This window comes from Malus sylvestris, chromosome 15 (genome assembly GCF_916048215.2).
Source record: "Malus sylvestris chromosome 15, drMalSylv7.2, whole genome shotgun sequence".
Taxonomy (NCBI): Eukaryota; Viridiplantae; Streptophyta; class Magnoliopsida; order Rosales; family Rosaceae; genus Malus; species Malus sylvestris.
Genome location: NC_062274.1, coordinates 24383344 through 24523540, shown reverse-complemented (window position 1 = coordinate 24523540; position 140197 = coordinate 24383344). Strand labels below are relative to the sequence as shown.

General features: G+C 39.4%; 6 protein-coding genes, 5 long non-coding RNA genes and 3 pseudogenes across 13 annotated transcripts; 4 read left to right on the top strand and 10 right to left on the bottom strand.

Moving 5' to 3' along the window:
- Positions 1-3457: 3457 nt before the first annotated feature.
- LOC126602845 (protein DETOXIFICATION 48-like) lies at positions 3458-11910 on the bottom strand (annotated as a pseudogene).
- Positions 11911-17589: 5679 nt separating this feature from the next.
- On the top strand, positions 17590-19905 carry LOC126602844 (leucine-rich repeat receptor-like serine/threonine-protein kinase RGI4). Its single transcript, XM_050269689.1, has 4 exons — positions 17590-17951; positions 18078-18741; positions 18828-19374; positions 19475-19905. The coding sequence occupies exons 1-4, from the start codon at positions 17590-17592 to the stop codon at positions 19903-19905; spliced, it is 2004 nt and encodes a 667-aa protein (XP_050125646.1).
- A 3028-nt stretch (positions 19906-22933) lies between these two features.
- LOC126605999 (uncharacterized) lies at positions 22934-47764 on the bottom strand. Of its 2 annotated transcripts, none has more exons than XR_007617088.1 (3): positions 47307-47764; positions 47157-47208; positions 22934-24161 (listed from the first exon to the last, which is right to left on the bottom strand). It is a non-coding gene; the product is annotated as an uncharacterized LOC126605999 (long non-coding RNA). The 2 variants fall into 2 exon arrangements; XR_007617087.1 differs by lacking the exon at positions 22934-24161 and adding an exon at positions 42822-43019.
- LOC126605998 (uncharacterized) lies at positions 36708-41993 on the bottom strand. Its single transcript, XR_007617086.1, has 2 exons — positions 41071-41993; positions 36708-40071 (listed from the first exon to the last, which is right to left on the bottom strand). It is a non-coding gene; the product is annotated as an uncharacterized LOC126605998 (long non-coding RNA).
- LOC126606001 (uncharacterized) lies at positions 40656-41064 on the bottom strand. The gene is made up of 2 exons (XR_007617090.1): positions 40842-41064; positions 40656-40737 (listed from the first exon to the last, which is right to left on the bottom strand). It is a non-coding gene; the product is annotated as an uncharacterized LOC126606001 (long non-coding RNA).
- A 2381-nt stretch (positions 47765-50145) lies between the features above and the next one.
- On the top strand, positions 50146-59767 carry LOC126605994 (uncharacterized). Of its 2 annotated transcripts, none has more exons than XM_050273458.1 (9): positions 50146-50301; positions 50479-55772; positions 55862-56115; positions 56193-56337; positions 56724-56922; positions 57002-57313; positions 57406-57525; positions 57698-58401; positions 58652-59767. In XM_050273458.1, the coding sequence occupies exons 2-9, from the start codon at positions 50673-50675 to the stop codon at positions 59300-59302; spliced, it is 7485 nt and encodes a 2494-aa protein (XP_050129415.1). In that variant the 5' UTR covers positions 50146-50301; positions 50479-50672; the 3' UTR covers positions 59303-59767. The 2 variants fall into 2 exon arrangements, with proteins under 2 accessions (XP_050129415.1, XP_050129414.1); XM_050273457.1 differs by having other exon boundaries at positions 57695-58401.
- Positions 59768-60649: 882 nt separating this feature from the next.
- On the bottom strand, positions 60650-61755 carry LOC126605996 (ethylene-responsive transcription factor ERF109-like). The gene has a single exon (XM_050273460.1). It carries the CDS (start codon positions 61653-61655, stop codon positions 60780-60782), a length of 876 nt encoding a protein of 291 aa, XP_050129417.1. The 5' UTR covers positions 61656-61755; the 3' UTR covers positions 60650-60779.
- A 1044-nt stretch (positions 61756-62799) lies between these two features.
- On the top strand, positions 62800-63926 carry LOC126606002 (uncharacterized). The gene is made up of 3 exons (XR_007617091.1): positions 62800-63253; positions 63333-63444; positions 63657-63926. It is a non-coding gene; the product is annotated as an uncharacterized LOC126606002 (long non-coding RNA).
- Positions 63927-73682: 9756 nt separating this feature from the next.
- LOC126605997 (probable calcium-binding protein CML20) lies at positions 73683-76280 on the bottom strand. The gene is made up of 7 exons (XM_050273461.1): positions 76118-76280; positions 75769-75889; positions 75606-75642; positions 75489-75516; positions 74256-74408; positions 74036-74138; positions 73683-73906 (listed from the first exon to the last, which is right to left on the bottom strand). The coding sequence occupies exons 1-7, from the start codon at positions 76118-76120 to the stop codon at positions 73842-73844; spliced, it is 510 nt and encodes a 169-aa protein (XP_050129418.1). The 5' UTR covers positions 76121-76280; the 3' UTR covers positions 73683-73841.
- A 1734-nt stretch (positions 76281-78014) lies between these two features.
- Positions 78015-82591, bottom strand: LOC126605995 (abscisic acid 8'-hydroxylase 4-like; annotated as a pseudogene).
- Positions 82592-89393: 6802 nt separating this feature from the next.
- Positions 89394-91171, top strand: LOC126606000 (uncharacterized). Its single transcript, XR_007617089.1, has 3 exons — positions 89394-89518; positions 90221-90280; positions 90540-91171. It is a non-coding gene; the product is annotated as an uncharacterized LOC126606000 (long non-coding RNA).
- An 814-nt stretch (positions 91172-91985) lies between these two features.
- On the bottom strand, positions 91986-92782 carry LOC126602843 (uncharacterized; annotated as a pseudogene).
- Positions 92783-104208: 11426 nt separating this feature from the next.
- Positions 104209-106166, bottom strand: LOC126603646 (red chlorophyll catabolite reductase, chloroplastic). The gene is made up of 2 exons (XM_050270566.1): positions 105756-106166; positions 104209-104922 (listed from the first exon to the last, which is right to left on the bottom strand). The coding sequence occupies exons 1-2, from the start codon at positions 106104-106106 to the stop codon at positions 104308-104310; spliced, it is 966 nt and encodes a 321-aa protein (XP_050126523.1). The 5' UTR covers positions 106107-106166; the 3' UTR covers positions 104209-104307.
- A 1539-nt stretch (positions 106167-107705) lies between these two features.
- Positions 107706-110823, bottom strand: LOC126603647 (heat stress transcription factor B-1-like). The gene is made up of 2 exons (XM_050270567.1): positions 110239-110823; positions 107706-108869 (listed from the first exon to the last, which is right to left on the bottom strand). The coding sequence occupies exons 1-2, from the start codon at positions 110440-110442 to the stop codon at positions 108189-108191; spliced, it is 885 nt and encodes a 294-aa protein (XP_050126524.1). The 5' UTR covers positions 110443-110823; the 3' UTR covers positions 107706-108188.
- Between the last annotated feature and the right edge of the window lie 29374 nt (positions 110824-140197).

Below are 140197 nucleotides of genomic sequence, written 5' to 3'. Positions count from 1 at the left end.
AGTGTCTGGAAAAAAAAACCAAAACATAAAACTGTTTCTGGATAACACAAAACATAACATTGTTTTTGGAAAAAAAAAATCAGATATAGTGTTTGTATACAAACACTGTATTTGGAAAGAAAATAACCAAAATCCAGAAACAGTGACTTAAATTCCAGAAACAATGACTTAAATTACAGAAAAAGTGACTTAGATTCTAGAAACAATGGCTTAGTTCCAGAAACAGTCTATGTTTTAACCTTTGATTGTTTCTTTTCTTTCATGCATCTGTTGATTATATTTAAGAAACATGGTGCTTAGTTTGCTTTGAATCCAAATACAGTGAATTTCACTATTTCTTTTCTATCTTACATTTAAGAAATAGTGTGTCTATTTCACTTGGATCCAGAAACAGTGACGTAGATTCCAAAAACAATGACTTAGATTAAAAAAACAGTATTACTTAAAATCCAAAAACAGTTTATTTTTACAGTCTAGAAACAGTGACCCGTCGTTATTATTGAATAGCATGCAGATCTCAAATTTATTTCTGGAGAAATAAACGATGAACTCCACTGATGATGAAAATTGAAAAACAGAACCTCGAATACACTATGAATAATAACGACGATCACATTTCAACAAAATAATACAAAATATAAATTAAATAGCATGATGATCTGTATTTTTGTTTCAAAGAAAAAGAAGATGGTCTGCAAAATAGAACTCCATTAGCAATGAAAATCTGGAACTCAACCTAAAAAAGTTAAGGGTAAAATCAACAAATCATAATTTATTATAGTTGGACTACTTTAATATGGGCATTATACTAATCATTAAACAAAACTTATAACATGGTTTTTTATTAAAACTAAAACTTTTGAAGTCTTTTTCATTAGTTTTCCTAAAAACTTAATGTATGAAAGTCTGAAAACCACGATACTTTATGATAGTAAAGTGAGAATTACTCATTTTTAATATTTACTTTTTTCATAAATACTTTTTTTTAAGAATATAGTAAAAAAACGTACATAAAAAAGACAGCCAAATGTGGTCCTTAAAATAAATCAAGAAGACATACATGAAAAAATAAAATTAAAAAGTACCATAACTCCACAATTACAAACTCATTAGAAAAATAATTCAAATCCTTAGCCACGTAGTACTATTAGTCCCAGACCCTAATTCCTAGTCACAGGAGAGAAGGGCTAGTGCCATAATGGAATTCAAGGCTCCCTCACCCCTCCCCTCTCCTAATTCATGAGTTTGTTATGTTAGCATCTAGTTGAAGTTGAACCCAATGTCTGTAACACTCTTGAGTCGTCATAATCCAAAACTTGTCTTCTCGGAAACACCCCTTATTAGTAGTATGTAAGAAGAAGAGGAGCAAACCAAGTACTGTGACTGCTCATCTCCTCCATGGCTAGAGAAGAATGTTGTGGTTACCAAATATTAGTTGATCAAATAAAGACTTATTTCCATCTAAAGTTATACATGTCATAAATAAATAACTTACAAATGCAAGTACATGATTTGCGCAAAATGTGGTCAATGGACAGACTTAATTGCAATGGGCTTGGGCCAACCCATGTGGGTATTATATATATAATAATGTCGTGGCTTATTTTATCTGACAAGAGAGAAAATGGGTGCACGGCACAGAGAGAGATGTATTCATTCTCCTCTTACAAGGAATACAAGTTTATTTATAGTAATAAGGGAGAAAAGAATTCTCCTCCTCCAAGGAATACAAGTTCTAATAGGGAAGAATAACTAGTATCAAATCTAATTTAGGATTTACACAATCACACTTAAAAACTATGTTTATAACAAATAACAGTTTATATCTATAATGGCTAAAGACCTATCCCAAATGGGGATCCTCTCCGGATCCTCTTTGTGAGGATCCCGGGAGTCCTCCAATGGTATCTGTTCATCGTACATCGTGCGGTCAGAAATCATTGTAATTTTTTTATATTTAAAATTGAATATAAACAGTACGTAACGAAAACCAACCACATGATATACGATAAACGAACACGATTGAAGGATCCCTGAAATCCTCACAAAAAGGATATGGAGATCATGCTCATTCACCTATCCCAATCTAAATTTATACTTGTAGAAAATTCACAAAAGATGAGCTTTTAAATGATATATTTGCTCAAAATGTGGCGGATGGCCAGACTTAATTACTTTGGGCTTGGGCTAGCCCAAGTAGGATTTATGTATACAATAACAATTTATATCGATAATGGCTCATCTACCCTTTATTTGTTTTTTTAATGAAGCAACACTTGGTTTCTTGTGTATACACAAACACACACATATATATTTTAAAATAATTACTATTATGGAGAGGATGAAGAATTTGAAACTATTATAATAATTTAAAGGAGGGCGAGTTTCAAACCTGAAACATTTGGGTAGAAACTCAAAACCCTACCTACGAGGATATTGAACATATGCAAAATAAAGGGGTGTTGCCATAATTGAACTCATGAGCTATCGCATAAATGATTAAAATGAAGAAAAAAAAGGTTGTAAGATAAGGAGGCCATATAGCATATTATTATTTTGATGAAGTGCAAAAAGCACACAGGTGGGTTTTGACAATTTGTTGCAAGTGTTGGAGAACGGAAGGTTAATCGACAACGAGGGTTACATAATAGACCTTAAGAATACAGTGATTATTTTGACTTCAAACTTTGGAGCGAAACATCTCCTTTCTGGTTTAAAGGGCAATGTTGATGAAAATGATGGAAGATGTGAAAGAACACTTTCAGTGTGGAGTTTGTATTTCCTTAGAGGTGGTTGATGCTGCATATAATTATGTGCTGAAGCAGAGAATCAAGTGAGTAGTACCACAACAAAATCTTTGTTTTATTGTGTGGTTCTTACTTTACTCATGCATAAAATAATACTTACTATTTTCCAGAATTTTGGGGTTGGAATATGAATTGAGAAAAACATGGTCACCAAGTTAGCACTAATCTTGTGAAACAAGAGATAGTTAGAAGTCATATTCTCTTATATATGTCGAGCACGAAGGAAGCGAATTGTTATACTAGGTTGAGAAGAATAATGTCTCTGAATGGGTGTTGGTAAAACAATAGGCCCAATAAGCTTAAATGCATAGCCCAACAAGGAAGCAAATTGTTGTACCATATAGGCTGCAAGAAGTCCCAGCTATGGGCCCAACAAGCTGAAATGCATCATTAACGCCATCAAAAGTGCCACATGCAACATAACCAAAATTGATAGTATCATCCAAAATTGGCCTTGCACTTCCTATCAACCAGTGTTCAAAATATCTATGAAATTGTCGATATTTTTTGGTGAAATATCTGAAGAAAAAAAAGATCGATATGGAAATAAGGTGAAATGTGAACTTCATCCTATATAAGTGAGATATAGGAAATCAATGAATATCGAAGATATTTACTGATTCACTACAAAAAAATTTCTCAAAAGAGTTTCAAAAGTTCGAAACATTCTACATTTTGACCAAGAAAGTGGTTGTTATAAGTCCTATGAGAATGGAACAATACAATGCAATAAATGATGATTGCTTAGCTTGTTTTGGATAGTTGGTGCCTATCTCATTCCCCACATGTGTCGACACCGCTTGACTTAATGCGTAGGGGGAATTGGTAAACCAATGCGGTGGTTTGAATTACATTTCTTGTGGTAGACATAGCTTCAACTACATTACTGAGAAGTCCTGATATGATAATCATACTATCTTACCACAACCACTCCAAGCACACCAAAACACAACTGGGGACCACTTGGCATATAATTTGGTTCCAATATTTAAAATAATATCAGATGGACCACCATTGCCATGTGTTTGTGTTGATGTTTGAAACACACAAGTAGAGAATAACAAGTATGAGAATGTTCGTGACGGTTAAGGTTCCAGCAAGGGAAACACCTAAATGCCTAAGCCAAAATGCCATGCTAGGATATAGTAGGTAAATGCGTGGATCACAAGGGCCACTGCAATACTAAGCATAAAAATGAAGGTGATGTGTTGGGTTCTAAGTTGGATTTTGAGAGGATTTATGATAGATTGGAAATATAGAATAGAGACAGAGAATGTAAGGTAAGTTATGGCTATGGATGAAATTATTGGATTGTGGCCTGAAAACATAAGTAAGGGCTTACAATTAAACCACATAATGGAGATGAGGATAGAGGTGAGGATGGGTAAGGTGATATTGCGTTGGATGATATGACACATGAGGGGCTATTGTTAGGCTTCAAAGGCTTGTGATGAGATCCCTTCTATGCTTAAAGTAAGGCCAACGAAAACCCAGTAGCCAATAATGTTGGCCACACAATTGACTTGGCTCTCACCTACTAATTCCAATTTTCCTTATATTTCCAAAAATAACATTGAAATAGCCACTTTTGCATATACCACAAGGCATGTCAAGATCATTGGCAAAATTATGTTGTATAGCTACTTGATCTCTTAAAGAGCCTGTTTGTTTGTACCATACTCAATTAATCCTGAAACTACCGAGCACCAATCAACGTCATACCTTCAAGGACCCATCGAGGGGTTCATGTTGAGGCACCTATGTCGAAGCACAAAGAATTTCCCTCCAACCAGGAGGCTAATTACAACACGACACGTCAACGTTAGAATAAAGCTCATAGAGTCCCACATCAACTGCGGACAAAAGCTAAAAACTCACCTCAATTATAAAAAGAGACAATTCTCCTACAATTAATCCCTAATGTCATTATTGTACTTAAACTAGTCATTAGAACCCACTAATGATAATTATGCTTAAATATATGTATTTGTGTAAACCCTTCACTATTAATGAGAACTCCTATACTCCATTGACGTAGCCAGACTTAGAGCGAACCACATACATCTTGTGTTTGCTTCCCTATCTATATCTCTTTACACATCATCATCACTAGGTGACCGGAGCAACTGAGCGAAAATCACAAACTTGATACTATATGTTGTTCTAAAGTCTTCACTGATTTTGTGCATCAACACTGTTCAAATCAATTCAAAAAAATATAATGAATTGAATTCAAATGCACAAAACAAAACATACCTGCAAATGGTATGAAAAAGAACAAAAGGGTTGGAGTTGTAAAACTTACCATTAAAGAAATGGTGGATGGCCGATGCTGAGAATCTTGTTCATCCTCTTCACCATCCTTGATAGGATGGTTGAATAGTTTGGACAAAAAGAAAATATAAATGTGAGGTGGCTTCACCAATTTTGTTATACCTCTTCTTAGCGAAAGAGGATTGAAATTTTGTGTAGATCCAATGAATAAGTCAATAACAAATAGATTGGACAAACATATATGCAAGGTTTTTCACTATAATTGATCAATAATTTTTTTTATAGTATAGAATTTCTATAAGTTTTGTTTTTGTCTTGAGGAGTTAGTTAGGGTTTACTAGTGAGGAATTGACGAGTGTGAGGAAGATACAAAAAGGCAAAGAGGTGGCCATGCGGGTGGTTTGTCATTTACTATTTGGGGTCCGTCTTTGAATTTCTCACAATACTAAAAGCCAATCCAACTTTACATCTGAATTGACACTCTAACGTTGGTGGCAAACTGGCAATCTCTTCAAATGCCAAAAATTCATGAATTCACATAACTTTGAGAGTGACATAAAGATGAAGATTAGAAAACTAGGACAAATTCACACCTTTTAATTAGAAAAAAACGTATTATAAGTTGAGTTAACTCATAGGGTCGAGCTAAATAAAATAAGAAAAAAGAAAAAACTTTGATATTTTGACTTTTCTATATCTGGAGATTTTTTCTGTTTACGAATAAGTATCATATATTTGAATCCATAGTATTATATAATGATATTATGAGAGATATAGAATTTTCCAAATCATTATCTAATATCAAATTTGAAAATCCTTTCTTGTTTGACATAATTTGGTTACATAATATTTCATATTCATGTATGTAAATTCAAATGATGAAATCAATAACTTAGAGAGTTGTTAGACCCATCTCACAACCCTATTTCTTAACCCTATCTTGTATTCTCACGCCTCATAAAAAATAAAAATAAAAACACTATTTTCCATCCACCAATATTCCTAAAATGTCCTTGCATCAATTTAACTATTCTTTAAAAATTAAAAATAAGAACAAAAAATAAGAAAATCACTCCACACAACCTCCACACGATCTTAACACAACTTGACAACAACCTCATTTCTATTGTGAGTTGTGAACCCACCCATGAACACATTCTATTGCTGACAACATTGACGCCACATTGTGCCTCGTGTGGACATCTCGAAATTGGTCTACTCTGCAAAAAAGGAGAAATAGTTAGACAGGTCTTATAAGAGGGAACGAGCAGCTCACATATTTGCATATAACAAGGCAAGCTACAAAAAATCTATAATTAATCTTATAAACTAATTGTAACTACCATACAATGCAATCATCCTTCTTGTGCTTGAATAAATATCAACTCCTCGGAAGACATGATCAGAACGCAAGAATTGTAACAGTTGCCTAACTTTGGATGACATATACGTTCGCATTTACTAAATAAGAAGATGAAAACCACTTTAACTAGAGTAAATTCTCAAGAACAAAAATTATTAGTAATGTTCATCTGTGATTTGAATGTAGGAAAACTTTTACTCAACCTCATCATGGTTTTCGAATTATTAGAGGCGTTTAACTCCCATGTTAGTTGGCTTTTCGACAACTAACAAATTTATGAAACTATATCAAGTTAACTAAATTTGTCAGCACTATACTATAATGAATTGTGCACTTGATTATGCGCTAGATTATGAAACAACAATGTCAAGTTCATCGAATATGTCAGCACTAAACCCTAAGAAAGATATAAAAAATAGGTTAAGACTAATTTTTACTTGGGCTTTAGAAGTCATTTTACAAAAGGACTAAGGTGTCATTAACTTTTTTTTTTATTAAAATGTCGCTTGGAAAATAAGGTTGTAGGGTGACTATAGTAGGTCTCATTACCTAATATTTTATCATTGTTCTCTCAAACAAAAAATGTATGATTTTTTTCATTTAATTTTGAAAAGTATTATTTGAATATATAAGATGTCATTTTTAAAGATTTGTTTTTAAGTGGTCACGAGTGATTATTTGTTTTGTGATAAAAAATCATCTAGAGTTTTATTAATACAATTAGTTTTTCTTTTTTTTTAGCCACGACAGGTTAAAAGAGCAACAATCACGAAAAATAGTTAATTAAAACACAAGTCTCATTATAATTGTAGGAATGTGCTAAAAAGAATGAATCTTGTATGATAGAATGAGATGTAGTCAACATTACGCTTAGTAAATGTTGTGCACATGGAAATATCACTCATAAGTGTTTTGCACCTGTAAATGTGATAATGCTCCAATACCTTTCTAGTTTAGACAATTGACTTTAATAATACGATAATTATTTTGACTTGAAAATTGGAAGCGGAGCATTTCCTATATGGTTTAGGGGGCAATTTTGATGATGAAAAAGTGATTGAAGATGTGAGAGAACACTTTAGTTTGGAATAAGTTAGATGATGTCATTGTGTTTCATGCTTTTTCAATTGAAGAACTAAAGAAGATTGATATGATGAAAATGGAGATTGTTGCAGGTTGTCTAGAGCATGGGGGTATTTCCTTAGAAGTGATTGATGCCTCATATGATTATGCGTTCAAGACGAGTTATAATCAAGCAAGTAGTACCAAAACAAATTCCTTATTTTATTTTGTATGTCTTACTCTACTTATGCATAAAATAATACTTATTGGTTCCTAGAATTTTGGGGCTAGAAATGTTGGAAGATGGATTGAGTAGAGTTAGCACTAATGCTCACGAAATGAGAAATAGATGAGAAGTCAAATGTCCAAGCTAAGGAAGCAAATTGTTGTACCAGATTGAGAAGAATAGTGTCTTTAACAGTGTTGTAAAACAATTGATGTTGTACCAGTGGTAGGGCAAGATAAATCAGTTGATGTTGTTGTAAATTCCTTTTTGAGGTCAAGAATTTGGGCTTAAGAATGAGAAAAATAGGCTATTTCATTCTTCTTCTTAAGTCTGGTGGGTGTTGGTAAAACAGAGCTTGCAAATGGTTATGTTGAGCAGCCCTTTGATTGGTTCTCCTAGGGTGCATTGGTCATGGAAAGGTGACCAACTAACTAAGGTTGTGACGGAGGCCGTATAGCATAGTGTTATTTCATGAAGTGGTGAAAGCATACAAGTCAATTGTTAACACTTTATTGCAAGTGTTGGAGGATGAAAGGTTAACTATGATGGGGTACACAATTGACTTTAGTAATAAACTAATTATTTTACCTTTAAACCTTGCAATGAAACATATCTCGTCTAGGTCAATGGGTGAGTGCTTAATGGAAGCTACTAATGATGAACTCATAAAAGGTTGTTTCATCACCCTAAACTGTTGTTTATGATGTTTATAGCCTTGCTTGTTTAATATTGTGTAACTTTTGAATAAGTGGGAAAGAAGTTTAGTCCAAAGTTAGTGATTTTTTTATAAAGGTAAGTAGACTCCAAATGGTGGATGTTGTAGCCCGACTAAATTGGAAGGGTATTTTCTTGAAAGTAACTAACGCATCATTTCACTATGTTTTCGATGATAATTATTATTGTAGCCTCCACCATTATTGATATTAATGCGTATTATTGTTTAAAAAGAAAAAAAAACAAACAAAACTTTGAGCTTTGGTCTGCCCATGAAAGGATTATATGTATATGATATCGATTTTAAGCGTATAACACCACAAATAACAAACTCATAAATCTGTAGTCTAACACGATTTTATCGCTTACAAATTTGAACCTAAATATTTTATTTTATAAGTTTTGTTTAAGAAATATTGCAAATTTGTTTCATTATTTCTTGTTATGAGAATTTAAGATGAAGTCCCTTGGTTTTTCATTTTTTTATAAGTCCTATAACTACGCTTGCATTCCCTTCTTGGGAGATGAGATCATTCCTCCACTTACAAATAACTTATTTTCACTGTGAGAATGTCATTATAAGAAATATTCAATCTCTTAATCTTCATTGAAGATCATTCTTACAAAAAAAAAAAAAAAACATTCAAATAGGAGATTGTTTAATCATTGAAATGTATCATATAAATCAATGATTTATCATGAATATGTTAATTGGTACCTACACCGTTGATTTAAAACATTTGAATGACTAAATGATCTCTGATTTGAATGTTTTTTGTTTTTTGTTTTTTTTTGTAATGATGATCTTCAAATGAATATTAAAAGATTGAAGGGTTTTGATTTAAAAAAACTTGAGTGCAAATACGTTATTTGCAAGCGGGGGAATGTTAGTATTGTTCTTTTTGTTAATTTGGAAATGGGCAGCCCGGGGTATATAATATATAGTTCCCTTCTATTAAGGGATCCGTCAAATAAGCTTACCTAAAGGACACCTTCACAATGAATTTTGATGATCATAAAAGGGTTTGTACGAGTTAAATTTTGCAAACTAATTAACCATACACGTATATAATAAGAAAGATAATAGACGTACATGCATAAATTAAGAGCGAAAATGACAAAACTAGTTGTGATACAAATTCCCTTTAAGATCCTTGACCTAAGTGGTTGATCTACTCATTTGCTTTCAAGAATAAAGATAAGGTTTGGTGTTCATACATACAGAGCAAGCTTTGAATCCGAAGAAGCTTCTTGGCCAAGCCTTCTCAAATTGATCCACTTTGTATAGCTTCTCCTCTTAGACTCAAAAGCTAGAGTCTTCTAACTTTCAACATCTTCTTTGAAACAATGAGTTTTGGTCTAGAATAAGTGTGAGAGGTTAGTACACACTTATTCTATAATGAGGAAGGGGTTGCACACACCAAAAATGGTGGTGATGGTGCACGATTTTGGAGGTGGTGGATGAATGTTTGGTTTCTCTCTAAGGTAACTATAGTACCTTACTTTAGCTCTCTATGAAGAGTACTAAAGGATGAGTAATCTTTCTTATACTTTAGATACCTCTCTTTTTTCTTTCTTCTTCCTCAACAACTAGAGAAATTCATGCAAGAGAAAGAGAGAGAGAGAGAGAGAGAGAGAGAGAGAGAGAGAGAGAGAGCATTAGATACCTCTCTTTTTTCTTTCTTCTTCCTCAACAACTAGAGAAATTCATGCAAGAGAAAGAGAGAGAGAGAGAGAGAGAGAGAGAGAGAGAGAGAGAGAGAGAGCATTACATGCAATGGATGAGTCAACCTTGAGTGTTTTGAGTGACTTGTTGAGAGGTGAAAGTTGGCTTCTTAAAAAATTTCTCACTTTTCTCTTCTCAGTGCCACCATTATCACTTTTCCACATAGGCAAGTGGACATGCATTTCCATTTGAATTTTGAAATAAAAATAACAAAAATATAACTCCCACTCACCTTAGGTAAAATCAGCCATAGAGTTTCTTTGGACTTTTTGTGCCCTCGCTTAACTTAAGTCGAGCGTTTGTTGCGCTGGACTATCTCGGACTGGACTAGCTTCAAGGACTAAGTTGGACTGGCTTAGACTAGACTAAGCTGGACTAACTTAGTGAAGCGTTTGGTGCAATGTTGGACTAAGAAGCTAGATAATAACAAATCCTAATATTATATTATTTAATATATAAATTATTAATATTTTATTAAGATCTAGGTGACCGGAGATGACGAGTAGTCTATCGGGAGTAGTTGTTGAGCATGACGAGGACGAGAGAGGATAGTCTTAGCTAGTCCTATGGTTATTAGGGGGGTCTCTCTAAGACCTCTTAGTGAAGGGTTTTGTCCATGCAAGTCCCCTTTAGTCTCATTAATGTTAGTCCCAGCATGGAACAAACACGGTATTGAACTAATAGCTAGTCCCTGTCCAGTCCAATCCCACTTAGTGAGGACAAACAAATGCCCCCAAATGGCTTAATGGAGTCCAAGTGGGCTAGTGCCCAATGGGCCAAAATTAACCCAAGATTATATCGAAACCCAAACTAGACTTGAAATCACTATGATAATTAATTAAATGGTTTAATTAGTTATTTTACCATTTCATTTTTTTTTCATAACGGGGAATCACAGTAATCATTCCAACACTTAGTTAGTCATCTCATACAAAGAATAGGGTGTATGATCATTAGGTTCTAATCGACATGACAGTGAGACGATGCAAACTCTTTAAATCGTTTTGATGGATTGAAAAACCAACATGTTAATCCACCTTATTGTGGAAAGCTTATTCAACTCTTCAAGGCTTCATTGACTATAAGTGACACCTAGTTGTACATCACAATCACTAAGTCTATACCTTATGTATGAGGAGAACCTATTCAATTGCACCTTACAATGCAATACGATCTCTCTCTATACAGTACTCTCAATCACATCCTTAGGGTTTGGATAGTGTATGTCAAACCCCAAATGTGATCCTTTTATACATACATGATACTACCTCTAGGCTATGAAGAATCTTTTCTCGATCATCCGTAGTACCTTGGCCGAGAATTATTTGATCATGTCGTAGAGTTTTCAACTTTCATTTAGTGAAATGGATAAGGAAATGGCATGGATGTAACATCTTTCTAACCATTGGGTATGATACATTAACAAAATCACCAGCCTAACCATGTTATAACTATGATGGCTCAAGTTTAAGGATTATTCTGCATAATTGCAATTCAGAATTACTTGCTTGATATTTAAGACTCATTTCAACAACTTTGGACCGATAGCGTTTAGTGAACTTAAATATCCATTTAAGCACTCACACACTTGTCTTAACCCAGCCTTGCTAATGGTTCGAGATTGGCTATACACCTTGTTTTCTTAACCTTGTGTATACATAATGTGTACCAGTCTTACTGAATTATAAGATATCCATTCAGATAATCCAATACCAGGAACAATGTTAAGATCACACATATGAGGGTCTCTTTAACCTATTTTCTCGAGAAGACTACCATCCTGAAGTTACCTCAATTCACATGTATGTAAAAGTCATCCATGGAGTTACTATCTATATTACACTAACAATTGAACCAGCCTGATGCTGTGGGTTTTAAAATTGTATTAAACATGTGAAATTTATTAAAATCTATTTACATCAATATCAAAATCTAAAATTCATCCAAAGTGTATTAGGGGTTTACTAAATATAAATGCCTAAGGAAATGTAGGAAATCTTAAATGCATTTGGGCACACATACCATTTGAACAAAATAATGCAAAGTAGCTAGGTTCAATATCATCCAAATTTTCCCATCCACATTATGAACGGGTTATCATCTAAATATCTAGCAAACTTTATAAAACAGAGTTTTATTACAACTCATATTTTCACATCATGATAATTTTGAAAAATATAAAATGAAAGTCCAACAATGGCAGCAAAATGAAGAACACATACAAAGCACATTGAATTCCTAAATACCCTGACGTAAAAAGAAATCCATGTTAGATTTTCGAATCAATTTGTAATTGTCATACAATGGAAAATACTAATAATGGAAATCATGAAAGTTCTCTTGGTTCGACCTAAACTTTCGGAAGATGTGGGAAGTTCTGAACTCCATCATACTAATGAGCACCTGATATCCAAGGCATCAAGCTACAAAATAATATCCAATAAAGAAAAGAAAAGGTGATTAACATTCCATCCAATGTTAATGTAGACATCGAAATTTCGGTAAATAAATGTTGACCGATAAATCAAAGTGTCAACGCTCATGTATTACATAAATTTTACACGTAGCGTGTGACTCAACGAAAATTGAAATGAATTGGAAAAGTCATCAAATAGGACACGTGTCAACACCTGGCAGAAACGACTTATTTCATCTGGAATATTATATTCAAAATTAGGCCTTGGAAAATTCTATAAATACAAGCCCAATTTCATTCATTGAAAGGACCAATTCATATTACACCTTGAAGCTCTGAAGCTCTGAAGCTCTGAAACTCCGAAGCTCTCAAGCATCCAGGTTCCCGAAGAATCAAGAAAGCTCTCTTCGTTCTTTGTTCTTCGTCCATCGCTCTTTCAAGATCAAGCCCCGACGGCCCTTGAAGAAAGCACCATCGTTCATCATCCGTTTATCCAAGATCAAGCCCCAACGACCCTTTGGATCAACAATCATCCACCTTTAAGATCAAGCCCCGACGGCCCCTTGAAGAAAGTGTTCTTCATTCATCGTTCTTCCGAGATCAAGCCCCAACGGCCCTTTGGATCAATAAACGTCGACAAATCCACACATCCAACTGTTCTTCAAGATTAAGCCCAAAAGCCCTTGAAGATCTGTTCATCACTGTTTCTTCAAGATCAAGCCCAAAAGCCCTTGAAGATCCGCTCAAATCCACCTTCAAAGATCAAGCCCACGGCCCTTTGAAGAAACTTCCAACTGTTCATCCAAGATCAAGCCTCGACGGCCCTTGGATCAACGAAACACCCACAAATCAACACCTTACGGAGATCGAATCAGAGGATCAAATAGAGAGAGATTGTAACCCAAAATCATCAAAATACAAATATTTGTTTGTGCACGTTGTTCTTGTCTCTTTCGTTTCGGGAATTTTCCGTGTTCACAAATTGGCACGCCCGGTGGGATAATCTCTGCCTCTCATCTCTTTCTCCATTCAAGAAATTCAAGCGCAGTTCCAAAATTAATGGCATCAAGGAAGGCTCAAACAGTTCCCGCAACAGGTGCAAAGAATAAAAGCGTCTTCGTCGCAACTGGTGTCACTTTGGGCATCACGACTCGAAGCATGGCAAGAGCTACTTCTGCCGCCTCTTTCACCTCTGCATCAACTCTGCCAAGGGAACAAAAGCACCCAAGGCACGAGCCTTCGATCACCTTAGCCTCACTAAGGGCACCAAGGGGAGGAAGCCCAAGGAAATACTCCGAATGCATGCTCTCCGATGCCGATTCAAGCGACAGTTCAGCCATGCAAGTCATGACCATTGGAGCAACTTCAATCGATGAGCAGCTGGCTCAAATGAATGAAGCAATCGCAAGGCTAACCCGAACTGTGGAAGAAAAAGACTTGCAAATTGCAGCACTAGTCAACCAACTGGAGGCGCAGGACGGCGATAAACCCGACCCAGAGGATGATCCACTAAAGGGAGGAGCTGGCGGAGACGAAGAACCCCCGGTGAAGAAAATCGATGGGAAGCCGAAACTAGACCAAGCAGCGGCACTCATGGGATCTCTTTCTATCCAGCAGCTGCAGGAGATGATCACCAATACCATCAAGGCACAGTACGAATGGAGCTCACATACCTCCTTGTTCTACTCGAAGCCCTATTCCAAGAAGATTGATGCCCTAAGGATGCCAAGGGGTTATCAACCACCAAAGTTCATGCAGTTTGATGGAAAAGGAAACCCAAAACAGCACGTTGCACATTTCGTCGAAACTTGCAACAACGCGGGGACGGAGGGAGACTACCTCGCCAAGCAGTTTGTGCGCTCGCTGAAAGGAAATGCCTTTGAGTGGTACATGGACCTAGAGCCTGAGTCCATCAACAGTTGGGAGCAATTAGAGCGGGAATTCCTCAACCGCTTCTACAGCACCCGCCGCACTGTGAGCATGCTAGAGCTAACGAGCACAAAGCAGTGGAAGGACGAGCCAGTCATTGACTACATCAACAGGTGGCGCACTCTAAGCCTCGACTGTAAAGACAGGCTCTCGGAAACCTCTTCAATCGAGATGTGCATCCAAGGCATGCAATGGGGTTTGCAATACATCCTTCAAGGCATTAAACCACGGACCTTCGAGGAATTGGCCACCCGTGCCCATGACATGGAGTTAAGCATCGCCCATCATGGGAAGAAGGAACCGATCGCCGACTATAAGAACGACAAAGTTCTTGGGCCAAAGGTGGAGAAGGCTACGTGGAAATCCACCAAAGAAGCAATGACAGTCAACACAGTTCCCGTCAAAATCCCTACACGAGGCAAGGCGATTCAAGCCGAAGGCTTTCGTGATCAAGAGATGCGTAGACGCACTTTGAAGGAGCTTGAGGAGAAAACTTATCCATTCCCCGACTCTGATGTGGTTGCCATGTTAGAAGACCTGTTGGACAAGAAGGTGATCAGTTTGCCTGAGTGCAGACGGCCGGAAGAGATGAATCGTACCGACAACCCAAGATACTGTAAATTCCACCGCTTCATCAGTCATCCAACGGAAAAGTGCTTCGTATTGAAAGATCTCATCCTGAAGCTAGCACAACAAGGGGAAATCGAGCTTGACCTCGAAGACACGGCCGCGGCACACACTACTACTATTGTGTTTGAATCATTCAATCCTGTGCATCTCCGAAGCATGCATGACCATTCCCGTCAATGTTCAAGTCACATGGCACCTCCTACACAACCATCGCCGGGGGCAAGCAACCAAGATGCATCTACTGGTGATAAGAAAGGGTGGACATCGGTGACCTACAAAAAAATGAGGAAGCCAAGACCACAAGCCATAAGGCCAAAAGATGAGCCTAAACCCGCCCTTCGAACTTCAGTCTTCGAAAGGCTGAATTATTCAAAACCTAGAATTGCAGCACTTGATCGCATCAGTGGTCGAGACCAAACTTCCGTCTTCAAAAGGCTTGAGACGCCAACACCTCAAAGATCAGTCTTTGAAAGGTTATCAAAACCCAAGAAACAAAGCGGCACAGCTAGATCTCCTCCGCAACGGTCGGCTTTGGACAGACTTGAAGAAACTAAGAAGCCTTCTAGAAACAGGAAGACAACACCAAAGGGAGAGAAGCTCGACAGTCTAGCAGGAAAAGACGATGTTCAAAGCTTGATTCCTTCAAGGATGAAGCGCCAAGCCACTTTGGAAGTCGACACAAAAGGACCACTGAAGGTAAAGAGGCGCACCATTATCTACACCGGCCAATCTTCACGGCAACAAACCCAAGAGGACCGTACTAAAGAGAAGGCCCAAGAAGACAAAGAAGACGAAATCCTGGAAGAAGACGTCACTTCCGGCTCTGTCAACTCAAAATTTTCACCTCAATCGCTGGGGCATGCTCCAAAAACATGCCAGTCAAGCCGAGTGAAGTTGAAGGATGGACTTATGTCACTCCGAAGAAATTGCACAAGAAGCATATGTCTTCTCCACAAGCTCACCAATGGGAAAGGGGGCAAAACAGCTCCTATTCACCTCCAGAACAATGTGAAAGTGTTGGAGATAATGAAACTTTGACACGAAGATCATCCATCCCCATCACGATGCGTGACATCTTCCCAGAAGACTTCTTCAACTACTCAGTCAAGGCTCCTTGCTATGAAGATTGCGAGGAACGACTCTCTCAGATCGCTTGACGAACCAAAGCTCCTTGTCTGTAAGAGCCTAAACTGCAAGACACAAAGCTCCTTGTCCGCACGAGCCTAAACTGTAGGACACGAGGCTCCTTGCCTGCATGAGCCTAAACTGCATGGCACAATGCTCCTGGTCTGCACGAGCATAAAAGGCAACACCAACGCTCCTTGTCTGCACGAGCTGAAACTGCAACAATGCACCAAATGCTCCTTGTCTGCACGAGCTGAAACTGCAAACGACACCAACACTCATTGCCTGCATGAGTTAAAACTGCAAACGGCACAAAAAAGAAAATACCAAAAAATATGTATGTATTTGAACTACGTTACGACTTGATCTCTTCTTGGGAGGGGTACGTAGGCAGCTTGAATATTCAAAATTTCGAGTTCAGTCACATCAAAATATAAATAAATGTTTTATTAAAGAAAATGATGAATACATATGTTTATGTATTTACAAAAAAAAAAAAAAAGAAAAAAGACATATGTTATCAATGTATTATTATATATATATATATATATATATATAATGGTGGGCTAGATTGTTGAGGATGAAGCCGAAACTGTGAGCCCAATGAGCACTCAACGGCTTGAAGCCTTAAAACCTTGAGTTCCTCCTTAAACAGAAGGAGCCCATCTTCAACCACTCACTCGTCATCAACATCTGGGTTCATCTTCACTTGACTCCAAACTGATGAGCTTGCTGTGCAAGGAGCTTTGCTTCTTCTTCTTCCAGGCCCAAACCCGACTCTCAGAACCCAATCCACTCAACTTGCAGCTTGCCTCAGGCCTGTCCCTTCAAAACATGGGTCACAGCCCATTCTTCTAGCCCAAGTTCTTCGTCAAACATCTTCACTAAAAGGAAGACCTCCAGTTGCAATTCGACAGATCTCTACCGTCCATTCTCTCACCAACGGTCCGATTCCTAACCCAAACACCACTGTCGTGAAGTGTGCGAGAGACGAAGGCGAAGGGGCCGATTCTGTAAATCCCAAATCCGAAAGTTCAATTCGCAGGTTCTAACCCCTTCCCCGAAATCTCGGACCCACCTGTTCCGATTTCTCCCATAGGCGGTTCAGTTCAAATTTTCACATACATTGCCGATATCTCAAATCCTACGACCTCCGGCGCACGATAGCACCCACTACAAAACCCTTACTCTCCTCAATCCCTCTGAACCAGTGCCAGCTCTCAGATTGGTGATAGTCTACGCACCGGCGCAGTTTACTACCGAATTGTGGATCTAGACCGGACCGATCCAGATCCGCACACGATTGCAGTCGTATCGATGGAAGAGGACGGCGAGATCCGATCACCGGCGTCGGGAGGAAATCGATCACCGGCGTCGACGAGGCAGAACGGTCGGATTACGGTGACGGTGGCGGTGCCGCCGGCGCAGGTTCCAGCGTCGAACCGACCCACGACCTGGACCTCATCAATTAGAATGCTCAAAAGACTCCAAACCGTAGCCTTGTACACATCTCTGTTATCCGGTTCAATCCCTGAAGAAATTGGAAACTACAGCGAGCTGCAGAACCTGTACTTGTACCAGTACTCCATCACCAGTCCAATCCCAAAGCGAATTGGAGAGCTCGGAAAACTTCAAGAGTCTGTTGCTGTGGCAGAACAGCTTGGTTGGTTCAATCCCAAGTGAGCTTGGAAGCTGCAGGGAGGTCACAGTCATGGATTTCTCCGAAAATCTTCTGGCAGGCCAGATACCGAAAAGTTTTGGTGAGCTTTCAAATCTTCAAGAGCTTCAGATTGAGTGTCAATCAGTTATCAGCTTACAGGCAACATTCCTGAGAGTCTCTCATACTGTCAGAATCTTCAGGGTCTTGATCTTCCTTACAACAACCTATTTGGTTCAATACCAAGAAATGTTTTCGGATTGCAAAATCTCACCAAGCTGCTGCTGCTTTCCAATGATTTATCTGGCTTTATACCGCCGGATATAGGAAACTGCACGAACCTGTACAGGTTAAGGTTGAATCATAACCGGCTTTCAAGTACTGTTCCATTGGAGATTGGCAACTTGAAGAGCTTAAATTTTGTTGATTTGAGCAACAACCGCCTCGTTGGAGAAATCCCTCCATCGATATCAGGATGTCAGAACCTCGAGTATCTTGATCTCCATTCAAATGGGATCACCGGCTCTGTCCCTGGCACTCTGCCTAAAAGCCTGCAGTTTGTTGACATCTCTGACAATAGGCTCACCGGCCAGCTTCCTCACAGCATTGGATCATTAACCGAATTGACAAAACTCAATCTCGAGAAGAATCAGCTCTCTGGAAGCATCCCTGCTGAGATCCTTTCTTGCAATAAGCCCCAACCGCTACACATGGTGCGCACACCCGGAACAAGTGGACTTCTACGCCAGTTGCATGACCTCCCCAAGACACCATCTCCTCCATCGCCGAGGTCGTCCCTACCTTGCTCCTGGGTTGTCACACATTGAGCCAGGTGGTCTCTCATTCCACGACGGATTCAACACACTCCACAACCTGCAAGGTGATGTTGTTGCTGCAGATGTCATTGAATTCAGCCAACAGCGTGATACTATTGACGAGACGACTACAATGGTTACCGCGAAACTGGCCAGAGGGAGGAACTTTTCGATGGGGTCGCAGCACCAGCAATGATTTATCTGGCTTTATACCGCCGGATATAGGAAACTGCACGAACCTGTACAGGTTAAGGTTGAATCATAACCGACTTTCAAGTACTGTTCCATTGGAGATTGGCAACTTGAAGAGCTTAAATTTTGTTGATTTGAGCAACAACCGCCTCGTTGGAGAAATCCCTCCATCGATATCAGGATGTCAGAACCTCGAGTATCTTGATCTCCATTCAAATGGGATCACCGGCTCTGTCCCTGGCACTCTGCCTAAAAGCCTGCAGTTTGTTGACATCTCTGACAATAGGCTCACCGGCCAGCTTCCTCACAGCATTGGATCATTAACCGAATTGACAAAACTCAATCTCGAGAAGAATCAGCTCTCTGGAAGCATCCCTGCTGAGATCCTTTCTTGCAATAAGCCCCAACCGCTACACATGGTGCGCACACCCGGAACAAGTGGACCTCTACGCCAGTTGCATGACCTCCCCAAGACACCATCTCCTCCATCGCCGAGGTCGTCCCTACCTTGCTCCTGGGTTGTCACACATTGAGCCAGGTGGTCTCTCATTCCACGACGGATTCAACACACTCCACAACCTGCAAGGTGATGTTGTTGCTGCAGATGTCATTGAATTCAGCCAACAACGTGATACTGTTGACGGGACGACTACAATGGTTACCGCGAAACTGGCCAGAGGGAGGAACTTTTCGATGGGGTCGCAGCACCAGCAACGTCAGAGCTTGAACTTGGCGCCGAAGGACTCCGATGAAGGCGACCTGATCTTTTCTCAAAGAAACACCGGACTCTCTCTCCCTCTCTCCTTCCACCGCAGCACCTGGCCCCCTCGACTTCGTCCTTCCCTGCAAGTTCCTCCAGGCTCCTCATCTCCACAGCCACATGTCACTCCAGGAACCTCCTCCTCCGTCTCTTGCCTCGCAGCTGCCAATGACTTCAACAACCGCCGTCAAACGACTAGCCGGTCGTGAAGCTCGAAGCACCATCTTCTCCGTCCTCCTTGCTCCGCTCCCTACAAATTCATCTACCCACCATCCTAATTTATACAGAAAGAAGAGGAATGGTGGTGCATCTGGCACCACGTGAAAAAAGAGGAATAGTGGATCAAAGACGGGGTACAGCCCCATGGCAGATCAAAAGTTTCTGGTGGTGCATGGGCACCATGTGCAGAAAGAAAAAAAAATTGTAAAAAAATAAAAAAATAGTAAAATAATAAATAAAATAATAAAAAAATAATAAAAAAAATAAAAAAAATGATAGAACTTGGTGCATCCAGCACCAAAAGAAAAAAAAAACAAACGCATAGAGAGAAATAGAAGGTTCATTTTATTTATTTTTCTAGAAATTACATAAATTAAAAAAAAAATCAAATCAAATCAAATTTACAACAAGGGATATTCAAGGACGATCAGGTGGCGCTTCACAACTCGGCAGAGCTCCAGGAAGAGAAGGCGTCGGAGGTTGGCTGTTTGAAGCCTCAGCAGTCGGTACAGCCCCAGAAGACGAAGGCAAATGCTGCTGGAACAAACCCACAAACCTCTGATGATCAAGTAAAATCTGACCATCAGATTCCTGCATCTGGTCAATCTTCCTCTTCATGTTTGTCACATAGCTATGTGCGAGCTTATGCAACTGTTTGTTCTCCTGCTTGAGCCCTCTAATCTCCTGTTTGAGACTCATCACTTCAGCCGCCAATGATTCAACTTGACGGGTTCGAGCAAATAGGCGTTGGGCCATATTAGACACAAAACCTGCACACTGCACACTGAGAGCCAGAGAATCCTTAACAGCCAACTCATCAGACCGTTTGGAAAGTAGTCTGTTATCTCTAGGAGTGACAAGGTTCCTGGCCACCACCGCAGCGGTCATATCATTTTTCACCACTGAATCCCCAACGGTAAGAGGACCAGTGGGGGATATGAAGGATGGGCGCCATATGTTGTCTGGAGAAGAATGGACTGCCTCTTCACCAAGATTCAAGTTAAAACGACGATCGGAGGGGCCAAACATTTTCAAAGGTTTTAAAGAAAGAAGAGGTCGGACAAATCGAGATCTTAGAAGTGCAAGAAGGTACAAGCAAAAATTCAAATGTGCTTTGAAATGAACTGCCTGCCTCTATAAAAAATCAGCACTCGACGGGATTTCAGAGATCGAAGAGGCGAGCTCAGAATTCGAAGAGGCCATTCAAAAATCGAAGAGGCAAGCTCAGAAATCGGAGAAGCATCTTGCTTTTCCAGACGCGTCGGCACCCGTCACACGCAAACTCAGCTTTACGGAAATCACGGGTAATTTGTCGAAGCGCCGATCCCTGATATTGAAAAGGCGCCAGTCTTTTTCAGCCGCGTCATCACCTGTCATATGCACACTCAACTTTGGGCAAATCACGGGTAATTTGTCGAAGATTTTCGGTGAAGGAGAAAACACGTGAAAGTTTACGGTTCAATCACGCATTAGTTGCCGACACAAGCGAAAGAATAGTACCTCTACAGGTATTAAGGGACCTCCTATAACTGTCCACCTTCACCTTCCATGGCAAGGCAGACATACAGAACCTTTCTTCATTTCCGAGAATGCCTTCCCAACGAAGCCTCTCGAGTCACTTAGTGTTCCTTATTCCTTGGGGTACCTCTGTAAGCCAATAACTCCAAAGCAAAAGTATCTCATATCACCAGGGTAGAAAGCAAGAGTATCTCATATCATGCGTTCTCCCTGTCGTTTCCTTTGTCCTTGCTCCTACCTACAAAGACAAGGATAAAGAAAACAATATGCCGGAACTTCCACTCAAACTTGGGTAAGGAACCGACTGCTTGGAACCCTTCCCTGATTGCCTGCCTAGCACTGCTCTCGAGTACTCGTCTCCCACTGCTGCTGTACTTCCATAGAAGCTGTCATATCTGCCTGGAGAACAGATAAGGCAAGTGAAAATGATACCTTGTAGCATGTGGAGACAACGTGCTGAAGAAACAAGCAGAGAAGAATGCGGCCTGCACAGTCAACTCAGCAGAAGGAGTCCGAGCTGAAGAACTCGAGAAGATGCCACATCTGCCTGGAGAACAAAAAAGGAAATGCGGCATGCACAATCAACTCAGCAGAAGGAGTCCGAACTGAGGAACTCGAGAAGCTGCCACATCTGCCTGAAGAAACAAGCAGAGAAGAATGCAGCATGCACAGTCAACTCAGCAGAAAGAGTCTGAGATGAAGAACTCGAGAAGATGCCGCATCTGCCTGAGGACGGTGAACTCGTTTTGACCCTCAAATTCTTGGGTCGACTTACTAGGCGTTGTGGGCTGCACGTGCCGATTCACCACCCTTGAATCAAATCCTTAAAGACCAAGTCACCAACTGAAAGAAGAGCCCATCAATCTTGAAGATCATACCGTTGACCAAACTGCCCAGGTGTGAATTAGAAAGATTGAACATAGCAACAAGTCATCATCTTCACCTCGTGCCTGCTTGCCATGAGTTCGAGTCAAAGTTCAGGATCAAGCCAACTGCCCTTGAGGAAATCACAAGTCCGATTCAAGATTAAGTGTCTACCACCCTTAAATCAAAACCTAGTTCAAGAATAAGCTGTGGAAAATCAACAATTGGAGGAATCCAGAAAATCCTCCAACCCAGTTTAAGATCAAAGCTGTGGAAAGTCAACAAGCGCAACAAAATACGTGATGATTCATCCACTACCAAAGCCAAAGATCATCTACCACATGAAGCTCCTTGTGGCCCAATTTCAACCTTCAAGATCAAGCCTCGACGGCCCTTGAAGAAATTTCAAATAAAAGTTCAAGAACAAGCCTCAACGGCCCTTGAAGAAATTTCAAACAAAAGATCAAGAACAAGCCTCAACGGCCCTTGAAGAAATCTCCAGCCCAATTCAAGATCAAGCCTCGACGGCCCTTGGATCGACATCTACAGTAAGGGACTTCAAAACGCATCTCCTACACGTGACAAGCAGATGTATACGACGTGCCTTGAAGTGGGGGCATTTGTAGACATCAAAATTTCGGTAAATAAATGTTGACCGATAAATCAAAGTGTCAACGCTCATGTATTACATAAATTTTACACGTAGCGTGTGACTCAACGAAAATTGAAATGAATTGGAAAAGTCATCAAATAGGACACGTGTCAACACCTGGCAGAAACGACTTATTTCATCTGGAATATTATATTCAAAATTAGGCCTTGGAAAATTCTATAAATACAAGCCCAATTTCATTCATTGAAAGGACCAATTCATATTACACCTTGAAGCTCTGAAGCTCTGAAACTCCGAAGCTCTCAAGCATCCAGGTTCCCGAAGAATCAAGAAAGCTCTATTCGTTCTTTGTTCTTCGTCCATCGCTCTTTCAAGATCAAGCCCCGACGGCCCTTGAAGAAAGCACCATCGTTCATCATCCGTTTATCCAAGATCAAGCCCCAACGGCCCTTTGGATCAACAATCATCCACCTTTAAGATCAAGCCCCGACGGCCCCTTGAAGAAAGTGTTCTTCGTTCATCGTTCTTCCGAGATCAAGCCCCAACGGCCCTTTGGATCAATAAACGTCGACAAATCCACACATCCAACCGTTCTTCAAGATTAAGCCCAAAAGCCCTTGAAGATCTGTTCATCACTGTTTCTTCAAGATCAAGCCCAAAAGCCCTTGAAGATCCGCTCAAATCCACCTTCAAAGATCAAGCCCACGACCCTTTGAAGAAACTTCCAACTGTTCATCCAAGATCAAGCCTCGACGGCCCTTGGATCAACGAAACACCCACAAATCAACACCATACGGAGATCGAATCAGAGGATCAAATAGAGAGAGATTGTAACCCAAAATCATCAAAATACAAATATTTGTTTGTGCACGTTGTTCTTGTCTCTTTCGTTTCGGGAATTTTCCGTGTTCACAGTTAACTCACAATTCCTGGCTGTGTTGTAGATGGGGAAATCTAGAAAAAAATAGTCTCCTGAGTCTGAAAACAAAACCAAATTAAACACCCAGATATAGGATCCGAAATGAATCTATACTAATGTTGGGGAAATGAAGATAATGATAGAACATGTCACAATCATTATTCAAATAACAAAATCAATGGCATGTGTTTCTTTTATGAACATAAAAGGTATATATTGATCTTTCTTACCAAGCATGGAATACATTCTTGTATCAAATGATCTTCAATTTGAGAATAACCTTTTTTTTCTTTGGTTCTCTGCTACAAATTAGATCAACCAAACAAAGAATCCTGTAAAAATAATAATAATTTTTTTTCATATGCTGCATGTGAATTAGTAAGTAAAAAAAAATGGTAATTAACCTATCAGTCACACAGATTGTTGTACAATAATGTGTGACAAAGAATATAGTCATTTACAGTAAAAAATATATCATGCATATAATTCGTTTTAATAAAAAGCTATTGTATATAAGTGTACTTATCTCTTTAAAAAATCAACACACATAATATTTATTTTACAACACCACACACCATGCATATAACTACTATTAAGACAAATAATACTTATTTCTTAAACTTTCGTTATTAACCTTTCTACACATTTTTGTTAAGTTGTAACTTAATTGATGATTCCATTACAATATTCTATGTAAAAAACATTTATTCTCAAGCCACCTGATTTTGACATGTTTTTTCACGGGTTCCCCGTTATTAATAGTAGGATAAATAGCAATTGGAATCCTTCGATTCGAATTACTGAGTAAGATTGCCAACCAAATCATTTTGAAAACATCATGCTTTTCATAATATCCCATGATTTCACAATCTTACTCCTTATACTGGCAGACAATACCATGATCTATAATTCTGAATTAGAACATGAAATAAATTGTTTGAGTAGACACATGCTTTTTATTTTTTTCAATCCCCTAGTGACAGCATTTCCAACAGATGATGTGAAAAAAAAACACAATGCTGATTGTGGAGCCAAAAATATTCATTAGGCAACACGTGGATTTTTGGACAAAAGAGGACAAAAATACTTTTGAGGCATACCGAGATTCCTACACGCGAGCAACGGGCAATCATCTTTCAACCAAGTCAAAAGTGCCCAAAATAGATAACAATTTAAAGCCTATTTCATCAAATCCTTTCTATAAGGTAATTCCCAAAATCTAATTTATTCTATATGTTTTATATTTCATTATTTAGCTAATAAATTAGCTAAATAATATATTCCTTTCATATTTCCTAAAATTGACTAATTAAGAGATTAATTACCTAATCGATCCCTTAATTATCAATTAAACCACCACATTATAACCAAAAAACATACCAAAGGCCGGTTACCCACTAGGGCCGGCCATGCCTTTTATTTCTTGCTTTTTGCTACCATTTTCTTTCCCTTTTATGACATTCAAATAGCTAGTTAATTACGTTATTATTATTTGCCAATTAACTAGCCAATTATTTCCATAACTCCCCAAAATAACTAGCCTATTATCTCCATAACCCCCCAAAATAAATCATACTTGGCCTAAAGGCCGGCCACACCCTTCCTCTCCTATATATTGGTTCCCATTTTCACCAAACACTAAGTCCAATTCTCTTACAAAAAATCCCAAATGCTCTAAACACTATTTCTCTCTAAAATTCTAACTTTGGCATCAGAGGTTCTTCGGCCAAAGCCCACCCCATTCATCGTGGGCACGTGAGGCTTTTGGCCTTAACCTAAGTTGCTAGTTGTTTTGTAGGTGCAAAATCGTCCAAGATCGAGGAGGAAGAAATTTGCATCCACAAATTGGTGCTTTCATTGAGAGTTGAAATCCATACTCATAGAATACTTTCGCCCAAAAAGGTTTTTTCTTTATTTTCTAGTCCATTTGAATATTTTCCATACGTTCTTATTATTAGAATTTTTTTACTTGCAAAGGTTCTCTGATAAAACGTATAAGAAAAATATAATGGCTAGAAATTTACAAAATTCCACAAGTGAAAATTCTAATATTCAAGAAATGGGATTACGGAGATCCGTGAGGCTAAATGCGACAATAAGTGGAGCGGCACCACCACCACGAGTTTCCACCACGGGAACCACCGCGGTGGCTACCTTGGTAGCTACCCGTGGCGAGGTCCATGGTGCCTTCACCACGGCCCGAGCCGTGTTATCCAAGGCTCACGGCACCAAGGCCACGACCCAAGCCATGTCACTTCAAGCCCAACGCGAATTTAACACATTGCCAAGCCAAGCCCAAGCCTCACACCCATATGCATCACACTCCGAGCAGTCTGATCCCGTGACCCAATCTACTCCAACCAAGCAACCCACTCCTATAGCCTAGCCTGCTCCAACCGAGCAGCCCATTCCTATGGCCAAGCCTGTTCCCGCCGAGCATCCCACTCATGTGGCTCAACCTGCTCCCGCCGAGTAGCCCACTTCTATGGCCCGGCTTGCTCCCGCCGAGCAGCCTACTCTCGCAGCACAGCCTGTTCTCGTGGCCCAGCCTGCTCCTGCAGCCCAGTCTGCTTCAGTGGCTTTCCAAACAACCAAGTTGGCCCAAGACTATCTTAACTATCTGGACCTACCATTGAGCTGGGGGCATTCTCACACATTTTTTCACGAATTTGACATTTCCAAACTCAAATCTCGCTCCCGGAGTCTACTACACTTCCACTACTCAAGGGGAAACATTCATTCCAAGCTCTTTCAACCCAAATGGAGAACAACACTTGTCTCGACAAGTCATAGAGTTGACGAGCGCCCTCGCACAGCAGACGACTTTGGTGAACTAGCTCTTGCAGTGCACCGAGATGCAATGTGCCCCAGATAAGGTGTCCTGAAGTAGGACAAGGGTAGACAAAGAACCTTTCCAGAAGCGTCCTGGTAAACAGCTACTCGACCAGCCACGAACCGAGTGTTCAGGCAGTGTACACTCCCGATTGGGCCCCCGAGATAGCGTATACTCCCATCTTAAAGCGCGGATGAGCGTGCACTCTCGACTAGGCCCACAGACAAGCATACATTCATGGTTGGGGTTACACTCCGATAGTCAACATGAGCAACCTTCCAGACGAAATGTTCATTTGTGGCTAAGTCCGCAATGAGCATCATCCACCTCACATCGGAGTAGGTAGCACGACGGACGAAGAGAAACAGTTACTTAATACGACTCAAGTTCAACCGGCAACCTGCAAAAAACTCGCTCGCCTGCTAAGAACGCGCTACATGCACCGCATCCGCGGCATAGACAAGCCAAACACATGGAAGAGCAACCTAGACCAGCAACTCACAGTTAGGGTCAGCCGAGAGCTCCGTTACCCCAATAAAAACAAATTCAAGAAGAAGTAGAGAGACTCTTGACTAAACGATTGCGCAATTTCCAACGCAATGAGGTCACCGACAAGGCACTACGACGAAACATGACCAACATAAGCAGGTCACCCTTCACGGACGAGATCGAGCAGGCAGAGCCTCTACGCGAGTTCAGCATGCTACATTTCACATCTTTCAAAAGGGATGAAGACCTGGAGAGACACTTAAAGCATTACCTAAGCGCAATAATCCTCTATCGAAACAACGATGATCTCATGTGCAAGATATTCACCACCACTCTATAAAGCGAGGCATAAGATTGGTTCTACACCCTGCCGCCACAATCCATTCGGAATTTCGACGAAATTTTTTTGGTTTTCACCAAAGAATATTCATCCTATCACTCAATAAAAAAGAAGTCCGACCATTTGTTCGACGTCAAGAAGAACCCAAAGGAGTCGCGAAGGTTCAAAGCAGAGAAGGCAATGATAGTCGGATGCAACGACTCGATAGCTAGAGCAGCCTTCCAAAAAGGACTTCCAGCAGACCACTCGCTATTCGAAAAATTGATCATGAAAGAAGATCTAACTCTGGCAGACTCTTTCGCTCTGGCAGAGAAACATGCACTTTAGGACAAGGCTCGCCAATGCACATTCAAGGACTTGAAGAAGTACCCGATGTCACATCCTATTATCCAAACTGGAAGCAGCGAATGACTCATTCGCATGTTTGACGGTATCTAGAGCAACAATAAGCTCTATCTTCATGCGAGAAGAGTTAGGGGCCCGACTACCTATATTCTACACTATATTCTACAGTTCAAAAACTCTCATCGATGCTATTAGAAATTTAAAAGTTAACTTTGGCAATAGTTGTTGTAACTTGAAAGCTTAAGTTTTACCTTCAAACGCACGTAGTCATCATCATGACGCACTATTCCGTCGAATCCAGACGCGTGACAATAAAGGTGTAGACCTTCGTGGATGCAAAGTTTTTTTCCAAACGCAACAACTCGACCCAAAAGACACACCAAGGGCAGACGAACATTGGAAGGAACACTCAGAAGCAAGTTTTGTCCTCGTCACCCTAGAAGATTCTACATAAGAGCAACATGTACCGGCAGTTGAGCACTACCTCCTGCTACGCATCACACGGCCCTAGCCGACCCTTGCTCTATTATTCAACTCTAGAGTGGCCCAATACTAGAAGTTGAGCATCTTCTGCTACATGTAACATAGCCCTAGCTCCACTGCTCCTTGCCGCGCCTTCAAGCCTAGCCTTGACAACGCAACATAGCAGCCCAACGACGCCCCGAAGGTAGCCGAACACACTCAGCCACACATGTTCCCTCAATGGAGATTTCTGGCATTTGCATGTCGACGACGTATCCAACTACAAAGGCTCGTGAGCAGCCATGTTTCTTGCCACCCCAAACGGTTTAATGCTCGAGCAGGGGATCGCTCTAAGCTTCAAAGCATCTAACAACGAAGCAGAGTACGAAGCCCCACTAGCAGGTCTTTTAATGACAAAAAACTTGGTGGTGAAAAAGCTCTCAATTCATTCCGAGTCCTAGCTAATCACCAGCCAGACTACTAAGGGCAAATGCATGATGATCGTGGCAACCGACTACTTCACCAAATAAGTAGAAGCAGAGCCCTTAACGATCATGGTTTAGACGGACATAGAGTGCTTCATATGAATGAGCATTATTTGCCGATTTGGCATCCCTTAATCCATCGTCACCGACAACGGCCCGCAATTCGTGGGCAAAGATTTGGCGAAGTTCTTCCAAAAATATGGCATCAAGCAACACATGTCTACGCCAAGATATCCTCAAGGCAATAGGTGGGCCAAAGCATCCACTAAGATGATCCTCGACTGTCATAAGAAATCCCCCACCAATAAGAAAAGAACATGGCCAGACGAACTCCAACGATGTCTATGGGCATATCGCACCACCAAAAAAGAGCAATCGAAATGAGATGGCCACAAACTTAAATCTGGCAGAGGAGAAATGCGAGTAGACTATCACCCGCATCGCAATTTACTAGCAGCAGTTCCTCTCCAGCTACAACAAAAGGGCCAAGATCCGACAGTTCCAACCCAGAGATCTAGTCTTAAGGCCTTCATCACTACCCGCAGAGAAGGCTCCAAAAAGATGAATCTCATCTGGGAAGGTCTGTACAAGATCAGCAGAGAAGGCGGTAAGAGTAATTACACCCTCGCCACCATGAAACGGTAAAAATATCGAAAAACAGTAGATGGCCTACAATCTGAAGAAGTACCATGTGTGACCTCCCGCTACATGAAAACCCGAAGACTCAAGAAGCTCGACGGGGACCACCTCACAAGCAGATGATTATCTAGTTGTTATGCAGTTCCTACCTTACAGTTAAGTTCTCATTCGTTTCACTCGTTTTTCCAATGAGGAATTCAGAAGTAATCACAAATTGGCTCCGCCGCATACTTACAACAACTGATCACTCATACACTTCAAAAGAAGACTACGCCCTACTTAGGGACTCATCGCAAGAATTGCGCCCCTCGATGGACCAACCATGCTCTCCAGAGTGAAATGGTAAACTAATTGCTCTCCAGTGCGAGAGGGTAAACCAATTCCCCGACACCCATATGGGTCAACTTCCCAATACAGGAGGATAAACTTTACACTCCGAATATCCAGATGTGGATGAGCCTGGCTGCCCTAGTATAACTAGATGCACGATGGCTTACACCGGGATTCCTAGAAGTAGCCACAATGGTCTTTGTCAAGACTAACTAAAGGATTTTTGGTCTCTTGGCCTAATCCGTGGGGAACCAGGCACTAGAGACGGAGGGGGCACATTACGCAGTACGCCCTACAGACGGCTGCCCTGGAACCCTAAAGCTGCTACCAAGTGCACTAAGGTAGCCTACGAATTTTGGAATACTACTTACGGCTTGCCCTTCAAGCAGTAAAGCCGTGCTAGACTTATATAACCGCACATTCTTGTGAAAGGTTAAACAAGCTGGCACGCATATACGAAGTTTTATCCACTGCCGACATGCTACGTAGTCGATAAGCTTCACCTCTGCCAAGCGTAGAACAACCTACACCAAGTCCTAAAGTGTTGTGATACTTGCTACGCAACCTACGGAATTGGAGAAAGCCAAGGTTAACAGCCTAGTGGTTACGCGGACTTGTCTGCTTCTGTAAGTAAGGCATTCGGCTGCCAACCTTATGGCTAACAACTTTGCAAAGTTCTACACCAACACCTACAGTTGCATAGGCTATGCGGGCTTGTCTGCTTATAAAAAAGTAGCATGCCCGCCAGTGGTCTATCAAGTTTAAAGGTTAGGGCATGAACAAAAGAAGCGAAGATGAAGAAAAACGAAGGAAAACATGTTTATAAACAACTATCAAAGGCCAAAGGAGTTTAAGCAAAACAAGAGCTACAAGGAAAAACAAATAAAATCCTAAAGGCTACCTAGAAGACTATAGCAGCTTAGACATCCCACGACTACTTGGTCGCCACAACTTCAGCAGCCGCAACGCTCTTATAAGCGGTATCATCCGGCGCTTCACCCCCGACTGCCCTAGCTTGGGCACTAACTTCATCAACTACTTTACCAATGGAAGCCTCAAAAGTAAAATCAAGCAAGTCTTCTAGAGAAATAGAGAAGGTCTCAAAACCCTGAGCCCAGCCTTTTCACCTTTCAGCTGCTCATCTTCCTCGAGCAGACCAACATGGATGCTCTACATCTCATCCACTTCCTTCTTCAGACTTTCAGTACACCTTGAAATTCCAACACTTGGGGTTCAAGCCTATCGATGATTCTCTTGAAGTGGACCACTTGGTTATAAGCAGCAATCAACTTTTCATCCTTTGCAGCAAAATGAAGCTCAGAAACAACATGTTTAAGATCTTGAATCTAAGGTATGTGACATCCAATCTCATTTTCTGCACTTTCATGCTTAACTTGGATCGTGTCAAGATCTCTTGGCGAGCAGTCTCAAGCTGCAAAGAAGTGGGGGCAGAATATTAGACCTCTTCAAAGCAACGAGCTCAGAATATGCCATAGTATTTGCCATCTCCTTAGCAGTCTTGCTATATCTGCATCATAGCAAGCAGAGCAGTCATTCTATATTGGGTCGTATGCTTCGCAAATGAGCTTGGGCAAACAACCTTTCTGACGCCATCAACAAACTTGGCACAAGCGTCCATGTTTTCAAGAGACTTGGTTTCAAAAGCACAGATATCTTAGCAGCCTCCCTAGAAGCAGGCTTAGTGGATTTCTCATAACTGCCTACGCGAGCAGTCTCCTCATTCCCAGCAGGCGAATTAGTCTCAACATCATAAGGAATGGGCCTTGGCGCCACTTTAGCAGCAGAGTCCACCTTATCGCTCTTTATAATAGCAAGCCTCTCCAAAGGTGAACCAGACTTAGTTCCCAACAGATGTCTTGGTACAAAATTTGGCACCAGGGGCATACAGGACCTTTATGCCGAACAATCTTATCAGCAATCGTACGAGCCATTCTTAACATGGCAGGCGCCACATGCTCATATCTAGCAGCCTCATTTTTCATCCCCTTGAAAAAAGTCAAGTTAATCACAAGCCTAGAGGCAGTCGGCGAACCCGCGCGAGCAGCGAAAAAAATCTTTGGTTTTTTCTCAGCCGGCATCTCTTGAGCAAGCAGGGAAAATCCCTTTTCCCACCTTCACTTGTAGCAGGATCCACAACAGTGATTGGGCGAGCCAATGCATCTGCCTTGATCCTATTCACCTCCTCTTTTAGGAGCTGCTCACGTTTCTCCTGACGAAGAGAGTTAAAGTAGCCAACGCCATTTGTGGTACCTAGCAGGGAAGTTCAACCCAACATTCCAGCAGCTCATAAGGCCTGCAACCTCTTCATTTCTCTCAATCACCGGCCTAGCTCGCGTCATGTCCAAAAGCCTAAAAGGACATGAGCCATGTGACTCGCCTAGTACTGCGCCCCAGCGCCACAATCCGCGACCCCAGCCACACAAGCTGCCCTTGGTTCTAGCCAAGTCGAGCAGCTTAAAGCAGTGGTCCCTGCCACAATACCTCATCGGCCCATGCCAAGCCGACTCTTGGCCCATTTCAGCCAACATGCCGCATCACCCCGACGGCTGCCCTGCGGTAGCACCATCCAAGAAGAAAACAAGGAAAATTAATTTTTTTCTTACCTCAGTGCGGCATGAAGAAGACGAAGAGGAAAAAAATACGTGGACTTTTGGACAAAAGATGACAAAAATACCCTTGAGGCATACCGAGATTCCTACGCGCTAGCAACGGGCAATCATTTTTCAACCAAGTCAAAAGTGCCCAAAATAGGTAACAATTTAAAGCCTATTTCATCAAATCCTTTCTATAAGGTAATTCCAAAAATCTAATTTATTCTATACGTTTTATATTCCATTATTTAGCTAATAAATTAGCTAAATAATATATTCCTTTCTTATTTCCTAAAACTGACTAATTAAGGGATTAATTACCTAATCAATCCCTTAATTATCAATTAAACCACCACATTATAACCAAAAAACATACCAAAGGCCGATTACCCACTAGGGCCGGCCATGCCTTTTATTTCTTGCTTTTTGCTACCATTTTCTTTCCCTTTTATGACATTCAAATAGCTAGTTAATTACGTTATTATTATTTGCCAATTAACTAGCCAATTATTTCCATAACTCCCCAAAATAACTAGCCCATTATCTCCATAACCCCCCAAAATAAATCATACTTGGCCTAAAGGCCGGCCACACCCTTTCTCTCCTATATATTGGTTCCCATTTTCACCAAACACTAAGTCCAATTCTCTTACAAAAAATCCCAAATGCTCTAAACACTATTTCTCTCTAAAATTCTAACTTTGGCATCGGAGGTTATTCGGCCAAAGCCCACCCCATTCATCGTGGGCGCGTGAGGCTTTTGGCCTTAACCTAAGTTGCTAGTTGTTTTGTAGATGCAAAATCATCCAAGATCGAGGAGGAAGAAATTTGCATCCATACTGATAAAGTCCTAATTTTTCCTGATATCATTGATGACACACCCCGTCCCGAAGGAGGGCATGCTGGCCGTCACGTGAGAGTGACGTAACCATTTGCACAGTACGGAAGCTTTAAGATACAATTTATAAGTTGATACACCCGAAGGTGAGTCCTAATTTTGTCCAATCTGTCAGAACACCGTCGAATTCCTCGTAGTCACCACACCTTTGTGATTCCTGAACCTGGAGGGGCGCAAAACCAAAATTGAGTGGGTCAGTAAAACAATTCTTTTCCAAATCCAAACATTTCTCAAAACGTTGTAACCCCTCTCCGTAAAACCTGTATACTTTCCCAGAAATGTAAAATATAAATATACATATATATTCTCAAAACTTCATTTTTACTATCTCAACATTTTTCTTTATCAATCATGCCATGCCATGTCATCTCAACATTTCTCATATTAATTATGCCATGCCACATCATCTCAACAGTAATAAGGTATGAATGCATCAACATAATCATATCAGGTGCAAGAAAGTAATCAACCGTAGGCCCTCTAATAGCCCTATACGGTTGAACCTAGAGCTCAAAATCTATCATTATCACTCTACCGGAGTCACCTCTGTGACCCGTCCGGCCTTCTGCACACAAGTTACGCTCTAGTGCTTCTCATAAATCATCTGTGCACATAATCTAAGGTCACCCACCAGTCGGAATCTCACTAACACTCTCGCGACTGGTCTGTCGTACCCACTCCGCGTGGACTGTACGACTAGCATCTACTTGGATCCAAGGCGAGCGTGCGATGCGGTGAATACTATAAGCACTAAACCATGGTGCAGGATTTGAGCTCAATATATATCAACATCATCATAACAGTATTTAAATAATCACCTGATACTCACCTGTGCGTCCACCGCACCATTTCATACATATGCATCATAAATCAATTCTTACATGTGCGTCCACCGCACCAATTCATACATATGCATCATAAATCAATTCTTACTTGTGCGTCCACCGCACCAATTCATACATATGCATCATATATTAATTCATGCATGGCATTTCAACTCACATTTCTATATACTTTTCATATCAATTCTATGCATGGTATTTCACTTCCCGTTTTTCCACATAACTCATATGCATTTCATTTTAAACATATTTTCATTTCAATTCAATTTCTGGGAAACGTCAAGTATATATATATACGGAAAACAAAACTGCCCACTCACCTGGAGTTCGTCCAACAACTCCCTAGCACCACACATCAAGGCGTCACGACGATCGCCGCCTAGAATAGTAATCAAATCCAACCTCAGAATTCATATCGATAGAATATTTAACTTATATAAAATACGTCACTACGTAGTTCGATCCGGAAGATCTGCCACTCAGATTTTAAATCCATAACTTCCAGAGGTCCACAATATATCTCTAGGATAACATCCTAAAATTTCATTACCATCCAACGGTCGGATCTCCGTCAATTTCCAAAACTAAGTGACGGTTAACATTTTATATTATGGACTTACAATTCCAATTCCGGAAGATCCGTAACTCGGATTCCCAATCCGTAAGTTCCAATAATCCTCAAATATTACGTATTACAACGTATCAAATTTTGGTGACGATCCAACGGTCGGATCATCAATTCACATTTTCACCAAAACTATAAAACGTTATTCGAACACCTAACCAACAATCCTTAATAACTTTCTCATACGGTGTTCAATTTAGGTATATGAATATACCACAGTGATCTACTCGACGTCACGGACGTCGACATATTTTTAAAATAATTGTTTACTTTATCACGCGCCCCCACGCGCCAAGGAAGGCACGGGTCCACGCGCCCCCACGCGCACCTTCTTCTTCCTTGGGTCGCCGGACTGGTTTTTCCGGTGACCGGAAAACTGGGGAATTTTCAAATGCTTCGTTCTCCTTCGTTTCTCAACCATTTTCTTCGTATAATATATCAAATTGAAGCCCCAAACATGTAGAATCACAATATACTACTTTAAAGCTCTAAAAACCAGGAAATCTCACCGGAAAAATTCCAAGAAAACCGGCCAAAGATGAACCACGTGATCCCGACGTCCATTTTGTTCAAACGAAGCACTCCGAGCTTCCTTTGGACCTCAATAAGCTCACTATGAGCTTGGATTGTCCTAAAAATCAACCAATTCAAAGCTCATGAACAGTACACATTCACGGCAATTTTAGAAACTAGGGTTTTCGAAGTGAAACTTACCTTAAACTGGTACCTACGTGATCGTGGAGTCCTCAGGGTTGCAATGGTAGTCTTAACTTGGACGTTGGTATAGGTTTTAGGTGGTTTTGGTGGTTGCCCGTGCGTTCGAGAAGAAGAGAGAGAGTGAGAGTTTCTGAGGAAGAGCTGAGGAAGAGAGAGAGAGTGACTGAGGAGATGAGAGAGAGACAACAAACGGGAAATGGGGAGGGATTTAGGGTGTAGGACCCTACCTAAAGTCCAAACACAAAATTATTAGTCCAAGTTTAAGTTTAATTAACAATAACTTAGGAATTTTAGGTAAAACCAATACCAAAATTACGCACCTTAATCCCGTTTAAGGGCATTTTCGTCTTTTCACGTCCTCGGAATTAAAATTCCAGGACGGGCTGTGACAATCTTCCCTCCTTATAAAATTTCGTCCCCGAAATTCCAGCAATCAACTAAATCAACCATACTCCAACAATAGCTTCGGGTAAATCTCTCTCATCCGTTTCTCTTTCTCCCACATAATTTTCTACTGAATGATTTCCTTCACAAAGCTTTTACCACTTACTCTGTCTTAATTCTCAGGACCTTCTTTTCCCAATCCAAAGTAGTCCTTGGTTCCTTATCAAGTCGAATCCAATTGAATTCTAAATAGTTGCACCAGAATCCCATGTGACGAATCTGCCACCTAGTGACAACGCATCGAAATATAATGCATTATGCACCTTAGCCAATTTTGAAGGCATCACAAACTTATATGCAACTTCATTGATTCTTTTAATGATCAAAACGGTCTGATGTGTTTAAATCTTATCTTGTCTCTTTTCCAATTCTCTTCATTTCTGTTCGTGGTGAATTTTCCAAAAATATCAAACCATTTACCTTACACACTCGATTAGTGGCATATCCATATGTTGATCTCTTTTGCCATTCCTGGTTACTTCAGGTTAACTTAATCACCTGAATACTTTGAGGAGACTCATCCATAGTCTCAGGGTCTACTAAAACTCTTTCTCGATCGAATCTTTCTCTACCCAGAAACATTCCATTCACAAGTCATCAAAAACCGACTCACGTGACACATTTCATGGTCCTTATGGCGTTACTTCGGAAACTGCACAACCAACATACTTAAGAAACTTAGCAGTTCCGTAATCCAATTCTCTTTTCCATAAAACAAATAAGTAGTGTTGCACTGTCTGGGAAAGGTTGTTACTCAACACTGGGGTAAATGTACTAACTTGTTACTTAACAAGTATAACTTCTTCTCGATCTTCCATTCTTAATTTTTCTTCCGTTGGTTTTCAATCCACAAAATGATACTCTTGGCAAACGTGCCAGATATTAATCTTACTGTAGTCTTCTCACCAAGTGCTTCAGCTAGAACAAACTTTACGATCACCTTGATCGTACAATCATGTTCATTAAGCAATACAATTCACTTTCGCTGCCTCATATCAAATTCCTTCCAAGTAATGGATATTGAAGACTCTTTTGATTTGTAAAATCTTGCATTCTCACTAAAATATAATGTCTCCATAACTTCACAGCAAGGATGGTAATCGTGACTTCCAAATCACTAGTAGGGTAATTCATCTCATGAGATTCCATTTGTCGTGAAACGTATGCAATCACCCTAACATTTGCATTAGTACATATCCAAGAACATTTAATGTAACATCACCATATACCGATAATTATCGCTATCTTCTGGGAATATTAAAATACGTGCATGAGTGAGGAAATACTTCAGTTGTTGAATCCTTTGCTCACAATTTCCTTCCCACTCATACATAACCTCCTTTCTCAACAGTCTCATTAATGACAACGCAATGACTGAAAAATCTTTCACAACCATCCAAGATAGCCTGGTAAGCTAAGAAATTCCAAATCTCAATTACGACTCGTGGTTGTTCCAAATTTTAATTTCTGTTACCTTTTAAGGATTCACTTGAATACCTTAAGAATATATAACATATCCCAGAAATGCTGCTTGATTCATCCAACATTAGTATTTGCTAAACTTAGCATACAACCAACGTTCTCTCAATCTTTGCTTCATTGACTTAATACGTTTACATGCTCCGCTCTGGCTCAGAATATGCCAGAATATCTTCAATGAAAATGATATCTATTTATCAAGGCATTATTGGAATACTTCATCCAATAACTCATAAAACAGCATGAGTATCCACATAGCATCACCAAACTTCATAAAAACTATAACAAGTCCAGAAAACCATCTTATGATCAACGTCACTTATAATATTCAATTGGTAGTAACCAGATCTCAATTCAATCTTTGAATCTTCGCAATTACTTCTGAGCTGGTTAAATAAACATCAGTACATCACCATGGATAACGGTTCTCAATCGTTACCCGACTCCATTGTCTATAATCAATGAACAGTCTCAAGATCCATTTTCTTCCTCACCAACAAACTGGGACTCCTCAAAAGTGTTGTACTAGGTTGAATAAAACTTTTATCAACCAATTCCCTCAACTGAATTTCCAATTCCCTTAACTCATCATGAACCAATCTCCAATATAAATTTATACCTGGCAACAAATCAATAGTGAACCTCATATCTCTGCCTGAAGGCAATCCAGGTATACTTTCAGGGAAGACATCAAGAAAAGTCTAACTCTTTCGACATTATTCACACTACTCCAAACAACATCATTTAGCACCACATGAGCTAAGTATTTTTGACAGCCTTTCGAAAACAATCTCTTTGCTCTCACAGCATAAATAACAGCCTGACTCAATCCATTTTGCATACTTACAAAAGTAATCTCTGTTCATCCAGATCGATGGAAAGTACTGGTTTCCCATAACATTTCGTCTTGTCACAATTATAACCAACCAATCTAATGGAACAGAATTAACTGATACAATATATATTCTATTATTACTAAGCATTCTGAATAAGTACAAAATAATCTACCGGTTTACTTACTTAACGAATCCACGAATGAGTTATTAATATTACGGTCTGCAGCCCGCAATACTGATAAATCATCGTTGTCTCGATAAGTAGGCAACCACTCACAAAGATATAACATTACTATTTTGTCACTCAATGCAAAATACATACACTCGTCTCAACTACATTTATTTACTACTCTCTAGGTAATAACATACATAATAAGAAATATATCAGCCGAAGTCAACTAGAATGACCAATACGGTTGATTCAACTCTTATCTCAATAATACGTCGGCCGGATCCACTCCGTGTGGTCGGTACGGCCGAGCCTATAACTCACAAATTTCGCATGTGTCAATCGAATCCACTTCTCGTGGCCTGTACGGCTGAACATATAACTCATCAAATCTCTCTGTACTCACAGTCAATCCGACCAAACTACTAAGTCCATAACTCTGCTGAATCGACACTATGATATCATGGAAAATTGTTGAGTACAACTGATTCTAGGGACGATTCACAATTCTGTGTCCCCTCTGTTCACATAAACACATTCATTAATTTCACACTTCCCAAAGTGTTAATTTTGTACCTGCTACACAAGGTACATTTCCTTTACTCGAGACACCTTGTCTCAAATATCTGGGATTACCAGTATATCCATCACTTTTACTCTGACCAGCGACAATAAAACCTCAGCTGGAAGAATTAACTCTAGCTTCACTTCTTTCGAAGCTCTGAATTTTTCTATATCCTTGATATGACGAATCATTAACTTTATCGTCTTCTTTTAATTCCCATTCATTTCTTATTCTTCTTTATTCTCGTTGCTCATGTTCTCAGAGTCCTCAAGACTCAATAGCATCTCGTATATTCCTGGTAAGAAGTACAATGGATAGTGGTCACCCAAAATACCACTTCCCTTTTTGCCACCCAACTTAAAACAACATAACACCTCCACCAAATTAACAACAATATCTAGATGAAACAAGGCAAGTCTGAAAACTTTCTATAATATCCCTCGATCATCACCTTCCTTGTCTCATATTTGTAAACTCTTGTTTACTACCATCGATAAATGCCGGAGGGATAAACTTTTCCTTAAACAAGTCCTTAAACAATTCTCAATCGACTGTTCCTCCGGTGACAACAAATCATACTCCTGTTTCCACCAGGATACAAATTCATAACCAAAACCAGGTAGTCATCTCGACCCCTTGTCAGAAGGAAGATTCCTTTGACTTGCATAATCCGAAACATCTTTTCCAAATGGTTAAACCGTCACTTTGTTCCCTCAGGTTCATCATTTCTCTTAAGTGATTCAAATTCAACTCATAACCCGTCTTAAAATGTCCATTTTTCTAATATACTGAATCACCATAATAATAGTTTCCCCCAAACTCGCTAAATCAGGGAGACTAAGTTCCTCTAACTACGTGGTTTGCTACGAGGCGGTGTAGTTCTGACAGAATTCACTAGAAACTTCTCAAGATGTCCAAGATTGCAACCATGCTCTGATACCAACTGACACACCCCGTCCCGAAGGAGGGCATGCTGGCCGTCACGTGAGAGTGACGTAACCATTTGCACAGTACGGAAGCTTTAAGATACAATTTATAAGTTGATACACCCGAAGGTGAGTCCTAATTTTGTCCAATCTGTCAGAACACCGTCGAATTCCTCGTAGTCACCACACCTTTGTGATTCCTGAACCTGGAGGGGCGCAAAACCAAAATTGAGTGGGTCAGTAAAACAATTCTTTTCCAAATCCAAACATTTCTCAAAACGTTGTAACCCCTCTCCGTAAAACCTGTATACTTTCCCAGAAATGTAAAATATAAATATACATATATATTCTCAAAACTTCATTTTTACTATCTCAACATTTTTCTTTATCAATCATGCCATGCCATGTCATCTCAACATTTCTCATATTAATTATGCCATGCCACATCATCTCAACAGTAATAAGGTATGAATGCATCAACATAATCATATCAGGTGCAAGAAAGTAATCAACCGTAGGCCCTCTAATAGCCCTATACGGTTGAACCTAGAGCTCAAAATCTATCATTATCACTCTACCGGAGTCACCTCTGTGACCCGTCCGGCCTTCTGCACACAAGTTACGCTCTAGTGCTTCTCATAAATCATCTGTGCACATAATCTAAGGTCACCCACCAGTCGGAATCTCACTAACACTCTCGCGACTGGTCTGTCGTACCCACTCCGCGTGGACTGTACGACTAGCATCTACTTGGATCCAAGGCGAGCGTGCGATGCGGTGAATACTATAAGCACTAAACCATGGTGCAGGATTTGAGCTCAATATATATCAACATCATCATAACAGTATTTAAATAATCACCTGATACTCACCTGTGCGTCCACCGCACCATTTCATACATATGCATCATAAATCAATTCTTACATGTGCGTCCACCGCACCAATTCATACATATGCATCATAAATCAATTCTTACTTGTGCGTCCACCGCACCAATTCATACATATGCATCATATATTAATTCATGCATGGCATTTCAACTCACATTTCTATATACTTTTCATATCAATTCTATGCATGGTATTTCACTTCCCGTTTTTCCACATAACTCATATGCATTTCATTTTAAACATATTTTCATTTCAATTCAATTTCTGGGAAACGTCAAGTATATATATATACGGAAAACAAAACTGCCCACTCACCTGGAGTTCGTCCAACAACTCCCTAGCACCACACATCAAGGCGTCACGACGATCGCCGCCTAGAATAGTAATCAAATCCAACCTCAGAATTCATATCGATAGAATATTTAACTTATATAAAATACGTCACTACGTAGTTCGATCCGGAAGATCTGCCACTCAGATTTTAAATCCATAACTTCCAGAGGTCCACAATATATCTCTAGGATAACATCCTAAAATTTCATTACCATCCAACGGTCGGATCTCCGTCAATTTCCAAAACTAAGTGACGGTTAACATTTTATATTATGGACTTACAATTCCAATTCCGGAAGATCCGTAACTCGGATTCCCAATCCGTAAGTTCCAATAATCCTCAAATATTACGTATTACAACGTATCAAATTTTGGTGACGATCCAACGGTCGGATCATCAATTCACATTTTCACCAAAACTATAAAACGTTATTCGAACACCTAACCAACAATCCTTAATAACTTTCTCATACGGTGTTCAATTTAGGTATATGAATATACCACAGTGATCTACTCGACGTCACGGACGTCGACATATTTTTAAAATAATTGTTTACTTTATCACGCGCCCCCACGCGCCAAGGAAGGCACGGGTCCACGCGCCCCCACGCGCACCTTCTTCTTCCTTGGGTCGCCGGACTGGTTTTTCCGGTGACCGGAAAACTGGGGAATTTTCAAATGCTTCGTTCTCCTTCGTTTCTCAACCATTTTCTTCGTATAATATATCAAATTGAAGCCCCAAACATGTAGAATCACAATATACTACTTTAAAGCTCTAAAAACCAGGAAATCTCACCGGAAAAATTCCAAGAAAACCGGCCAAAGATGAACCACGTGATCCCGACGTCCATTTTGTTCAAACGAAGCACTCCGAGCTTCCTTTGGACCTCAATAAGCTCACTATGAGCTTGGATTGTCCTAAAAATCAACCAATTCAAAGCTCATGAACAGTACACATTCACGGCAATTTTAGAAACTAGGGTTTTCGAAGTGAAACTTACCTTAAACTGGTACCTACGTGATCGTGGAGTCCTCAGGGTTGCAATGGTAGTCTTAACTTGGACGTTGGTATAGGTTTTAGGTGGTTTTGGTGGTTGCCCGTGCGTTCGAGAAGAAGAGAGAGAGTGAGAGTTTCTGAGGAAGAGCTGAGGAAGAGAGAGAGAGTGACTGAGGAGATGAGAGAGAGACAACAAACGGGAAATGGGGAGGGATTTAGGGTGTAGGACCCTACCTAAAGTCCAAACACAAAATTATTAGTCCAAGTTTAAGTTTAATTAACAATAACTTAGGAATTTTAGGTAAAACCAATACCAAAATTACGCACCTTAATCCCGTTTAAGGGCATTTTCGTCTTTTCACGTCCTCGGAATTAAAATTCCAGGACGGGCTGTGACAATTGAATCGTTTAGTTGTAGCGTGATTAATGTCTTTAGTGAGAAGGTATACAATTGTAGAATTTGCAAAATATTGATTGAACACACGATCCACAAACAACAAAAGCGCATTTGTTAGAATAGAATAATAACGAACCCAAAACAAAACTAATGAGAATAATATTGTCAACTCTCAGGTAATTGCTTACCAAAAGCATAGAAGATGTTGTAGATTGACATTTTGTCACAAAGAGATGCATGTTTGTAGGCTAATTATTATGCGTGAATCAAAATTATTGTCTTAAAGATAAAAGCTAATTTTAGTAAAACTTTGATATCTCTAGTAAAGCATCTGTTAAATTTGCCTTAAACGAACAATGCATACATAAAAGATGGGAATATCTAAAATAAGGTTATGTTGTTAATAACAAAAATGAAATTTAAGAAACAAACTGAGGTTAAATTGGTGAACTTGTTTGTCAACCCTGTGGCAAGCATAAAATGAAGAAGTATTTGCTTCTCATGGTGAAATCGCTATAAAACCTTGATCGTATTTTCCTGCATTTAATCATGAAATTGTAAGAAAAGTAGGGTAAATTACATTGCAATGTCATACCCCAACTTATGAATTCGTTGCAATGTCAGATTTCCATTAAATTTTCTATCAATTTAACTATTAAATGATGATCTGCCAATAATGGGACCCACTCATAATTTAAAAATTAAATAAGTGAAGAATTTTTTATCTGAAAAAATTAAAATTATTAAAAACCCTATCTCTCCTCGTGTCTCTCTCGTCACTTCTTGATGACCGTCTGCGACGAGTCCTCTATCATGGAAGCCACATGAACTCGAGATCAGGCTACCGTATGAGCTTTCCACTTGCGATTTTTGGACCTGGCAATGATCGAGACTTTCTCAATCCTCGTATATCCGTCGTCAAGGTTCTAAAGATTGGTAAGGGAGCTCTCGAGTGCGTCGTGAAAATCTAAAGCAGCGTAATCACCATCGCCATTGCTGATGTGGTTGCCATTGTTGGTGGCATCGAGGGCGCTAGGGATTTTGGAGTAGTGGAAGGCATCGTTCTAGGGAGGGAGGAGGAACTCGATGAAGTCGGGGGATGAGATTTTTTCAGCGAGGTAGTATGCGCGTCTTCTCTATTTCCTTCTCTCCTTCGTCTGCGCGTATTCTCCATCGATGCCCAGAAATCATTTTACCCATAACATCATAGGTTTAAATTAAAAATGAAATCTTAATTTTCTCCGGTAAAGAAATAGTCTAGTGTTTTGGTCCAGTCCAATGGCTATGAAAGTTTCATGGGATTTGAATCCCACTTCGGGAACTTGTAAATCTATTGGGATTTTAAGGGTTTGTAAATTTTGATTTGTGAGATTTGGGAATCACGGCTTGTAATTGCTAGATCCACATTCACTGCACGGTTTTAAGATAAAAAATCGGGCCTGCACTCTTTTGTGATTTTTTGACTTGGGTTTTGAATTTTTTTTTTCTGAAAAAAATTATGTGCTTTGGTTTGTTTGGTTGCTTGGAAAATGTGGGAGGGGGTTAACGGAGGATTGGGGATGAAGGGGGAGAGATGGTTGCGGCTGAGAGAGTTGTTTTTTAATTGATTTTAATTGTAAATAAAAAAATTAATAATTTTTTATTAATTAATTTTTGGGTTAATCTCTGTTTACTACCATGAAGGTTTCGTGGTTTTCAACATTTGATACATGAAGTTTTTTTCGTCCCAGAGTCATACCTCAAGTCTTAATTTTGGGACGGTTTCATACATCCGTTAACTTTTCTGTTAAAACTTATGTTAATTGATGACGTAATGCCCACGTGGACAATAACTGAGCATCACATGTCAATATGAGCCCACTTTAATATTAAAAAATACAAAAAAAAACACAAAAAAAAAACATGTACCCACCTTCTCCCCCGCACCCACTCCTCCCTTCTCTCTTCTACAACCCACACCCCTTCCCTCCCTTCTTTCGTCTGCACATACACCTACACCACCCTCCCTTACCAATTTCAATTTCAATTCAATGCACCATTCAACCAATTACAGCGATTGAAACCCAAAAAAAATTAGAATTCGATGTGATTAAAAAACCCTAACCCTAAAGCCCACTTCAATTTTCCTCAATTAGATCAAAGTAAAGAAAGCATTGTGTGTGTGTGATCTCGGTACCTGGAATCCTGGAGCTTGACGGTGGACTTCTTCTCGACACCGAGAACAATGGTCAAAAAAAAAAAACAAAAAAACAAACCCAGAACCCCCTTCATCCCCCACCCCCTACCTGACATTTTCTGCATCTCTGTACCTCCTAGACCGCCATGGCCATGGCGTCGTGGTTCTCTCACCTCCGTCGTTCCTCACATCATTTCTTCTTCACCTCATCCGCCCTCCAAACCTCCATGTCCACCATGCTAACAAAGCTGACCACCAGATACAAAACAGAGGAGGGTGATTTCTGATAAAATCTGTGAAACTCCATGATGGCTTTCTTCCTGACAGCCTCATCGGAGAGACATCATTTAAGGGTTTCAATCTCGAAGAAGACGATGCGCTACTCCTCCACCTTGGATCGAGCTTCGTTGACGGACTTGACAAGGTCGATGAACTCCTTGGATCGGCCGAAGCCGCCCTGCGAGCCCATTGCGAGCCCCCGACCAATGGTCTTGAGCTGCTCCATTGATGATTGAGGGTTTGAATGTTAGGGTTTTGGATGGAGAATTGGGGGTATAAATTTGGGGGAATTAATTAGTGAATTTCCATTGCATGAAGAAATAGAGGGAGAGGTTTTAGGGGAGAAGGGGGTACTCGGGTGGAGGGAGAAGAAGAAGAAGAAGAAATCCACGTCACCTTTGAAGAGAAGAAATAAAGAAAAAAAAATCCATGTCACCTCTGAAGAGAAGAAATAAAGAAAAAAAATTCCACGTGGACCCTTAATGACATGTGGCGCCCGGGGGGAATTAATTAGTGAATTTCCATTGCATGAAGAAATAGAGGGAGAGGTTTTAGGGGAGAAGGGGGTACTCGGGTGGAGGGAGAAGAAATCCACGTCACCTTGTGAAGAGAAGAAATAAAGAAAAAAAATCCATGTCACCTCTGAAGAGAAGAAATAAAGAAAAAAATTTCCACGTGGACCCTTAATGACATGTGGCGCCCGGGGGAATTAATTAGTGAATTTCCATTGCATGAAGAAATAGAGGGAGAGGTTTTAGGGGAGAAGGGGGTACTCGGGTGGAGGGAGAAGAAGAAGAAGAGAAATCCACGTCACCTTTGAAGAGAAGAAATAAAGAAGAAGAAGAAGAAGAAATCCACGTCACCTTTGAAGAGAAGAAATAAAGAAAAAAAAATCCATGTCACCTCTGAAGAGAAGAAATAAAGAAAAAAAATTCCACGTGGACCCTTAATGACATGTGGCGCCCGGGGGAATTAATTAGTGAATTTCCATTGCATGAAGAAATAGAGGGAGAGGTTTTAGGGGAGAAGGGGGTACTCGGGTGGAGGGAGAAGAAGAAGAAGAGAAATCCACGTCACCTTTGAAGAGACGAAATAAAGAAGAAGAAGAAGAAGAAAAAATCCACGTCACCTTTGAAGAGAAGAAATAAAGAAAAAAAAATCCATGTCACCTCTGAAGAGAAGAAATAAAGAAAAAAAATTCCACGTGGACCCTTAATGACATGTGGCGCCCGGGGGAATTAATTAGTGAATTTCCATTGCATGAAGAAATAGAGGGAGAGGTTTTAGGGACATGTGGCGCCCGGGGGAATTAATTAGTGAATTTCCATTGCATGAAGAAATAGAGGGAGAGGTTTTAGGGGAGAAAGGGGTACTCGGGTGGAGGGAGAAGAAGAAGAAGAAGAAGAAGAAGAAGAAGAAGAAGAAGAAGAAATAAAGAAAAAAAAATCCATGTCACCTTTGAAGAGAAGAAATAAAGAAAAAAAATTCCACGTGGACCCTTAATGACATGTGGCGTCCAGTCATTATCCACATGAGTGCCACGTCATCACTTAACGAGAAATTTAACAGTTTGACTAACGGATGTATAATATTGTCCCAAAATTAAGACTTGATGTATGACTCCGGGACAAAAAAAACTTCATGTACCAAATGTTGAAAACCATGAAACTTCAGGGTAGTAAATAAAAATTAACGCTTAATTTTTTATTCCAATTGTCAAAGGAGTGGGCTCTGCTCCTGCCACGTCATCATTTAACAATCAAAATTGACAAAAAATTTAACGGAGATCTAACATTGCAACGAATTCATAAGTTGAGGTATGACATTGCAATATTTAAAACATGAGGTATGAGATTGTAGTTTGATCCATAGTTGAGGTAATTTTGTGTAATTTATCCTAAAAAGTATTAGCATTGTTTTGTTGGTAGACATATTTTTTCAAGTCAAGTGTAAAATGTACCAAAAAAATGAAATTTAGTGACGCATCTAAAAGATTAGAATAGTATTGACCAAATGGCCAAATTAGTGAAACATGACATATTTATGAGAGTTGGTGTTGAGTAAAACTTGGAGAAATATGTAATGAGGTTCTATCTAACAGGAAATATTAAATGATTATAGAAATGGTAACATAAATATGCATGAAATCAGGAATTAACCAGCGATTTTGTGCAAAGAAGATTATGAAATATGAAAAACTTAAAGTAAAGATAACTCACAGAAAAGTAACATTATCAAGCAAAACCAAGCTCTCGTGATCGTACCATCATCCTGTAAATTATATAATAAAAAAAAGAAATACAAAATCAAGCAAAACCCAATTTGCTAATCGGATTAAAAAGCTACAAAATGCTGGGAATTTTACAAACCAGGACAAAATTGTCGCCCAGATCCTTGAAGTTCTCGAGGACTTTGGACTTTGCCGGGTTGGAAAGGGTAGTTTCTCAGACCAGAAAGTAGGTGGGTGGCCGGCTTTAGCACTGGCCTCGACGATGAACTTTCTGGTGCCGCCAATGAAGAGGATATTGGAATTGGATGCCATTGGGAATGAGATTGAGGGGAATCAAAATGGGACGAGTCGGAGAGAGAAAGCGGGTGATTCAATTCGAAGTGGTGCATGAATGAAGAGGTGGAGGGTCGGTAAGGAGGAGCTTGAGCTCCTTCTGCAGATGGAGGTTGAGAGCAATGGAAAAAGAAGAGATTCATCCCTTTCAGATATCAATCTCTTTTAGAAAGTGGCAGCACCACGCCATCTCTCTTAAAACGTGGTAGCAATTTTAGAGGAGATATATTTGAACGCACGCAGGACTGGAGAGTTGGAGTGGCATCCACCATCAACGCGTGGATAAAACGGGCATACATGAAATAACAAAAAATAAGAGAAAAAACAGAAAAACACTGCAAGGACATAATAGGAATTAACTTGTAAGTTCGAGTTTAAGTATATATATAATTTTAGTAATTCTACTATAGTGATCTTGCCCTTGCAATTAATTAGTGGATTAGTCACTCTATCACCTGAACCAATTCACTAATATTGATTGCTGTTAAGGCATATATCCAACAGATCCGATCATTTACTATTCATATTTTAATTCGTAGATTACCATCGCAAAAATTAATCAAAATTCAAAATCATATTACCACTTAATTAGAAGGCAGTCATTTTAGTGTTTTTTTTTCAAGAATTGTATTTACTTATTTTTTCATCACAATTGGATATTCTAATGATTTTGGATTTTATTTTATCTTTTGTAAGGATGATATATGAATGATGAATTAAAATATAAATTGTTTGCATCGTTGAAAGGTGTTACGAAATGTACACTACAAAGCCTCAAACAAGCTTATTTGAAAAATCCCTCAACCTAAGGGGACTATATATACATACATAAATTGGCTTCTAGCATATAACCAACTCTCTAGGCTCTAGCACTACAAAAATTAAACCCACTAAGCATCTCCAATACATATCCTAAATAGAGTCTTACAATCATATATTCCTAAAACAAAGGGACAAAAGGCTTCTAATAATTTGGAATAGAAGTCTTCCCTCAGAGACCCTAAATTGTGCTTTGAAGTTTTCTAGGGACCCCTTGTACTTGAATACGATGGCCAGTGCAGGCTGTAGCGGCGACATCTTCTTGAAAAAGACGACTATGAGAAGAAAGGATTTTTTTTTTCTGTTTTAAGACTCGGCCTATAAGACTCGTTTAGGACAATTGTTTGGTTTTGTTCCATTTTTTCTGTTTGTTTTTGGGCCTAGTATTTTGCTTAGGCTTTTGGTAAGATGGTTGGCGTGTTGCTTGTTTTCAAGGCCCACTTTTTCTTTGTGTTACTTTTTTGGGTCTTTATTTTGTAACGTTTGTTGGTAACTAATGAATTTTACCTTTGTATAATAAAAAAAATGAAAAAAAAAAAAAACCAAACCCCCCAACACATACCCCCCAATTCTGTGGAGAGGACATTTTTCATTATAATTTTTTTTTATCTTTATTATTAGGATCCTCCGAGTCTAAAATCCTGGATCCGCCATTGCACTCACATGAGAATACTGCATACCTTTTATTTTTTAGGAAAACTAACGAAAAGTCCAAAAAAACTTTAGTTTTAATGAAAAATGACAAATAAAGTTGTAGTGAATAGTATCAAGAAAAGGTAAAAATGTGGTTTTTCGTTAAAAGTGAAATATACCAGGAGTATTTTGTTAAATCTCCCTCCCTTGTTTTTTTCTTGCTTTTTGAACCCACCCATGTCGTGTGGGCATGTTGTTTCTCTTTCTGTTTTTTTTTTTTTGCAACTTCTCCTTTTCTTTTTCATAGGTTTTTTTTATCAACGGCTACAATACTTCAAAGAAATGAACATAACATTTTAGTCATTGTATTTAGGGATTATACTATAAGGACTCTACTATTGAAGACAATATTCCTTTAAGGACACATAAATTTCCTTTTAAGTTCCTAAATGAGTCCTTAAAAGTGGTGGGAGTCTCCCATTGGAGATGCTCTTATTTCATAACATGTTTATGTACTTTAAAACTTTTTTTTGTTTTTTTTTTCTTTTTTTGAGATTTCACATGTGTCTTGTTTTGCTTATAAACTACAGGTGTCATGATGAGTTACAATCTACGGAAGCAACTAATATTGCACATATGTTGGATAGTGATTAACGTGAGATTGGGATGGAGCTACTCGTTGGTACCTTGCATTGGCTTGAAGCTACCCATTGGGGCGCTTATTTTGATTATGTTTCAAACATGATCGACATGGAACAAGACATACTCATTATGTTTTCATTAAACACATTTTGAATAAGCAACTACGTTACTTTTAATCAACGTAGGAGTACTCAAATTATGATACGTTTCGTTATTCTTATCCTACATGAAAAACAGTTCAATTGGAGAATGTGGCAGTCTTTCAAAACAATTGATCAAAATGGCAAATGAAGGAACCACAAAGTCGAACAATTGTTCTTGTTTTCGGTCCAGATCCCAGAACAAAACCAAAAACAAAACTATGACGGTGTCCGTACTCCACGGTCCATTGACTAGAGGGGCGAATGTGAAAATATAAAGTACGAGCATAATGAAAATCACAGAAGTCTATGGGGTGTAAGTATAAATAATATAGAGTAAAGGGGAGGAAACAAGAAGACAAAAAAACCATTCCTGACTTTCCTCTCCTCTCCTCTCCTCTCGTGCTTAGCCTCATTTTTCGTTTATTCTCTCTCTACTCTCTCTCTCTCTCTCCTTGTTTCTCTCTTTCCGGTGACAGTAGGGCTTCTTCTATCTTACGCTTTCGCACTCGTGTTTTCTCCGCGGCGCACGTTAACCACGCCGTTCTCTATCTTGAGCTCCCGGAGGTAAGCTCCTTATCCTACTCCCCCTTTGTCTTTCCATTTGATCTCCTTAAATTCCGTCACTGAGAAAACCTAATCGGACAATAATTGCCCTTTAATTGGGGTTGTTTACATGCATTACGAGTTAATTAGTTTAATTAATCGAGCAATTATGTGATGATTAATGTTTTGATCGATCAGGGTTAGGGAGAGACGCTCTAGGGTTTGGGTTCCGATTAAAATAAATCATTTTTCTGTGAGATCCGTCGAAGGGGAACAGAATTTGATTCGATATTTTGGGCGGGCGGGAGCAGAAAGCTAGGGTTAGGGTTTTTGATGCGTTGGCAGATATCAGAGCCGGCTAATTTGATCGTAGTGTGGATCGGACGCGTGAGATGGCTAATCCCGGAGTCGGGGCCAAGTTTGTATCTGTGAATCTGAACAAATCATATGGGCAGCCTTCTCACCATCATCGCCATCCACCGCACCATAGCCCTTACGGGTCGAACAGGGGGAGGCCAGCTAGTCATGGCAGCGGAGGAATGGTGGTCCTTTCGAGGCCTCGCAGTGCGAACAAAGCTGTTGGGTCGAAGCTTTCTGTTCCACCCCCCTTGAATCTGCCTTCATTGCGCAAAGAGCATGAGAGATTTGATTCGTTGGGCTCAGGTGGTGGTCCCGCTGGTGGAGGGGCTGCAGGTAGTGGGGCGAGGCCTACTTCGTCTGGTGTGGGGTGGACAAAGCCTACTGCTGTTGCTTTGCAAGAGAAAGAAGTGGATGGTGATCATGGAGGAGCTGAGGCAAATGACCAGACTTTGCATGGTGTTGATGGGGTGAGTAGAGGGAACAGTGTGGGGAGCAGTGTTTATATGCCACCTTCAGCTCGGCCTGGCTCGGTGGGACCTCTCCCTATTCCTGCTCCAACATTTCAACCGGCAGAGAAAGCACTGCTGTTGAGGGGTGAAGATTTCCCTTCTTTGCAGGCTGCTTTGCCTTCTTTGTCAAGGCCTTCACAAAAGCAAAAGGAGGGTTTGAATCTGAAACAGATGCAAGCTGTCCGTGATGAATTGTTGAATGAGCAGAGGGATAGTACTCATTCTCGTTTGCTTGTTGACATGCGGCCTCAATTGCAGACTTCTCGTCGTAGTGTACAGAATGAGAATGGCAGTGAATGTAAGGGTTTGGGTGGTGATCGAGCATCAGAGCAAGTAAAGAAGCAGGATGAGTATTTTCCAGGTCCACTACCACTAGTTCGGTTGAACCCAAGATCAGATTGGGCGGATGATGAGCGTGATACAAGTCATGGTTTCGCAGATCGGGGCAGAGATCATGGGTTCTCAAAAACTGAAGCTTGTTGGGATAGAGATTTTGATATGCCCAGAATAAGTGTTCCACCACTCAAGCCAGTTCACAACCCTTTGGAGAGATGGGGTCTGCATGACAATGAAGCTGGAAAGGTTTCTACCAGCGAAGTCCCAAAGGTGGACTCGTACAGCAGAGATGCAGGAACACCTAGTAGAGAAGGAAGGGAAGGGAACTCATGGAGAAATACCACATTTCCAAAAGATGGAAATAGTGGTCAAGTTGGAAATGACCGAAATGTTTTTGATGCAAGGGCTTCGAGTTTATACAGAGAAACAAGCAAGGATAGTAAGTATAGTCTGACATCTGTTCAAGAAAATGCTCAAGATAATTTTGTAAGGAGGGATGGGTATAGACAAGGAGGTAGACAGCCTTGGAACAATTCTACAGACTCATATACAAGCAGAGGGCCTGAATGGAATAAACGTGACCGGTATGGCAGTGAACAAAAAAATAGATACAGAGGTGATGCTTTACAGAATAGCTCAGTGTCCAAACCCTACACTGCAGGTGGTAAAGGGCTTCCCATCAATGATCCACTGCTTAATTTTGGAAGGGAGAAGCACCCATTTTCAAAGAGTGAAAAACCTTATGTAGAGGATCCTTACATGAAAGACTTTGGAGGTACTGGTTTTGACAGCCGGGATCCCTTCTCTGCCGGTCTTTTTGGAGTGGTTAAGAAGAAGAAAGATGTGGTTAAACAAACTGATTTCCATGACCCTGTTAGGGAATCTTTTGAGGCTGAACTTGAGAGAGTTCAGAAAATGCAAGAACAGGAGCGACAGAGGATCATTGAGGAACAAGAAAGAGCTTTGGAGCTAGCTCGAAGAGAAGAAGAGGAGAGAATGCGGATGGCTAGGGAACAAGAAGAAAGGCAGAGAAAGATGGAAGAAGAAGCTAGGGAAGCAGCGTGGAGAGCAGAACAAGAACAACTTGATGCCATGCGAAGAGCTGAAGAGCAGAGATTAGCTAGGGAAGAGGAGAAACAGAGGTTGTTTTTGGAGGATGAAAGGAGGAAGCATGCTGCTAAGCAGAAGCTTTTAGAATTGGAGGAAAGGATTGCGAAGAGGAGGGCTGAAACAGGAAAGACTGGTGGTAATTCTGTGGCCGATGCAGATGAGAAAATGTCTAGGATGGAGAAAGAAAAAGATGTCTCCAGGGCAGCAGACATGGGTGACTGGGAGGATGGTGAAAGAATGGTGGAGAGGATCACAGCCTCGGCATCTTCTGATTCAAGTTTGAACAGGTCCTTTGAGATGGGTTCTAGGTCTCATTATTCTAGAGATAGTTCTCCTTTTGTGGACAGGGGAAAGTCCGTTAATTCCTGGAGAAGAGATGTATATGAGAATGGGAACAGCTCAAGCTTACTTCTGCAAGACCAGGATTTTGGCCATTATAGTCCCAGACGAGATTCATCTGTTGGTGGGAGAGCTCCTTTAAGGAAAGAGTTCTATGGAGGCAGTGGATTCATGTCTTCTAGGACTTACCACAAAGGGGGGATTGCTGAACCTCACATGGATGATATCACTCATTTAGGGGGGCAGAGGTGGCACCTTTCTGGCAATGGGGATCATTATAGCAGAAACATGGAGATTGAGTCTGAATTCCATGATAACCTTGTTGAAAAGTTTAGTGATGTTGGATGGGGGCAGGGGCGTGTCCATGGCAATCCTTATTCTCCTTACCCTGAACAGTTGTATCCAAATTCTGATGCAGATGGGCCTTATTCCTTTGGTAGGTCACGGTATTCCATGAGGCAGCCTCGTGTTCTTCCACCGCCATCACTAGCTTCCATGCACAAATCCTCCTACAGGGATGAAGTTGAGCGTCCTGGCCCCTCAGCTTTTCTAGACAATGAGATACAGTACAATCAAGCAGGTAGAGGTGAACCTACCATGCAGACAAGGCATGATACTAATCGTCCTGAGAATATTGGACAACCTGAAATAATTAATGTCAAACAAGAAAACACGGGGAGTGAGAATCGTAAACTGGACAGTATCACCAGCCCAAGGTGTGACTCACAATCATCTCTTTCTGTGTCTAGCCCCCCTAGTTCTCCAACTCATCTTTCTCATGATGACTTGGATGAGTCTCGAGATTCTTCAGTGTTATCTGCCCCAGGAGACAGCAAAGAGGTCCCCTTATCTGGGCCGGAGAGTGAACCTCTCGTATTACCTACCAATCCTGGACAAGAGAATGTGATGAATGCTTCTAGTTCTATCTCAACTGGTGATGATGAAGAATGGGCTGTTGAGAACAATGAGCATCTTCAGGAGCAAGAAGAATATGATGAAGATGAAGATGGATACGAGGAGGAAGATGAAGTGCATGAAGTAGATGATGAGAATATTGATCTAACCCAGGAGTTCGACGACATGCATTTAGAGGAGAAAGGATCCCCTGACATGGACAATTTGGTCCTAGGCTTCAATGAAGGTGTTGAAGTTGGAATGCCAAATGATGAGTTTGAGAGAAGTTCAAGGAATGATGAAGGTACATTTGTGGTACCTAAGGTTTCATCTGGAACTGTTGAAGAACAGGGGTCATTTGATGGAATTCGTGCTCATGAACTGACCCTTCAACCTATGGATGGGTCCAACCAAGTGAATGTAGGTAGTTCTTCCAGATTGGTCCAAGAAACTGAGAAGGCAATGCAGAATGTCTCTCATATGTCAGCTGAAACTGAACGTGAACATGTGGATGCTTCTAGTACTTCTGGGCTATCTTCTCAGCATCCAGTTACATCTTCGGTTAGCTTTACCTCCCATTTGTTGTCCAGTCAAGCTGCCAAGCCTACAGTATCTTCTGTTCCGAATCAGACAGAGGGACCTGTTAAGCTTCAGTTTGGGCTGTTTTCCGGTCCATCTCTGATACCATCTCCGGTCCCAGCTATACAAATTGGTTCTATACAGATGCCTCTTCCTCTGCATCCTCAGGTTGGTCCGTCTCTCGCCCACATGCACCCGTCACAGCCACTCTTCCAGTTTGGTCAGCTAAGGTATACATCTCCTATCTCCCAGGGAGTACTGCCAATGGGTCCTCAATCAGTGTCTTTTGTTCAGCCCAATCTCCCATCCGGTTTTTCATTGAATCAGAGCCCAGGAGGCCCTCTGCCTATTCAAACTGGCCCAGGAACTTATCAAATTACTAAAAATGATGCTACGTTGAGTTCAGTGAATAATAATCAACCTGGAGTTACTTCGAGGCTTTTGGGTGCATCTCAAGAGAATGTATCAGAAAAGATAAATTCAATGCCCACTGGAGGAACTGCTGAAACCTCTGACATGGTGCAACGGGGACCAGCAGTATCCCGTATTAGCGATAGCAGTTCAAGATCTGAGTCTTTTGAGGGGGAAGACCAGAGAAACAATAACTCGGTTGGGAAAAACTTCAGTGGTTTTCTTGGTACTCGGGAATCTCAAGGTCAGGCTCAAACTGGAGCAGCGCCATCTCAGTTAATTATCAAAGACAAAGATTTTAGTGGGCCAAGGGCCCATGGCCCAACATCTGGTGGCAGAGGAAGAAAATATGTGGTTACAGTTAAGAATTCTGGCTCTAGATCATTTCCAGTTGCTGAGCCTACCCATTTAGAATCTAGTGGGTTTCAGAGGAGACCTCGACGCAATATGCAGCGAACTGAGTTTCGAGTTAGAGGAAGTGCTGATAAGAGGCAATATACAGGGTCTGTATCTTCCAACCACGTTGGACTGGACGAGAAATATGTCTCTGGAAGGGGTTTTGGGCCTTCTGTAAGAAGTGGGCCTAGGAGGGTTGTTATGTCAAATAAACCATCAAAACAGATGTTAGATTCAGAGGGCTTGAGCCCAGGTCCACTTAATTCACTAGAAATAGAATCTGGGAGCAAGGCTGAAAAGGGAGCTGGAAAAGATGCTTTGACAAGGAGTCAGAATGTCCTGCAATCTGGAGAGGGAAATCTTAAAAGAAATATTCATTCTGAAGAAGATGTGTATGCTCATTTGCAAAGTGGCTTTGTGCGTGTCTTTGAGCAACCTGGCATAGAGGCTCCTAGTGATGAAGATGATTTCATTGAAGTGAGATCAAAGAGGCAAATGCTGAATGATCGGCGTGAACAGAGAGAAAAAGAAATCAAGGCAAAGTCTCGGGCCTCAAAGGTTGGAATGCATGTAATTTCATTTTGTATTTTGCCTTTCGTTGATTTAAATAGTGTTGCTTAATTTCTTTTATGTGCTCATTTTATCAGGTTCCACGAAAACCTCGTTCTACTTCAAAAAGTAGTACTGCCTCTGCCAACTCAGGTAAAAATTATGCAGTGGCAAATGGAGAAGCAGGAAACAGCAGTCACTCTGATTTCGTTGCCTCTGAGGGACGTGGATTGGTTAATATGGAAGTATCAGCTGGTCTTAACACTAATGTAGTGTCTCAACCGTTGGCTCCAATTGGCACTCCTGCTGTAAAAAGTGATGCCCAGGCTGATATTAGATCCCACACAATCAGGTATTTGCTCGCTTTGAATAAACATTTAAACCCAATAACTTAATACATAGATTTCTAATCATTCTTTTTATCAACAGGTCACTGAACACAAGCTCCCTTCCTGTAGTATCAGGTAGTGAGAAAAATCTTGGGCGCAGCTCAATTGTTGACAACAAGAGTAAGGTTCTGGACAATGTTCAAGCATCTTTGGATGCATGGGGTAATTCACGGATCAATCAACAGGTGTGCAAAACAATTATGTTGTAAATCTTGGCCTTTTGTTTTACCATAGGTTTTTCATTTTTGTTCTGAATAGATTCTGTAAGGTTACTGTGTTCTTTTTTGTTGGTTTCTTCACTGTGTTGCTTCAGTGACATGCATTGGGTGCTTTTATTTGCACCCCAGCATATTTTTTTGTGTTATACAAATGAGTTGTTCACTGTTCTCGTTCTTCTTATGGTTTAATTTTCCTCATTTGTGTTCCATTATTGCTCCTTTTTTGGAACGCACACACACACATCTCTTGGTTGTACCGATGAAGCAACATATTACTGCAGCGTGTTTCCCTTTTTTTCTTTTTCCCCTTCTGTATACTGCCCAGAGTGCAATTGATTGACTTCATCCAGCAGGTTATATCCTTGACACAGACCCAACTTGATGAGGCTATGAAGCCTGGGCAATTTGGCTCTCATGGTTCTGTTGGAGAAATTACTAGCTCAGTTTGTGAATCCAGCATGCCATCTTCATCAATCTTGACAAAGGAGAAGCCATTTTCTTCTGCTGCAAATCCAATCAATTCCCTGCTTGCTGGCGAGAAAATCCAATTTGGTGAGCATGCTAAAAATCTCGAGAGTTTGCTAAAAGTTGCAATCATCATTTTTCTGATCATTTGTCCTTCTATATTCAGGTGCTGTCACGTCTCCAACAATACTTCCTCCTAGTAGCCGCTCTATTTCACATGGAATTGGTCCACCAGGACCATCTCGGTCTGACATGCAACTATCCCACAATCTTTCTGCAGATGAAAATGATTGTGGTCTTCTCTTTGAGAAAGAGAAACACACGGCTGAGTCTTGTGTTCATTTGGAAGATTGTGAATCAGAAGCTGAAGCAGCTGCTTCAGCTGTTGCTGTTGCAGCCATCAGCAGTGATGAAATTGGTGGGAATAGTTTGGGTGCTTGCTCTGGTTCGGTTGCAGATATTGATGGGATAACAGCAGGTGAATACTTATTTTTCTGGTATAGTGACACACATTCCTTTTCTCCTTATAATGTTTATTATCTTATTAGAATTATTTTTAATCTCTGGTAGCTGGAGCCGGTGATCAGAAATTTGCCAGTCAATCAAGGGCCAAACAGTCTCTAAGTGTGTCCCTTCCAGCGGATTTATCTTTGGAGACCCCACCAATCTCATTAAGGCCACCTTTACCAGGTCAGTATAATTTCATTATAACCAATTTTGTTTTGACTGCCCTTCCTAAGAATGTTCAAGGTGCTGATATAGATGGGATTACAGCAGGTGTGAATGGATTTTTTGTTTTAGTATTGAGTGTTGCCTTATATTTAATGATTCTTCTCATACTAGGGTTTTTAATCTTTAGTAGGTGGAGCTGGTGATCAACAATTAACCAGTCAATCGAGGGCTGAAGAGTCCCTCAGTGTATCCCTTCCAGCAGATCTATCTGTTGAGACCCCACCAATTTCGTTATGGCCACCCTTACCGAGTCCTCAGAATTCTTCAGGCCAAATGCTTCCACATTTTCCTGGTGGCCCACCTTCCCATTTTCCCTTTTATGAGATGAATCCCATGATGGGGGGTCCTGTTTTTGCTTTTGGACCACATGAGGAGTCTGCATCTACTACCCAAGCACAATCGCAAAAGACTAGTGCACCAGTTTCAGCGCCACTTGGAACTTGGCAGCAATGCCATTCCGGGGTAGATTCATTCTATGGTCCTCCTGCGGGTTTTACTGGTCCTTTTATCAGTCCAGCTGGAGGCATACCAGGTGTTCAAGGCCCTCCACACATGGTTGTCTATAACCATTTTGCGCCTGTAGGACAATTTGGACAAGTTGGCTTGAGTTTCATGGGTACTGCTTATATTCCATCAGGAAAGCAGCCTGATTGGAAGCACAACCCTGCATCTTCCTCCATGGGTGTTGGCGAGGGGGAGATGAACAGTATAAATATGGTTTCTGCACAGCGCAACCCTACCAACATGCCTGCTCCGATCCAGCATTTGGCCCCTGGGTCACCACTACTTCCCATGGCTTCACCATTGGCCATGTTTGACGTTTCTCCTTTCCAGGTAAAATTTCAATATGTTGACCTAATATATACCCCCTCCTGCTTAGTGGTTTTTAGGTTTTGCAACATAGTTGGCTTTGGGGAGAGTTCTCTCTAAAGAGAGTGGGAAGGGGAATGCTTTGAGTGGTAGATTTTATTCCTATTAGAATTTGTTAAATTTTCAATGTATTTCTATTTGGTTGCGAGCAGTTACCATACTCTTCTTTCTGGAATAACCCAACTAACAAGTTTGCAAAAATTGTTGTCCCCAGCCTTCTGATATGTCAGTTCAAGCACGGTGGCCCCATGTTCCTGCATCATCTCTTCAGTCTGTTTCTCTATCAATGCCAATGCAGCAACAGGCAGATGGTATGCTTCCTTCTAAATTTAGCCATGGTCCTACTGACCAATCATTGCCAGCCAACAGGTTCCCCGAGTTGCGGACTTCTACATCCTTTGACAGCAGTCGTAGTTTTCCTGTAGCGACTGAAGCCACTTCCACCCGATTTCCAGATGAACTGGGTTTAGTAGACCCTACAAGCTCCGGCAGCACTGGGGCTTCAACACAGAATGTTGTCACTAAGAGCTCATCTGTGAGTTGCACCATAGATAATGCCAAGACTGATGTTGATCAGAATCTCGGTACCAGTTCTAGTGGACATAACGCAAGTTCTAACGCCAAGTCACAGTCTTCTATGAACAAGAGTAATATCCCTAACCAGCACTATGGCCATTCATCATATTATCAGAGAGGTGGTGGATCGCAGAAAAATAGTTCAGGCGGTGACTGGTCCCACCGAAGAATGGGGTACCAAGGAAGGAATCAGTCTCTGGGTGCTGAAAAGAGCTTCCCAGCTACTACTAAGATGAAGCAAATATACGTGGCTAAACAGACCTCAAGTGGGAGTTCAACAGCCTCGTGAGGAGCCACATAAAATTAGTTGCCGCTTGCTGGGTTCAAGAAAATGACTGCAGGTTGAAACAGTGGTTCAGGAATAAAAGATTTTTGGTTTCTTTTTTTCGCAGCATCTGTTGCACCGGTAGGTGCGGTGTCTAGTATTTAGATTGAGATTTTGTTGAGAGAGATGTAGGTGCTAGGGTATGCTGGTTTTCCCAACGAAGGTTTGCAAAAACTGGCAGCACGCAGGTGATATGATGCGAAATTTTGGGCCTGCCTGGTACTGCTTTAGAGGCAAAAGGGGACGATTTTGAAGTACTAGTTCTTGTTGACAAGGCAACTTTGTGATACTATTTTCAGTTGTGGTCCGTCGATCGGGTTTCGTTGTTTGAAATCTTTGTTGGCTGCAAACCGAAGTGTCAATTTATTGGAGAATTTGATGTAGTAAAAAACAAACACTGTTATAATCCAGGTAAAATTCTTTTTGCAATTCTGGTAAATGATAGATGTGGCCTCCTAGGGATGTGTTTTCCCTCCTCATCGAATTCACTTTATGTATATATGTAATTTAGATTGTGATCAGCGGTTGGATTTGGAGTAGGCATTCGCTAAATTTCACACTTCGTGACGAGTTTAGTCGTTAAAAACAAATGACGGAGAGCTGTCGTTCAAACGACTCTGTCCATCATTAGTCGCACATGCGCATATAATAATAAAGGCATGTAGTAGTGGAGCTTGTATTCTAATTACGTGGTGAGTGTTGTAGACGTGATGTCTCACGAGTAGCCTTAGCCCTAGTGTGGTAGGCTCTCTTTTTGGTCACAGTCAAGTTGTTGTCTTTGTTCAAACTCGTCACCACATCGTTAGTAGTTCAAACCCACCTCGAACACCTCCGATTCCGCAGCATTTGCAGCTCCTGTGGCTCCTCCATTCCCAGCTTCCAAAGTTCCAATCCCCCCAGATTCCCTATTCCGCTCTCCCAAGGGCCCACTGCCTTCCTCTCCCAAACCACCGTCTACCTCGTCCGCCCCGACCCGGGTCCAAATTCAAGTCCAAAACCTTCCGCGTCATCATCTTCAACCTCTTCATCCAAGGGTTGGCTGCTGAAGCTGGAAGAGTCTTCTGGTTGGCTTCTGAAGCTGGAAGACTCACTGCAGTCGGATTTCGGCTGAGGGTTTTCTATTAGGACTATTGAAATTACACAAAACTCCTCAATAACGGGTTTCGTGAGTTCATCCAAAATGATCCGTTATTTAACGGGTTGACCCGTTAACCACCCATTCTGTTTATCACTGTTCCGAATACTAATTTTTCCGTACCATGTCGATGTCGGACTGAAAATGTCAAGTCCATTTCGGACTTTGACCATTAATTTGACTCTCAATTTATTTATTTTTATTTATAAAAATTAAAATTTCAAGTGTTTAACCAAAAGAAAATTTTCAAAATTTCAAGTGGCTCGACACCAAACTGTCACGCCAAGCAAAAAACAGGCACAAACACTAGTTCATGGACAACCATGCCATTAAGTCATCATCTTCACCATCTCGGAGCAAGCCATTGTCCCACAACAAGAACTGGTCATCCTCCTCATGACCAACGCTGCTCTTCGCCGTCGCCACCGCCACCAGTTCCATATTCTCCGGCTGAGTCGCCTGGTTGAGTTTGACCTGATCAACCTTCTCCTCCTCATTCTCCATGACCTCAATTTCGCTAATATTCTTTTGCTTTTGCTTATTAATTAATCCTGGATTAATACTGGCATTAGCACTAGTTCCACTACTAGAACTGTCGTTAGTCGTGACAATGTGACCTCCCGGGTCCGATGGGAAATTGAGCTTTGCCTTATTTCCGTGGAACTCGACGGCGGCCTTGTCGTAAGCCCTGGCCGCGTCCTCCCCCGTCTCGAACGTCCCTAGCCACATCCTCTTCGCCCGTCGTGGGTCTCGAATCTCCGCCGCCCATTTCCCCCACGGCCTCTGCCTGACGCCCCTGTACTTGTTCTTGCTCTTCCTCGTAGTTGGCGCATTCATCCCGACAAACCCGGTTCCCAAGCTCAGTTGCTGGTTCCTGTTTTGATTCGGCAACGATGGCGGGAAGTAGTTGCACCCCAGACACCCTGGTATCCCGCACACCCGACACGTGTCCCCGTCTAGTAAGAAGGCCAGCCTGCCCTGGTCCTGTTGTGCTGGTTGGCCCGCCGCCGACTGGGTGCCGCTCGTCGAGACGGATGACATGGCATTGTAGACGGCAGGCATTGGCTGCGGGTGCTGAGGGGTGGGCCCGCTGATGCTCCCACCGGAGATTACGTGCTTGAGGGCGGAGACCATGATGCAGTGCTCCTGCTCCTTCTGTATCCTATTCGCATGGAAGGGCATTTTGGTCCGAAACTCTTCGCTCCACGGATATTAAAAAAGAAAACATGAAAAATCGAGAGAAATCGAGAGAAAAATCTTTCAATTTCTTTGGAAGAACACCGAGGAAAGCGGGGAGAGAGAGAGAGACTCGGTTTTATAGGCGGATCGAAGAGAGAGAGAAGAGTGTCGGGACCCACGGCTCAGCCGTCGGTTCACACCGTTTCAACACGCTATGGGGGTTTCCGGGAGGGGTTTGCCCATTCAGATGGGTATGCGGGGCCCACTGGTTGTCCAGCTCGAGTTTACACCGCCAAGTAGATATGCTGAGTTTATCGCTGGCGTCACTAAAATGGTGTTGGCGTGGCACAACAAATGTTTGACAGCGCAGCCTTTCTCATGCGAGTTTCCGCTTTCGCTTCAGTGAGAGCTTGCCACGTGCACTCAACGGAGATAAAAAGTCTTTTTTTGGAGTTTTCCTCTGTCCTTAAGAATTTTATTTGCAGTTTTCCATTTTATCTATAAAAAAATAGATAACATAAAGAAATAGTTAGATGCGGCAGTGCACTGTTGGCCTTCAACTGTTTTTTATTCAGGGTGATTTTGCTCTTAAAATATATAAAAAAAATATTATAAAATTTGCCACTACAACTAGCACCTACTTCAATTGACACCTCCTTTCTCATACTTTTTATATTTCGTAATAGGTCAACACGTGCAGTATCTGTTTTCTTATTTTGTTTTTTACACTTAGATTCAGACATTGCATTACAATGTCCATTTCCTGATTTCTTTTTTTTTTCATCATTCACACACCTACTACATGCTTGTTTTAAATTTGGATTCAGGCACTTCAACGCAGTGTTTGCTTCCTGATCTATTTTTTATTTTTGGATTCAGACATTGCGTTACAGTGTCCATTTTTTGTTTTCTGTTTTCATCACTTACACGTCTCCTACAAAAGGAAAACTAATGAAAATGACTTCAAAATTTTGAATCTTAAACAAAAACCAGGTAATAAGTTTATCTAATGATTAGGACAAAGCCTAACATCAAACCAACACAATAAGACTAGCCTAAGGAACGAGTTTCCAATTTTACCCCTAATGGCAAGCCCTTTCACGTCAGATCCTCTCTAGTCTCTCCGTTTCTCAATCATTCTACCTAATCCCTATTTCTCAATCTTCATTCTCAATCTCTATGCCTAATCTCGATCACTCCTTTGCACAAAAACAATTCCTCTACCTTAGTAATCAGATCTCTCTCTCTCTCTCTCTCTCTCTCTCTCTCTCTCTCTCTCTCCACATCTTTGTTTTCATTTTCAATTCCATTCGAATTCCACCATTTTTTCGAATCACCAAATTAGGAGCCTTTGAGGATGAAGGAATTGTAGTAAAGATGAGCCACTCAGACACCATTGCAGCTGATGGGCTCGCCTCTAGTGATCTAGCTTATTCGAAGAGAAAGGTTGATGATGGCGCCATGAATTCGTGAATGACTGTCGCCAAATTGGTGAATGACTGTAGCCAAATTGGAATTACTCATCCCATTGTTCCTGGAATTATGCCCATTATAATAACTACGAGGGTTCCATACACATGATTGGATTCTGCAAAACCAAGGTATTATTAATTGCCTTTTCACTCTTTTGTTTTCTTCCTCATCACCCCACTTTACAAACAATAAAATGGCACACTGTAGATACCAACTAGGGTTACTGCTGCCTTGGAGCCTATCAAGGACAATGAAGAAGCTGTGAGATTATACGGAATTCACCTTGGAACCGAGATGTGCAAGAAGATTTTGGCTCATGGTATTAGGACATTGCATCTTTATACTCTCAACATGGAGAAATTTGCATTGGCTATATTAACGGTTTTCTTTTCATATCTTTCTTCTTCTGTTTGACTTGACTTCAGATGTTCATCAAAATAATATGAGTTGTATGATTAAAACTTTCCACTCGACCTTTTGATGGAAATTAAGTTAGTAATATTGACACGATCTTGTTCTTAACTTTTGCAGGTGCAGAGCAGCTACTTTTTGGTCAGTTTGGTAGATAATGACTACATCCGTGGTGATGTTTTTGTTGATTTCTGAATGAGTTTTTTTGTCAACTCTTCCATTTCTTAAATCCCTTAAAAGTGGTGCCTTCGTTGCAAGTTGGATTATAAATTTAATGTCATTAACTTGTGTAATAATACCTCATTGGGATTTTTGATATCCCACTACTACAATATTAGCTTTAGGTGGCGGATATTAGAAAATCTTGTCGAATAAATTATATCCGACACATCATTTAATTACTGGCGGATATTAGAAAAATTATGTCGGTTATATCCGACATCAATTCCTGACGGATATTTACTGGCGAATAAAAAGAAACTACTGGCGGAATTTTTTAATCTTTTTTTAAATATTTTTTTACATATCCTGGCGGTTTTTAGGTTAATAATGTCGGTTGTAACCGACAGAAATTAACTATTTTATTATTTTATTTTATGACGGTTATTATTTTAGTCTTCTGGCTGTTATAACGACATAGATGAAATTTTATTATTTTAAAATGTTATATTGATTAAAAATAAATAAATAAACACATATTTAAAAAAAAAAAATTTCACTCATGACCCTAAAGCCTAATGAACCCAATTCTCACAAGCCATAAATTTTCTGAGAGAATAATGACAACAGACTACAATCTAAAGCTCTATCATTTTTGTAATGAGGATTATGCTCCCTCATAGGCAAGCAACAAGATACAAAGAAATTTAAACAATTTTTTCCAATGCGTCACAATGCACATTGTCTAGCACATAAACACACATGAACATCTGGTGTACTTTATCATGTCTGATTTTATTATTTTAAAATGTTATATTGATTAAAAATAAATAAACACATGTTTTAAATATTATATTTTTTGCGATTTTTTATACATGCTATCTCATAATATATATGAACATATTTGACGAATGCATATCCTATCAAATTGATAGATTTAACAAACACTTAAGAGTTAATGTTATGCTTCCATTATTTATAAAATAAGATTTATCCACTAGTGTAAATATTTTAAATTGAAGATTGAATTCATTCATTGCATTCTTAAAGGATCGAGGAGTGTAGCTGCAAAAAATCATCAAAATCGGAGCTAAAATAACCGTTAAATTGTGATTTTTCGTTTATAACCGTCGAAAACTTTTGTTTTGTTACCTAATCTCTGAACGTTTGTTTTTTGTGATTTTTTACGTATGTGATCTCGAAGTGTTTACAAACAAGTTTGACGGTTAGATCATTGAAAAAAGTTTCGTAGAATGTGTATTGCGTCAAAATGGTAGATTAAATAAACACTTAAGAGTTAATGTTATATTTCCATTAAGTATAAAATAAAATTTTGTGGTATCCACTAGTGTAAATATTTTAAATTGAAGATCAAATTCATTCATTACATTCTTATAGGGTCGAGAAATGTACCTGTAAAAAATCATTAAAATTGGAGCTAAAATAACCGTTAAATTGTGATTTTTCGTTTATAACCGTTGAAAACTTTTATTTTGTTATCTAATCTCTTAGTGTTTGTTTTTTGTGATTTTTTACGTATGCGATCTCAGAGTGTGTACAAACAAGTTTGACGGTTGGATCGTTGAAAAACGCTTCGTAGAATGCGTATCACATCAAAACGGTAGATTAAACAAACACTTAGAGTTAAGGTTATATTTCCATTAAGTATAAAATAAGATTTATCCACTAGTGCAAATATTTTAAATTGAAGATCGAATTCGTTCAATGCATTCTTATAGGGTCGAGGAGTGTAGCTGTAAAAAATCATCAAAATCAGAGCTAAAGTAACCGTTAAATTGTGATTTTTCGTTTATAACTGTTGAAAACTTTTGTTTTGTTACCTAATCTCTTAATGTTTGTTTTTTTTTTTTGATTTTTTACGTATGCGATATCGGAGTGTGTACAAACAAGTTTGACGGTTGGATCGTTAAAAAACGCTTCGTAGAATGCGTATCGCATCAAAACGGTAGATTAAACAAACACTTAGAGTTAATGTTATACTTCCATTAAGTATAAAATAAGATTTATCCACTAGTGCAAATATTTTAAATTGAAGATCAAATTCGTTCAATGCATTCTTATAGGGTCGAGGAGTGTAGCTGTAAAAATTCATCAAAATCGGAGCTAAAGTAACCGTTAAATTGTGATTTTTCATTTATAACCGTTGAAAACTTTTGTTTCGTTATCTAATCTCTTAATGTTTGTTTTTTGTGATTTTTTACGTATGCGATCTCGGAGTGTGTACAAACAAGTTTGACGGTTGGATCGTTAAAAAACGCTTCGTAGAATGCGTATCGCATCAAAACGGTAGATTAAACAAACACTTAGAGTTAATGTTATACTTCCATTAAGTATAAAATAAGATTTATCCACTAGTGTAAATATTTTAAATTGAAGATCGAATTTGTTCAATGCATTCTTATAGGGTCGAGGAGTGTTGCTGTAAAAAATCATCAAAATCGGAGCTAAAGTAACCGTTAAATTGTGATTTTTCGTTTATAACCGTTAAAAACTTTTGTTTTGTTACCTAATCTCTTAATGTTTGTTTTTTGTGATTTTTTACGTATGCGATCTCGGAGTGTGTACAAACAAGTTTGCCGGTTGGATTGTTGAAAAACGCTTCATAGAATGCGTATCCCATCAAAACGGTAGATTAAACAAACACTTAGCGTTAATGTTATACTTCTATTAAGTATAAGTGTAAATATTTTAAATTGAATATCAAATTTATTCATTAGACAATATTTATTTATGTTTTTCAAGTATTGATTAGACAATATTTAGTTTGTGTGATGACATTTTCATTGTACAATTCTTTTTTTGTTTCTTTATCGCATATTTTACATGCATTATTCTCTATTAAACCAAAAGTGTAAAAATTACCTATTAAACCAAACAATTATTTATTTAATTTTTAAAAACATATTCTATTTAAATACATATTATTTATTTATTTATTTATTAAACCAAACAATTATTATTTTATTTTTTTAAATTGTAACAAAATTTTGGGGGGAATTTAAAATTTTGAGGGAAAATTTTAAAATTTTCGGAGGGAATTTTGCCGCCATTTTTTTTTCTGTCGGTTATAACCGACAGTGATGAATTTTTTCTGTCGGTTTTAACCGACAGTAATTAAAATAACCTAAATTTTTAAAACCCATCCATCTTCCTTGCGCCGATGCTTTCCCCTTCCCCCTATTCTTCTGTCCTCATTTCCTTTTCCTTCTCCTCTCTCTTTTCTATTTTGTTCGAACATTTGTAACCTATTACAACCAACAATTCCACATAGACTGCAGAGGGCGTGGACAGAGGGTTGATGGGAAGGGTTGGGCGTGGACAGAGGGTTGATGGGAAGGGTAGGAGCTAGAGAGAGGGGGGTGGGGGGTGGGTTCTGTCCACTAACGTTGGTTGCGGAGAGAGAGAGAGAGAGAGAGAGAGAGAGAGAGAGAGAGAGAGAGAGATGGGGAAAAGTATGGGGGTAGGGTTGAGGGGAACGGAATGGGTATAGAGAGAAAGAGTGAGGAAGGGACATAGGAGTTAGAGGTATGGGTTGATTTGTCAGGGGCTGCTGCATCCTTCCTATTCGAAAGGTAACAAATAATTTTCAATTCATTCTGCTGCATCCTTCATATTCGAAAGTTTACAAAGGTATGCATAAACAGAGAGAGTCTGAGATTCAGGCTGCTTCGATGCTTCAGCTGCTGTCAGGAAAAGGGGTTCTGGTTCTGGTCAATTTGGCCGTGGTCACGAAGGTACGGACATGAATAAATTGTTCCACGCTCTTTGGTTTTGTTACTTTTTTTACCTCCATATTTGGTATTTGTTCGTGCTAATCGGCTGGATCATCATTGTTATGTGATTGATTGTTTGTTTTGTGTGTTGCATAGAGAATTTGCTGGAGAATACCAAGGCTTTCTCCTACGACGATTAAGATTGGCGACGGATAATTTCCATTCGAGTAATAAGATAGGGAGAGGAGGTTTTGGAACTGTATACAAGGTACTCAGATTATGCAGATGTCTTGTAATTGGTTCTATTGGGAAGTTTGCACCATTTTTGGAGAATTCATGATATCTGTGGTTTGAATTATGTTGTTTTGTTTCCAATTTGTCGCAATGATCAATGAGTTGGCTCAAAATATCAAGCATTTAAGACCTGATAGCTGACACTGGGAATTGGGTTTGCGTTTTAAGAACGCTTCAATTTCTATCCTTATGTTTTTCTATTCAATTCATTCTTTATGCATACCTTTGTTTATGCATCCTTCCTATCTAAGACTCTCTCTCTCTCTCTCGTTGGTGTCTGTCTCACACCTGACTTTAAACCAGGGTTGGATGAAGTGATGAAGGGAGGCAGACAATGGTGACATACAGTGGGGATGGGCAGTGGGGATATGGAAAATGCAGAAAGTGATTTAATTTTTTTTTTATTATAAATATAAGTCCTGTCGGTTTTAGCCGACAGGAAATGATTTTATTTATTATTTTAATTAATTTCTGTCGGTTTTAGCCGACAGTAAATGGTTTTATTTATTCATTTTTAATTAATTTTTGTCGGATGGTTTAATGATTTTCTGTCAGTTTTAGCCGACAGAAATATTTCTATCGGTTATATCAGACACAATTTCTGTCGGTTTTAAAGTATTTTCTGTTGGAAAATTAATTTCATGACGCAAGCAATTCTGTCACTTATTATATCCGTCATTGCATCCATTTTCTGTCGGATTTTGCTTAAAATCCGACAATAATATATGTTTTTTGTCGGTTTTCAAAACGCCACTAATAACTGGTTTCCTAGTAGTGTCCACCCTGTTTCATGCTACAAATTGCATCTGCATTCGTGATTGATCACTGCACCGGCGTATATCATACCTCCACAGTGGGTGGCTTAATGGATACGATCTAGTTTTTTGTTGTTTCGCTTTTCGTATGTAGTTGTGGCAATGTAATCTCTGTATTAATATATTTTGTCTCCGCTCCTACATTGTTCTACTCGAAAGCCTCATCCAATCCTTCATTATTAAAGAAGAAAAATTGTTGTGAACTCTGTGGTAGGAGGAAGAAATGCACATGGAATGACATAAAATGTTAACCAAGACAGGAAAAAGACAACCTGCTCAAAATTGTTTAGTTTTGTTTTCATGTTGTGTACGATTCCATCTGCATTTGTTCCGTATCCTACCCATTACCTTTCCTATGCCCTTATTCATCCCTCCTGTTTCATGTAAGCCTCTATTTATAGCAAGAAAATAAAAACAAAAAACGAAAATTCTATGTTAGTTTTTAGCTTCATTTTCTTTATAGCTTAATTGACTTTACCCATCACCTTTCCTATATTACTGAGATGGTCCATACTATTTCTGGAACTATAACAAAATAACCCACACTGTTTATGAAACTTAATCAAAATAACTCACACTATTTCTGGAACTATCGCAAACCAACCCACACTATTTCTGGAATTATAACAAAATAACCCGCACTATTTATGAAACTGAATAAAAATAACCCACACTATTTTGGAACTATAACAAAATAAATCACACTATTTATGAAATTGAATCAAAATAACGCACACTATTTTTGAAACTATAACAAAATAACGCACACTGTTTCTGAAACTATAACAAAATAACTCACACTATTTATGGAACTATCGCAAACTAACCCACACTATTTCTGGAATTATAACAAAATAACACACTATTTATGAAACTAAATCAAAATAACCCACTATTTATGAAACTAAATCAAAATAACCCACACTATTTCTAGAACCATCTCAAACTAAACACACTATTTATGGAATTATAACAAAATAATTCACACTATTTATGAAATTGAATCAAAATAACCTGCACTATTTCTGGAACTATAACAAAATAACTCACACTATTTATGAAACTGAATCAAAATAACTCACATTATTTCTGGAACTATAACAAAATAATCCACACTATTTATGAAACTGAACCAAAGTAAGCCACTATTTCTGGAACTATAGCAAGATAACCTACACTATTTAAAACTGAACCAAAATAACTTACACTATATTAGAAATTATAACAAAATAACTCACACTATTTATAAAACTGAACCACAATAACTCACACTATTTCTAGAACTATAGCAAAATAACACACACTATTTATGAAACTAAACAAACTCACACTATTTCTGGAACGATAGCAAAATAACTCACATTATTTATGAAACTGAATCAAAATAACTCAACACATTTTTTTTTAATTTTATATAATATAATTAATTCCAAAACGAACTTTAAATTGTGAAAGTTATTGACTAGGTATAAGAGTGATCATAAAAATGACCAACAGCTGCAAAACCTCTGCAACCATATTCACTTGTTGAGGAATTTGATGAAGAAGATGCCAAATTAGGAAATGGACACTGCACATGTTTCTTTATGCGGGTTTCCGGGAGGGGTAGGCGGGGCCCACTGGTTGTCCAGCTCGAGTTTACACCGCCACCTAGTATGCCGAGTTTATCGCTGGCTTCACTAAAATGGTGTTGGCGCGGCACAACGAGTGGTTGACAGCGCAGCCTTTCTCGTGCGAGTTTCCGTTTTCGCTTCAATGAGAGTTTGTCACGTGCACTGGACGGAAATAAGTCTTTTTTGGAGTTTTCCTCCGTCCTTACCTTGAATGACACCTTTGGATAGCTTGAAATGTTGGTTGTGACCGTGTTGAAAACAACTGGCACGGGTTCGCCGTCAGATTGATCTTCATGCTATCATGAGGTGATCCAGAGTTGAGGATAAATTCCAGACTCGTATTTCACATAATACATCTCAAGTTTGATTCTTGAATAGGTGAATCGTACAATGGTGATCATGGAGAGGCTAAAATGTCTTTGGGTCTTCTCGGCCCCTGAAAATATGGACTGGTGTGACGAAAGCATCAACCGGTTCTCTTTTTCTAAAAAAAATAAATAAATAACATAAAGATATAGTTAGATGCTGCAGTGCAGTGTTGGCCCTCAAATGTTTCTTATTTAGGGTGATTTTGCATTTAAAATATAAAAAAAAAATTACAAAATATGTCGCTACAACTGGCACCCACTTCAATTGACACTCATTTTCTCATACTCTTTATATTTTGGAATATGTCAACACGTGCTGTGTCTGTTTTCTTGTTCTGTTTCTTACATTTGGATTCAGACGTTGCATTGCAGCGTCCATTTCCTAATTTCGTTTTTTTTTTCATCATTCACTCGCCTACTAGATGCTTGTTTTTATATTTGGATTCAGACACTTCAACGTAGTGTCCTCTTCCTAATGTATTTTTTATTTTTTGATTCAGACACTATGTTACAATGTCCATTTTTTGTTTTCGCTTTTTCATCACTTACACGCCTTTTCATAATTATTCCTTACTTTAAAGGCTCATTTGATACATATAGTTAGTTAGATAGGAACGGAGAACTTTCCAATTGTACGTCTGTATCAAAACTGAAAGTACATGACTTTTCATTTGAGTAGACTAAAGAGAGACGCTTTCTTTTTCCTTTCCATGTTTAGTACGGGGTTTCGTTTTAGAGGAATGTCAATAGTCAGAGTCAGGTCAAAACTTCAAATGACATGTCTTGGTCGGTTGGGCTCAAATGTCTAAAATCCAAACAGCTACCTTTCCCATGTTAATGACAAATTGTAGCTCGTGTCAAAAGATTAACCAACGGTTCAACATCCAGCTTGGAATTTGACATGAGCCTACAACTTGCCTATGTCATAAACTGTATAGCCAGCCATTCGGATTTGGACATTGTGGACCAACCTAAACTAATTAACCGACCAACGAAAACTACAGGACTTTTACTTTTGAACAAATGACGACGAGATCCGTTGTTAAGGTTCCTACCTTATGTGTCGCTCCATTAAAATTTGAGTTTTATTATCAAAAGTTATCGTTGGTGCGTGATCTGTAAAATCATTTATAAATTCATACCGGTGACAGTTGATAATTAGGTGCCACATGTAAGTTTTTTTAGCTCGAGATTATGGGTATGTCCTGAAAGTGGTGGTGAGAGTAGGGGTGGATTTTTTGCCAAATTGCCGTGCCAACCGAATTACCAACCGTACCATACCGATTTTGTGCCAAATTTTTTGTGCCAATCGGTAATGGTACGGTATTGTACCGTACCGAAATTTCATGGTACGGTATTGGTAATGGATATCATTACCACGGTATTATCTTACCGTGCCGAACATATAATATAATATATAATTTATAAATTATATAATATATAATTATATAACACATATTTATAATATTCTAATAATTTGATATGCTGAAAGAGGCTCAACCTCGGTTCAAGATTCCAAATAGGAAGAAGATTGCGGCTAGTGTGTGTGATTTATATGTGTTGGAGAAGTCTAAGTTATTTGAAGCAATGCATAATCACAGGGTAAGTATCACAACCGATACTTGGACATCGGTACAAAACATTAACTACATGGTAGTTGCCGCTCACTTCATGGATATGGAATGAAAGTTGCACAAACGGATTATAAACTTCATAAAGATCACAGGTCATAAGGGAGAAGACATTGGGAAAGTTCTAGAAGTGTGTTTGAACCAATGGAGGATAGAGACGATCTTTAGCATGGGGGAAACTTCTATTTGTTTTGGTTCGTAGCTTCTATTTGGATTGTAAACTTAATTTTCATCATGAATCTTGATGCATCATTTGAATTATTGTGTGTGTGAATTGTGAATGATGAATAATCGATGAATTTAGGCTACAAAGTATTAGATAAAGGTACAATAAAAAAGTTTTGCACTTGAATTGGGTTAAAAAAGCCAAAACAAATTTGTCCCAAAACAAAGTGGCAAATACCATTGCCATACCATGCCAACCGAACATTTGGCAATACCGAACTTCGGTATACCGAAAGTTTGGTATGGTATTGGTAATAGATTTTACCAAACCGAAAGTTTGGTACGGTAATTGGTACGAGGGTTTTGGTACGGTAACCGTACCGAACCCACCCCTAGGTGAGAGTAACCAATCTCTCCTATGGGTATGTCCTGAAAGTGGTGGTGAGAGTAACCAATCTCTCCTAAACTTTATAGTTAACACAAATTCATCAATCAATTCATGTGCCAACCCTAAACAGCCGGTTTTTGCATATAAATCACTTGAGGCAGTCTGTATGACAAGGTTTTGCTCAAACCCAGTTGTGATCACAACACAATGAACCTCTTTGCCAGACCTAATCGCAGCGAGAGCCGCGCACGCCTTGATGACGAATGGAAACGTGAAGTCATCAGAAGGGCAACCGGAAGGCCGGGAATGCAGGTAGACATACAAGAGGTCATGGTAGAAGCCGTGATTGCTAAGGTACCGGATTACCAGGTTCTGCAGGCCAAGACTTAGCCTTTGGATTTGTTGGAATAGAGAGAGAGAGAGAGAGAGAGAGAGAGAGAGAGAGCGCTAAATGTGAAGAACCCAGATGAAAAACAGGACCTAACGAATCCTCGCACGTTTTGCAGAGTTTTAATAGACGGAGGAAGTGGGTGGTTTTGTGTCTGACAAGAGAGAGAATTAACGGAGAAGAAGAAAGAGTATTGGATAGGCGGAGGAAGAATCTCATTACTCCATCAAAACTCTGAGATTGGAGCCCAAAGCTAGCCGTTAAGATTTATATTTGTTCATCTGGGGTAACCTACTATGTATATCGAAATAAGGATTCGAACTCGGATGCATACGGCCTAGCTCAACTGGGGTAACCAAAAATGCCATGCAACACTGTTCTTTTCCTTTTTACGCAGAAGTCGTGACAAGATGATATTTTATGAGTGCAAATATGAGGTTCATTATATATTTGAGACTCGAGGTAAGCATAAGCAACAAGTGAGAAAGCGGAAATGAGTTACGATTACGGTGAGTCAAAACTTCGATTCCTTCCATTGTAACCAAAACAATAGTAATACCATCAATCATAATTGGCATTTTTCATGAACAAAACATTAGGCACCATAGTTATGTTTAAGATTTACCATTCTACAAAACATTCTCAAAGCGAAACGAAAAGGCTTTTGTTTAAAGTTATAAATACATTACACAATAATTCTGCATGGATCACGACCTCGACATCACGCAGAAGGCTAAAAGCTTACAAGTTCTAATACCCGTATGCTGTTCTCTTCATCATCCTGATAAACTCATCAGCATTGACTTCTCCATCACCTGTATATTTCAGGCCATAACCTCTAGGATCAGCGAAATTATAATCAACAATTACAAAGCAGTGGCACACAGGAGACAAAGGTTGATGGCATCAAAAGGGGGATGGTTTATATATATTTATGTACTTACGATCTCGGTCTGCTTCCTCAATCATCTCTTGGATCTCTCTGTCTGTGAAGTTCTCACCCAGATCCTTTGCAATGTTTTTAATGTCTGCAGCAGATATCTTTCCCTGGATTCAAATCCAGAAAGAATGGGGTTAAGTATTGACAGATTGAAACAACACAAGTATTTGAATTTAAGTATTCCAAACTGAAACAAAACTAATATTGAATAAGCAAAACAATACATTGCGATCTAGGTCGATGAGCTGGAATGCTTTCATGAGTTCCTCCTTTGTGTCCCGTTCTCCAATTTTGGCTGTCATCATGTGTGCAAACTCATCAAAGTCGATAGCACCACTGCCATCCTTGTCAACATCTGCAATCATTTGATTAATTTGCTGCAAAGAAACAACAGAGCAACATGTTAGCCATTCAGTCAACGTACCAAATATAGAATAACAAGTAGAAAGAAAATTGTTAGGATTCTCAAGAAATTCAAATGATAAATATGTTCACCTCATAACATACTATTAGTTTGTAGTGAGGTTTCAGAGAACATAGCAAAAATGAAACAGCAAAAGCTAAACGTGTAGAAAAATCAACAGATAATCTAGAGGGCCAGAAAATAGAGACGCGCCTAACCATTTAGAGCCAAGCAAACATACGGAAAAACTTAGAGCATGTTTGGTACTTTACTTGAATCCAACTTTTTAAACTCAAAAACAATTTTCAAGTTTTAGGCCTTAAAAACTTGTTTGGTAGGACTATTTTCAAAAACTGAACTTAAGACTAACTCAAAAGTATAGTCTATTATCTAAAAACACAAAAAGTGAGTTTTTAGAGTTTTTAAACTTAAACTCACTCATTTATTTTCTCTCCCTCCTCCCTTCTCACTCCAAAACTATCTCTCTTTTCTTCTTTCTTTCTCCCCCTTCTCTTTTTTTTTTTTTACATTTTTTGTCTCTCCTCCAATCCGCTCTCTTCATTCTCTTAATTCTTTCTCTCACTCCTCTTCCTCTCTATCTCCTCCGATCTTCTCACTTCTTTCTCTTTTCTCTAATCATCTCTTTCTTTCTTTCCTCCTCTCTCCTCTTTCTCTCTTGACCCCCTTTTTATGGATCATTTTGTCCAGTTCAAGTTGTAAGATTTAAAATTTTTAAATCGCATACCAAATAGGTTTTTAAAATTTTAAATCACATACCAAACAAGTTTTTGAGTCTTAAAGAAAATTGTTTTTAAGAAAAATTCTTAAAAAATGTTTTGAGAAATTATAAAATTTTTCAAATAGGATACCAAATAAGTCCCTAATTCCCCATCAGAAAATATTACTCAGTCTCACCACCAGGTTTTAATTTAAAGTTTTAAACCGTACAGGGACAAATTAGAGATAAAAACATACGCAATATAATTTTAGGAAAACCATTTTCAAACTCACAAACACAAGCTTAACAAGTGAATGTATGTAGGCGGCACATTACCTCTTCAGTCATCTCAAAACCGAGAGCCCTGTCACGAAAAAAAATAAACAATCAGCTGTAAACATTTATATGACTAAACAAATAATTAATCACAAAGCATGAGTTAAGAACTCATACCTCATGGCAACATTCAACTCCTTGGCATCAATGGTGCCTAAACAACACAAAATGGGCAACATAAAAAACCATGAATTTAATCAAACATTCTTATACAAACAATATAAGCCAACGACATCAAACCCTTCAAAAAATCTTAATCAAAATCCTAACTTTGAAGTACCTGAGCCATCGGTGTCGAATAACTCGAATGCCTCCTTAATCTCTTGCCTCTTTTGTTGAGTTAACCCATGATGTCTCCCTCTGGGTTTCTCCTTCCTAGATGCCCCTCCGTAAAGGCTTGCCTATCAACCCATTACCAAATTCAGACAAACCAAGTCAATCAAAACCCTACCCACCACCCAAAATCTATCAAATTCAAAAACCCATTTATCCGTATTTTTCAAATTCCATCAATCGATCAAATTAAATCGTTCAAAGTATGCAATTTTACTAAATAAGATTAGCCAAATAATGAGCTAAAGATGCTAGAAGAGTAAAAATTGAGCAGGAAATTGCATTGAGAAGTATACCATTTAGCGACGCGTGAAGTATGAAAGTCGAAGAAAGCGTCTTTCTCTGGAGGAATGTGATGTTTCTTCGCCCAGAAGCTCTGAGGAGGTCTCTGTTTGCAAATCAAGTTTGGGAAAGGAATTTGGGTGTTTTGATACTCAGACAGATTGGGCCAGGAAATTTATTTTTAACGCGCCCAGTTGTAAACTAGTAAGGTCAACTGACATTTTGGAGTTGATGGGTCGAGCCAGGTTTTACTCCAGTTTTAATGGGCTCAATATCATTATTATTTTATTCTTCCTCTTCTTTAACGTTGTGCTCTCTTATCTGCATGCACGTTCGAAATCTCAATCATATAATAAAATTAAGTGCTTAAATTTAGTGTCATTTTAAATTGGTCTCAAATTTTTTTTTTTTTTAACAAACGATAGTATATCAGTGGCGGAATGGGTTAAGCCTCACGTTGGACTAGCCATATAATGTGGTTTCAAATTCGTCTTTAGCAAGAATCGAACCTAAGACCCCTCACTTACAAGTAAACAGGAATATCACTAGACCATAGTACTAAGTGGCTCAACCTTTTTAAACATTCCAAACAAGTACCTAACCTAATGAAAATATCACATTCGTTAAGCCCCATTTAAAAATTCCTTTTAAATTAAGGAAAACTAATGAAAATGACTTGAAAACTTTGAGTTTTAATGATAAGGACAAAGAAAGTGTAAATTGAATAGTACCATAATTGACTTTTTAGTGTAAAAATGTAGTTTTTCGTTAAAGTGAACAGTACCTGGAGCTTTTCGTTAAAGTTCCCTTTAAATTAACTAGGGCTTTCTCTACTAAATTAATAGAAGGTCATGGAAGCATGGCCTCCACTAATTAATGGTCACCACCACCCCCATCCGACCATCACCTCCAAATCCAACGCACAAGCACCAATTCCACCCTCAAACTCAAGCCGCCAACATCGAGAAGAAGATCATGGAGATTTCTGAAATGGTATGGACTGCCATGATGCAGTCATCACCATCTTCACTCCCACAAAGAAGAATTGAAAGCTTTACGAGCCAAAAATCGGCAAATAAGAAAGTCACATGAGCAAAACAAGCTGCTCCTTGAAACCCTATCTGAATTCTTAACCCTCTTATTTGTTAGGAGATTGCTCTTCTGAAGTAATTTCAATTTGGGTCCATTTTTTTTTCAATTCATTGCCGTCTGATCATTGGGTTCGATATTATATCATCTATGTTTGAAATTTAGATTTTGAGGCAACTAGTATTAATGTTGATCATAATATACCCAGTTGGTGAGTTTGGAATATAAATGTTGGAGGGTTTTGGTGGTTGTAGGTTGAGCTTGGACGTGCATGGCAGAGGCTTGATATTACCCTTCATTTTTGTTTTCCATTTTATTTGTAAATTTGTTTTATTTTTATTTTTATTTTTCTCTTCATATATTTTCTGAAGTTATTTTTATTATTTTAGTGTCCATGTAAGTTAAAAAGTGTGACTTCCTGTTGCCACATATACATTTATAAAAAAAATGAACTGGAGCTTAACGGATATAACATTTTCAATAAATTAAGCACTTATATGGAATGTCTAAAAAAGTTGAGACCAATTTGAAATGACACTAAAAAGTTGAGGGTCCTAGGTATTTAATCTAAAAAGTAGAATTTCTATTGTTCAAAGGAGAAAAGAAAGGGAATCTCAATATTGATGCCGAATGCCAAAATATGTTTTCAAATAACAAAAAGCTACTAAATACGTCTTAGTCTAATAAGTGGTATTTATATCTAATATTGGAAGATCTCTCTAAGTTTGGATAATAAGGAGTCAAAATCAAAATCTAACTTCTCGAGAGAAACTACATTTTAATGTCTTTTATAAACAACATCAGCTTTTCATTTCCTCCCTGCTAGCCTGGCCTTGTGGTCCTTAACCGGATTGAATCTTTCCAAAACTTGGCTGGAAGTCCTTGCTGAGGTATTGGAATTGGGGCGTAATGAACCCCCCTACTGGACCTTACCACTTCCCACCTGTAGCAGATTAAACCCTATCAATTTCAAGATTTGAGTTTTTTTTTTTAAATGATAACGTTATTGAGTTAAATAACTTAAATTGTTAGTTGTTAGGATGAAAGGTAGGAGGAGGATCAGTGGGGATTGAACCCGACTGAAGAGAAAAATATACGTACGGTCGTACCTGAACTTGTTAACAAGATGGTGGATAAAAATAAGCACTTCTAGCTTGGCAACTTCATTTCCTGGACAGGTATGAATTCCATTTCCAAATGGCATGAACGTGTTGGGCTTTACTCCAAGCTGTGATGCAATAAATCAAACCCAATTAATTAATTAGATGCTCATTTGAATTTCAAAATTTACATGTTTAAACAATGAAGAACTGGAAGTATATTAATAAAGATAAATTGCAATTAGGGTTATGTGAACCCTTCCATATATTGCCTCAAATCTTGATGGATCGAATTTGTGCGGATCAGCAAAATATTCTGGATTATGATGAATGTTCCGAAACAAAGGCAGTACTTTCCATCCCTTTGGGATCAAGTATACTGTTGGACATGTCAAAGGCGACTCAGTTAAATTAACATTTTTATATATATAGCTAGCTTTTATTTCTTAATTTTCATTCTTTTTTCCTGCAAGGTGAACTTGTTCACTTAAGTTTCCCTTCGGAACTAACATTTTCATAGCTAGGATTTGAAAAGGACTGAGTTTGCGTGGCCTTTTATTAGAGTGGGGTTCTGTGAATTATGGGTCACAGTATACACTACCAGTTCTCTACAAAGGGAAAGCCTTGTTAATTATGTACTTTTCCTTTATAATTGAGTTGGATCTCTCCCTTTCCAGGCGATGTCATTTATGTTTGTGCTATCAATCTCCAACAGTAAAGCTAGCCCTTCTATTGTCCTTTGCCACGGCTCCGAGAAGAACTTACTCGTAGTGGTGATACCGCCCCTCTATATTGCTACATCTTTGATGATGATGAGAGATTTAGATACAATAGAGCGGTATTTATATTGCTTGTAGTTCCTTTGGTAAAAGAATTAAACGGATGATCATTATGCCTACCTTTGTATTCAACATCTTCGACAGCTTCCCTACAGGTAAAAGAGATGATGCTTGCCATCCTCAAGCTCTCCTTCATAGCCTGCTATAGAACTTCCAGTTTAGTTTCTCAGTCACTTTGATACTTTATAGAAGAAGAATTTATTTTAGAAAGTCTTATAGGAACTACGGTTGTATACTAATGTTTTATGTTTAATCAATAATGTAAAAATGTATCAAGTGAAAATCAGTGACAAATATGGAACGCACAAACGATGACCTGCGACCTATGATCAATTATTATTGGTTTGTGTGGTACTACATCAGCTATAGCATAATAATGATGATTTTCTTGGTGTGACCATAGTATTGTCATGTGGTGTTATCAATTCTCTTATATTATACTATGCGTAACCTAAATGAAAAACTCATTGTTATCAATTCTCTTATATTATACTACGTGTAACCTAAATTAAATACTCGTTGTACAATAATATTACATATACATAACACGTAGAACACAAAACACCAAGCGGTAAAAATGTTATATATACCTAATATTCTCTCGAAAAGTATATATATATATATATATATATATATATATATATATTCTGAGTGACAAACCATCTATATTCCATTCATAGAGTTTATCAGAAGAGACTGAGAATTGGTTTTGGATATTTTTTTCTTCAAATTGAATATCTGGAGGTGTTGGTCTGGGATACCAATTTTTAGTGAGAGATGTTGGATTGATTCTTCTATTTGTGATTCTTTTAAGTTCAAGATTTTGAAAAACTTGTTCAACTTTTCGGATAGAATCTGAATCATCTTCTGACCCAGAGGATATTGGGGATATTTCAGATTGGGATTCATCAGGGTGATTTAGGACATGGACTGTCTTTTCTTGTTTTAATTCTAATAACATTTGGTCAATTTTTTGACTTGTGGAGGTTGTTTTCAAGGCTATTGCCTTTGAAGAAGATTCTGGGAAATTAACCAGGGGTTTTTCTCTGATTGCTGATTTTGGTTAAGAGAGTTTGTGTGTGTGTGTGTGTGTGTGTATATATATATATATGTATATATATGTACTTACCCTGCTGGTAAGGGGCATATTTCTAGTCTGTGACCAACTCAGCGAATGGTTTCCTCCTCCATTTGATTCAAAGATTGTCTTATGTTCTATCTATATATGGTAACTTCTGGTTAACACATGGGGTTAATTATGCAAGAGGCCATGCATGTTAATAAGAGTATGTAATACTATTAAGACAGACATGTTAATACGCCATGCATGTTAATAACAGTACGTAATACTATTTAGACAGACCAAAATCACGCACTTGTTGAACATTTTCTAATGTTGAAAATGAATTTCACATTGATGAAATGAGAGACATTGCATGAGTTTATAAGTAAGTTGGTATAGTCCTCATATTGCCAATTGGTTTATGGTGGAACCTAAACTTCCTTCTTCCTTCATCTAATACGTGGGTGTCACGTATAATGGTGAAATCCAGCTCTATTAGAGACATTATCAGCAAACGTGACAGTTTTGTGTGTTCAAATAGCATTATTGATGTTATAAATTCTGACCTCGATAGTTTCTTGAAGCTTTGAGTCATCGTGAATGTATTTGATCATCCAAGTTAGGAGACTGGCTGTGGTGTCCTGAGCAGCAAACATTACCCCAATGATGTTGTCGACGATTTGATTGTGTGTTAGGGTTTCTCCCTTCTCATCCTTGAAGTCCAATAAACTGCCCAATAGATCTTTATGCACCAAACTCTTTTTCTTTCTCTCTTTTATTATCTCACCAAGAATTAATCTTATTCTTCTCCTTGCCTTCACAAATGAATTTAAATTCCCATTTCCCACAAATATATTGTACAAGAATATTGAACATTAAAAGAAAAGAGAGTAACTTAGTTTGATTAGTACCTTCTCGAACAGATTACGATAAGTACATAATTGTTGATCGTGGCAAATTATTATGCTTACCAAAACCGATTTATTGCACAAGGAGCCGGGGAGTATTGCGGGGAAAGGATTGTAACCTTTGTCTAGAGTGTAGTACTTTTCCTTGAGCATTTCTTTGTAGTGATTGTTTAAGTGACCAAATACGCGTACAATATCAACACAGAAATATACACATGTCATTTTAAAGTTCTATGTTACAGACTAAATACGCATACAATATCAACACAGAAATATACATATGTTTGTACCATACTTCACCAATCCCGAAACTGTCAAGCATCGGTCAACTCCATACATTCGAGGACCCACTGAAGAAGTTGTGCTAAGGCACACCTATCGAAGCACAATAGTTTTTCTCCAATCAGGAGGCCAATCACAACATGACACGTATCAACATCAGAATAAAGCTCCTAGAGTCCCACATCGACCGCGAGCGGAAGCTGGAGACTCTCCTCAACTATAAAAGGAGATCATCCTCTTACAGTTAATCCCTAATGTAATTATTATACTTAAACTTGTCATTAGAACCCACTAATAATGATTATGCTTGAACCTATGTATTGTGTAAACCTTTCACTATTAATGAGAGCTCTTCTATCCCGTGGACGTAGCTAGCCATACTTAGGGGGGAACCATGTATATTTTGTGTTTGCTTTCCTATCTCTATATGTTTACATATTATCATCACTAGGTGATCGGAGCAACCTAGCGAAGGTCACAAACTTGACATTTTATTATGTTGTTCTAAGTCTCACCGAATTTGTGCATCAACAACATATATAATCCAAACAATTAAGTTTTGTTAACTGATAAAAAGAATTATTAAAAAAAAAACTTGAACTAGCCAACCTTCTTTAACTCATAAAAGGTGTTAACGACATTGCCAGACCATGAGTCTAAGGTAGAAATGGCAATGGCTTCAATATCTGGGACCAAGTTTCTCATAACATCCAAGGACAATGATCCTTGGACTAATCTTCTAATCTGTCCATGGTAGTCATCTTGGTGGAAGAAAAATGCCGAGGGACCAATTAATCTCTCTTTGCTTTGGGGGTATGTAGGTTTAAACAAGTGTGCCTGAGTCACCATACCTAACAAACCGCACAACCTCTGGGCTAGACAGCATCACACAAGGACTGCCAAGTATGTAAGTCTTGAAAACTTCTCCATACCTAACAATAATTAAAATATTAAATTAAAATAATCCAGTCTTGATAAGCATGCATGCAGTGGATTTAATCACTTAATTACCTGTTGTGCCTAGTGGAAGAAAAGACATTAGGGTTTTGAGAGTATAGTTGCATGGTTTCACCTACATAGGGCCACCCATCGAACCTGGAGGTAGAGTTACTCTAGGATTCCATGCTCTCATTTGTTTTGCAAGTAATAAGATGAATGAAAAAAGAGCAATCAGAAGAAAATAGTAGACACGTAAAACAATATACATATCGCTCTCTTTGATCGCGATATAGCTTAGGAAATTAAATTCAGTAAGTTATTAAGGACATTGTGGCCTGTGAACATAGTTGTGCTTGTTTATATAGGACTTGCGGGCAGGTAGTGACAATGTGTGATTAATTCGATTATTCTCTGCCATCCGATTTCAGTGGACAGTGGCTAGCCTGCCAGGCCAATGACTGATTGCCCTAGCTAGCTAGTTGCACAACTTTTCGTCGTCCAATTCAACCCACTATTTAACCTTTCACAAGGATTGCCGATGGTACTAGATTTACCATCAGGCACAGACCTAGCCACAAAAATTCTAGTGAGATGAGCCATAAAAGTAGAAAAAGAAAAATGAAGAAGCCACAGAATATTGAAGAGAACAACGTACGTAGATTCTTGAAATTTTGAGAAACAAAATACTTTCTTTCTTAGAGCACTTCTAGCGTGGGAGCCCTCCCCCCCATGCTATTCACTATTTAATTTACCCAGTGAACAACAACTGCCCTTAATGAACAGTAATCGCCTTTTTCATCTTCACCATTGCAATTGAATAGTCCTGGCAATTGACAATAAAATATTACTATTTATGTCTCCTCAATCGCCCACCCAAACCTCTCTCTCTAAAAACCACAACTTTTTTCTTCCTCTCTCTCTCTAGAAAACCACAACCTCCAAATTTCTTCCTTTCCATCCATCCATATCTCTGAAAAAACAGAAGAAAAAAAAGAGAAGACGACAGAGATCCATCTCTCAATTGTTCAAAATTTGAATGAAAAAATGGCACAAAGAGCGAAGAAGGAAGAGACGGAGTTCAAGGTCCCTGAAATGCTAACGCACTACGTCAACAACTACGGCATCACCGACAATCCCTCCAACAACAACATGTGCCATAAGTGCTTCAACGCTGCATTGGCCGCCACCACCGCCACTTCATCGTTGTCGTCAGCGGTGATTGTTTGAGACAAAATAGAGGAGGATGGAAAAGCAAACGGAGACAAAGAAAGAGGAGATGAAGGGACGCAAACATCGGTGAGAAGATCGGAAGTGGTGGCGTCAAGGCCAGTGGGTGCCTTAATAATGTGCCTGGAGCTCGGGCCTGCTCGGGCTCGCTCGCCAACCAACGCTAAACTTTCTCCCTCGGGCAATCAGGCCCTGTTCCACAACCTGTCCCCCGAGTACTTGCTCCCGCTGGAGCTGCTCTTATAACAAAATGTTAAATATTTAGGGTAAGAAATTTTACATCTTTTTTAGCTAGATTTATGTCCATGTCATGTACTTATCTTGTCAGATCACAAGCCTTGGTTACATGTCTATTTCACATAGGGTTCTGTTTGGGCCCAAAAATATTGGTTTGTGCCGAGTTTAGAATTGTTCTCGGCCCAAAGGCCTTGCGTAGGAGTCGTCGGGAGGTTATCTAGCTCATGGGCCGCATAGTCATGACTAACCATATCCTATTAGAAATCCGAGGGATGCAGGTGAGTCCTATTACGAGAATGAGTCTCGACAGGATAAAGAGTTTAAGATTGAATGTGGCCTAATGACGGGTTGAGTTCAGAATCCTGGTAAGAGTAAGATTGGCTGAGATAAGGTTGGATCGGGGAAATGAGTTCTAATCCTAGAATGATTGGGATTCAATACAACATTACTATAAATAAGGGGAGGACATCGAACAAACCCCCTCAAATTCAACACACAAACTGCCTTGCGTAAATCCTTGCTCTACGCGAAACCTCTCAACAACCTTGAGATTTTTGTTTTCCTTTTTCGCTAACATATCTTCAGTTTGGATAAACAACATTGTGAAGGCAACCGGCGAACATCTTCAATTTGGATAAACAACATTGTTGTCGTAGAATCAGCTGACCGTGCAGCACCTTCTGTTTGGATAAACAGTACTGCGACAGGGCCGACTGGTTATCTATCTGAGTCTCGGTCGAGAAGGATTTTCTATTCCTTATCGGCAGAGGTCATCTCATTAGCCTCTTCGGTGAAGTGAGGTGTTACGAGTTACTGGGCTCGGCACATCGAACGCCGAGTTGTTTATGATTGACTATTCGCAGTTAGGTTTTAGAGTTCGGCATTCTAACAGCCGAACCACTTTCACGATCAAGACGTATATTTGTTTTGAGTACTTGTGTCCCTATACTCTAGTGTCGATTCGGCGTTCTTATACTCTTACGAATATAATCACTGTGACCGAATCTGGCATCGAAAATTTGTGAACTTCGCAGAACTAGAAGCCTTGTCTTCAGGCTCTAGAACTCGAAAGCCGAGAATGTTCTTTCCTCAGCCGCAGTCGCAAAATTAAGAAGTCAATAACGCACCCAACACAACATCAATGAATTTTACTCCTCGATCGAGCTCGGTCGACGAGTTGGCATGCCCCTCATACAACCGAATGACATAGTTAGCTTACTAATTACTCGGCTTGCACGCCATGTAGGCTTGGTAGTTTTTAGGGTCAACATTTTGGCATGCCCAATGGGACCCAGTGCTAAGACTACGAAGTTCATGACCATCGAGACACGATCAGTAAAAAAGAAAACAACCAAATAACATAGTTAGCTTACTAATTACTCGGCCTGCGCGCCACGTAGGCTTAGTAGTTTTTAAGGTCAACATTTTGGCTGAATAATCAGGTCGAATACGAAGCCTTTGTTATCGGCATCGGCGTGCTGTATAATTTATAGGCAACTCGTGTCCTTGTTCTTGGTGACTTCGAACTTGTTATAAATCAACTCAACGGGGTTTTTAGTTGCATGAGTTATACTTTGGTGACTTACCACATGATTGCCAGCTATTTGGCCGAATCATTCGACGACCTAACTTTCAAACACATTTCACAAGTTTATAACACAGACGCTGATGAATTGGCTCAAATAGCTTCTGGAGCCCAACTCATGGGGGGCAAATTAGGCCGAGAAATACCTGTGTCACAACAAGAACATTTGGCCTTGATTAATCAGCAAGTTCTCCAATGTGGTTACGTGATCCAGACACGGGTCATGTCTTTACCTTCGTTGTTAGAACGGAAGGACACGATTAAGGTTTGTGCCGTCGAGGCATTACCAGACGATTGGAGAAGGATGATTATGCGATATATTGATAACCCCAACGAAAAACACGACCTACGGACAAGGGTTCATGCCACAAACTACGTATTATACCAGAATGAGCTGTATAAAAAATGTGAGGATAGGTTACTATTGTTGTGCCTCAGCCCGCAATAAGCTGCTCAAGCGATGGCAGAAGTACACAAAGGTATTTGCGGAGCTCACCAATCTGGACGAAAAATACGTTGGCTACTTCCACTGCACAGTTATTTCTGGCCTAGTATTCTGAAGGATTGTATTGAATATGCAAAAGGGTGTGTACAGTGTCAAATCCATGGGCCTATATAGAGAGTATCGACCAAATCATTACATTCGGTCACCAAACCATGGCCGTTCCGAGGATGGGCCATGGCTATTATCGGTAAAATCACACCATCGTCTGGTGCAGCCAAACATGCGTGGATACTTGTTGCAACAGACTACTTCACCAAATGGGTCGAAGCCAAGTCATATGCCGAGCTAACGTCTAAGGAAGTTTGTAGTTTCGTTGAAGAAAACATTGTGACTAGATTCGACGTGCCAGAAACAATCATAACAGATAACGGTACGATTTTTACATCTGACAGATTTAAGGACTATGCAGCAAATCTAAAGATTCGACTCGAGCAATCTACGCCATACTACCTGCAGGCGAATGGGCAAGCCGAATCAAGTAATAAGGTTCTTATTGGTATTCTTTAAAAAATGATAAAAGAGAGGCCAGACATGTGGCACTTAAAGATAAACGAATCGCTATGGGCTTATCGAACCTCTCTATAGACAACCACTCCGTACGCGTTGACTTATGGACACGACGCAATGTTGCCCGTTGAGCTAAGTATAAACTCGTTGCGAATAATTGAACAAAATAGTTTGTTCAGTGCCGAGTACAGTCAAGCCATGAGACAAGAGCTCGAAGATTTAGAAGAAGCTTGGCTTGATGCTTATAATTTATTAGTGGCTCAAAAGAAGATTGCCGAGCGTGCATATAATCAACGAGTTAGACAAAAAAGTTCGACGAAGGAGAACTGGTTTGGCAAACCGTACTACTCGTAGGAATTAAAGACCCCAGGTTCGGCAAGTGGTCGCCGAATTAGGAAGGGTCATTCGTTATTCATTAAGTCCTCGGCAAGGGGGATACCATCTTAGAGATCGAACCAGCATTGTTCACAAGTTGCCAATCAATGGAAGGTTTTTAAAGAAATACTATCCAGTCACATAGGAGATGCGAGAATAAAAATTCATTTCATTTCATTAAGTTCACTACATTGGTCGATCAATTTACAATAATCCTAGGTGAAGGGAAAACCATGAGATTTCATGTGGGATTTCTAGTGACTAGCATGCATATACAATTCAAAATTTATATACAAAACCAACGGAAGCATGTTATCAAATAATATCAAAGCAATAGTCATGCAAATCCCCTTCAAGATGCATAGGTTTATGTAAGATGCATCAAAAACAAATTTATATATAAGAACAAAGTTTAGGAGTAGTTTTATACCTCTTGATCTAGATCTTAGACCAAGGATGGACCACCTCCAAGCCCTTTTCTCCTTGAACTCCTTGAGCCTAGCCTCCTTCCTTGCCTCCTCCACTTTGTTTAGAATGAGTGCTCCTAGGTTCTCTTCAAGTTTCCAAAATTGAAAACCTTTAAAGATCCTCACCCTCTAGTGTAGTGAGAAGGATGAAGGAATAACCAAAGGGGTGAAAAGATGATTAGCTAAATCCCCCTATGGTGGCCGGCCCTTTGAGTGTTAGAGAGATATTTTTCTTTTTCTCTTTTGTTCTTTTAACACTTCCAAAAAACCCTAATGAAACATTTGCTATAAAGTTCCTTTTATAGCAAAAAAGAAACAAGTCAACATTTGACCTTTCTCTCCCTCTTTTGGCCGGCCCCTTTTTGTTGTTTGGGCTTTGGGCTTTGGGCTTTTATTTATTTCAAGTCATCCAATGCTTGAATAAAAGCCCAATGGGTTTAGGCCCAATGGGCCCAATTAAACCCGAACGTTTCTTTAAGCCCAAAACGATCTAATATCGCTTTTATGATTTCTTTAGACTTTCTAATTAATCAAAACACTTAATTAATCCAATTAATTATTTCCATCATCCATTAATTACTCACTACAAGAGTGTATTGGTAAACAATCGTTTTAGGTTCTAATTAGCAAGGCAGTGGGGTGATTGGCACCAATCCAATTGATTATATTTAATCCAATCACTTAGTGAATTAAAACTTACTTTTAATTCACCTTCTTCTTTGACGACTACATTTAATAATCTAGAAGAACTCACAAGCCATGAGTGACATCTAACCATATATCATGGCTACTCAAGCTAATGTAGAAGTTGTTCGGAGAACCTATTCAGTTGGAATTACAATGTAATTCGATCATTCTCTAAAACAATACTCTCAATCACATCACTAGGGTATGGATATATTATGTCAAACCCCTAATGTGATTATTCCTTCTTATATGATTCAATTGAGTCGTATAGGAACGCTTTCCTTTATTACGCTCGATACTTCGGCCGAAGATTCCAGAATCATATCTTAGAGTATTCATCCTCTCTTAACGAGGATTAAAGATTCCTTGTTGCGCATTCACTTGCCTTCATGACTAAGTGGCTTAACCCCGACTATGCCGTGGACACCCGCGGATGGAGTGACTTTGACATAATCAAAGATCAAGTACTTAACCACAAGACAACGATGATGCCTCAGGTCAAAGGACTACTTACATTATTCCAACCATTAGAGTTACTTGCTTGACATGTGAGAAGACCTCCATGCAAGTACTCTCGTTCGATTGTGTTTAGTGAACTCATTCCCTTAATGAGCACCTACACACTTGTCTTAGTGTCACTACACGAATGGGATGAGACCTTCCATCCTTCTAATTGAAGCGGACATAGTATGTACCGGTCTATGCATTGTCAGTATCCCTTCGACAATCCTATGACCAGGAACCTTTTGGACATGATGGTTATGTGAAGAAGGTCTCTGTAGTCTAACTTCATTAGATTACTTCTTCAATCGATCCATTGTCTATGGATTCACTATTTAGGACATATATCGTTTATAGAGATAGTCCTAAATAGTATCTTTGCCATTTGATGTATAAGAGTCATCTATACATCCATTTATTGTCCTGAAAGGTTTCTTCCAAAGAGGGCATATTTCCAACACTAGGGTGATGAAGGAAGAAGAGTTTCAAGAACAGCCTTCAGCTCCAACCACCTCACCTTGCCCATCGTGACCTCAGCCTACCAATTCCTCTTGTCCATCTTCAGCTGCTCGACTCGCTTCACGCTCGCCGCATTGTGAAGACCTGTAATTTGGAAAATATATTTATAAGACCACCTATAATTATAATATTTGGGTTCCTTGTATTTATTTAATTATTTATTTGTTTACTATATATTAACCTTGTCTAATTACCTGTTTATATTTATTTTATTTATTGATTTTAGCTTTACTATAATTATTTTGGTCTAAAATAATTGGCTGGTCAAGGTCAATGCTATTGTTGACAACACCTCTCTATTTACACACACCCGTAGCAGATTATGGGAGTACGGAGATAGGTTCAACTTATCTCTTGCCGCTACACCTTCCAATAAGAGAATAGCTATAGCCGTCTCTTAACCTCCTATAAGTAGGAGTGCTTTTCATTCATTTGAAAGAGGAAAACAGACGGAAGAAGGGAAAAATAATTCGAGAGAGAGAGAGAGAGAGAGAGTTGTTTTTCTGTGGTTTCTGTTGAGAGTGAGAGAGAGATCGATTGAGTGAGGGAGGGAGGACTGTGGAGTCAGTAGCTTGCTTTGTGTGGGTAACAATTTCTATACCTTGTTTATCTTTTCATAACTATTATATATTTTCCTTGTTTATATCTGTCGTGGAGTTTCTATTCGAAGTTTGTTTATACAAATTCTTCGCTTGATCAAATCTAATGTAATTTGGCTTCAAATCTGTATATACCTTTGATTTGGCTGTCTTATTATAAAATATGAAAGAACTATGATAAACCCTAGTTTGACAAATCCAATTCAATTTCCTTTTCCAAAACTACTTTATATTTATACAATATTATGTTAATTTGATTGAGAATAGAATGAAGTTTATATATATACACATATGCTGCGCTATCAATATATGTAGATGTATATGTATAGCTATTTTTATATACATTAGTATATGCTGGAACAAAACCACACTAAGTCTTAAGCTTTTTGCACTATATATCGTCTAGGTTATAAATGATTAATCATGTTGGGAAATGGTTTTATGTATGGTTATTTTATACAAGTTACATAACGTTTTGAAGGCAGAGGACTATCTAAGTTTATTCATTCTTTTGGTCTCCATAATATGTTTACTATACACAAAACTATTTTGCATAGTATTATAGGTCAACCAATTTGATATCTGATTTGAGTGGTAGTAAATTAGTAACCCAAGTACTTTGATTAGTTAGAGTCTATGTCTTGCATAAAGTGATTTGCTTATGTGATTTGCTTATACTTCTGAATAGGATTTTGTCAAGGTGGTGAACTCTTGTAATAGAGAGTTGGAGCAATGCTTTGGAGTCCAGGTAGGTGAAATACAGCAGACCTTTACGGAGATTGGCTTTATTAAATTTCATGAAGAATTATATTATTATCGATCTTGTTGGTTGATTAATGTGATATGGGTTGCTAATTGGACAAATACTGCTCTTGCATGTTTACTTGTTATTGGTTATGGAATTATTGGTGAAATGCTATTGGTTGAGAATATACTATGGTATATGTGAATGATAAATGAAAGTATTTGTGAATCATTCATAATTGGTCGTGTGGTTGGAGTTTCAGTGGTGAGAAGGAATTGGAAATGAGGGTAGCTGGAAAGGATCTTTTGTATAGTTGAGCTAAAATCTTAGCAAGTACCAGGTCTCAGGCGAGCCCACTGTGCACAGATTCTTTAAAGGTAATTCGGGACTGGCGACAAAGGGTTTTGGCAAGATGACTAACAAAAGGGGAAATTGGGATGATTGAGTTACAGGGGGTTAATTTGTATATTAGAACATTCGAACCACCACTGCAGAGGTAAAATGCACGGTATGGGACGTGCAGGTCTGCATGTTTTATTATATGAATTAACGGGTAGAGATGAGTATTGCATTGCACTCATACATTGTTATTGATAATGATTTGGTACTTGATTAAATGATTTTATAACATGTAATTTAGTATTGTCAATTTACTGTGGTAAGGTTATGTCCCTACTGAGCTGTTGAAGCTCACCCCTCTATTGTTATGCAGGTTTACTAACTAAATTGTCAAAAGGGTAAACAGGATGAAACGAGATAGATGTGAGGCTAGAATTTGTATTTATTTATTTAGCTTTGTAAAGAATTCTGGATTTCTTTTTATAAGAGGAATTTTATTTTTCACTCTATTATTTCAGTTTTACTTTAATTATTTAGTTTTTAGTTCGCGTTTAGGATTCAGGTTAAAGTTTTTACTACCGACCTCGGGTCCGGGGTGTGACACGCATATTCGGTCAGGCAAGATTTGCCGCCCGACTCAAAATCCATCGCAAGCTCAGAAGCAATTGCCAACCTTCGATTTGAAGTTCGGCAATTTGACGGTCAAGGTCGGCCATGGTCTCTTTTTTCGCCTTTAAAACTTCGACCTTCGGACTAAGAGCGTCTCGAACAGCTGTTGCAGCTTTCAAGTCATCGTCAGCCTGAAGAGCTTTCTCGAAAATACTGAAATATTCTTGGGTCTGTTCCAAGGAGGATGACGCCTGAGTGATAGCTTCGACGCTCAATTGACCATCGGCTCCGAGGTCGTTCAGACATGCACCCACCGAATCAAGGCATTTGCGCTCGAGAACTTGAGAAGCTGAAAGAGACAAAAGCTCTTGCAACCGAACACGAACAGTTGATTCGGCAGGTTCAGTCGTAGCTGCCGAAGGACTAGCTGCTTCTGAAGTGTTTGATAGAAGAGCATCAAACTCGACTTCCTACAAAGGCTGCACACGAAAACGGTTTAGGCACAAGGAAAATCATAAAAGAATGTAGCAGGGAGGATTTGTTTTAAACCTGCCAAGAGGAGACTTCAGCCATGTCTTCGGGTTCATTGCTCAAACCTAAAAAACTTAATGGCCGAGTCCAATGTTTCAGATTGCTTCTTAATTCACATGGCCGATGAAGGTTATCTACGTTCGATGGCCACTAAGGTGGCCAAGAAATATAGATAACACCTTTCGGCGCATAAAATTTTTGGTGAAATGAATAACTAGGCACCTGACATTTAATATTTTCTCGGTTCAGACTTGTTATAACAAATTGACAAGAGAAAGTAATCGAGCCTTACAAAAGTCAAGGTCACTTTTTGAAAGGGGATGCTGAGGTCATGGTCCTGCGGGTGAATTGGAATCTCTGACGTTGCTTCAGGTTCGACGATAGGCCTCTTTCCACGATCAGCTGCAGGAGGATCAACTTGATCTGTCACCTCAACCATGGGGGAAGGATCAACAGAAAGAGCTTGGGTTGGTTGAGAGCGACTCGCCAGCAGAATCTCGTCAGTCTCATCATCTTGAAACAAAAAGTGTTAATACCTTTTTTACTTAATAAGTAAAGGGATTTGACAGCATAATCATACCTCTTCTAAGATGACTGTCGAATGTTTTGGATTCTTAGGGAGATTATTCCCGATCGAAGGGGTTATCTCCCCAATACAGGTACTCCTGTCGACCTTGGAGCTGCAGGTGAGTCAACCAATGGTATGGTAACTAGCTCGACCACGACCTCGGGGACTTCAGGTATTGCTTGAGCTTGGGTTGCCGGGCTGGCCGAAGAAGGTTGATTCTCCACTGAAGCCTGAACAACGGGAACAAGAAGAGAGGCACTCGGAGCAGTTGTCCCGATGGTATGGCTAGAGATAACATCAATCTCCCGTACTCATTTCTTCGCCAATTTCTTAACGCGTTTAGGGGGACGGGGAGCTTCACTTGCAGTCTATGCTTCCGGGTAAGGTCGTTTGCTCGGTGTGTTTGGTGCAGCGGCCTTGGTTTTCTTGGAGGAAAAGGCTAATTTTTTCTTGACCATTACCAGGACGACCACGACCGCCTGTTTCAGTACCCAAATGCCTAAGAAAGCGAAATCTCGTTAGTAAAACCATTCAAATGTTTGAAGAATAAAGGTAGAAACAAGGATATGCCTTGGGGTGCCTCTTTAGATTGAGGGGCGGAAGTTTTCTTAGGCCGAACACCAAAAGTTTTATTGACTACTTCCTCGACCAAGAGCCAAAGAAGTTGTGAGTATATTCTTCCCACCAGTCGCCAAAAGTATCGGTGCCGAGAGATTCAGGATCAGCTGGTCGAAGGAGAAATTTCTTACATCATTCCTGAAATTCTTTCTCGGTGTCTCTATACTCCTTTTCTGAGGAACTAGAGACGCGCCCTCTGCTTAAAAGGGAGCGAGAAGAAAATAGAGGCATCGGGCAACCTTGGAAGTAGGCGAGCTGTCGGGTGGTAAAGTGGGGATGGTAGACTTCCCAACTTGCTCGGCGAGCATCGCAATCGAGGAGAAGGTCGCAAGTTAACATGAACGACCCCCAATTTTGACAAAGATCGGCGTCTTCGCTTTCACTCCAGGTCGACGTGGGAAGTTTGATGGAGTAGGGGTATTCTTAATGATGACATATCAAAAATTCATCATCATAAAGGACATCCAAGCTGAAGAAGTGTTTAAAGACTTCTTCGGCTCGGTGAAGAGGCACTAGTCAGGAGGCCAACTGAAAGCCGATCGCTATAGTAGACTGGATGATGAAGACTTCTGGCCGAAGTGTGGAGAAATAAACCTGCAGCCATAGTTGGAATACCTAGAGAGGTCCATTCTGGTACGGGTCGATCTTGTTGAGGGTCATTTCTGCCAGGCAACGAAGAAAGTTGGCGAGGATGGCAGGATTGAGCACCAAGGAGTAACCACTAGCCAGGGCTTCTGCCACCGGTATATTCTCGACCAAGCATTTATTCGACTTGGTACAACAGATGAACTTGTTGTACCAGTAAAATAGGAATGCCTCGTGTCCCCATTCCGTAGACTCGCCTCCCCTCGACCAGCAAAATGGAGGATAAAGGTATTATAGTTTAGAAAATTCTTGTGCAATTTCTGAACGTCTTATTTTGAAGGCTCTTGACCTTCGTGGTTCAACGTCTTAATGGCTCGATCATCGAACAACGCCTTGAGGTTAAGATTGGATGGGCATCCAATAAGGGTGGCGTTGACCGGAATGCCAAAATGAGGGGTCCCGATGATAGCCGAGATGTCGAGGATGGTAAGAGTTATAGGGCTGAATGGAAAGACCATGATGTTGGTGATCGAACACCAAAGGCTTAGAGCGGCCATGAGAAGTTCTTTATCCATTGAAATCTCCATGGTCGAGAGCTTGATAGCGTCATGGATACCAAAAACCTCCCACTATTTATTGAAGATTTTTTCCATTCGTATGACCCAGGCCACCTAATTCACATTAATCAAAGGCCAACATCCTTGGGGTTTTGTCTGGCACCATTTTGACCAGTCGAATCCCTGCAGCAAACCTGCAAAGCAATGTTTTTGAACAAGTTGGTGATGGATGACAGCACTATGTCTTTGAAGAGTGGGCTTAGAATTTGGTAAGTAGTGTTTAAGTCACCTTCAAAATGCAGGGTCTTGATGGCGTTTTGATCGATGAAAGCCTTGCACTTGTTGCACTCAGGGGAGAGTTCTGAGACGAAGGAGGCCATTGATGAAGGCTAAAGCTTCTGAGATGAAAGCTTAAGGTTTTTTGGGTTTTGAAGGTTTTGAGAACAAAGTGGAGAGAAAATTTCAAGGGTTTTGGAAAATGTAAGGTACGAATGGAAAGGATCCGAGTATTTATAGACATTTAAGGCGGAAGGCTAAGCGTTTGATTTTCAAAATCAAGGATGAAATCGAGCGGGAGAGTTGGTAATCATTGTACATGCTCAGAGAATCAAGGCGAAAGGACTGAGGTTTTCAGGGATTAAGGACGCACGATGGCGTGTTGCAGCAGGTTTAGTACAAAATAGACGTTTCGACGGTCGCACGTTTTCGAGAATCATGATTAAGAGCTACTTGGTTAACCAGGGGGTTGACATGTGGCCGGACAATTGGGAAATCGAGATCGTGGGGTTATGTCTCATAAATGCGCATGGTGGTTTTTCTCAAGAGGATTCAATGATTATCTTTAGGTAGTTTCGCTTTTTCAAGGTCGAGGTTCAAGCCAGGGAATACAAGCCGACGACCTCAGAAGCGAGGGGGCAATGTTTGGGCCCAAAAATATTGGTTTTTGCCGAGTTTAGAATTGGTTCTCGTCCTAGAGGCCGTGCGTAGGAGTCGTCGGGAGATTATTCGACTCATGGGCCGCAGAGTCATGACTAACCGTATCCTATTAGGAATCGGGGGGATGTGGGTGAGTCCTATTACGAGAAGGAGTCTTGATAGGATAAGGAGTTTAAGATTGAATGTGGCCTAATGACGGGTTGAGTTCAGAATCCTGGTAGGAGTAGGATTGGCTGAGATAAGGTTGGATTGGGGAAAAGAGTTCTAATCTGAGAATGATTAGGATTCAATACAACATTACTATAAATAGGGGGAGGACATCGAACAAACCCCCTCCAATTCAACACACAAACTGCCCTGCGCAAATCCTCGCTCTACGCGAAACCTCTCAACAACCTTGAGATTTTTGTTTTCCTTTTTCACCAACATATCTTCAGTTTGAATAAATAGTACTGTAAAGGTAACCAGCGAACATCTTCAGTTTGGATAAACAGCACTGTTGCCGTAGAATCAGCCGACTGTGAAACACCTTCAGTTTGGATAAACAGCATTGCGACAGGGCCGACTGGTTATCTATCCAAGTCTCGGTCGAGAAGGATTTTCGAATCCTTATCGGCAGAGGACATCTCATTAGCTTTTTTGGCGAAGTGATGTGTTACGAGTTACTGGGCTCGGCACATCGAACGTCGAGTTGTTTATGATTGGCTATTTGCAGGTAGGTTTTAGAGATCAGCATTCTAACGGTCGAACAACTTTCATGATCAAGATGTATATTTGTTTTGAGTACTTGTGTCCCTATACTCTGGTGTCAATTTGGTGTGCTTATACTTTTACAATTATAATCACTGTGATCGAATCCGGCACCGACGATTTGTGAACTTCGCATAACTAGTAGCCTTGTCTTCAGGCTCTAGAACCTGAAGGCTAAGAGTGTTCCTTCCTCGGCCGCAATCGCAAGATCGAGAGGTTAACAGCGCATCTAACGTAACATCAACGAATTTCACTCCTTGGCCGAGCTTAGCTGACGAGTTGGCACGTCCCGCATACAACTGAAGGACGAAGTTAGCTTACTAATTACTCAGCCTGCGCACCACATAGGCTTGGTAGTTTTTAAGGTCAACAAGTTCAGTATGTCATATTGCGAATCTAACAAACATGACGATCCAAGCTTCAAAAATTTAATGTTCGGGCAAGCCTTAGTTGTTTTGTTCACGCCAAATAATCACTAATTGCTAAGTAGTTAAAAATGAGTCGTGTTTTGGTTAACCTGTGAATGTCTAACCACACAATTATTTTATCAAATTACATAACTAGATGAGATGACACGACATGAATAAAAAAATTTAACTTCTGAACTAAGTTATGTTGTTTACACTGAATGAATTTACTATTGACTAGTTAAAATATGGGTTGAATTTTTGTTTTTGAGAAGGAATCCCATATTGATGGGATGAAGGACCTTACATGGGTTTACATGTAAGTTGGGTCACTCCTTATTTTACCAATTAGTTTATGGTGGAACCTAAACTTTCTTTATTTGTTAACCCACGGTATTTGTTAGTGACCCATTAAAGAGCAAAGTAGTTTTCTTTCCTCATTTTTTAGGCTCTTAATTGTATACTAGCACATGCACACAAAGTGTGTGTGAAATATTTTACTTTTGTTTTTATAATTGAAGAGGAGAGGAAGATAGTGAGAGAGAACGTGGGAGTGGAGAGATGGGGAGAGAGGTTTATTTTTATTTTTTTAAATTAGACATGATACGATCACTTATAAGTGAGGCTTAAATAAAAAATAGTAAAATTTTGTTTTGTGAAATTACGTTACTATCCTCAACTTTTTTGTTGTGATAGAAGACAAAAATGTATTTTCCCTCTCTTTTGGTTGATAAAGGGAGTTATATTAATATGTGATTTAGATATATTTTGGACATTTTCTCAAGACACTTGTATCCTAGTCCTCAAGAACGGGGAGTAGAGAATATGCATCATCTCTTCATCCGGTAAATGATAAAGCTAGGCTACTTGACAAAGTTTTTGGAAAAATAATAAACTCACACCACAAAGCGCGAGTACAAATTTTAGTCGCAAAGTGATCATGAAAACAGTTTTCATATATACACACATAATCATTTATCAAACAAATTTAGTAACTTAATTTAGAATTAGCATTTTCCTTTTTACAATTCAAATACTACAAAAAGGTCAGGTCAACATTAGATGGATTGAACCAAAGTACTAAAACTCTTTGTTCCACCCAGAAATTAAGATTGATGTGCGGTTTGGTTTATATTGTTATCCAACCTGTTTAAGAATTAATCACTACTACACTAGTTGCATACATAAGTTACACCAAAGCTTGTTACGAACAAAAGGAGTCTGTACAGTTCCATGAAAGCAACAGACGTCGAAATACATCCGCAAAAGGCTCATTTCCATCCACAACAAGTGTGGGCGTTTTTTCAGTACTGAGAAAATAGTTCGGCAACGAGTGATGAAATACCTATTTATTGACAATTTATAGTCTTCTCTTTTTAATTGAGAATTACTATGTTCTTGATTATCTTTTTCTCCTTTTTTTTTTTGGCCAATAAGCTGTAAGTGTCTTTTTTATTTGGTTTAAAATGTTGATTTTTTTTTATCATGAAAAAAAAATTCTGCTAAACCTGTTCTTATGTCTTATTTTTCTTTTGACATTAGAATCTTACTTACTGATGAGTCAAAATTATATTAAATATTTCACTCTATTCTTAGTATAATTTGATAATTATTTTGGTAGAATTTTGATACTTTGCTTTATATTTTCAACATAGGACATTCGACTTCCTTTGGAGCAAAACGTGACCAAATGGACGAATTTTGGAGTGATTCAAATTGGAAGTCTTTCGTGTGTTCCTTAGCTTGTTCATGTCAAAATCTTAGCAATTTCTACCAAGCGGTTATTTTCTGGAGATTAAATGAAGGAGCAGTGTGCGTTGCTGAAAAGTGACGTTTATGGGCTTAAACTGCGTTTTTGGAGCCCAAGATGACTTTGGATGGGTTCGTAGCCTTCTGGAGAAGTGTTCAGAATAATCAAAGGTTTAAATCCAGCTATTTTGAGCCAGTTTTGGAGCTGATTTGGGTCCAAAACGTGGCTGTGCAAGATTTTTGGCGAATTTACCAAGTCAATTTTGGTTTCCTATTTTATTTTAATTTATTTAGTTTCCTAGTCGTATTCTAAGACCTTTTATTAGGAGGATTTTATTTAAAGTAGTATAACTAAGCCTTTTGGCAGACCTAGGGTTTTTCGGAGAGAGAGAACGCATGCAATTTTTGGAGAGAAGATTTTGGGCAAAGCTTAGAGATTTCAAGACTTTTACTTTCAAGGTGTTTTCACTCTTTTTCTATTTCAATAAAGACTTTATGATTTTTATTATGAATATGCGTAACTAATTTTCTTTTGCTGGGGTGTATTAACTACATTGCAAAGATAAAGGATTGGTACAGAGGAAGAGGAAGAAGACAGAGAGAAGCAAGAGAGATTTTAGAGAAAGAGTTTAGAGAGAAATAGGTTTTGTATTGAGTTACTGAAATGAAGATTACACATACTATTTATAAAGAAATCCTAACTACTTTAACCAAATACTAACTACCTAACTATATTACTAACTGTATTACATTTGTACCCTTAATACTCCCCCTCAATCTCAACTGGGGTATCCCAGTGTGAGATTGCAGCAGATTCGCAAATAGCAAACACCGAAATATGGATAAATGGTTCAGTTTCTTCTCAACTGCAGTCTCCCACTATGGTGCCACAACTGACAGTTCAAAGTTCTTCTTAACTGGTATGGCCCTAACTTTTGCAGACTTCCAAAACAACATATGTAAGACAGCATCATTATGTTTACATATGTCATCAATAAGTCTCTGATCTTCACGTAGTTTTTCGTCATACGCAACTTCTTGTTCTTCTAGATCAACAAACTCTTTACTTTTAACAAACACAACACAACAAACTCTACAATCCTGCAAGCTTCAAGCTTTCAGCAATGGAGAACAAATGAATACCACTAGCATTGCATTAAGGTCAATGCCGCTCTTGCACTCCTGATCTTGATTAGTTCCACTGATCGTCTTATTGCTTTCATCAAAGTGCACATGAGAACTACTTTTCCTTGCTCTCTGGTTCTCCGGTTTCTCCTTCAATTCTCGAGTTGGATGATCTCTCTTGTTCGCGCACCTCAGATTCGTTTTAAGCTAGCAAAGAACAACCCCCTGCAAACCAAGCCTTTCAACAGCTACAACTCTAATCAACTAATCTTTACAGAAAACATGGCTTCGTGCCCACAAACTTCAATCAACTAATCTATACAAAAAACATGGCTTCGTGTCGCAAACTTCAATCAACTAATCTATACAGAAAACATGGCTTCGTGCCGCAAACAAACAGTAACTGGCTTCATGCCGCAAACAAACAGTAATGGCTTTGTGCCTAAAGAAACAAACTTGAAATGGCTTCGTGCCACAAACAAGGAATAATGGCTTCGTGCCTCAAAGAAATCAATCGACTACTTCACAAAATCAAAGAAACATACACTTTTGCAGGGAATTGGCAGCTCCACCAGATCATCAAAGTAGTGGAACAGAAAACAGAACATGGATCAAATAACACCAGAGAAGCACAGAGAGCTGATATGCAAACAACACCAAGAAGAAACCATAATCCAAAATCTGCAGATCCAAGAATGTAGCATATACCACCTCAAATCAGGAATACCAGATCCAGAAAAAGCTTATCGGAATATATTGTGCACAACCCAAGCGTATGAGATATATGAACAATATCACCTGATACGAATCAAATCTTTGAACGCAACTCACGAACAATCCGTCGAACACCTTTGTAGCCCAACCCTGATTAACATCGCTCAGATCCAAAGCTACGGGCCAAGAACACCGTGAATCGAAATCGGTCCGTCAAGAAACAGATTCGAGTACCACACTTTTTCTCTCAGACTTTTCTTCGAACACCTTGTGAACATGACTTAAGGTACTTACTTGCCGACTTTCTTAGCAAGATTATCGTAGAAGACGAGCGGTTTCTCGGTGTTGGAGACCTAAATTCTGAGGAACACTCCAAGATCGTCGAGCAGTGTGAGGCCGGTGCCAGGATCGAGTTGCTCACTGCTGATGATCGGGCGGCTGTGCTTCTCGTCGTCGCCATCAAGATGAAGAAAGTATTCTGAAGGTGAAGGAAGAAGAGAGGAAAAATCCAGAGACCCAAAAGTAAAAAAAAAAAACTATGAATACGGAAGCATAAACGATCAAATGCACGAAAACCAAAGAAAGTAATGAACAAAGATAGAAGAAGAATCGACCACCAAGATCCATGGCGTGAGCCTTGGTGGCTCTGATACCATATTAACTACATTGCAAAGATAAAGGATTGGTACAGAGGAAGAGGAAAAAGACAGAGAGAAGCAAGAGAGATTTTAGAGAAAGAGTTTAGAGAGAAATAGGTTTTGTATTGAGTTACTGAAATGAAGATTACACATACTATTTATAAAGAAATCCTAACTACTTTAACCAAATACTAACTACCTAACTATATTACTAACTGTATTACATTTGTACCCTTAATAGGGTGAGGCCATGATCCTTAGCAAGAATATGTAGTTTCTTCTTAATTTGCTTATGAATTCATGTATGCAAGTTTTGAATTGTTAATCACCGATTTAAACTATCTATTTGTCTTAGTGATTCGCGACAATTAGGATATTTAGAAAAGTAATTTGATGCAGTTTTGACGGAGGGCTGTCCCTAAAATTGACCAAGGCTTATTGTGATTAATATGTGTAATCTCTTAGGATGGACGACACGTTTTAAGGGTTATATGATTTTTCAAAAGGTTTTCATAAAACTTAATGAGTCTTGCATGTTCATATTCGATCTGGACACCACATACGGGTTGCATGTTAGATATATGTTATATGTTGGAGGTTCCAAGTAGGATATACTTTAGGAAAACCAAACCTTCAAAATATGCATGTATGGTTCATAAGTAATTAGAAGAGTTACATAGGATTGTTAGGGTGATGGCGGAACCCTAGTATCTTCTCACTTTAAATTCTAAAAATTGTTTCTTTCTCCTTCTTTAAAATTGCAGTTTTAAGTAATCTTTTAATTAAATTCGTTTTTCTTAATTGAGGTCATAAAATCACCCTTTTCCAAAATTTTGTTCTAAATAATTAGTTGAGAATTGACTTGGCGTTAATCTATTTAAATTAATCCTTGTGGAGAACGACCTTACTTGAGTCAACTATACTACGACAATCTTGTTTCTCTTGCAAGTATTTTAGGTGTTTTAAACCCTTTTGCGCAGTTGGTAAAAATCCTATCACTTACCATAAAAAGTTAAAAAACTAAAATGCTATTTCTCCAACCACTGTTATTCTTAAAGTAGCTTCTTATATATATCTAAATTCTTTGAAGAAATGTTAGCAATAGTTACTCAACTTTAACCCAAATTTTTTTAGTCAAAACGTAAACTTTAACTCAATTAGAATGTTATTTCTCCAACCACTGTTATTCCTAAAGTAACTTCTTTTATATATATCTAAATTCTTTGAAGAAACGTTAGCAATAATTCCTCAACTTTAACCCAATTTTTTTAGTCAAAACGTAAACTTTAACTCAATTAGAGAGGAAAAGGGAGGAAGAGAGAGAAAGGGGAGAGGGAGGAAGAGAGCAAAACAGCCGAAGAGGGAGAGAGAGACAAGGTGGCCGAGGCAAGAGAAAAGTTGCTATAGTGAATAAATTTATAAATAAGAGTTAAAAGTCTTTTTCTTTCAAGCTAAATATGTCATTAACAATATTTTTTTAATAAATGAGTGAAAATAATATGATGAGGTAGGTTTAGCAGTATTTAAAAATTTAAAAATTTATATGCCACTTAGCATTATGATCTAATAATGTTTCTCTTCACTTGTAAGCGCAAATTACTAAATTTAACTTTTGCTAAAAACAAATTTGAACAAAACTATTACGACTAGCCCATTATAAAGTTTAATTGACTTAAGTTTTTTAAAATAAAAAAACAGTTCCATACATTATATGTTGGGTGCCGACCGCAGCAGATTGGACATAATCTAGTGGTCTCCGACAAGTCTCATCGGAGGGCATTAAGGTCATCTCCAACCTAATAGTCTAGAGGGCCAGAGGGCCAAAAATAGCCCGAAAATCGTCTCCAACCGAGGGCTAGGCCAGAGGGCTCTGGAATCTGGGAGGGCCCCACGGAATCGGAGAGGGCTGGTTGGTTATTTTTTTTAATGCTTTGTTATTTCTGTCAGTTATATCCGACAGAAATAATATATACTATATCATTAGTGTCGGTTATAACCGACACTAATAGCAATGTTAGTGTAATATCAGTTTGAACAGTGTCGATTAAAATCAACACTAATTTGAATTCTAATATGAATTCCAACAGCTAGCCAGTCACTAGCCGTTGTATTCAATTTTTTTTTTTTTTTTTATGAATTTAAACCTTTTTTTTTCTATAACTTCCTATAACTTTTTTTCTATAGCTTATATTTTACAAAATTTGGTTCATATTTTTTTTAAATTCCATTTTGTTTCCTATAACTTCTATTTCACAAAATTTGTTTCATATTCCTTTTTTTTCCTATAACTTCTATTTAACTAAATTTATTTCATATTTTTTTTTTAAATTCCATTTTTTTCCTATAACTTCTATTTCACAAAATTTGTTTCATATTTTTTAAAATTCTATTTTTTTCCTGTAACTTCCTAAGCCATTATACAACATTAAATTAAATTAAGTAACATGAAACAACATTAAACAATATGAAACAACATTAAATAACATTAACCAACATAAAAATTATACAACATGAAACTTAAACAACATTTAAAAAACATTTAAAAACATAAAACGTAAATGCCTACTCCATGCTTCTTTGGGCCCAAAGATGTGCAACAAGATCTTGTTGTAGGTACTTGTTTGTGGCACGAGAACGTATCATTCTATAGCGCCTCATGTACTCATCTATAGATACTACTAGTTTTTGGATTGAAAGGCAAATTAGGCTCATCATATATTTTTGCACGAGCCCTGAATGTGGGCCCACTCCAGCTGGACGGTCCCTGATAAGCTCGAGATATCAATCTCTAGCTAAGAGCTTTTGGACCGCATATCAATTTATCACTTTTGAGATGGATACAAAATTTATGAGTTATGAATTTATGATCATTTTGAAGAATTAACATTATATTTTGATGAAAAAAATTTAAGATTACTAAGGAATTTTAAAATGAAGGTAATTGAAATGAAGATATTTTATTTTCTAGAATTTGTGAATTTTCTTGTTAATGAAATTGAATACGGAATTTTTTATTTTTAAACTCTCAATCATGGAAATTAGGAAATGACACTTATTTACATGGAATTTAAACTTGGGAATTGGAGGTCCCAAATTCCAAGTTTTTTTTCCACGCAGAAATTTTAAATTTTTATGTTTATGAATCCAGACAAAGGAATTGGTACATGTCAATTTATAAATTATGACTTTTACCCAAATTCCAAATTTATTTCTCTCATCCAAACATAGTGTAAGTTAATTGTACTTTGCACTTCTCTAGTTTATGGTAATTGATATTTTGATCCTTGGTTTTTAAAATTGATACTTCACTCTTTTTTTTTTTGTCAAACTAATTTACTTTCATTAAATAAAAAAGCAAGTACAAGGAAAAAGAGAGTTCAAATGGCAGCCCACTACTTACATACAAGCCCAACAATAAAAAGAAAATACAGTAAGTAGGCTCAAAAGTGATCAGCTAAACAACAACAAAAAAATTCCTAAGATTGGAATGAACCAGCTGCCATTAGATGTGCCTCCATCGCAAGGCCACCACCACCACCAAGAGAACGAACTAACGAAACAAATGAATCAACGAAAAATGGGAATGGCAAGCCACTGGTGCAGTGAGCGCTCCCATATACAGACTCATCTATCGGTCTACCTGTCGATTTAACTTTATTTATACGATATAACACTCGGTTGTCCTATACTTTGGCCCGCTTGGAGTCATATTAATTTTACATTAAAAAATTGTTACATGGACAACTAATAATGTCTCTCCAAACAGTATTAGTTTTGAATTACTAGTTACAGTGATCAAATAATGTGATCTGAAATTTTGAAGCTTAAATTTATACAAATTTTGTACAATTATTTTATTTATCATCTTTTACAGTGATCAAATTAGCACACATTCCATCACTAATCATACCTTATAAACTTCTCTAATGGCACCCAATACTCTATCTGCAGCATCAGCCCCAAATAATCTTGGAAAATTAGACCCCAGATCAATCTCAATAGTCTTCCTCTTGATCAAATCATCCCTCCTCTTCAAATATTCCCTCTCATCCTCTCCCACTTCTCTCTCCCCACAAGCACATTGATCCAACCAGATTCCCAGCACCTCCTTTGCAATGGGACTCAAATCATTTTCTATAATGTCCTCCAAGCCTTTCCCCTCCCCGCCACTCCCTGCTTCGATCCGAACCAAAATTGCGGTTGGAGACACTACGCTTCGGATGTATAGCGATGAAGAGAAGTAGGGTTTGACCTCAGCAAGTTTCTCAAGCTTTTGCCTGGGTGTGTCCAATTGGGTGGCTTGATAAAATGTTTGGAGGTAGTCAGGGTGGAGAACTAGGTCTTTTCTTGGAGGAAGGTCAAGGATGAGGACTAGGGATGTTGGGCTGCTCTGGATGAGCTCAAGTAGGAAGTTTGGTGCATCTGTGGTTGGATTGAGATAGGATGACAGACTTGTAATGTTCAGTGCTCCACCTGTTGGTAGCTCACAGTGCAGCCAACTTCCTAATATCAAATCAACCTGAAATATACAAATGTCAATGAAGAGTAAAACATGTAAGAGCCCATTTGATAACTATTTCGTTTTTAAAATTTTGGTTTTCATTTATTATGTTAGAAATAGAGGGAGAGTATAGGGGAGAAACATGAAAGGACAAAGACGATGGAGATAGAAATGAAGGATAATATACGAAAACAAAAACGCGAAAGTGAAAAATTGCTTTCGTATTTTTTGTTTTTCTTTTTCATTTTGTGTATCATTCCATATACATTTCTTCAATATCCTTCCATCTTCCATCCTCCTCCTTTCTTTTTTCAAAACCCCTTCTCCCACAAACTTTCCCATCTAGAACACAGAAAACGAAAAACAAAATAATTATCAAACGAGTTTCAGATTGATCGATATTTTGTTGACATCACACCAATATGCAATACATGTCGACAATTGATCGATGTTTTGTTGATGCTATAATCCCACCAAGTCAATAATATTACGATATTGTATCAATAATTTATCAGATACTGTAAATTGGTAAATCATGTCCTTCTAAGTTTCTAACACTCATAAAAAAAATTCTAGAGCAAATAAATAGGTACGATTCTTTTACCACTTGTTACATTTAGAATTTAATTATATTTAGAGCAAGTCCACTTTCTTCCCCAATTAAAAATGTACCAAATAATAAAAGAAATGAACCCAATTTACTCGTATAAATTTCTACCTCCAACCCACAATCCATTGGGAGTTTGAAATCAAAAGCTAAAATCCCAATTGGCATCAAACCATTAATATCCACACTTCTACATAAATCCAGTGAAAATTATAAAGCAGAAACAGGGGTTCGAGAAAATTACAGGGGAGGAGGAGAGGCCCGATCGGATGTGGAGGGATGCATGGTTGGTGCCACTCTCATTCTGGTAGTACTGCACGTCGGGAGGGAGAGTACAAGGCAAGAGCTGCGAGCCAAGGCGCGTCTCTAACGTCGATACAAGATCGACCATGAGGTTCTTGTGTGGGGCCGACACGTAGGGGAAGTCTATGAACTTTGTTTTGCTCCCTTGGCTGTGCGGGTCCATGGGAGATGATGCTGAGGCGGAAGAGGCGCGGATGCAGGACGGGGAGAGAAGTGGAGAAGACGACGGAGGAAGAGGAGGAGGGCGAGGGAAAGCGGAGGAGTGTAAGACGTGGGGGAAGATAACAGCCATTCATTCACTGGGCAGCACAACAGTCACTAACCGACGCCATTGTATTCTCTTGTGATATTTCTGACAGCCATTGGGGGGCATAGTGGGCTCATATACTTAAAACCCAGTTTGTATTTTCATATGGGCTTCACCACCATAGAATTGTTGATCCAAATGCACTTACACAAATGAAAACGGATTCTTGTGGGCTGAAATAAATGTCAATCCCGAGACGCTACGTGGTGAAATTACATTTTTGGTGTTGTTTATTACAATGAGATTGTCGCATACTAGATTAGTTTTAGGGACTAAGTTAGATTAGTTTGGTGTGGATTATGTTATTGCGTCACTCATGGAACTCGCATAAGCGACACAACCCGAAGCAGTTGGTGTTGAACCATAGGGATGACAACAGTTCGGTTTGTGGACGGAAATACTATATTCATCCCATAACCACGAAAATTAACCATATTCATAATTGCAAATTAACCATCTGGGATTATCCATAACCATACCCGCTGGATAACGAATTCCCCATTGGTTAACGGTTATACCAATCTTCGTCAATATAAAAAATATATTCGTTCAGTTGACGCATTATAGTTTACTAGATACTAATTTCGTCATTAAACATTTGATGTATATAGTGATTCAATTAATGGATCTTGTTGAGTATAAAAATTAAAGCATTGAATTTAAAACATTGATGATGTTGGCTGATCTTTGATATCTCCAATAAGCAACATTGAATTCTCATCGATTTTGATTCAAAACTTTTGAACCTTCCTACAAAATGCACCTTTTGTGTACTCAAGGTAATGGGTTGGGTGAATAATGAATATACAAATATACATACATACATATATATATATATAATACTACTATATTATATATAAATTATATTATTTTTTATTCGGGTACGGATACAGATTTGGGACTCCTATAACCATATCCAAAATTATAACCAAATAATATTCATGATTTTTTCCCCTATCCAAAATATACCCAAATCCGTTCCATTCGGACGATTATTCATGGTTATCGGGTTAAATTGTTAAAATTGTCATCTCGATTGAACCCCCATGTTGCGTGAGTGAGTTAGGAAGAAAGCACAACTCAAGCTAAAGAAACTTGAAGAAAATACTTGACGGATGTACATTGGGACCAAGGTGGTCACATGACCTCTCAGAGTTTGGGAAATATACATGTAAAAGTGTTCTAAGAATTCTTCGAATGTTTGGTATGGTCCCCTTTATGCTCACAAAGTGTTTAATGAAATGCTTCCTAAACATATATCTACAATACTCGACAGATTACCTCATGAGCACCGGATAAATTCTCACGATAGTACTTATCAACACTTGGACCTAAAATTACCTGTTACAATGACAATTGACACCCCACCCCCTTCCGTTGTAAGCATAAACAATGTCTAACTTTTCAACACGACTATAAGATTACTTGTTGAAAAATTAGAAGATCAAAAGTTTGGAACAACAAGTTAAAGAATTGAGAGAATGAGACAGAATCCTTCCCCAAAATTACCATAGTTTAAGATCAAGCAAGTTAATAATGATTGTACACAAGGTAAAATTGCAAATATTAAATTTTCCTAAACGATGGGGAAAAAAAAACAGAGACCGTTTCAAGTCTCATTTTCTAGCATTGTACATACATAACAAGGGCTTTTTTTTGTTTTTTTTATTTTTTTCAAAAACAAAAAGGAAGAGCAACTGGTGGCAAATTACAGTTATCCACCTCTTCCGAACCCAGAGAATTTCATCTTACTCGTAACCACAATCAAGCGGACTCATCAGCACAGAGTATCAAATCCGGATCCTCTCATACCTAACAAGGTTCAAAAACCCCATTCCTTATTATAGTTACATAATAACACCACCATATTCTTTCTCTATCTATTGCAAATTTGCAACCCTTCTACGATACTACCTACGCACTTTGGTATTGCTCCATATTTTATGCAAAATTAAAAGCATTTTCTACAAATTTTTCAAACTGCATGCGGGTATGTGCACAGTAGTTACCATGCACACCTCCCCAACCTTCCAGCTAGCTCCGCGTAGCTCGGCTTGCTCAGCTAGCCTAGTTGCACACCTTCCCGGTCCTCATCATCGGCGCGTGAAACTCCACCCCTCCCTTCATCCTCTTCGCGCGGGGCCCGCCGGCGCCGCCACCACCAACCCCCAATATCTCATATCGCCCCGTTTTCTTCCCCTTCATTTTCTCCTCTCCTTTCACCCAAACCCCAAACAGCTTCAATCCCTCCTCTTCTTCCTCATCATCACCACCCTCCATATCCAGATCAAGACCATGATCGTCCGCTTCAAAATCATCGCCGCTGGGCCCACAGATTCCCTGCCCGATGATGCGGTTGATCTGATCGGGCTTCATCTTCATGTGCTCCACCAGAAACCCCACCAGCTCGTCGCACTGCTTCTTCGTCTGCGCCAGCTCCGAGTTCAAATTTTCGTTCTCCCGCTTCAGCTTCTGGTTCTCGTCCGATAAATCCGCCACCTGGCTCGGAGCCGCCGTCTCCACCGACCCCGGGTTCTTCGAGTCCGGCGACGACGTCGACGTCGACGCCATCTCCTCCCCCGAGTTCGACGGTGTCGATGGTACTCCGGATTTTTCGCCGGGGGGTGCGTGCGCCGCCGTTGACGTCACAGATTTCCGGCGGCGGATCTCGGACAGGAGCTCCTTCTGCCCTCGCTGGAAGTTGTCGTTCGCGAACTCCCATTTGTCCGGCACAGTCTTTCGAAATCCCTGAAATTAAAGCAAAAGGAAAAAAATTTGGTAATTATTAACTAAATATATATTTTTTATGAAATAATTGAGTAAGTTTAAAAAGTTTAATTTTCCGCCGTCGGATTTGAAAAATTGGACTGCAAAACTTTGACATTGGGTTGCGGCCACAACCGACAATTTAGAGTTCTAAAATGGGGTGTGATGTTTGGATGCTTCCACTGTGACTCTATCTTTGATTAATATATATTTCTTTGACGCCCATCAACCTCTTTTTTGTTGAACAAAAACTCAAACTATAAAATTATCTTTTCTGAAAAAATAATTATTAGTTGCAGTTTCCAGGTAAATAGGCTCATCATTATTTTAGTTCATTCCTTGTCACAATTCGACGATGATAAAAGTGGTTTTTTTTTTTTTTCTTTTTTTTTTTCTGAAAAGGAAATAGTAATTTATTTACCATTGGCACATTTCAACTATTTCCTTCTCTTTGTTGCGGCATTTTCTTTATTGACCATTAGCATTTATCTACATATTTGTGTATGAATATATTTTTTTAGAAAATAAGAAGGAGAGAGGGAGAGAGAACGTAGGGAGAGTTGGAGGTTTTTTTTTTGTTTTTGTTTTTTAATATTGAAGGTATTTTAACACCATTTATAGGTAAAGCTTTAATGAAAAACAATAAAATTTAAACCTGTGAAATTACATTATTGCTCATTATTTTTTGGTGTGATAGAAGACTAAGTAATATTTTTATCCTCTTTTGGTTGACAAAGAGAGTTTCATTAATTAATAGAGATTATGAACATTTCAAAGAAAGTTTCTAACAAATAATATTATCTACATTAAAAAATGAGGGATCGACTTAGTCTCAAAATGAATTAATAATAATGTAGTTCAAACATTTTGGCAAAAATCAAACCTAGAATCTTTCACTTATAAATAAAAATAAATATCAATAGACAATAATCCTTAGTACTAAATGACGAGAATTTGATTTTATGAATCCATAAAATCAAACTCTTTTTTCTATGGGTTGACATGCAAGCCTCTTTTATTAATTTTCAAGCAAACTTCACCAACTACTGAAGAAAAAATTTTAAAAGGAAAAGAAAACGATAATCTCTATGAAAATGATTCCATATTTCCGACGATCTTCAGTTTTGTCCTATACTTTGTTTTTCGAAATCATAAAAATAATGTTTCCTACACTTTGGGATTATCTTCTGCCCTCCAAGGGTTTCAAGTAATTTATGAACTAATTAATAAGACATTTTTTATGCTAATATAATTTGAAAATAAATATAAGTAAACATGCAAGTGATATAATTTGAAAATAAATATAAGTAAAAATACAAGCAAAAGAAAATATAATTTCGAAAAAACTTACATAGGTATTAAGCTGGCGGACGAAGCTTGAGAAATTGTTGTGCTTGAAATATTTAGGCAACATGTCCCTCGCAAAATCCACTGTCTTCCAAACCACAAACGTCGTCCCACTTTCATTCCACGATATCACGTCATCCGAGCTCGGATCATCCACAAGTTGATACGTTTTCATCAGAAACGGCGCCGGAACGGACCTTTGCGCCATTTTTTCCGATCGGAAAAAACCAGAAAAAGGAAACAAAAAATATTTGGCTATAACAGTATGTAACTGATCTGCAAACCCCACCCCCTTTTTTTGGTTTTGGGATTTAACTAAATTATGGGTTAGTTAATTAGGATTTAGGAGGAGGTATTAGGGCAACTGAAAAGGAGAAGGGCAGTGAGGAACTCCCAATCCCAGCAGTAAAAACCGGAAAGAAAGAAGCGAGAGAGAAGAGTGTTGGTTCGAGCTTTGCCTCTACCAGCTTCCATGGCGGTGGTTGTGGTTGTTTGGAGGTGGAAGAAAAACCAAGATCATAACTCTCTTCTTTCAATCGCTTCCTCAAGACTCAAAACAAAGAGAAGTGCAACTTCTTTCTAGCGCGTTCGTGGGCATGGCTTTATAAAGGAGAAGAACCCACAGAAAAATTGAAAGTGACGTGGGATCTAGAAATTCGAATAAACAAAACTCTCTCTTTCTCATTATAAAATATAAAATATATATGGTAATTAATTAATTAATTTTCTATTTTGGCTTTTGTCAGCGTTACGAACTTATCTTGTCAGACCAATTCGGGGTACATGCTCAATATTAACAAAAAAATTATTTTTGAATTGCATTTTAGCTTTCTTTTTATTTGTATTGGGAACAGTGTGTGTCAGACTGAATCTAACTAACCTCACGCTCTATGCTTGAAAAATTTAATATCCTGATGAGCGTTAGTTGTCTTGATCAAATAGAGTAAACCAGTCTAAAACATGTTGTGTTTTTACTAACCCTTGAGATTCAAGTTAAAACATGAGTCATGTTTTTGTTAACCCGTTAGATATGTTATTGACTCGTTAAAAAAAAAAATAGTTTTATTTTTCCTATTTACAAAACATTTTCTCTAAAATTAAAGAATGAACGTTCCGAGATAACTTCAATTGTACTCATTTTTTTTCTGATTTGATTCATTCATATGATTTATTGGTGTGAACATGGAAAATTCCTGAAACGAAAGAGACAAGAACGACGTGCACAAACAAATATTTGTGTTTAATGATTTTGGGTTACAATCTCTCTCTAATTTGATCCTTTGATTCGATCTCCGTAAGGTGTGTATTTGTGGATGTGCGATTGATCCAAGGGCCGTTGAGGCTTGATCTTGGATGAACTGTTGGAAGTTTCTTCAAGGGGCCGTGGGCTTGATCTTTGAAGGTGGATTTGAGCGGATCTTCAAGGAGCCGTTGGGGCTTGATGTTAAGGATGAGTGTTTCTTCAAGGGCCGTTAAGGCTTGATCTTGAATAACGGTGATGAACGGGTCTTCAAGGGCTTTTGGGCTTGATCTTAAAGAACAGTGATGAACGGATCTTCAAGGGCTTTTGGGCTTAATCTTGAAGAACGGTTGGATGTGTGGATTTGTCGACGTTGTTGATCCAAAGGGCCGTTGGGGCTTGATCTTGGATGAACTGATGATGAACGATTGTGCTTTCTTCAAGGGCCGTCGGGGCTTGATCTTGAATTGGTGGATGGTTGATCCAAGGGCCGTCGGGGCTTGATCTTGAATTGGTGAATGTGCGATTGATCCAAGGGCCGTTGAGGCTTGATCTTGGATGAACTGTTGGAAGTTTCTTCAAGGGGCCGTGGGCTTGATCTTTGAAGGTGGATTTGAGCGGATCTTCAAGGAGCCGTTGGGGCTTAATGTTAAGGATGAGTGTTTCTTCAAGGGCCGTTAAGGCTTGATCTTGAATAACAGTGATGAACGGGTCTTCAAGGGCTTTTGGGCTTGATCTTAAAGAACAGTGATGAACGGATCTTCAAGGGCTTTTGGGCTTAATCTTGAAGAACGGTTGGATGTGTGGATTTGTCGACGTTGTTGATCCAAAGGGCCGTTGGGGCTTGATCTTGGATGAACTGATGATGAACGATTGTGCTTTCTTCAAGGGCCGTCGGGGCTTGATCTTGAATTGGTGGATGGTTGATCCAAGGGCCGTTGGGGCTTGATCTTAGAAGAACGATGAACGAAGAACGAAGAACACTTTCTTCAAGGGCCGTCGGGGCTTGATCTTGAATTGGTGGATGATTGTTGATCCAAAGGGCCGTTGGGGCTTGATCTTGGAAGAACGATGAACGAAGAACGAAAAAGGCTTTCTTGATTCTTCGGGAACCTGGATGCTTGAGAGCTTCGGAGTTTCAGAGCTTCAGAGCTTCAAGGTGTAATATGAATTCCTCCCTTCAAATGAATGAATTAGCCTTCTATTTATAGAAATTTCCAAGGCCTAATTTTGAATATAATATTCCAGATGAAATAAGTCGTTTCTGCCAGGTGTTGACACGTGTCCTGTTTGATGACTTTTCCAACTTATTTCGATTTTTTTGTTTAGACACACGCTACGTGTAAAATTTATGTAATACATGAGCGTTGAAACTTTGATTTATCGGTCAACATTTATTTACCGAAATTTCGATGTCTACAAATGCCCCCACTTCAAGGCGCGTTGTATACATGTGCTTGTCACGTGTAGGAGATGCGTTTTGAAGTCCCTTAATGTAGATGTCGATCCAAGGGCCGTCGAGGCTTGATCTTGAATTGGGCTAGAGATTTCTTCAAGGGCCGTTGAGGCTTGATCTTGAATTGGGTTGGAGATTTCTTCAAGGGTCGTCGAGGCTTGATCTTGAAGGTTGAAATTGGACCACAATGAGCTTCATGTGGTAGATGATCTTTGGCTTTGGTAGTGGATGAATCGGCACGTATTTTGTTGCGCTTGTTGCCTTTCCACAGCTTTGATCTTGAACTGGGTTGGAGGATTTTCTGGATTCCTCCAATTGTTGATTTTCCACAGCTTATTCTTGAACTGGATTTGATTCAATTATGGTGGACGCTTGATCTTGAATCGGACTTGTGATTTCCTCAAGGGCCATCGAGGCTTGATCTTGAATTTGGCCTGAAACTTCTTCAAAGGCCGTTGAGGCTTGATTCTTGAAGGTTGACTCGAACACATGGCAAGCAGGCAAGAGGTGAAGGTGACGGCTTGTTGCTTTGTTCAATCTTTCTAATTCACACCTGAGTAGTTTGGTCAACGGTATGATCTTCAAGACTGATGGGTTCTTCTTCCAGTTGGTGACTTGATCTTTAAAGATTTGACCCAAGGGTGGTGAAACGGCACCTGCAGCCCACAACGCCTAGCAAGTCGACCCAAGAATTTGAGGGTCAAAACGAGTCCTCCACCCAAAGTGATGGCAAACATGATGATATGAGATACTTTTGATTTTGAAGAAATAGCGGATGAATCGGCACGTGGTTTGTTGTGCTTGTCTCCACATGCTTCAATGTATCATTTTCCCTTGTCTTATCTATTCTTCTGGCAGAATGTAGCATCTTCTCGAGTTCTTCAGCTCAGACTCATTCTGCTGAGCTGACTGTGCAGGCTGCATTCTTCTCTGCTTGTTTCTTCAGGCAGATGTGGCAGCTTCTTGAGTTCCTCAGCTCGGACTCCTTCTGCTGAGTTGACTGTGCATGCTGCATTATTCTCTGCTTGTTTCTTCAGGCAGATGTGGCAGCTTCTCGAGTTCCTCAGTTCGGACTTCTTCTGCTGAGTTGACTGTGCAGACCGCATTCTTCTCTGCTTGTTTCTTCTGCACGTTGTCTCCACATGCTGCAAGGTATCATTTTCACTTGCCTTTATCTGTTCTTCAGGTAGATGTGGCAGCTTCTTTGGAAGTACAGCAGCAGTGGGAGACGAGTACTCGAGAGCAATGCTAGGTAAGCAATCAGGGAAGGGTTCCCAGCAGTCGGTTCCTTACCCGAGTTTGAGTGGAAGTTTCGGCATATTGTTTTCTTTATCCTTGTCTTTGTAGGTAGGAACAAGGACAAAGGAAAGGACAGGGAGAACGCATGATATGAGATACTTTTGCTTTCTACCCTGGTGATATGAGATACTTTTGCTTTGGAGTCATTGGCTTGCAGAGGTACCCCAAGGAATAAAGAACACTGAGTGACCCGAGAGGCTTCGTTGGGAAGGCATTCTCGGAGATGAAGAAAGGTTCTGTATGTATGCCTTGCTATGAAGGGTGAAGGTGGACAGTTATAGGAAATTCTTTAGTACCTGTAGAGGTACTATTCTTTTACTCGTGTCGGCAACCAATGCATGATTGATCAGTATGGCTTCACGTGTTTTCTTCTTTATCAGAAATCTTCGACAAATTGTCCGTAATTTTCGTCAAGCTGAGTGTGCATGTGACAGGTGTTGACGAGGCTGAAAAAGACTGGCGCCTCTTCGATATCTGGGATCGGTGCTTCGACAAATTGCCCGTGATTTCCGCAAAGCTGAGTTTGCGCGTGACGGGTGCTGACGAGACTGAAAAAAAACTGGCGCCTCTTCGATATCTGGGATCGGCGCTTCGACAACTTGCCCGTGATTTCCGCAAAGCTGAATTTGCGCGTGACGGGTGCTGATGCGTCTGGAAAAGCAAGATGCTTCTCCGATTTCTGAGATTGCCTCTTCGATTTTTGAATCGGCATTTTCGATCTCTGAGCTCAACTCTTCGATCCCTGAAATCCCTTCGAGTGCTGATTTTTTTATAGAGGCACGCAGTTCGTTTCAAAGCACACTTGAATTTTCGCTTGTAGAAACTCCCCTCTTGCACTTCTAAGATCTTAATTTGTCCGACCTCTTCTTTCTTCAACACCTTTGAAAATGTATGGGCCCTCCGACCGTCGTTTTGATTTGAACCTTGGTGAAGAGGCAGTCCCGCCTTCTCCAGACAACATACGCCCATCCTTCATATCCCCCACTAGTCCTCTTACCGTTGGGGATTCGGTGGTGAAGAATAATATGACCGCTGCAGTGGTGGCCCGAAACCTTGTCACTCCCAGAGATAACAGACTACTTTCCAAACGGTCCGATGAGTTGGCTGTTAAGGATTCTCTGGCTCTCAGTGTGCAGTGTGCAGATTTTGTGTCTAATATGGCCCAACGCCTATTTGCTCGAACCCGTCAAGTTGAATCATTGGCGGCTGAAGTGATGAGTCTCAAACAGGAGATTAGAGGGCTCAAGCAGGAGAATAAACAGTTGCATAAGCTCGCACATAGCTATGCGACAAACATGAAGAGGAAGATTAACCAGATGCAGGAATCTGATGGTCAGATTTTACTTGATCATCAGAGGTTTGTGGGTTTGTTCCAGCAGCATTTGCCTTCGTCTTCTGGGGTTGTACCGCGTAATGAAGCTCCAAATGATCAACCTTTGGCTCCTCTTCTTCCTGGAGTTCCGCCGAGTGGTGTGACTTCAAACAGTCAACCTCCGGCGCCTCTCATTTCTGGAGCTCTGCCGAGTGGTGAGGCGGCACTTGATCGTCCTTGAAGATCCCCTCTTGTAAATTTGATTTGATTTAATTTTTTTTTTTAAAGGTATGTATGATGCAAATTTATGTAAAATTTCCAGAAAAATAAATAAAATGGACTTTATTTCTCTCAATGCATTTGTTTTTTTTTTTTTTTTGTTTTTGTTTTTTGATTGATTGATTTATTTATTATTATTATTATTATTATTATTATTTATTTATTTTATTTATTATTATTTTTTTTTCTTTTTTCTTTTGGTGCTGGATGCACCAAGTTCCATCATTTTTTTTATTATTATCATTATTTTTTTACAATTTTTTTCTTTTTGCACATGGTGCCCATGCACCACCAGAAACTTTTGATCTGCCATGGGGCTGTTCCTCATCTTTGATCCACCATCCCATTTTCTATTATTATTATTTTTTTATAAAAATGATGGGCTGGGGAATTTGCAGGGAAGGATGAAGGCGAACTTAAAGCTGGAGCTTGAGGAAGAGTTTCTCGGCCGGCTAGTCGTTTGACAGCGGTCTTTGAAGTTGTTGGCTGTTGCGAGGCAAGAGACGGAGGAGGTGGAGGTGACCTTGATGTCGGATCCAGCTAGAACCCAGAGCACAGCCACTAAGCCCAACCACTGAGCACAGCCGCTGCACACCCGTTGTACTGCCACCGAGCACCGCCACTGTGCATCCGTTGCACTGCCAATCGCTGCAAAGGATTATGTTTAACGGCCGAGATGCTGCCCTATTTGCCAAGCTATGCCAACGTGCTTCACACAATTAACCATCCAGAATTGTTAAACATTCCATCTGGGTTTATCACAAAACAGAAGAAAAAAAACAAGATCCATCCATGCCAAACACCAATCTGCCATCTTTTCGGGATCTGTCACGACATCATCAGCCAAAACCTACTTGGTCCGCTCGCAGATTGGGGGAGAGGAAGAGTTGGCGGAGTCGGTAGATGGAGTGGGGACGAGTCGGTGTCGAACCAGAGAATAGGGGACTTCAGGCGGAGATTAAGGAGGGCGATACGGCCCTGGCGGTCGCCTGCGGCGAGGAGGAGGTGGGAGCTGGAGGGCTCGGTGGAGAGGAGACCGCGGCGGAGAGGGAGCGGGGTCCAGCGGACGGAGGTGATGAAAGGGGAGAGGGAGGATGAGGTACATCAACGTGAAGCTTGCCGATGTTCTAGAGGGTCGAATCTAATTGGGAGATTACGAGAGCAAGCACCAAAGGAGATGGGACAGATGTGCCAATTGACGGCATCAGCTCTTCCATTGAACACATTATGTGCACCTGCCCTCCTTCTTTTCGCTGCCAAGTACTGAGCTTTCCATCGAGATGAGCGCAATAGAGGAACTCATAATTTGGATCCGGCAGCACATCGAGAAACTTGCCGCAGCCACCAGGCAATGTGGCGGAGAAAAGCGGCGTCTCGTACTGCAAATCGAACACCACCAACTCCCGCGGGAACGTGACGAAAAGAATGTGCCGCCACTGCAGCGAGAACGCGAACCTCACGACGTAGGTCGGGAACACTGCCGAGGCCGACGACGAGTTCCCGGAGACTCCCCCAACCATGTCCCTCTCCAGCTTCAGCAACTCGGTAGAGTCAGTTCGAATCTGAAACTCCTTGATGATGACATCAGATTCCGTCTCACCCAACACGGTGACCGAGAGCAGGAATCATTTGAGTCCGACTACGCAGAAATGGCGCGAATCGAAGGGATCACGGCGGATGCAGGAGAGAACTTCGGGCACGGCGTCGTATTTCCAGAAGCATCGGCCGGTGGAGCTGTTATAGAGTGAGAGGAATGCTCTGATCTTCATATTAGCGGAAGAGGCTGCTCTGTCGTATTCCTCGATGAGATTAACGAGATCCTCATCGGACTTGATGGACATGAGGGCGTCGAGATCTTCGGTGGGTAGTGATGAAATTTGGGGAAAGTTTAGGTTTTTTTGGAGATGTGGGTTTTGGTGTCGCCGTTTGATGTAGTGGTCCGGCGAGGAGGCCATTTGGGAATCAATTTGTCTCAAATACTCGGCCTCAAAGAAACTTCAAAACGCTCCGTATTGTGTTTTGGTCCCTTTTTGGGTCTGCTGCCTTTCTGGAACTTTGAGGATTGGAGTGGTGGAATGGAGGCCATCGCCAAAGCCCAATGTATAAGAGTTTATGTCCCGGGCCTTGAGGTCCACCTGCTAGTCTTGATTTTTTATTTTTTTTTTGAAATTACAAAGAACTATTTATTGTTACCTTTGTAATAAAATTGACTTTCTTTAATAAAACATGTATTTATATTTTGATGTGACTGAACTCGAAATTTTGAATATTCAAGCTGCCTACGTACCCCTCCAAAGAAGAGATCAAGTCGTAACGTAGTTCAAAATACATTTTTTTTTCTTGGTATTTTCTTTTGGTGCCGTTTGCAGTTTCAACTCGTGCAGGCAAGGAGCGTTGGTGTTGCCTTTTATGCTCGTGCAGACCAGGAGCTTAGTGCCATGCAGTTTAGGCTCGTGCGAACAAGGAGCTTTGGTTCGTGCAGTTTAGGCTCGTGCAAACAAGGAGCATTTGGTTAATTTGTCAAGCAATTTTGGAGAGGCGTTCCTCACAATCTTCATAGCAAGGAGCCTTGACCGAGTGATTGAAGAAGTCTTCGGGCAAGAAATCGCGCATTGTGATGGCAACGGACGATCTTTGTGTTGCAATTTCATCATCTTCAACACGTTCACGTTGCTTTGAAGGTTGACAAGAGCTGCTTTGCCCCCTTTTCGATTGGCGGACTTGTGGAGGAGACATATGCTTCTTGTGCAATTACTTAGGAGTGACTTGAGTCCATCCTTCAACTTTGCTTGTCTTTGAGGATGCCCCCAGCGGTTGAGGTGAAAACTTTGAGTTGGAAGAGCCAAAAGTGATGGTGGTATAGTTTGACTTCACCACATCGTCAAGATCTAGCTCGATGATTCCTTTTTGAGCCAGCTTCATGATGAGATCTTTCAGCACGAAGCACTTTTCTATCGGATGACTGATGAAGCGGTGGAATTTACAGTACCTTGGACTGTCGGTGCGATTCATCTCTTCTGGCCGTCTACACTCAGGCAAGCCGATCACCTTCTTTTCCAGCAAGTCTTCTAACATGGCAACCACATCAGAGTCGGGGAATGGATAAGTTTTCTCCTCGAGCTCCTTCAAAGTGCGTCTACGCATCTCTTGATCACGAAAGCCTTCGGCTTGAATCGCCTTGCCTTGTGTAGGGATTTTGACGGGAGCTGTGTTGACTGTCATTGCTTCCTTGGTGGATTTCCACGCAACCTTCTCCACCTTTATCTCGAGAACTTTGTCGTTCTTGTAGTCGGTGATCGGTTCCTTCTTCCCATGATGGGCGATGCTTAACTCCATGTCATGGGCGCGGGTGGCTAGCTCTTCGAAGGTCCGTGGTTTGATGCCTTGAAGGATGTATTGCAAACCCCATTGCATGCCTTGGATGCACATCTCGATTGAAGAGGTTTCCGAGAGCCTGTCTTTGCAATCGAGGCTTAGAGTGCGCCATCTGTTGATGTAGTCAATGACTGGCTCGTCCTTCCACTGCTTTGTGCTCGTTAGCTCTAGCATGCTCACAGTGCGGCGGGTGCTGTAGAAGCGGTTGAGGAATTCCCGCTCCAATTGCTCCCAGCTGTTGATGGACTCAGGCTCTAGGTCCGTGTACCACTCAAAGGCGTTTCCTTTCAGCGATCGCACAAACTGCTTGGCAAGGTAGTCCCCTTCGGTTCCTGCGTTGTTGCAAGTTTCAACAAAGTAGGCAACGTGCTGTTTCGGGTTTCCCTTTCCATCGAATTGCATGAACTTTGACGGTTGATAACCCCTCGGCATCCTTAGGGCATCAATTTTCTTTGAATACGCCTTCGAGTACAACCCGGAGGTATTTGAGCTCCCTTCGTATTGTGCCTTGACGGTGCTGGCGATCATCTCCTGCAGTTGCTGGATAGAAAGAGATCCCATGAGTGCCGCTGCTTGGTCTGGCTCCGGCTTCACATCGATATTCTCCACTGGAGGCTCCTCTTCTGGGTTAGGGTTATTTCCGTTCTGTGGCTCCAGTCGGCTGACGAGTGCAGCGATTTGCAAGTCTTTTTCTTCCACAGTTCGGGTTAGCCTTGCGATTGCTTCATTCATTTGAGCCAGCTGCTCATCGATTGGAGTTGCTCCAATGGTCATGACTTGCATGGCTGAACTGCTGCTCGAATCGGCATCGGAGAGCATGGATTCGGAGTATTTCTTTGGACTTTCGCCCCTTGGTGCCTTTGGTGAGGCTAAGGTGATCAAAGGCTCGTGCCTTGGGTGCTCTTGTTCCCTTGGCAGAGTTGATGCAGAGGTGAAAGAGGCGGCAAAAGTAGCTTTTGCTTTGCTTCGAGTCGTGATGCCTAAAGTGACACCTCTTGCGACGATGATGCTCTTGTTCTTTGGGCCAGTTGCGGGAACAGTTTGAGCCTTCCTTGAAGCCATTAATTTTGGAAGTGTGCTTGAATTTCTTGAACGGAGAAAGAGATGAGAGGTAGAGATTGTCCCACTGGGCGTGCCAATTTGTGAACACGGAAAATTCCTGAAACGAAAGAGACAAGAACGACGTGCACAAACAAATATTTATGTTTGATGATTTTGGGTTACAATCTCTCTCTAATTTGATCATCTGATTCGATCTCCGTAAGGTGTGTATTTGTGGATGTGCGATTGATCCAAGGGCCGTTGAGGCTTGATCTTGGATGAACTGTTGGAAGTTTCTTCAAGGGGCCGTGGGCTTGATCTTTGAAGGTGGATTTGAGCGGATCTTCAAGGAGCCGTTGGGGCTTGATGTTAAGGATGAGTGTTTCTTCAAGGGCCGTTAAGGCTTGATCTTGAATAACGGTGATGAACGGGTCTTCAAGGGCTTTTGGGCTTGATCTTAAAGAACAGTGATGAACGGATCTTCAAGGGCTTTTGGGCTTAATCTTGAAGAACGGTTGGATGTGTGGATTTGTCGACGTTGTTGATCCAAAGGGCCGTTGGGGCTTGATCTTGGATGAACTGATGATGAACGATGGTGCTTTCTTCAAGGGCCGTCGGGGCTTGATCTTGAATTGGTGGATGGTTGATCCAAGGGCCGTCGGGGCTTGATCTTGGAAGAACGATGAACGAAGAACGAAGAAGGCTTTCTTCAAGGGCCGTCGGGGCTTGATCTTGAATTGGTGGATGATTGTTGATCCAAAGGGCCGTTGGGGCTTGATCTTGGAAGAACGATGAACGAAGAACGAAGAAGGCTTTCTTGATTCTTCGGGAACCTGGATGCTTGAGAGTTTCGGAGTTTCAGAGCTTCAGAGCTTCAAGGTGTAATATGAATTCCTCCCCTCAAATGAATGAATTAGCCTTCTATTTATAGAAATTTCCAAGGCCTAATTTTGAATATAATATTCCAGATGAAATAAGTTGTTTCTGCCAGGTGTTGACACGTGTCATGTTTGATGACTTTTCCAACTTATTTCGATTTTTTTGTTTAGACACACGCTACGTGTAAAATTTATGTAATACATGAGCGTTGAAATTTTGATTTATCGGTCAACATTTATTTACCGAAATTTCGATGTCTACAATTGGTTTAGGTAGAATCAACATCTTGTGTTTAAATTTTTGAGTTCTAATTTCGTATTGCTAAGTCACTTCAATTTTGTCACTCATATAAGGAAAAATTATGTTAATTCTCTTAAACCTACTTAAAGATCAGTTGGAATAACTACAAACCCAATACGTCCATAGAGAAAAGCAAAAAGGAGTTCATCCTTCGCCGCCGTCCCCTGCTTTCAGGCTTGGAGTTGGCGACAACCCTTCTTAAAAATCTTTCTTGGTCACTTCCTTCTCATACCTTCCGCTTACTTTTGTTTTGTGTCGAATTGCTTCAGTGAAACGTTGTAGTTATCAAATAGTTGTCATCTTTTGGCCCACGCACACAATTAACACAAGTTTTTTTTTTTTACTCCCATTTGCACTTTTGATATAAGTTTGGAGCCACAGGGCGTGAATTCAGTCAGGTTGCGCTGGGTTAGAGTTTAGCCAATTTGGTACATTCTCTTCGCGCTACCTGGAGGATGTAGATTCTGTGACACTATTTTGTTCATTTTATTTTGATTATGTTTAATAATTCCTAGATTCTCACTAGGAGTTTGCTGGTTTTGATTTCTCTCTTTAGGAGAGGTGTTTCTTTTTATTTTCAGGTTAGATTTATGTATAACATAAGTGAAGTTGTTTGATTTATTGGATCTACTTCACTTGGTGTTATGGAGTCATAATAGAGATTAGGTGATACGACTAGACCTATGATCTACTTCACTTGGTGTTATGGAGTCATAATAGAGATTAGGTGATACGACTACACCTATGGGTATTGTAATCTTATCCCAATACATTTCAGAGTTTCTTTTTTATCACATAATATCTATGTAATATGAGAATTAACAATTCCATTGGTCCTTGTAATCCTACAGTGTCCGGTGAGTGCGGCTTTCAACGAAGTGCTTGAAGTCGGCTTATCAGTTTGCAATTAATTAGTCATGATTATTGTGATACTTTTGAATCTAATTTGAAAGTACTATTGTAGGGTTGAATTGTTCATGAATATGTTTATGTAATGTCCATTGTTCAATAAATGAAGTATCGTACTTCTTTTCTAAAAATAGTTTTATGTGTCCAATTTGATATGCGATACTTGAAACGTCAAAAGATCTAAAGGACTATTCCATGAACTTTATCCAAAATAAAAACAAATCTAAATGTAAATTTATAAACGAGATTTTCTCGAAAGTAATGTCTATTCTTTAATTAATAGGAACTTAGTCATACAGGAGAATATTCTACGTTCTTTGAATGTTCTAATGCAATGGTTTTGTGAATAGTTTTTGTGTATATTTTCTTTCCACTTTGTTCAATTAGAGAGTCGTGTTCGATGAACTAATAATTACACAATACAAACTACAAAAAAACTGACTGAATTGTTACGTGGTTACATGCACAACGAGATATTTAGTGTTGGATTGCATTTTATCTGTCTTGTTTACACCAAATTCAATGTGCCAGATTACAATTTGAATAAGATGACACTACGAGCTTAAAAACTTAATGTCCGAATGAGTCTTACTTATCTTATTCAAATCGAGAAATAAAAAATATAAGGTTATTCACAACCGAGTGAATTCATTGTTAATCAGCTAAAAACGGGTGGTATTTTTGTTAACTTATATAATTTTTTGGTTTGTTATTCAAGAAGTCCGATAAGATAGCATTGTGCGAAGAGGTGCATACATTAAAGAAAACCCACCAGATGAACCCCACTTTAGTCGTGTTCAAAGATGAGATCGACATTGGGACAAAGGGACAAACAACACGCTTTTTCTTTCTTGAAGAAAATGATGAAAGGCAGTTTGAGGGAGTTTTATTTTAATATTTTTTCTAATGGGAAATGGGTGGGAGTTCTTCTTTGAGGGAAGCTTCTACCACATTTCTTAAAGTCTGGGTCTCCCTTGTTTTTTGTGTAAGCTGTGGAAGAAGAAAGAAGCATTTTCCTGAGAAGGACGGACACGAAGGACATGTTCAACATTAGACTAATTATTGGCCACCTCAAGAGCCTTGTCTTTCCCACCTACTGCTTTGAGACTTTGATTAATTTTGTATTTTTTTTTTTTTTGATAAGCAAAACTTGATCAATTGCTTCTATTCTTCAATACTTATTTCTTTTTCCTTTTTTCATTAACCTTGATTTTCTCAAGAAAAAATATACTCGGTAATCATCTATAAAATTAGGAAAATATTTGGTCAATCATATGCACCGAATGTTAACTACATAGACTTATTACTTTGACTTTAATAATACACATAAATTGTCACAGCCCCACCTGAATATTTAATTTTCGATGATGCGAAATGATAGTTTTATCCTTGGACGTGGAAATTGTAGTGTGTATGTGTGACATATTGAGACTTGGATATTATTTTCTTTGGTTTTGGGTTGGTGACCCACGTGGACTACACACACGCACACTTTCCCTCTCTCCCGTGGACTTCTCTTTCTCACTCTCTCGGATTTCCTGCAACTTCCGTACAAACTGTACGGACAGCCTTCGAACTCTCCATTTCAGGCACGGATTGAAGTTTTAAAGGTAAGATTCTTTCCCATTGTAACCTCCTGAGTTCATTGGTACCTTTGTTTGGATGTGAATGCTTCGAAAAACCCTAGAACCCGTAACCCAGAAATTTAGCATTGTTCATGTGGACGTAAAAATGATTGTTTCAGGGAATTTCAAGCTCATAGGGAGCTTAAAGAGGTCCTTATGAAGCTTGGAGTACTTCGTTTAAAGAAATTGGACGTCGGAATAGTGAGAACGAAGAGTTTCAAATTTGGTTGGAATTATCAAGGCTTTTTTCGACGAATTTCCGACGAATTGGAGGTCGGGGTAGGTATGGTTTTGTTCGTCTTGTTAAGATCCTTAAAATGGTACCAATTATGTTGAAAATGGTGCAAAAATGAAGAAGTTAGGACGATTTATTTAGTTTTCCAGAAACCGGCGAAGTCACCAGCGACCGGCGACTCGCCTAAGAAGACAAAGAATTGACGAAATATGCTAACGGCGTTGGTTGATGCCATTAAGAATCTAACGGTATATGCTGGGATTTGATGGAATATTCCTGACGGCGTTAACTGATGTCGTCAATGTGCCTAGCATGTGCCCGCTCGTGGGCGGCGCGTGTTGCCGTGCCTTGGCCGGCGCGTGGGTGGTTCAAAAATTATTCTAAAAATTTGGGGATGATCCTGAGGTTGTGTAGGTCACTGTGATATATTCATATACCCAATTTGAGCTATGTATGATAAGTTATTAGATAGTTTTGTCTATATGCTCTAAAATAACGTTTTTATAGTTAATTCGCATATAGGTGAGACTTATCCTGAGGACAAGCGAGTTCAAGGGCGACTCGGGGGCTACGACCCTTCGACATACCAGTGAGTGGGCTTTTGGTTTTCAATATATATTTATATACTTGATATTTTCCCAGAAATATGTGTTTTAATGAAAGTATGCCTTAAATGCCATGCGTACGAATTTATATGTCGTATATGAATTGGTATATGATGTTATATGTATAAATGTGGTGATGTGGATGCTCAGGTAAGCTCAGGTGAGTTATGTTTGGTTATGTGAATTGTCAATGATGCGATATGTGATTGAATAATGTTGAGCTCATAAAACTACACCTAGGGTGATTGTGATTTAGCCAGAGTTATGGCACATGCCTATTTATTATGTCACCTCCTGTACCATATGCTCATATTGGATCCAATTTAGGAGCACAGTCTTATTGTACAGACCTTTACTATGGTTCCAACTCGTAGGTGACTAGTGATTTATCGCCCAGCTATTATGTGGGAGTAGTATTGAGCATAATTATATTACACCTAGTATTGTTGTACATACCTTTCATTTGGTTCCGACTCTTGTGCAGTATAGTGCCGTAGAGTTCATTGTAATGACTCCGGCTTGATTGACTTTTGAGCTATGAATTCAGCCGTACAGACTACCACAGGGAATCCGGCTAGCATGTTATATTTCTATGAAGTTATTCTCACCTGAATTGCTTACTCTATTATATCTTGGCACGGCATACATATGAATATGATTATGTGAAGCATGATTTGAATTGATATATTTACATAATATTTATGTATATGCTTATATTTTGATTCTGGGAAAAATTATATATGTTTTACAGCGAGGAGTTAAAAATGTTGATAAATGAAATGGTTTTGTAAAACATTTGTTTTTGCCCACTTACGTTTTCTGTTTTACGCCACTCCAAGTTTTAGGTAAGTTTGCAGTTGCTGGGTATCTAAATAATTGTAGGACATCTTATGGTATTGTAAAATTAGTACTTGTCCTACTGGACTGCACCTAGACTTTCTATGCTCTGATTAGGAGTATTTACTTTCGTATCTTACTCCTAACACTTTATGTTTAGTAGTGCACTCTAGTAGTTCGGTTTTTAATTACTCATATATTTCTTATCTTTATTGCTTCCGCACTGTGCACATGGCTACGTCACCCTCACGTGACGGCCATCAAGCCTTGATCTCGGTCGGGGTGTGTCAGTTTGGTATCAGAGCCTAGGTTTAGCAATCCTATATAGTTCTTGAATATTCTAATCTTTGTGATGTCTTATGTCAGAACTATACCGCCTCGTAGAAAGCCCCGTTACTCAGCTGAGCCTAGTTTCCTCGATATTGCTCAATTAGGGGAAGCTATAGTTACTGCCATTCAGTCTGCATTATGTCCTCCTCAAATGACACATCTTGAGACTGTGTATAATCTGAAACTGAATCACTTTATGGGTAATGAAGGACATGAGGAGGCGGAGAAATGGCTTAATCATATCGAGAAAACCTTTCTTGTGATGCAGAGTAAGGGGAATCTTCCTCCTTATAGGTGGGTCGAGACGACTACCTGATTTTTGGGAGAGCAGCCTGCATCTTGGTGGAGACATGAGTCTTACCAGTTAACCTCAGCGAAGATTGCGGACTGGGGAGTATTTAAAGAGCTGTTTCGAAAAAGGTTCATTCCTCCTGAGTATATTGATCGTAAGAAACAAGAGTTTACCCATTTGAAGCAAGGAAAGATGTTAGCTAATGAGTATTACAGGATGTTTACTAATTTGTTGAGATATGATCCAGAGGTTGCAGCTAATCCGGTCGAGATGCTTCACTGTTTCAGATTGGGTACTAAGAAGAAATGGCGTTCCATAGCGACATCGACTCCCTGTGCCACTTACCAGGAGTTTTATGAGGTTTTACTTTGGATTGAGGACTCAGAGAACATGCTCAGTGAAAGTGAGGATGAGGAAGGAAAGAATGGGAACCAAAGGCGAGATGATAAGGGAAAAGGGCAAGCGTTTCAAGGACCTTGTAAGACCTAGAATTTTAAGAGAAACCAGTTCCAGCTCTTCTAGAGGAGGATTGAGTTCTAATATGTAAAGGAGGTGGTAGATTTACTTAAAGCCCTAGATTTCAGAGGCAGAGAGATTTTTGTGGTTCATGTGCTCATTTATGCCACAGGTGTAATAATAGGCATTTTGGGGAGTGTAGGAGAGGCAGTGGTGGATGTTGTACTTATGGATAGATGGGTCATAGGGCTGCTCAATGCCTTCAGAATCAGCAGAGACCCTAGCAGCCTTCCTTTCCACCACCTGCACCAACCCAGCAAGCTTCAGGATCTAGTGGTTATGCCCAGACTGGACGAGGAGGTGCCTATCATTATCAGGGCGACGCCACTCCTTACATTTCAAGACAACATCAGTACTATCAGGAGGATCCTCAGTATCAGAGTAGGTACCCTCAGTATCAGGGAGGTTCTATGTCATACCAGCTACATTCAGCCGGTGGATCTCAGTGGTACCAAGGAGGACAGCCTCAGCAGGGAGAGATTGCTGCTAGCAGTGTAGGATCTTCGAGGTAATCTGGTCGACCGAGACAGGGACGTGGTGTTCATGCTAACAGAGGTCATGGTGGACGACAGCAGAATCAGGGACGTATTCATAACATGTCACTGCAAGATGCTTAGAACAATCCTGATTTAATCATGGGTATGTTAAATATTCTTGGTCATTTTGCTAGAGTACTGATTAATTGTGGTGTTACGCATTATGTTATTTCTCATACATTTGCTCAAGTGACGCAACCTCATCCTACACCTCTAGGATATAATTTAAAGTTTTCTATGCCTAGAAGGGATCGACGTTTTGTGGATTGGGTATATCCAGGATGTCCAGTGGTAGTAGTGGATGTTATTATGCCAGCTAATCTTATGCTGTTAGATATTATGGATTTTGATGTGATTTTGGGTACTGATTGATTGCACTATAATCATGCCAAGATAGATTGTTATGGAAAGATAGTCACATTTCATTGTCCTGGATTACCTGAAGTTACATTTGTAGGAAAGCTTAATGGGGCGAGACATGGTATTATTTCTGCCATGAAAGCCAAGAGATTGTTGTTGAAAGGTTGTCAGGGATATTTGGCTCATGTCGTGTTGAATGATGATGTTTCTAGTAGTGTGGAGGATGTACGTGTGGTCAGATATTTTTCGGATGTATTCCCTGAGGATTTGCTTGGATTGCCGCCAGATAGAGATGTGGAGTTTGTTATTGATCTGCTTCCAGGTACGAATCCTATATCTTTAACTCCTTATAGAATAGCTCCTGCTGAATTAAGGGAATTGAAAGTTCAATTGCAAGAATTAGTGGATAAAGGTTTTATTCAGCCTAGTATTTCACCTTGGGGAGCTCCAGTCTTATTTGTGAGGAAGAAAGACGGAACTTTGAGGCTATGCATTGATTATAGGCAGTTGAATCGGGTAACCATTAAGAACCATTATCCATTACCTCGTATAGATGATTTGTTTGATCAACTCCGAGGTGCTTGTGTATTTTCTAAGATTGACTTGAGGTCGAGTTACTACCAGTTGAAGATTAAAAATGAAGATGTCCCTAAAACCGCATTCAGGACTCGATATGGTCATTATGAGTTTCTTGTGATGCCATTCGGGTTAACTAAAGCACCAGCAACTTTTATGGATTTGATGAATCGAGTATTCCAGCCATATTTGGACAGGTTTGTTATTGTCTTCATTGATGGTATTCTGGTATACTCTAAGTCTAAGGCTGAGCATGCTAGACATCTGAAATTGGTGTTGAGCAGTTTAAAGGAACACCAACTATATGCTAAGTTTAGCAAATGTGAATTTTGGTTGAATCAAGTGGCATTTTTGGGACATGTCATTTCTGCTTAATGCATTCAAGTGGATTCTCAGAAGATGACAGCTGTAGAGAATTGGGAGCAACCTCGAACTGTCACCAAGGTACGAAGTTTTCTTGGCCTAGCGGGCTATTATAGACGGTTCGTTAAGGATTTTTCAGTGATTGCTTTGCCATTGACGAGGCCGACTCGAGATGATGTTAAGTTTGAGTGGGATAATAATTGTGAGCAAAGTTTTCAGCAGTTGAAGTATTATCTCACTCATGCACCTGTTCTAGCACTTCCAGATGATAACGGTAATTTTGAGGTTTATAGTGATGCTTCATTGAATGGTTTGGGTTGTATATTGATGCAACATGGTAGGGTGATTGCTTATGCTTCGAGACAGTTGAAACCTTATGAAAAGAATTACCTTACACATGATTTGGAGTTAGCAACTATCATCTTTGCTTTGAAGATTTGGAGACATTATCTTTATGGTGAGAAATGTAAGATCTTCACAGATCATAAGAGTTTTCAGTATCTTTTTACTCAGAGCGATCTTAATCTGCGGCAGCAGAGGTGGATTGAGTTACTTAGTGACTATGATTGCACGATTGAGTATCATCCTGGTCATGCAAATGCAGTGGTGGATGCACTTAGTAGGAAGACTCCATCCAGACTTAATGCCATCTATGATTGTCATGTTCCTCTTCTAGCAGATTTGAGATCAACTGGAGTGGAGTTAGGAGTGGAAGATCGAGAAGAAGCATTGCTTGCTAATTTTCAAGTTAGGCCAATTTTAATTGATCGTGTGCTCGAGGCTCAGATGAATGATGAAGAGATACTTCTAGCAAGGAATTAAGGCAAAAAAAAGAGATTTCGGGATTCGAGAAACTGATGGTATGCTTATGCAGGAAAGCAGAATGTATGTGCCAAATAATGCAGAGTTAAAGAAAGAAATTTTGGATGAAACACATATTTCGGCATATGCGATGCATCCAGGAGGCACTAAGATGTATCATACCATTCAACCATTTTATTATTGGTCGGGTATGAAAAGAGAAATTGCCGAATATGTGAGTAGGTGTGCCATTTGCCAACAGGTTAAAGCTGAAAGGAAGAAGTCGTTTGCGTTGATGCAGCCACTTCCCTTTCCACAGTGAAAATGGGAAAATATTACTATGGATTTTGTGTACAAGCTTCCTTGTACACAAAATGGTTATGACGACATTTGGGTGATAGTTGATCGGCTTACTAAGTCAGCACATTTTATTCCAGTGAGGGATAAGTATTCGTTAAGATGATTAGCTAAGTTATTTATATCAAAGATTGTGAAGTATCATGGCGTTCCAGTTACTATTATCTCGGATCGGGATCCTAGATTTACTTTTAAGTTCTGAATAGCATTCTAGGAAGCTCTTGGTATAAGATTACTTTATAGTATGGCATATCATCCTCAGACCGATGGGCAATCTGAAAGGACTATTCAGACATTAGAGGATATGTTGAGATCTTCAGTGCTGTAGTTTGAAGATAGTTGGAATGATTGTTTGGATTTGATGGAGTTCGCCTACAACAACAGTTATCATTCGAGTATTGGTATGGCACCCTTTGAGGCACTTTATGGGAAATTTTGTCGTACGCCTCTATGTTGGTCAGAGGTTGGCGAAAGAGTTTTAGTGGGCCCTGAGATTGTGGACGAGACTACTCAAAATGTTCAAGTAATTAAGTCTAACCTGAAAGCGGCCCAGGATCGACAAAAGAGCTTAGCAGACAAGCATGCCACTGATCGGAAGAATAATGTAGGTGATTGGGTATTTCTGAAGCCATCACCTTAAAAAGGTCTTGTACAATTTGGAAAGAAAGGAAAGTTGAGTCCTAGGTACATTGGACCATATATGATCACCGAGCGAGTTGGTGAGGTTGCCTATAAGCTTGAGTTGCCTCCAGAGTTATCCAAGGTACACAATGTGTTTCATGTTTCGATGCTTCGACATTATGTTTCAGATCCTTCATATGTGATTCCTCCTCAACCTTTGGAAATTAATCCGGATTTGAATTATGATGAGGAACCAGTAACTCTTTTGGATTGGAAGGATAATGAACTAAGGAATAAGGCAGTGCGTTTGGTGAAAGTGTTATGGAGAAATCATTCAGTGGAAGAAGCTACTTGGGAGACAGAGGATTGGATGAGAGAGATGTATCCACGCTTGTTTTATGATTATTAATGGATGTATTTGTTGTGTATAATTTTGAGGACGAAATTTTATAAGGTGGGTAGATTGTCACAGCCTGTCCCGAATATTTAATTTTCGACGATGTGAAATGACAGTTTTATCCTTGGACGTGGAAATTATAGTGTGTATGTGTGACATATTAAGACTTGGATGTTATTTTCTTTGGTTTTGGGTTGGTGACCCACGTGGACCACACATACGCACACTCTCCCTCTCTCCCGTGGACTTCTCTTTCTCACTCTCTCGGATTTCCTGCAACTTCGGTACAAACTGTACGGACAGCCTTCGAACTCTCCATTTCCGGCATGGATCGAAGTTTTAAAGGTAAGATTCTTGCTCATTGTAACCTCCTGAGTTCATTGGTACCTTTGTTTGGATGTGAATGCTTTGAAAAACCTAGAACCCGTAACCCAGAAATTTAGCACTGTTCATGTAGACGTAAAAATGATTGTTTCAGGGAATTTCAAGCTCATAGGGAGCTTAAGGAGGTCCTTATGAAGCTCAGAGTACTTCGTTTAAAGAAATTGGACGTTGGAATCGTGAGAATGAAGAGTTTCAAATTTGGCCGGAATTATCAAGGCTGTTTTCGACGAATTTTCGACGAGTTGGAGGTCGTGGCAGGTATGGTTTTGTTTTTCTTGTTGAGATCCTTAAAATGGTACCAATTATGTTGAAAATGGTGCAAAAATGAAGAAGTTAGGACGATTTATATAGTTTTCCAGAAACCGGCGAAGTCACCGACGACCGGTGACTTGCCGGAGAAGACAAAGAATATTCCATCAGTTTTGACGGAATATGCTAATGGCATTGGTTGACGCCATTAAGAATCTAATGGTATATGCTGGGATTTGATGGAATATTCCTGACGGCGTTAATTGACGCCGTCAGCGTGCTTGGCATGTGCCTGCGCGTGGGTGGTCCAAAAATTATTCTAAAAAATTGGGGATGATCCTGAGGTTGTGTAGGTCACTATGGTATATTTATATATCCAATTTGAGCTATGTATGGGAAGTTATTAGATAGTTTTGTCTATGTGCTCTAAAATAACATTTTTATAGTTAATTCGCATATAGGTGAGACTTATCCCGAGGACGAGCGCGTTCAAGGGCGACTCGGGGGCTACGACCCTTCGACATACCAGTGAGTGGGTTTTTGGTTTTCAGTATATATTTATATACTTAATATTTTCCCAGAAATATGTGTTTTAATGAAAGTATGCCTTAAATGCCATGCGTATGAATTTATATGTCGTATATGAATTGGTATATGATGTTATATATATAAATGTGGTGATGTGGACGCCCAGGTAAGCTCAGGTGAGTTATGTTTGGCTATGTGAATTGTCAATGATGCGATATGTGATTGAATAATGTTGAGCTCGTAAAACTGCACCTAGGGTGATTGTCATTTAGCCAGAGTTATGGCACATGCCTGTTTATTATGTCACCTCATGCACCATATGCATATATTAGATCCAATTTAGGTGCACAGTCTTGTCGTATAGACCTTTACTATGGTTCTGACTCGTAGGTGACTAGCGATTTATCGTCCAGCTATTACGTGAGAGTAGAATTGAGCATAATTATATTACACCAGTATTGTCATATAGACATTTCATTTGGTTCCGACTCTTGTGCAGTATAGTGCCGTACAGGTCATTGTAATGACTCCAGCTAGATTGACTTTTGAGCTATGAATTCAGCCGTACAGACTACCACAGGGAATCCGGCTAACATGTTATATTTCTAGGAAGTTATTCTCACCTGAATTGCTTACTCTGTTATATCTTGGCATGGCATACATATGAATATGATTATGTGAAGCATGATTTGAATTGATATATTTACATAATATTCATGTATATGCTTATATTTTGATTATGGGAAAAATTATACATGTTTTACAGCGAGGGGTTAGAAATGTTGATAAATGAAATGGTTTTGTAAAACATTTGTTTTTACCCACTCACGTTTTCTGTTTTGCGCTCCTCCAGGTTTTAGGTAAGTTGTTGCTGGGTGAGAGGACTTCGGCGGTTCTGACCTATCTAAATAATTGTAGGACATCTTATGGTACTGTATAATTAGTACTTGTCTTACTGGACTGCACCTAGACTTTCTATGCTCTGATTAGGAGTATTTACTTTCGTATCTTACTCCTAACACTTCATGTTTAGTAGTGCAATCTAGTAGTTTGGGTTTTAATTACTCATATATTTCTTATCTTTATTGCTTCCGCACTGTGCACATGGCTACGTCACCCTCACGTGACGGCCAGCATGCCTTGATCTCGGTCGAAGTGTGTCATAAATTTAGGCCTAGCAATTTCTTGCAAGAGCTATTAACGTGAGAATGAGACAAATTAATATAATATGTATATGGTTAACCTGTTAACAAATCGGGTCGTTATTGGATTGCGACGTTATCGAGTCAACCAGTTAAGGTAACAAGTTTGACACAATCGGTTAAAATAACGGAGTTGACACGAAAGCGACACTAACACAACATAAAAGGCCCGTTTCTCAGGTCTACCCATTAGGCTTGAAGATTTTTTGCAGGATATGTTAACCCACATGAAACAACATTAAAATAATGGGTTCCTAGTCACCCGTTAGCTGGTTGGGTCGTTATCAGGTTAACCTGTTAAAATAACAGTTTTAACATGATATGATCCATTAGGATAACGAGTTTGATACATGATTACGACAAACACAACTATTTATTAGGTCTAAAACTATCTGTAAAAAAAAAAATGTACATTTAATCATCTCGACTAGGAAAATGATTTCACAAATCCTATCTCTTCATGCACTCTCCTATTTGTTTTTTGTCCCGTAAGCATCTTTGATGCTTGTTGAATAACTCATCATTGCTAATGTTTTTATAAATTATTGTCTAAAATTATTATTGCCTCATATAAGTTCTCTACCTATTCATTTGAAACAGTGGTCACAATCGCTTCCCTTAATTTGTTAGTTCCGAATCCTCCCTATCAATTAAAAATTTATAGTCTTAGACTAATATATCGGCTACCTATATTCTCTTTCTTCTTTCCTTTGTTTTTTTTTTTTTAATCAGAAAACAAATACATTACACAGTTACAGTGTTGCCACGCAATGTTGAGAAATGGATTTTATAACAATCCCAAACTACAAGGACAAGAGACTTAATAGTTAATTTGAATATTTCAGATAGTAAATTCACTAGTTAGCATATAAAATTATGTCAAGAATAATGCTAGGCATATAAAAAATTTAAACCAAATTTACAAATTAAATTATGTGTCACCAATAGAAAATAAGCATGTAAATCAATATTTAAGTAATAATCCGATTATCAATAACTACATCATTCGGTTTAAAAAGTTTTGTCTCATTAGTATTACCCTTATATCAAGTAGATTACCAAATACCTTTGACCTCTTGAACCATGCAATTTGATAATTAATTATTGGAGTATTAGTGAGACATCTTCTTTCTTAAGTTAAATAAATGCCGACATGTCACTATATAAGTAAGGAATTTTATCATGATTAGATAGATAGATACTGATCTTTCTCAGGTTCATCTGTCTCAAATTGATTTGAGTGTTTACTGGATGCAAACAACCTTATCAATAGCCTAAGTAACTTCATTACCAAGTTAGAATGCAATGGATATATCTTTTTTTTTGAATCTTAAAACAGTACGAAATAAAATAGAAATGGATTTGTGGAATTGAAATTTAAAGTAACTATACATATACTAACTAATCTTTCGGTCAACTGACAGTTGTCTCCAATGTTTGATTTACATAAATTCAAGGCTGATATATTGTATAAATTCAGTACCTAATTGTAATAATGTAACTTTGTTGTGTTCTGCTAAAAATGTCTTTTTGTACTTCAATGTATCTTTTCTTTCTCTCGTTCTCTTTCTAATAACTAAGATGCATCCATATCCACCGCTAAAAGAATGAAGTTCACAGTCTTTGCCCGCAGATCACTTCTTTGTAACGATTTTTGTTCTTGATTTGAAGAACCTTCTGATCTCTTAGCAGATCATTTACTTAAGAGGAGGGTCTCTCTTTTGTGTAACTAGTCTCTTTGACGTGTTTCTCTCTTCCAACTTTTGGTCTTTCAATGAAACTCTGCCCACTATGGGGAAATGTTCTGTATTGTATTTTCTCTTCTCCGTTTGAAGGCATATATAGTATGCTATACAAGTTAAGTTGCATGATTGCCAGAACCAAAATTGTTAGGATAAGTCCAAAATTTAAAATTGGTGTAAACATTTGAATTCTAATTAAGAAAAAAATTTCAACATTTCAATTTATTTCCGGTATCAATCACGAACAAAAAAAAAATCATCATTTGAAGAAGTTTTCTTCAATGAAATGTATAAGTAGCAAAATTAGAATTTTCTCATGGAGAAGGTTGATGAAAATGACAGCCATGTTGCTCTGTGAATCACAACAAAGTTATGTAGCTGTCACAACTTAATTAGAAATGAAGAAGCAGCCCAGCTTTCGTTTTCCAGGAGCTGAAATTTTTTTATTGAATCATAGGTAGGCTAACGTGACGTGGGCGAAGCGTCCCATATTCATATTTTCGTGCTTGTACCATTGGAATTTAATCAGATAATATTAATTTGCATCTATCTTCTCTTTGACCAAGGGACAAAGGACAAATGACAAAGGATAAAGGAAGAACATATCTGAACATTTCTGTATCTACTTTAAATAAGTGCTTAATACAAATCACAAATGAGATTATTTTTGGAGGAAAATAGGATAAAAAATATATTGTTAATCGATTTAATGGTGAAATAATAATTTTTTTTGGTATTACAGGTTAACTCATGTATGAAGCGCAAATGTCACATATGTTTCATGTTACTCAATATGTTGTTCACGTATATTGTTCGAAATGCGTCAAGAAGCGTGTGCGTAGATGTGAAGAAATGTGCTCAACTTCTTTTCAATTTCACGTCTCTCATTGTTCATCTACCTCTCTCAAATTTCTTCCATCCTCCATCTTTTCTTCTCTCTTTTTTTTCTTAACAATGACATGTTGTGGGAAAAGCATGCTCTGCCTTTCCTTGTGTTGACACTTTATTATCTCTTGGTGCGTTTACACCTAATTGGTAAAGCTAATTATTTTGGGTTCGAGTCAAACAATATCGACCCCTTAAGTACTTTCGAGGATTTATCAAAAGCACAAAGAATAAGCAAGAATTAATAGGATTTAAATTGTGAAAATACAGTGGGAGTCCTTCACATATTATGTTTCTAAAAATTTCTCTATGTTACACATCCAAACTTTTTTGAGCAACTAACTGTTACCAATTTAATCAGCGTGTTATTATTCAAACTGTCATAGCTTCTGTGAACAACTAGTTTTTTCCTATTTCATTTTTGGTTGGAGTTTATTATTTTATTTAGATATTTAATTAGAGGTTTGATTTGATTTTGTATTAGGATATAGCTGGTATTTTGCATGTTAGGGTTTCTTAGGTTTTGGTTTTTATAAATATAGCTTGTAGTTTAGTTTGAGAGGTTAAGTCAGTCAAGATGTAGACCTCAATTTGTAGTTGTCTCAACATTCTTTGTTATAAACAATATTTCATAGTTTTGTAGTTATTGTTCGTTTGTTATGCGTATTTTGATTTTCAACTTGGTATATCAGAGCAAGTTAGATCATTTTGAATTTAATCTGCTTTGGTGGATATCAATTTATTTGTTCGTCTGTCGTTGCATATCTGTTAGTCGTAGCCTGTTTTTCTTGGTTTGGCTGTCTTGTAGTAGTTAGGGCTTTGTTGTTTAAAAAAAATAAAAAATTGAATCAGTTTTTTGCATGAAGTCTCAACCGCGTCCAGTCGAGTCATCGTCTATTTTTTAGTATGGTACATTTCCTTCTAGAGAGTACCTATCGGTGGTTTTCCATGGTCTGTCTAGGAGGTAACACATAAGTTTGTTTAGCAATTTCAGAGTTGATACCAACACTTCTTTCCAATGCACTTACATCAAGAAAATCCGTTGGACAATGGGCAAGTACTAAATGAGCGTGAGGCGTGAAGGGGATGGACTTCAGTGGTGCATGATGCACTTGCATCAAGTTATTTTGGGCCGGTGTCTCCCACCTGTTCGATCTTGGCGACGTCTCTGAGCCCACGTCTCGACGCTCCTGGCCTACTTCTGTCACATCACTGCGGTTACACCCAGAGCTGGTAAATCAAACCAGCCATGGTCTTCACAGCTGATCATCTCTATTTGAGGAATATGGTTGGGTTGATTACAGAGAAAAAATACTTCATCAGATAAAGTTACGTCCATGGTAACATACATATGTCGTGTTGGTGGATGGTAACATTGATACCATTTTTGTTCGGGACTAATGCCAAGAAAAACAAACTGCATTGCACATGGGTCAAGTTTGCTTCGTTAAATTTATGGAGGTAAATATAGGCTACGCAGCAAAAAAATTTGGGTTCTAAGTTTAGGGATGAAGACAGCGTGACATGACTGAATAGCCTTCACCTTGCTATTATTACTACTTCAAACTTGATTAACACAGTCGGGGGCTACATTATCCACATAGTAAAACCCCATCCTTTTAGTACCACGCCTAATGATCACCTGAGTTCGAATATCTTGAAGCAATAAAAAAGGGAACATTAGCACAACACAATCTAACTACTCGATGACTTGACCACTGACAATAAATTATTCAAGAGTGCGGGAACAAGTATATAGTTGTGCCTTAGAACCCAATCAAGTAAGTGGAACAACACCCCAATTAGTCGTGACAGTACTGTCCCATGGTGAGGATGTTATAGATTTAATGAGGATTTGGTCATAGGTCATAAGGTTTCTGGCACCCGAATCAATGATCCAGCCCATATCAGAAGTGGTCATATTACCTGCATCTTCAAAAAGAATTATTTGAAGAGATCATGTTGAGAAGTGAAAGTGTTTGCACTCAAAATATACCCATTTGTACTTATTTGGGCAATTTGGGTAAAATATGGCATTTGGAGGATTAATGAGCAAGAAGACTAACTTTGAAGATATTTAGCTATTAAGTGGAGGGGTTTGACACTATAATATTGTTTCACCCATTTGTTTGGGTGGTGGAAGTTTGTCAAGCCTTTGTTTAATCAACAAATTGCATGCTTGCAAAAGGGTTGGAAGGCAACATACGGATGTGGATGCAAAGAACATGTGAAAGAAGCCAACTTGCTTCTTTTAAATGTTAGTTTATTACAAGTGGGAAAACATGTGATGAAAGCATGTAGTGGAAATGCAAGTTCCCTTTTTAATATTATTTCTCCATACAAGTTGGCAAGTGAAATGCAAGCTGCCCAAGCTTCTTTCGAGCAAGTGTAATGTCCTCAGCAAAGGGGCTCTTCCAGATCTCTATATAAAGAAGCAGATGGAGAAGGATTATAGACACTCAAAACAACCAATCAAAACTCTACTCAAATTAGCTCATCAGCTTCCTTGTAGACAATTATTTTTAGCCAAGCATCCTTTGCCTTTCTTGTTTATTAGCTATGCTACTCACTTGTAGTATCGATCTTATTTGTAGCTTTTATGTACAACCCTCTTTTAGTCATTTAATCTACAAGCAATCTGCAATATTAGTCACTTTCCTCTGTCATTTATATTTCCAAGTAACCTTGTCATTTACATATTGTTCTATTTCTCCATATAAGTAAAGTCCTTATTTTTAAGGCAAACAAAGAACTTTAATTTGAGTAACTCCCACTCAATGGCACAATCTCTTGGTTCGAAGTCAAACTCAGGCGCAACCTCAATCATTCAAATCCCGTCTACTAGCGGCATCTAGTAGTGGTACTCCCGCACCCCACCAATCTCGTATGTGAGCAAATCCTCGGCATGCCCGCAAGGCCCATGACGGATTTAGGGAGCGAACAGAAAGTAGTGTAGTTAAATCATCTCGATGCACATCTTGCTCCGGTCCCGCTAATGGAGTTCGGACATCACTCTAGCTTGGTGAGTTAGGTCAACATCGAGCCCAACATGGCTAGCAGCTACGACAACAACTCCTGACCCAATTTTTGCGAGTTTGGCTTATGCTGGACGTTTGTGAGCCTTTCCCTTGTTTTGCTTTCTTCTCTTCATGAACTAATCTAGATAACCATGGATTTCGAAGCATGTTTCTTTCGTGTGACGAATTCCATTGCAGTGGCTGCACCAAAGCTTATCATTTTCAACTTCATCCAAATCCTTAGAGAATGCAGAGGTCCTGTTGAGGGAGACTTATTGACCATGGTCATAGAAGAACTACTGTCAGCATTTTTACCGCCAAGAATAGTAGTTTGTCATCGTGCTTTACGCTAAACGGTGTTGAAGCACTATTCTATTACTAGGACCAACTTCATAGGGAGAAGGTTGCTCTGAATTGGATCGAACACATCATCAAGTCCTACGAAAAAATCATACACCCGATCTTTTTTAAGTTCGTCTTTCGGGGTCTTCAAATCAGCAGCATACACCATCTTATTTGGATGCCGTTTATCCATCTCCTACAACACGTTTTTCAACTCCACTAAATAAATGATTTACTGGACACCTACTTTGCTTTGTCCTCGTTGTCTTGCATCAAAACTTGTAATATTGAGATTGATCAACCCCGTCATAAAACATTTGGGTGACATTATTCCAAATGTTCTTGGTTGTTTGCAATTTGATGAACATCCCAAGAATATACAGATCTACAATTTTCAGCGCAACCAAGCTCGTACAATTGTGGCCTTGGTCTCATCAACCATCGCGGTCTCTCCATTAATCAAGTATCCAAGCTTGTTTAAGCCCGCAACATGAATCCCCATCATCCTCGACCATACCTTGTAGTTCGTAGTTCGTATCGTTCAACTTGAACCTGAACGACAATCCATGGATGTTGGAAGACTCGTTTGAAGCAGAGGTCTGACCCAAGATCGGGACAACAGCCTTGTCCTCAGCCATTGCAGCAACGGATTTGGGGTTTTGAAAATTAAGGTTGCGAGAAATGTGTGATTGTGCAACATATATAAATACTCAAGATTTAAGAATTATACCTAGAGGAAAAACCTTGAGTCGAACAACCATCTTGTTCTTACCATCATCTCGAGTGAAGAACCACGAACACAGCCGACTTAGGGCTTTCGTGTACAGGTTTGGGGCATGGGTTGTGGGTTGGCTACTTAGAATTGCTTCTAATAAAGAGTTTCCTTTTGAGTCTCTGCCTACACCTTGGTGTACTGAGTGTTTAAGAGGGTTTAGTGAGTGAGGAGGAAATTTCCTAGAGGAATTTCGGCTATGGCTCTGGAATTGGATGTTGCGGATTGCTCTAACCCTCTCCTTAAGACCTTTATTTATAGTGGTCTAGTTACGATTAGGTTGGAGGCTTTGGAGACTAAG

What these genes read in the sequence shown, in the direction of transcription:
- LOC126602844 (XM_050269689.1), top strand. Translation starts at nt 17,590, where the DNA reads ATGGAAGAGGACGGCGAGATCCGATCACCGGCGTCGGGAGGAAATCGA. An exon ending in CTTGGTTGGTTCAATCCCAA is followed by an intron (nt 17,952 to 18,077) that starts GTGAGCTTGGAA and finishes AGTGTCAATCAG; the next exon opens with TTATCAGCTTACAGGCAACA. An exon ending in CGTCCCTACCTTGCTCCTGG is followed by an intron (nt 18,742 to 18,827) that starts GTTGTCACACAT and finishes TTGTTGCTGCAG; the next exon opens with ATGTCATTGAATTCAGCCAA.
- LOC126605997 (XM_050273461.1), bottom strand. An exon ending in GAGTTGAATGTTGCCATGAG is followed by an intron (nt 75,517 to 75,605) that starts GTATGAGTTCTT and finishes TTTTCGTGACAG; the next exon opens with GGCTCTCGGTTTTGAGATGA. An exon ending in GTTTTGAGATGACTGAAGAG is followed by an intron (nt 74,409 to 75,488) that starts GTAATGTGCCGC and finishes GTTTCTTTGCAG; the next exon opens with CAAATTAATCAAATGATTGC.
- LOC126603647 (XM_050270567.1), bottom strand. Translation starts at nt 110,442, where the DNA reads ATGGCGCAAAGGTCCGTTCCGGCGCCGTTTCTGATGAAAACGTATCAA. An exon ending in TCCGCCAGCTTAATACCTAT is followed by an intron (nt 108,870 to 110,238) that starts GTAAGTTTTTTC and finishes CTTTAATTTCAG; the next exon opens with GGATTTCGAAAGACTGTGCC.
- LOC126605996 (XM_050273460.1), bottom strand. Translation starts at nt 61,655, where the DNA reads ATGCCCTTCCATGCGAATAGGATACAGAAGGAGCAGGAGCACTGCATC.
- LOC126605994 (XM_050273457.1), top strand. Translation starts at nt 50,673, where the DNA reads ATGGCTAATCCCGGAGTCGGGGCCAAGTTTGTATCTGTGAATCTGAAC. An exon ending in ATTAAGGCCACCTTTACCAG is followed by an intron (nt 57,526 to 57,694) that starts GTCAGTATAATT and finishes TTTAATCTTTAG; the next exon opens with TAGGTGGAGCTGGTGATCAA. An exon ending in TTGACGTTTCTCCTTTCCAG is followed by an intron (nt 58,402 to 58,651) that starts GTAAAATTTCAA and finishes TGTTGTCCCCAG; the next exon opens with CCTTCTGATATGTCAGTTCA.
- LOC126603646 (XM_050270566.1), bottom strand. Translation starts at nt 106,106, where the DNA reads ATGGCTGTTATCTTCCCCCACGTCTTACACTCCTCCGCTTTCCCTCGC. An exon ending in CGGGCCTCTCCTCCTCCCCT is followed by an intron (nt 104,923 to 105,755) that starts GTAATTTTCTCG and finishes TGTATATTTCAG; the next exon opens with GTTGATTTGATATTAGGAAG.